The sequence below is a fragment of the Lissotriton helveticus genome, chromosome 4_1 (genome assembly GCF_964261635.1).
Source record: "Lissotriton helveticus chromosome 4_1, aLisHel1.1, whole genome shotgun sequence".
Lineage (NCBI taxonomy): Eukaryota > Metazoa > Chordata > Amphibia > Caudata > Salamandridae > Lissotriton > Lissotriton helveticus.
The window spans coordinates 1040828637-1040972815 of NC_136063.1; the positions used below are offsets into that span (position 1 = coordinate 1040828637).

Here is a 144179-nt window from a genome sequence, read left to right on the forward strand (position 1 = left end):
AGAGGTCGAGGTGGTGTGGATCAAAGTGATATGCGGAGAGAGGAAGCAGCACATGGTGAATCTGAGAAGAATTATTTTGATCATCCAAGAGGTAGGCAGTACCAGAATGAAGACCTTGTGATTGATGGGACCGAAGGGTATGCTTACACATAGGACAGTCAAGGATAGAGTGGGAGCCAGGTGTCAGTACCCGTTGATCAGCAGGGTCCTTATGTGCAAGGGCGGTTGATGGGGACATCTGAAAACTTTATAGTTGATACGGGTGCGATGAATAGTTCTATTTCTCGCTCACTGGTCCCAGGGGCTGCTCTGTCTAGGCAGAATAATGTTTCGGTGGGTTTTTCTGGAATTCCGGTGTTAAGCCCCATTTCTAAACCTATTCCATTTACAATTTGTCCAGTCACAGTGGATTCTCCGTTTTTGTTGACTTCACATTGCGGGGAAAATCGATTAGGGTTGGATTTGTTAAAAAAGTTGCATGCGAAGATTCATTGTTCTCCTGACGGTGTTTATCTTACTATACAATCTCCTGGTACACATACGTTGCAGTGTTTTGCTAAAAATGACCCCTCCCTTCTGAGCTTGCTGCCATCCCAGCGACACTGTGGGCCACCAGAGATACAAATGTAGGATTACTTAAGATTCCGCCTGTTTCTATTACTTTGAAACAAAATGCTCGTTTACCACATATACCTCAATACAAAATTTCACCGGCTGGTGAGAAGGCTTTACTCTCTATTATACAAGATTTGATAGACAAGGGTGTGGTGGAAGAAACGGCTGCCAATATATGCAACAGTGCCATTCTGCCAACTTTGGCCCCTGTTGGGAGCGACTCTGACCATGTTGACACTTACCGTTTTGTAATTGACCTGCGAGAAATTAATAAGATAGTGGTGCCGCAATACCCTGTGGTCTCTGACATCACTACTATTCTCACTATGATCCCTCCCACTGCTAAGTATTTTTCCGTTATTGATTTAAAGAATGCTTTCATTAGCACTCCGATTCATCCTGATAGCCGTCATATTTTCGGCTTCTCCTTATCTGGTCGCCACTTCCGGTTTTGTCGCGCTCCCCAGGGGTACACCGAGAGTCCTAGCATTTATAGTCAGGCCCTGAAAGCATTATTGGATGATTTGACCTTGCCCCCTGGTAATGTGCTATTATAGTACATTGATGATCTGTTGGTGGCTTTTGATACTGAAGAGGGTTGTATGGACCCCACTGTTAAATTATTGTCTCATTTGGCGACTAATGGTAATAAGGTGTCTCTTTCGAAATTTTAATATTGTCGACAGTAGGTGACCTACCTTGGTCATCTACTGTCGAAAGAGGGGAGGAGACTAACCCCTGAGCGTGTGACTACCATTTCTAACATGTCCGTACCTCGTACTCAGCATGATGTTTGTGCATTTCTTGGCATAACTTCTTACTGTCGCCAATGGATTCCAAATTTCTCTCATCTTACTAAACCTCTCCTGTACTTAACCACTAAAGATATGCATGAACCTCTACCTTGGACTGATGAGTGTCAGAAAGCTTTTAAATCTTTAAAATCTGCGCTCTGCTCTGCACCCGTCTTGGGTACTCCCGATTACCGAAAACGCTTTGTGCTTTATGTACACGAGGATTTGGTGGTAAGCAAAGACCTTGTGCCTATTTTTCGGCGGTGTTGGATAACGTCGCCAGAGCGCTTCCTAGCTGTTTAAGGGCATTTGCTCTAGTAGCGGTGGCCATTCAGCAGACGGAAGGGCTAGTTCTGAATACTGACCTCACAGTGATGGTACCGTACGCTGTGGATACATTATTGAACAAAACGAAGACCCAGCACCTTACGAGTGCGCGTCTTACTTGACACAAATTGACTTTGTTTGCTCCCCATATTACCATTAAACGGTGTGCCACTCTGGACTTTGCCACATTACTACCCCTCCCTTCGGACGAGAAAAACAATGATGTACATGATTGTATATTTCGGATGGAGGAAGAGACGAAGGGACGGGTAGATCTCACAGACATTCCTCTATCTGACCCTCAAGGGGAGTTGTATGTGGATGGCTCTTGTTTCAAGTTACCAGATGGAACGACAACAGCTGCATGTGCGATCACAACCCTTCACATGGTAGTTGAGGCTTCTCGAGTACCCTATCAATCAGCACAGGCAGCTGAGTTAGTGGCATTGCTCCGGGCCTGTGAGTTAAATGATGGATTGAGAGTAAATATTTACATAGAAAGCCAATACGCCTTCGGCGTGGCTCATAGTTTTGGCCGACTGTGGGCGGAGAGGGGTTTTCTTACTTCCCATGGTCAGAGAATACATCATGGCCCTTTAATTCTACAATTACTGACCGTATTGACATTACCAGAAAAGGTGGCTGTTGTTAAATGCAGTGCACATAAGGCAGTGGTGGATGCAGTAGGTGAGGGTAATGCTTTTGCTGATCAGATAGCTAAAGAAACTGCTAAATCTAAAATGTCCTCAATGTTCGTGACTTCTTCTGCTAGGTGGGTGGTGGAGACGGAAATGTTTGACAACACTATGGAGAGTGTCTGAGAGATACAGAAAGAAGCAACTCCCGCTGAACTGGCTCACTGGGAAAAGGAAGTGGGGAGATTAGATGCAAATGATTGCTGGGTTGATTTAACTGAAAAACAGCGATGGTTGTTGCCTAATGCATTAGTGAATGCCGTAGTGACCATGGCACATGGCTCAGCACACATCGGGGCAAAGGGTATTTGTGCACTTTTAGATCCTGTATGGAATAACCCTAATATCCCAAGAACTGCTGCTCATTTGGTGCAATATTGCATGGTTTGTTTATGGCATAATCCTGGAGGGAGGGAACCTGTTCTGAGTGGGAATTTTGCACCACCATCTTTGCCTTTTGAGGTGCTCCAAATGGATTATATGTAGCTTGATCGTGTAAACAATTTGAAGTATGTCCTGGTCGTGCTGTGCGCCTTCAGTAAATGGGTGGAGGCCTACCCGACCAAAGAAAACACTGCTCTGGCGACAGCAAAGGCTCTGATAAAGCAATACTTCCCACGCAACGGATTGCCTCGGTTGATTTGGAGTGATAACGGGGGGCACTTTAATGCAGATCTTATCAGTCATGTTTGTAATGGGTTGCAAATTAAGCAGAAATTCCATGAGGCCCGACACCCTCAGTCTGCTGGACTGGTCGAATAGTATAATGGAATACTGAAGCTCAAACTGGCAAAGATTAAAGAGAGCACTGGGTTGAGGTGGCCAGATGCCTTATCCTTAGCATTAATGTCAATACGAGTTACCCCACGTTCTCGATCTGGCTAGTCACCTTATGAAGTCATCTTTGGGCGGCCTGCCAATGTTTGGGGTGTCCCAAGACCCAGAATGTTTCATGATATTGAATATCCTATGATGACTAAAGATCTTCGTTCCAATTATCAAAAGGTTTCGGCAGTGTTGCAGCCCCTGCCGGAGGGTCGCGGACATCGTTTGGAGCCAGGACAGTGGGTCCTGGTCCGCAACTATCAGTGGAAATCCAGCTTGGACCCTCGTTGGTCCGAGCCTCATCAGATTCTACTGGCCACGCGGACGGTGGTGAAGGTGAACGGGAAGAGACATTGGATCCATGTCTCTCACGTCAAAAAGCTACCCCTCCCTCTTCCTTATGATCAGCGAAACCAGGAAGGAATTTTGACCCAGGAGAGTGAACTAGCCCCTCGCTTTGTCCCTTTTTCTGATACCCTGGAAGTTGGAGAAGGGCAAGGAGAAGAAACCCATGGTTCGGAAGGGGTTTTTTCATCTGCACCAGTGATTGCCCCGGATACTGTTGCCCCTGCAGTTGAGCAAAAGGCTTGTGATTTTCCTGTTGTGACGTATTCACCATCCTCTGTTTTGTTTTCTGAATGGAAACGCCTGGCCATGTTCGATACAATCTGCGGCCGAGAAAACGACAGTTTAGACTGCATTGCCCGAGTTTATTTTTGGACTTTTAGCTAGCATGTACCCTTTTGCTCGTTTCATTCTCAGGGAGGAACATCCTCTTGCACCACGTTATCACCCTGTATATATGCCTGTCTTTTTGAGTTGGACGCAGCGTGTTAAAATTGCCTTTGTGATCACAATAGCGATTTTGTTAATAATATTAATGAGTGTGTTTATATATTTAGAATTTCGCCACCCTATGCATACTGTCTTAGGTACCACTGCCCCGCCTCCGGAACATATATTCTATACCTTAGCCCCACATAAGGAAAGACACCGTCAGACTTATACGAAAAATGTATTTGTTGAAATGCTTCATCAAACACACAGTGCTACGAATACTACGAACTGTTGGGTTTGTGGCCTTCTGCCCTCTGTTATGCACAAGCATGATCTATTTATCTCTTTACCCCTGTCTTATTTAGGAAGTTGTGAGACTTGGTTTAAGTTACTCTCGATGATGTATATGCATTATACAGTAGATACTCAAAGATATTCGGAGAAGGACTATGAGATGATTTTAGCATATATAGAGGTACACCAAGGATTTGACCCAAAGGGAAATGATGGGGAGGGGTCCTTAGATCCGAATGCGTGTATGAATTTGTATACTGAACATGAAAACATCACCTGGTTAGAAAATGAAATCCTGGACTTTGCAGAATTCAATTTCAACCAGTATTTCCAACAATTTAAGGAAAGAAATGTTACAGATGATAGAGCAAATCCAGTGCCTATATTAAACAGTACCTCTGCATTTTGTGTTCGGGGAGCAGGGTACGTATTGGTAGGAGAAAGTCAATGTAATTACACCTATCAGTTACGTACTTTCAGTAGCCCTCCATTGTTAACTCCCCCTAATGTATATTTTGTCTGTGGAGAAAATGCTTATACCTGGCTTTCCCGCGGCTGGGCCGGCCGTTGTTAGTTGTCTTTCTTGTACCCTCCAGTTTATATCGCCCCTTCTAATTATCACAAGGATCATCGATTAGATAAACGGAGTCTGCCACTCACCAGGAATAAGAGAAAGATAGATACCACAGACATAGATCAAACAGATACTCCTGAGCAGCATTTTATAGACATTGTAAAGGGAGTACTTCCTATTTGGGGGCCCATAATCACCAGTAAGGAAGTACGGCACCTGTCCAGAGTAGTCGAAAGGGTGATCAATACCACTGCAGGTATATTGACCAATTTAACTGTAGAGCTTCAAGCAACGAGACTCGTTTTGCTTCAAAATCAAATGGTTTTAGACGTCATTCTGGCTGACCGAGTAGGAGCATGCCGCGTGATCGGCAGTTCCTGTTATGTATATATTCCTGACTCCGCCCCCTCTGTTCATCTGGCCATACAAAAGTTACATCGTTTGGCCTCTGAAGTACACACAGAAACTGGTACATGGTCCCTATCTGGTTGGTTTTGGAGTCTGTTGTCCACATTGGGATGGAAAATTCTGATGGTACTGGTGGGTATAGTCGGTATCATATTCACCTGTTGCCTTTGCATACAATGTGGGCCTGCATGATGCTATTAAACTCACCTCCTCTGTGACTGGTCCTTCCCCAGCAGCGGTAAAAGCCCAGTTAGTTCAACAAGAAATAAGGGATATGATGCAGATTGATGAAGGGATCTTTGAAGACTGAAACCATTTTTAGTTAGCTACATCATGCTAAAAGGGCCATTCTGAGGGATAAAAGTTAGATTTTCCCTACCCGAGGAGTATTAGACATATATATTGTGTTAGCATGATGTATCTATTTATCCTCTAATGCTTAATATGCACATTGCATAACCTCTCTATGCTTTAGCTAGTGGGAAAGGGTTTATTTTGTCCGTTTGTTCTACACTAATAGAGTAGGCCGAGAACCATACAGACCGCATCTTTTCTTGTCTGTGTCAGACACGAACTGTGATCACGTGTTACTCTCTAGTTGTCCGGTACCAGTTCATTTGAGTTACAAAGAGCAGCTGAAAGTAAACTGTTCTCCCTCTGTCCTGGGACTCAAGGTCGCATCTGGCAATGACCTCCTACCAGGTTAACCTATGTAACAGGGGATTTGCAATGGGAAAATGACTCGGGCCATTTTTCCAGCACCAGGACTTACAAAAACATATTTTATAAGTTCTTGCCTTATATCTACAGGATCACCCCATTGCATATGGGTACTAGAGACTTCTAGGTAGTTTCATTCCCCCTGCCCTATTGTATACTCAGGGGCTATACGGTAGGTCATGCCAATCACAGGGTTACACCACAATACCATTGTGTACCCTAGTGTATGTAGGTGTTTTAATTGTATTCTAATGTGTCTCTTTCAGCATAGCACTGGCCCTGAGCCTGGTTAGGCAGAGCCCAGGGTCAGTCAGAGTCAGTTACCACCAGGACAATTCAGAAAAAAAATGGGGGGTGGCCAGGGCACAGGATAACTTTGCAACACACACAGCTTGTTTGGTTTCAGGTTTCCACTGTTAATTTCATTTGAGGCCTACATGCTCATGTCACTTCATGCACTATGAATTTTAAAAGTCATTACTCACGTTTTTTGGGTTTGGCGCAGCATTAATGGTCATGGTGCTTCGTTTTTGGAAGGATTTCTTTAAATCCAATTGATCAAGTAACAGTACTGACAGTGAGTGCTATCACTGGTAAATGATCAACTTAATCATGATGCAAGCTGGGGAATGTAGTCCCACTGACAATCAGGCACCTATTTTCACCATTTGATTCTGCATGCTTGCTGTTTTTGCTCATGAATCGCATTTTTTCACATATTGTGCCATACTCACAAATTGCGTGACTGGCATAACTCACTGGTGTCTCAATGTGAGGGTCATCGTTTGGTCTACCATTTTCGTTTCATAGGCACATCCATTTTCTGTTTGGATTCTGGGCTCACAATGGTGTGGACTTATGTCACAGAGCGTGATTCTTTTTATCTCCTTTTGCATGAATTTTTCTTTTCTTGATTTCTGCATTTTCTGCTGTTCTTACTACATACTGTTTCGCACCTGACTTTTTGTTGCTTCTTTTAAATCCTTTTCCCTTTACTCATAGTTACCTCTGATGAAGAGTATTACACCCACAATGCATTGGGTTACACCACGGAAATTGTCAGCCTTCAAACTCATATAATGATATTTCAGCAACGTTCATCTGCAGGTGTGGAGAAACATTTGAAATTGCATCAAAAGCTTGAAACTGAGATGTTTTGAATAAATCACGAAAAACAGAATGAGGAAATTGTTTGTATATTGTTAAAGTTTGAATAAGGATTGTTTGACATTGAAGTCCTCTGGCACACAGTAGTGCGTTCTGGGTCCAATTCAGCTGAGGTGGACTAGTTTTTTGTAATTTATCACACAAGTATGGGCAGGGCTCATTCATGAACTACTCACTACAATTGTTTAAAATGTTTTTGATTTGGATTCTTTATTATAATTAAGGTTAACTGAGTGCGTTATAAAATTTTTTTCTAAAAGGTCCTTCGTTACTTGTATCCCCTGAAGAGCTAAATACCTAGAAGAAGTAATCAAAAGCCAGTCATTCAGGTACCGAAATACATGCAGACCCTGGGTATGTCTTGCAGAAATTGGAGGTGACATCATTTTCGTGAACACTCTTGGGGCAGATGTGATGCCAAATGGCAAGACCTTGAACTAATAGTGCTTTCCGTAGATGGCATATCCTACATATTTCTGGTGAGATGCCTCTACAGGTATCTATCTGTTAACGTGCATCCATTAGGTCTATGGCTATCAAGAATGCTCCCGGTTGAATAAAAGGAATGATTTTCTGAAGGGTCTCCATCTTGAAGTGGATCCTCCTGTTCCAGAGATATCTCAAGTCAATAATCATTCTGAATCCTCCTATCACCTTTAGCACCAAGAAAATCTTTGAAAAAGTTGCCCTGTTCTGCTGAGATCTGGAACTCTAACTGTAGCTCATTTGATGATGACAGCATAAACTGTCGACTTCATGGCTCTCAATTTCAGAGCGCCTCATGGTGGTCACATAAGTGTGGTTCCTGCAGCTGGAGGAGGAGATGAGAACTCTATCCTGTAGACTCTCTCCACTACCTCTAGAATTCAAGAATATGAGGGAATTTTTTTTCCCATTCCAGGAAGATATGTGTTTTCCTTCCTCCTACCAGCCATTCTGTGCCCCTTTCGGTATAGTCAGTAATGCTGTAAGGAAGCGTTTTCTTCTGCACTGCAGAAGTCTTAAATCCTCTGCCTCTCTGTCATCTCGGATTATAGTTAGATTGTCTCCTTGAGGGTGCAGTGTCTGGGATTGGTGAAAAGGTGAAGAGTGTTTCTTTCCTTTGAAAATGTTATGAATTGTTTTTCTTATTCATGTCCAAACAACTTGTTTCCTCCAAATGCCAGACGCAGGGCCATATTTTCTGAACTGAATCGGCATGTTGATTTCTCTGTTTCTTCTTAATATTGTGATAGCTCCCTCCAATAGATCAGATAATCTGATCACATGGAAGGATGTACCATACAGAAATTGAAACTGTCTTCCCAAGTTTTCTAACATAGATGTGCATTCCATTCCTTCCTCAAAAGCTTTCAATAATTCTTTGAAGCCTGTAATTATACTTTGGCTTGTGTAGGATGTATACATGCCCACTCTCATGGCAAGATTTGATCCTGTGTATACTTTCTTTAGAGTGGAGTCCACCCTCTTGTCTATGGAATCCATTAGCATATTCTCATCTGCAACTGATGACCTCTGCACTAGACTAGCGACCAAAGAATACACTGGTACAGCTCTAGTATTTTCCTTCCTTTTCATTCAGTGGGTATAGTTTAGACATGAAATGTGGAACCACAATCTTATCTGAATATTTCCCTTCACTGAGAATTACATCTAGGGCATGCTGATGTAAGAGTAGAGATGGTGCATTTGCTTTAAGGAACAGACACAGAAGATACTCACAAGAATTAGAAGCAGATTCTTCATAAGGGGACCCCATATTGAGGTGCATTCTAGAAAAATATTCAAGCAAGAGCTCCATATCAATATACTTGCCCTTCTGCTCATTGGATGGAATGGCATTATCTTCATCAGAAGCAGAAGAGATGTCAGATAATTCAGCTTGTCTCCAGCAGAGCCTTTAGATTTAGAAGAGGCTTGTGTCTCTCATAATATTTCTCTCACATTCTCCCCAAAGTGTTCTTCATGTATATGCCTCCTAGAATTTTCCCTGGGTGGTTGTTGACATCTAGAGGCCGACCCAGAGGAATCAGGGCTAGAGGGCTCAAGATATTTGGCCTTTTTTAGCATGCTTCCCCATAGTGCCAAGTTTGTAGACCAAAAAGCTCTGTCAGAAAGCAGAACACACCACTTACCCGCCATCACACTCTTTAAATACTGATAGGGTACAGCACAGCACAGCCACAGAAATCCAGAAAATCCTTTCCCGGCATGTGCTTGAATTGGTTGAAGAATCAGGTTTCACCTTCGCGCGCCCAGCTTTCACACAGAAAAACATAGGGAGAATACCACAGTAAAAAAACGTACCGCCTTCACCTTCTAAATTCAGTCTACATCCCAAGTTAGCAGGCACATCAATGGAAAAGGTCCCAGGATCCCAGCCTTTGCCTAGGACCTCTTGCTTCGGCATTGCAAAAACAGAAGGAACTGTGGGTATAGTATATTTACTGATGTCCAAAAAGGTGGGCTGGTTATTCTACTAACTACTCTTTCTCCCTAATTTGAGTTCCCTGTCATGAGATGGGATACACCTCAATCTTTAATGACTAGAATGAGGATGTAGAGAAAATAGGCAGAATAGAAAGTAATGCAATGGATTGTAAACAAACTCACTTTCATGTACCTGTTGGAGGCCATTGCAGAATTGTAATTGCAAATGTACTTGTATACCGCTTGTGTCCCCGATGAGGCATTGAAGTGCTTTTTTGCAGTGAGTAGCACGTTACTCCGGAACTCACGATTAGTAGTTAGTAGGTTAGTACAATTTTTGGGCTGTTTTTTTTCGTGTGTTTGTTGTGTTAGGATTGTGCTCTTCATTTCTTGTGTGTTAAGTAGAGTTTGGGTAGAGATGGAATGAAAAGAGTGGATTTGAAGAGGGGAAGTAGTGAGTTGTTTTGTAAGTAATGGTTGTGTGTGCATGTTAGTTAGGTAGCATGGTTTAAAAGGAGTGGTGAAAGATTGAGAAGGACGTTTGGGAGAATATAGTAATCAGAGGATTGAGGTGAGCCAGAGGGAGAAGAAATAGGAAAGACAGAATTTTGTATAATAGCAAAATGTAAATAATGTATAGACACACACACACATGAAGCTTGGTAAAGTTTTGTTCGCTCAATTAAACCTCTCTCTCTATATATATACCCATATGTACATAGAAGGCAAATGAGCACCTTGCATAAAGCTGACCAGGCTTGTTTACTGTTATTAATGTGGGAGTCTTCATTTTCGGATCTGCATGTAGATGCTTATGGTAATAACCCTTATGAAGCCATTAGCACCGCTAAGCGCTCAGGGATATTTAGCCTATGGACGTGCTGCGATAGTACTATAGCCCCATTACTTTCCTTTTGACCGCGGTCTATGCTTATTGCAGGCGATTCCCATCTGCCTTCTAAGTCTGGGAACACTGCTAATTGTGTATATTTCCTTACAAGAGATAGAAAAAAACCAATGGGGTGCAGTGTGTAGAATGCAAAGTGTTGGCAAGCATCCTAAATTGTGATCACTAGTTCTGAGACGAGTCAGTCTGACTGCAATGTGAATATGTTAAAAGGTAAAGAATTCAAGACACTGGCCAAGAGCTAGGAATTTTGCAAAGGTAATATCAGCACAGCTAACTTTAATGAACCCATTGTTTCCGACGTGATACAGTTAGCAAAGACCCGAAAAACTAGTGAGGCTATATTACTGGAAGAATATTTCAAGAGGCGCTTCCTCACGGCTGAGCACCTCACCCTAGTCCTGTTATTTTTCTTTTTACTTTTGACCCTTCAAATCTAGCGGGAAAAAGAATGCAGTACTGTAGTGTCGCGGTCCAGCTTCCCGCGGGTCATGTGACCCGTACAAGGGACTTCGGGAGAGGACATGACGCGTGGGACTGGCCAGAGCGACTGCGGCACGGAGACTATGAGACTGGCTCTCCCCTACACCAGATATAAATATAAATAAAGTAGCCGTTAAACCTGCCCCATATTATTTGTCCTTCCTTCCACTGGGGCCACACTTTCAATCCCACAGTGGCGACCAGGCAGAAGAACCTGTGCACCGCCGCATTCAGTCAGGTAGCGGAGAGTCGGCGATTGTCAGCAGGCGGGAGACGTACTTCTTCCCGCGCTCCTCTTGTCGCCCTTCAGGTGGCAGCCATCTGCCGCATATCATCGGTGCTCATTCCGGCGTGCGGCTCAAGCTGCCTCACTTTCATCAGCGCACTTTCCGGCGCGCGGCGCGAGGCCCAAGCTTGCCTCACTTTCGGCGCGCATTTCGGCGTGCGGCGGGAGGTCCACGCGCTCCTCACTGCGGTTCGGCCTGCATGTAGGGGCGGAAACAAAGCAGCGTACGCTCAACGAGCGCCTACTACAGCAGTGCAAAGCCCATACCCATGGGGCAGCTGCCACGTAGCCACACCACAAAGGGAGCCCACAGTTCCACTGCAAGACCAGGCGCAGGTGCACATCACCCCTGGGCCCACCTTCAAGAGGAGCCAACCTGAGCTGGTGGTGATCTCGGCGCGCACCTCGGCTCGTTAAGGTCCTCAGCAGGCCTCACGTGGCCTCAGTGACTACAGCACCACACAGATGCCTGCCCACCAGCTTATAAGCGCTCATAGCACCACCATTACCAGCCGGTGATATGCACGGCCATTGACCTTTACAATTGCCTTCAACGTAAACAGGCAGAATCAGAGTCAGTGGAGGACTACGTAGCGGCCCTCAAGAAACTGGCCATCAACTGCAAGTTTGGCACCCTGCACAACGAACTCATATGGGACCAGATCATCATGCACTCTACCCACACGAGTGTCCAGGAAAAGCTCTGGGTAAGCTGCGAAGCGCCCCTTCCAGAGATCATCGCGATAGTAAAACGAGCGGAGTTATCCAAATGATGCTCTCTTGCAGCCAAGAAGGATACGGCACCACAAGCCACAGTGTGCAAAATTACCGACCGGAAAGTTCAACCATCAAAAACCACTACAGACGCTGCCTCGCACTGACAATCTACGTCCAAGGGCAGAGGCCCCAGTCGCGCCCCTCAGGGTAAACTAGGTGCCTGTTACAGATGCAGCAGCCTCTCCCGCATGGGAAATGACAAAAAATGCCCAGCGTTCCACATCAAATGCTCCTTCTGCAGCATCAAGGGACACTTTGGCAAAGGCTACCGCTGGAAGCCCAGAAACGCTGCAGTCAAATACGTCCAGGATACCTCCGATGATCAAGAAGGAGTAGATCTCACAGACCCAGACAGCATTCTTTGTGTCGAAGATCACATCCTTGGCATAGGGGGTGTCGCAACCAAAAAACCCTCCTGCAAGTTGTCCATTGGGGGCGTCGACATCAGCAAGGTCACAGACTCTGGTTCGCCATACACCATCATCCAGAAACAGATTTGGGACCATGACTTTGCCCAAGTGCTGGAGGATCATCTACACCCCACAGAGGTCCATCCAGTCACATACACGGGAGAACGGATCCTCATGGTGGGGTTCCGTCGGCTCTGGTTTGAGTACAAGGGAAGACACACCACAGCGAAATTGTACGTGGCACAGAAGGGCCCATCGGTCCTGGGTTGGGCGGACCAAGGAGCGCCTGGCATCCAGCTCAACCTCTGTGCGACACACAAGTGCTCCTGATGGGTGACACCTCCATGCCGTCCTCTCTCCAAGCAGAGTTCCCCACTGTCTTCAGCGACCAAATTGGGAAGTTGTGCAAATTCTCCCACAAGATCGTACTTAAAGACGGAGCAGAACCAGTCTCCTACAAAGTAAGAAACATCCCGTTCAACTGTCGAGATGCAGTACAACTAGAACTTTAGCGCTTGGAAGACAGCAGCATCATTGAACCGATCGAATGCGCCGAATTGCTCGCCCCTTTGGTCGTGGCACGCAAACAAAGTGGAAAGATTCGCCTCTGCATTGATCCCAGCGAACTCAACAAAATCATCATTGTGGACAAGTTCCCTTTGCCCAAGATAAATGAACTGCTCGCCCAGACCAAAGGCATCAAGTGGTTCTCTACCATCGACCTCAAAGCCGCCTACCACCAAGTATCACCTCCCGTCCTGCCGAGATCTCACGCCCTTCATCACACCCTTTGGATGCTACCGCTTCAGACACCTGCCCTTTGGGCTCGCAACCGCGGCTGCCGTTTTCCAAAAACTCATGCACAAGCTGTTCCAAGGTGTCCACGGAGTCCTCTACTTTCAAGATGACATCCTCGTCATGCGAAAATCCAAGGTTGAACTGTCATGTATTCCTATAGGTTCTGAATTGATCCCCCTATTCCTGACCCTATTCTGGTTAAACTAACTATCAAGTTAACTAACAGTCAGCCCATGAGGCAAGACAAGCCCCCATGATGCAGATACCGTTATCTGACGCAGTCACACTACGGCACAGGAACGTGTTATCTGATTAGGTCATAACGCTTGAGATCTAATTAGACAAGCGACATTCCTCCAGCCCCTGATAAGGCATACGACGTTCTCATAACAAATCAAACCTATGACAACCTGGAAAATCCGTGCGGCCATTGTTTTGATTTCACAGAGAACTTCAGTAAAAGAATGTGCTAACGAGCAAGTCGTATGACATCTTTATTGACGTATCTATGTCCATCCTTACGTCAATCTCGGCACCTTTAAGGTATAAATATTGCCGATCTTGCCCTATGCAAACACACGCGTGGTGACGAGACGGAGCAGCCATACTTGCCGAAGCCGAGAGCAGAGCAGACCCCGCTGGCAGCAGCCCCGCCTTCCTGACGCGCTGAGAGACGCGCTGCTATCTCCTGCCGAGAGACCCAGCACCGGCGCTTTCGGGCAGCCCTCGCAGGCGGCCTGGAATATCGAGAACAGAGAAAGAGATACCATTCCTCATTCATCCTAAATTCCAGGTACAGAACTGAATAACCCCTCACAGAGAATTCTTTAGTTATTCACTTGGCAAAAACAAACTTAACTTAAACTGTAACTTTCTATTCCCGCCCACGCATTAGACTTAGGTCAGGTACACGGGGTAGGCGTATTTAGAAACACCAGTTGAGTACGTTTAGTCAAATGTATATGTGTATGTAAATATATTTTAATCATTTTAAACATCATATGGCTCAGAAACCATATCAATGTTTTTACAGTATTATTTTATACTATTGCTTTTAATGTATGCACTTTACTTAACTATAAGTATTGCAATAATATCGATCCATTTCTCTTGTACGAGAAAAGAGACTGATCAATAAATAACACCTTTTTATTGAACACGCCCGTCTCTTCCTTTTCTCTACATTCTGATGAGACTAAGAATGCACGTACTGACTGAGTAAAATAATTGCCTTGTGCTCACACGACTCTGGAGATACACTCTTGATTAGGGGAGAGCAAAGTTGTCATGTTCTATGGTTGTCAGAAACTAAATCCCTTCTTGTCTAATCAGGAGAGTTAATTCTTTCCTGAACATTCGAGAAAGTTTCTAGCGAACTCTGAGCTACGCTGGCAAACCCAAAACTTAAGTCTAGTATCGACAGTAGTAGACCTAGTTAACGTCTGGCCTAGGCCTTTACTGCTGTAGGTATTATTCCAATGCGCAGAGCCTATTGGGAAGATAGGAACTACACTACATGGCGCCCAACGCGTTTGGAAAGGGCGATAAAACTAACGTAAGACATTTAGAGTAACTCAGTCGTGCTTTCTCATTCAGACCCCTTTTCCCAAATACTCCAAAGACGTCTGGAGTGGGTGAAAGGTTATATCCTCCAAAACCTCGCAGGAGGGAACTCCTATGTATGGTTCTTGGTATAGTCAACGCTGAAGGATACACTGTTCCAAAATATTGTGCATCTAATCTCTGTTTCCATAAGAAACCTGATCTGCAAACAACCAAAAAAACCATCCTGACAGTAAAATGTCAGACAATGATGAAGAAAGAGAAGCAGTTAGATTAGCAGCTGAAATAGCAGCAGCTGATACTGCAGCACTAAATGCAGACGGGGATATAATACTAATCCCGGTCACCAAAAGGAAATCTATAACCTTAAAACTTATAGAAAATGGACTGACACCTAGAGGTGGCACAGTCATATTCGTAATTGAGGCACACGAATATCGGCAGACAGAGGTATACTATACATGGATACATTTTCCAGCAGCAAATGCTGTAACAAAGTACTTCCACTATTACAAAATAGAGGTACCACCTGACATTTACACTCCATTCGAGGAGGTGGAAGTACCACTCAAATTTCAAGAGCATTTGCTCTTATTTGATGGCGCCCTAATACATAATAATCACATCACCAGGCTCGGTCCTTTAGGTAGACCAGGAGCAACGTGGCCGGTCTTAGCCGGATACACACCACACCCAGACATCGAAGGAATGTCTACAGGAGAGCTGTTAATACAGCTAAAACAATTACTAAAAATCCATAGACAATTAGTACAGTATGTAATGCGGACTACAACAATTCAGCCAGCGATTAAACTTCCACAGCTGACCCCTCACCAGGGGAACACAAATAAAATTACACCACAGAACATCCAATCCTGCCTAGGTAAAGTACCGACTAAAAGGGAACAAATACCATTCTGGTTGGCACAAAAAATAACCCAAATAGAGGCGGTGTTTCCTGACACCACCCCATTAGAAAAACACAGGATACTGACTATATGTCTCCCAATGGGAATCACACCACACATTGAGGACTGTGACACTTGGGGTACAGTCTTTGCTTCCATCTACACAAAAACGCACGGTGTTCCATCCATTTCGGTAATACCAGATGTGCTAAAACAAATTCAAGACGAATACGGTCCAGAGCCTGCTTTAACTCTTGGTATGAAATTACTGAAAGACTTCAAGCAGGTCTCGGCTATATTATTAGCCAACATAAAAGGTGAAGCAGCAAACGTGGCGATCCGCCAGAGGTTAAAAGAGACAGATATAGCAGACCAACCAGCTGAAATTGCCAGAATCATAGAAAAATCCTATGAGGAACTAGGTAGAGATAGTTTAGGTGGAATACCAGTAAAAAGGCAACTGACTGAAAGTCCAGAAAAAATATTTTTTAATAACAATTCACCGAAAAAGAACTGGGATGGAAACAAACAATCCAATCCTAAAGAAAAGAAATTCCAGTCCCGAGGAAGGTCTCCTAGGCGAAGAGAGAAATCTCCGAACCAAAGACACAGGTCACCCCAGAGTGACCCCTCTGGGAAAAGATATAACCTTAGAAATAGGGATAATATTAAAAAACCTGATAGATATCAAGACATTGATACACGTCCCTCTCAATCTTTTCAGACTTCCTCGCAGAAATCGGAAAGAAGAGGACGATCAGAACAAAGAGAAGAGCACGCCAAGTCCAAAGACAAGGAACCTGCTCAACTAAAAAAGAAATGACAATTTCCAAAAAAGAAGGTAGCCAGTATCAAGGTAGTTAACAATGCCGAGAATACTGAGGACACAACTGAAAAACGGAGAGTGGGCTCAGACAATGCTAGACAGCGCAGCAGAAGTGAGCATAGCTCGCAAAGTCCTTATGAATCATCTGGAGACAGTGGACACGAATGAATATCTTCAAGTGGAAACTGCAGACACCAGAGTTAGCAAACCCCACAAGATATACGAGATAACATTACGTATAGAGGGAGATAAGACTAGGAAAATAAGGGGACTATTTTGGGATAACCTCTCCAAGGGGTACGATATCCTTCTAGCTGAAAAAGACTGGCCACCAGAGTTTGTCAGGGAGTGCCCTCATGGCGAAGAAGTAATTATGCCTGCCTTCTCGAATTAAAATCCCGATTCATAAAAAATATACACTTGCCAGAAAGTGGGCAGTGGCTCTAGCACCTGCTTTATATAAAAATCATGTAGGATGGGATGAGGATTCTCCTCCTCACAAAATCCAGTTAAAATAACAACCAACTGCACAAAGGCAGTACCCAATTAAGCAAGAAGCTAAAAAACAGGTAAATGAAATACTAGATCAGCTAGAATACCAGGGGGTGATTGAAACTTGCACCTCACAAATGAACAATCCTTTGTTTCCGGTCTCCAAACCAGACAATTCATATCGTCTAGTTTTGGATTACCGACACCTTAACACATGTTGCAAAACTTTTGCAGTGCAAAACTCACACAGTGCTGCACTAATGAATAACATAGTGCGCAAAAAATACAAAACTACCTTGGACATCTCCAATGGATTCTTTTGTCAAAAAATAGCACCAGAGAGCAGATATTTAACTGCATTCTCAGTAAATGGCACTCAAAAACAATTCTGTCGGTTAGCCCAGGGGTACAAGAACAGCCCGGGGGTATTCTCAGCGAGAGTAACAGAATTACTACAACTATATGGTGATGAAGCATTATCTTATGTCGATGACATTTACTTAACAGATGATGACTTGGAGACTCACTTGAAGAGAGTGAACACCATAATACTTGGGTTCGCAGCTGAGGGTTACAAATTCAACTTTAAAAAATCCAGAATTGCCCATCTGAAGGTCCAGTACGTAGGATATGAATTATCAAGTATAGCCTGGCTGACAATTTTCTAAGAACTAGAAGAATTGAAAAATCTAGAATATGAAAAAACATATCCTCTGCCAATCGACATTCTGCCTCTACGACATTACGCCTGTGTAATCTATACAGACGGAGATGCTCAACCCTCCGTTTGGGGAGAACAAGCATACAACCCCACATGTGAGATTACAAAAGAAGTGTGGCGCGGAGGTAAACTAAAACCTCTATTAACAAAATCACACTCAGTAGAAACTAATTCAGAAAAACAAACTGAAATAATAGCATTGAAAATGGCGCTAGATAATGCGGATCGCGAATTCCCGACACTTATAGTGTCAGATTCATATTACTGCGTCAAATCATACAACAAGGATTTGCAGACATGGATTCAAAACGGTTACAAAGATAACACAGATGCACCAATAAAGCAGAAACTGCTCTGGGAACAAATAGCTCTTTTACAAAAAGAACTACCAAAGACTCACGTGACTCACTCACTGAGTCATCAGCGTGATGGCGTTCACGTTGTAGGGAATTCATTGGCTGAAACAGCCGCAGCGGCAGCCACTAAATCGGCTCCCGTAGTTCGAAAAAAGCGTACATTAAAACACATTGACGGTGAAACAGTGCTGGCGGTGAAAACGTCATCAAAAGGCGACTGCTCAGCGTTACCGATCAACTATCCACTCAATTATACATACATAATAGAAGCAAACTCCGTCCCTTTTGCTCGAATCCCTGGAGTGGGGGATAGAGTGATTCCAAACATGGACAGGAGAAAGTTGTTAATCGCAGACGCACATATGGGCGAGGGTCTCAGACACCTCAAACTGAAAGATTCTCTGGAAGAATTACAATCAAGGTACTGGTGGCCAGGCATGAGCCTGCACCACACCATGTTTGTGAAAAACTGCCCAAACTGCAATAGAGATCGCAGTGGGGAGAGAAACAGTTTTATACCTCGTCGTATTACGGCAGATAATATTACCAGTAAAAAGAATGGCTTGCGATTAACATATACAGGCTAGTTTCCACTTATAATGTAGATCCTCAGCACTCGGCTGACGTCCGGACTGTTATACAAAGATTTGCTAGTCTAAATGGCATATACGCTAAGAGCATGCTACGTTCGACCATTGTTTTCACTCAGGCCCACCAGCCTGGGGGGAAACATGGCCAAATGAGCACAGCCCAGCGGGAATCTTCTCACTTCCTTCCTGAGGGTACGGGATGGTGTAAAGAAAAAACAAAGGCTTAAACTGTAACTTTCTATTCCCGCCCACGCATTAGACTTAGGTCAGGTACACGGGGTAGGCGTATTTAGAAACACCAGTTGAGTACGTTTAGTCAAATGTATATGTGTATGTGAATATATTTTAATCATTTTAAACATCATATGGCTCAGAAACCATATCAATGTTTTTACAGTATTATTTTATACTATTGCTTTTAATGTATGCACTTTACTTAACTATAAGTATTGCAATAATATCGATCCATTTCTCTTGTACGAGAAAAGAGACTGATCAATAAATAACACCTTTTTATTGAACACGCCCGTCTCTTCCTTTTCTCTACATTCTGATGAGACTAAGAATGCACGTACTGACTGAGTAAAATAATTGCCTTGTGCTCACACGACTCTGGAGATACACTCTTGATTAGGGGAGAGCAAAGTTGTCATGTTCTATGGTTGTCAGAAACTAAATCCCTTCTTGTCTAATCAGGAGAGTTAATTCTTTCCTGAACATTCGAGAAAGTTTCTAGCGAACTCTGAGCTACGCTGGCAAACCCAAAACTTAAGTCTAGTATCGACAGTAGTAGACCTAGTTAACGTCTGGCCTAGGCCTTTACTGCTGTAGGTATTATTCCAATGCGCAGAGCCTATTGGGAAGATAGGAACTACACTACAGAACATGACACCATCCTGCACACCGTCCTACATACGCTAGCAGCTAATGGCCTCATGGCCGAATTAGAGAAATGCAAATTTTGTCTCCGCAGAGTCACATACCTAGGGTATGAAATCAGAGATGCAGGCATCAACCCCAAATCTGCAAACGTTTAGGCCATTATGTCTGCTCCCTCCCGAAAAACCAAGGAAGATGTTCGCTCCTTCCTGGGACTGGCGGAGTTCTACAGTAAGTTCGTCCGGAACTTCGCAACAAAGACGCACAGCCTGCACCAATTGCTCAAGGAGAAGAATCAGTTTTCCTGGTCAAAGGAGACGGAAATGGAATTCATAGCCATCAAACGAGATATCTGTGATGCGGTTCCCTTACATGGATTTGACGGCACAGCGTCCAGTATCCTGACCACGAACACCAGTGATAAAGGACTGGGAGCAGTCCTCTCCCAGGTAGCTTCAGATGGCACTGAGACCACGGTGGAGTTCGCCTCGCGATCCCTCGCCCCCAGTGAAGAAAAGTACAGCGTGATCAAGAAGGAAATGCTAGGAGTCATCTGGGCAATGGAGAAATTCCGTCAGTATCGGTGGGGGTCACAATTCACGCTTTGTACCGACCACAAGCTCCTGATCAAAGTCCTCACATCCAGTGGCAAAGTGACAGCCACTCCAAGCATTGCCAAAATGACATTGTATCTGTTGGACTTTGTCTACAATGTGGAGTACATCTATGGCCCGCAGAACAGAGTGGCGAATTTCCTGAGCAGGGCAGTGGCCATGGAGGAACCTGTCACATCATCGGATTGGGAAGACTACAGCGTCGCCTGCATGATGGATCATGAACACTCCATCAGCACCCAGAACTGGGCAGAAGCCTACGGGCAGGACACAGAATTCTCCAAAGTCAAGACTTACGTCATGCGAGGTTGGCCGGAGAAGAAACACACCGGAAGCAACCTCAGAAAATGCTAGGAACTCCGGGAGGAACTCTCCCTTGGCGAGGACTCCATATTTCTGCTACAGGGTGACAAAGTGGTGCCCCCGAAGGCCCTATACGACCGCATTCTCCACATCAACCACGAAGGTCACCTGGGCATCGTAAAAGCCAAAAGACGGATGAAGCTGCTGTACTGGTGGCCTGTCATAGACATCCAAGTGGAAAGGTTTGTGAGGGACTGCGCACATTGCGTCAGAACGGACAAAACTCTTGTCACCCTACGACCCCCCATGGGTGAGTTCTCCACCCCCAACAATCCCTGGAAGGACTTGTCCCTTGACATTGTAGGCCCTGTCCCCGACACCTGGGGTACACTTAAACACCTCATCTTCGTCATGGACCGCTACTCAAAGGATTATGTGATGTTACAACGCGATGAAAATGATTGCGGTATGTAACTTCGCAGGTTTTACAACGCAAGTCGTTTCAACAACTTGGGCTGGAGGGCGCTGCACTTAGGAGTAGTAAGATTTACTATTCCAACACCAGACTACGTACAGTAGGGAAGGTGTTGGAATAGAAAATCTTACTATTCCTTAGGTTATAGCGCCCTTTAGTGGAAGTCGATGTAACGCTTGCATTATAATGCCAGCGTTTTAAATGCATCCCGGTGTAATCACCGCAATGTAAAGGATGTTTCCCTACTCAAAGTGGCCAGAAGTTGAAATCAGCTAAACAGTTTACTCTGACGTCGTCATCACCTTTCTCACCACCATTTTCTTGAGGGAGGGCAACCTCAAGTCCATCACCAGCGACAATGGAACCCAGTTCACATCAGCCAAGTGGACAGCCTTCACCAACCGAAACGGAATCCAGACGAAGCGCACTCTGGTCTACCACCCAGCGGGCAACGGCCAAGTAGAACGCTTTAACCGGGTAATCATGGGCTCGATACAAGCTGCCATCAACTCCGGGAAGAATTGGGAGTCCGTAGTCAGAAACACGGTATGGGCCTATCGCATCACACCCACCCTGACAGGCTACAGCCTGTTTAAGATCCTCAGGGGCAGAGGACCCTTCACTAGAGACAACCCAGCCTGGATGACCATGAAATTCCAGAGCAAATGGTGCCCGGCCATTGTCCGCATCAACATAGAGAAGGCACAAAGCATCTACAAGGCACAGTACGACAAACGGAATAGTGTGCGTGAGGCTTCACTAGTGGAGGGCGATTGGGTCCGAGTCAAAAAGGGCCAACCAGGACTCAAAGGAGACAGGAAGTTCAGTGAACCCCTGCGGGTCGTGGAAGCATACCACCGCTCTGCCTGGTCCCAAGCCAGAATGGCCAAGTACAACAAGTTGCTGCGGTGGGGCATGAACAGCAGCGATCTAGATGACAGCCCGAGCGTCGCTGGAGCCCCAGCACCATCTACAGGCCCCGTGAGGGCGGCTGGAACCACAGCCAATGCGGATGGACAGTCACCCAGACAGCTGACGCTGTGTCCGCCCAACCAGGACGCAGACGTCAGGGGCAGTCCGTGCGAGACACCCAACGCCGTCTGGAGAGACCAGGAGGAGTGCACGAGGTCAGGCAGACCCCGCGGAAGAAGAGAAGAAGGGACCGAAATGCACATCCGCAAGGGCCGTGCCGTGAAGCTACCCAAACACCTCAGTGACTTTCAGTTGTGAATCCTTCTCGCATCTCTCTCTCTTTCCCTTTCTCTCCTTCTCTCTTTCTCTCTCTACTTCTCCCACACATGTGAGCCACAGTTATAGTTGCATCCGTTATTGTTAAGGGGGAAGATGTGTAGTGTCGCGGTCCAGCTTCCCGCGGGTCAAGTGACCAGCGCAAGGGATGGCGGGAAAGGACGTGACAAGGGGGGCTGGCCAGAGCGACTGCGGCACGGAGACTATGAGACTGGCTCTCCCCTACACCAGTTATAAATATAAATAAAGTAACCGTTAAACCTGCCCCATAGTATCTGTCCTTCCTTCCACTGGGGCAGCACTTTCAATCCAACAAGTACCTGTTAATATGGAAAAATAGTAAGACAGGACGAACAGCTGGTGTCTGACCTGAGGCAACTTTAGTTATTGTCCCTCTATCGTTTCTCTTGAAGTATGGCGATATGCTTCAATAAACTGTTCTTTTTTCACTGGTGTCATGAAATGTGGTTCTGAGATTTCTTCTTGAATTTTACCTTCTCAAACTGAAGTTCTGTTTCTTTTACTTGAACAGTTGTCAGCAACTCGGTCTGCGATTCCTGCTGTTGCTTCACTCACAGCTTTCATTGTTTATTTTACTTGGGTGTATTTATACTGTTCAAATATACATGTCCTGTAGCCTTCCTCAAGGGTGCACACTATATTCTCTTGAGTCTTACTGCTTCTCAGATCTTTACTCCCAGCCTTGGCATCAGCGCAATTGGTTAAATTAGCACACATGCCAGATGTAAGTAACAAGAGGCTAATGAGGGGGAGGCATGCACAGGCACTGCGTCACTTCATGTGTCTGACCCATCTGTGCTGACACTCTCTCGCATGTTATGTAATTTCCAAAGAGGCCAGTAACATAACTCAGGAGGTTCATGCATACATGCATCTGTAGCCATAAGGTCGCCGTTTTTAATAAGGAGCAAGCTTGGCCTTTCATGTGCCAATAGCCAAAATAAGCATGGCCAGTATTCTACAGTGCTGTGAAGTGGCACAGCAGAGGCAGCAACCATTTCATAAAAGGAAGTTCTTTACATACTTGCGGAAGGGAAGAGGCGGAGAGCGTGTGTCATGGTATGGGTTATAAGCAGCTCTGGAAGGCCACCAGTGCAGTGCCAGGACCCAGTCTTTGCCAAAGCACAAGATACCTTGCAGGGGCACCATTCTGCCAGGGCATTCCACCATCTCCATGAACGCAAGGTTTAAGCTAGGACCTCGTAGTCTCTCAGGGATGCCGGATTGTTGTGAAATCAGTTGATGCTCTTACTCCGCAAGATATGTGACTGACTCCACCCATCTACCCTTTTATACACCCAGGTTAGGAGGAGTAATTCTGGGATATAATGCAAGCTTCACCCAAAGAAAGATGTGACTGCCTGCTCCCTGGGCAGATGTGGTCATAACTCGTTTGTTGTTTCCGTTTACCCTTTTGTAGACTGAGGTTAGCAGGAGTAAGTCATGGATATAATGCATGTTTCACCAGCACCAAGATGTGACGGTGCTTGCTGCCAAGGACCTGGACGGATGTGGTCATAACTCCTTTATTGTTTTCGTTTAGCCATTTCCTTCCAAGAGCCGGAAACATTGACTCCCAAGTAGATGGGGACGTGGGACTTTCTGCTCTAGCCTCTTCCTCACAAACTCACGACCCCCTCTATTGCCTACCCACTCTTATATGTCTTCTCCCCTGTCCCATTCTTCTCTAACCATCCCTTTCTCCGTCACTCATGCACACTTCTCTCTAAAACGTATTACAATATCTCTGTCTCTCACACACATATCCTACTCTGGTATCACGCTCTCTCCTGTCATGCATTATCCCTGACCCTTTACAGCAACTCCTTCCTTATTTTTGTTATTCCTTTCGGCATTTGTGTCATTTATTTTCTAACTCCCCTCTCTCATGACATATTTACCATTTTCTGGTTCTCAAGCGCCACAGGGTCCTACAAATGTCAATAGCGCTACGCCAATGTGATATCTCCAATGCAAACAGATAAACAAAAGTAAAAAACATTGCTATTTAAAACATCAATAGCTTTAACTTTCAAAAATGCGAGACTGATTGCATTGCAAATGCTTGTTGAGTGTACATTCCTTTGTTGTATTTGTTGATTTTTCTCGGAATCTCAAAAAACTGCTACTAATCTCTAAAAAAAATTGGTAACCCTACAGTGAACAAGCGGGCAAGTTAGAGAAGTGCAGTGAGTGTATAACTGTGAAAGCAGACAACATTAAACTTCATATACAGCTTACCCAAGTGCTAAAAATAATATTTTGTATTGTTAAGAATGAAAAGAACGAAGTAGCTTATTTTCAAGCCCCTTTCGCTTCCGGTGCGTCACTTTTAGAATGGGAAAACGTGATGTACCGCCGACGCAAGTGGCTTGCAAATAAGCCCCGAAGTGCACTGCGCTATTTTATACAGTCCAGCTTCCGCAGTGCTTTAAATGGTCTGGTACTCACCGGTACTGAGTACCGGGACTTCTGAAATGTATCACTCTGAGTACCGGCACTTCTCTACTGCAGAGGAGAGTACCGGTACTCATGAAAAGGTAAGCTCATTGGCTGAGAGTGCGAATGAGCAGGAGGGGAACGTGTCTGGCAGCAAAGGTGCCGCTTCTCTAGCCCCCCCATCTGAGCCCCAGCTGAGCTATTCAGCAGAAGTCGTTTGCATAATGTCGGGTGCTCCCCATCAAGCTGTGCTTGACCGAGCAGGGTCCGTTCAGGCCCTTTGCTGCCAACCACATTCACACTATCCTCTGCATTTGCAAAACACAGGAGTCATGGCAGTCCCCTGGCAGTGGCAATTAAAAAAGCCATGGTAGGTGAAGAGTATAACATGGCTTTTAACAAACCTGAGTCTTTTGTGTGTCTGCTATGTTTGTGTGTTTGCCTGCATTTGTATGTCTGTTTTTTTGTAAGAAAAAAGTGAGAGAGGGAATCAAGACACTCTCAGGAGGTATTTAAAAAAAAATGGGTGGCACTTGGTGTGTACAAGTCTGCTCGGCGGCACAGGTTCATAAAATACATAGTAGGGAGGGCTGATGGGTGAGTGAGTGGATGGATAAGTGAGCAAGGGTTGGAGTATAGATAGATGGATGAATGGATGGATGAGTGAATGGATGGATGAGTGAATGGATGGATGGGTGAAAGAGGGTGGATGATTGGATAAAAGGGCGGATGATGGGTGGATAAGTGAAAGATTAGATGGATGAATGAAAGGTAAGGTGGATGGATGAAAGGATAGATGAATGAGTGAAAGGAGGGATTGAGTGAAAGGGTGGATGGAATGAAAGGGTGGATGGTATAAAGAAGTGAAAGAGTTGATGGATAGATGAGCGAAAAGATTGATGGATGAGTAAAAGGGTGGATAAAGAGATGGATGAGTGAAAAGATGAATGGATAGGTTTAAAGATGGTGGATGGATAGGTTTGGATGTGAAGGGTGGACAGACGGAATGGTGAATAACTGAATGATGGATGAAAGACTGAATAGACAACAGTATGTAAAAGTTAAATGGTGGACATCAGCAGGTAAATGGTAGGATGAAAGGATGAATAGATAGATCGATGGAAGAGACAAGAGATATCTCCTGGGGAGGGTCATGATGATTTGCTTCGTGCCATAAGAGCTTTGGTTCAGAGTGTTTTTTTTTTCAGTTTCTTCCTACTCACTTGTTCAAAAATATATAGTATTGTGCCAAACAACAGCAATTAACAGTATGGCATTTAAAAGGTGCAACTATTGCAACAAAAAAAGGAAATGTTAACATATTATCGCATTTCTCTTTCATTTAATGTATTGAGTTAACTTGCTTTGTTTATATAAACACATTTATCATGTGTTTTAGCACGTGCTGCAATTATTATAAAAGTCCTTAAGTATCATCATGGCTTGCCCTTGGCTCCGCCCCTAGCCCCGCCCTCTCCCTACACCTCTGGCTCATTTGAATGAGCACCTGCACTTATTTTTTTCCATTTAACACCTTCACTGCGGCGGCTATTCCGCCGCAGTGCTAAAGAATTTGGGCGGCCGCGCGGCGCTCGCATGCTCGTGACGGAGCCGCTCCGTCACGAGCTTCGGTTGAGCTGTGCTCGTGACGGAGCGGTTCCGTCACGGCCCGCCCCGCTCAATAGAACGCTCAGCGCACGCGCGGAATTCGTGCCGCGCATGAGCGTTCTATCGAGCTGGGCGGGCCATGACGGAACCGCTCCGTCACCAGCACAGCTCAACCGACGCTGGTGACGGAGCGGTTCCGTCACCAGCACCGAAAGGGTTAAAGCACTGGGCTTCCGTGGTCTATTTTGTAACATTTCTCTCATGTAACATAACTGCTTTTACTATAGAGCGCTCTGACACCTTCGGGTAAAGTCCCTGCTATATAAAAATGCATTAAATAAATAAATAAAACAGATAAATCTCTGTCTGTGTCGCGATCCTGGAACCGTCAAGCAGTGACATTTGTAGAGTGCCACCCGGCCTCTACAATACACTGTACCTCTCCACCCCCCTTCGTGACCGGGCTCGGTCCCAGGATATAAATAAAAGGGCCCCAGGTAGCACGTGACCTTAGGCCGATACCCAAGTTCGAGTCTTTTGGTGCGCGATGGCAATAGGCACATCTGCGTAAAGGTGACCCCCTCCACAACATTGAAATATGCAGCAAGGAAGATTAAGCACTTCCCTGGGACATAGGATGTGCTGAACTCTGCGTCATATTGTGTCACGTTCCTATCAAGGGCGGAGCCTGGGCGCATACGTTTCCGTTCTTTAACCAACAAGAACATCTGTAGTCCGTCCTCTGTTTTTCCTGGACCTGGTTTGCTGCTGATTGGCTGCACTGGCGGCACCGGGACCCCGGGGACTGGAAAATGTTCGGTCGGGCAGGAGGGGAGGCGGCCGATATGGCGGAGAAATTCGACAATCTGGAGGAACAGCTCGAGAAGTTTGTGGAGAATATCAGGCAGCTGGGGATCATCGTCAGCGACTTCCAGCCCAGCAGCCAAGCTGGGCTTAACCAGAAGCTGTGAGTGCCATCAGGCTGGAATCGTTCGTGCATCTAGAATGGAAATAGCGTAGTTCCACTTTATTATCCATTGATGCTCCATTCAGTGACTACCCCGAGCCTTTCCTGGGATTTGAGAGAGACTGCCACCAGCCTGCGAGTCACAACCCTTTTATTACCCCTCTCTGCGTTGAAAATATACTGGAGTTCACTTGAACTGTCGCCGTCATATTGTCTTGTAGTATTTGATTTAGCATTGCTAGATCCGACTGTGGCAGGTACAATAGTGGTAAAATACCGGATAGGGTATAGTGTCATACCGTTCTTCATGAATATAGTGCGTCGTTGAAGGTACCCCTCTTTAAAACTAGGTCTGACAGAGCCAGTAGGTTATGCCTGTTTATAATCCCCCACACGCTAACATGACCCACACAGACAGCAACACACACGTTCATCGTTGCACACAGACAGCAACACACTTACACCCATCTATACAGACACCAAAACGTATGCCGGATAATGTGACAGTAGCAAGGTTTTGAAGTGTGCAGGGACGGATGAAAGTGGGTGAGGAAAAAAACAATAACGGATGTGGAAAAGGATTTTTAATGTAAAGGGTTGGGGGGTGGAATGTGGAACTTTGTTTGTGTTCCAATGTTGCCTGGACAGCGAGTGTTACACTTGAGGCAGTTACTCTTTGGTTGTTTTGGGAGGATTGCGTTGCTCTTAGGCTTGAGGTTTATTCATTGCCTACGTGATTTCATCATTACAGATTTATCTCAAAACGAGCTGGAAATAAGGGCTACATCTCATTAACATTTCTTGAAGAGCAGGATGTTCAGTTCTTTTCTGAAAGGGAGGAGGGATGCATTTTAGACCACCAGGACACATGGGAATGCTAGATGATTGGTGTTTTCCTTCTTGCAAAATTTGAATTTTAGCATGACTCTTCTGCTTGGTGACATCGGCCCCACTTACCCCCAGAACCCTAATTTAGCCAGGTGCAGTCTAATGCCTCAATTAATAGCTTTGTTGGTGAAGCAGCATGTCGTAAGGTGACGTGAGCATGAGTAGTAAGCCAGCATATTTCTTTGGGAGTTGATGTAATATTTTTTTAGTCCAATAATGAGATGAGCAGCATACAGAACACACATCAGCAGTGTAAGAGGAGTTTTGAGAATGTCAGTAACTAGTGCGCTGTAACCATCAAAATGGAAGAGAAGCAGTGTTTGGTCTGTAGTTCAGATGTCTCCAGACAGGTAGGACTTTGTAAAGACGAGGCGGAAGGTAAGTTCAATAGTCTTTATTGAATGTAAGCTACTGACACCAGAGAAGACTTCTTCTCAGGGACTACAGGTAACAGCAACTGCCAATCCAACCATCACCCATGCCCAAGGTTCTACCGTGGAACATTAGGATGTCATAGAACCCTTGGGCATGGGCACGCGGCAGGAGAAGCAGCGCGAGGCAGGCGGTGAGACCTTAGAGCGATACACAGCAGAAATACAAAGTAAAATAACATGAGGCACAACATAATACATCTCCTCATTAAGGAACAAACAACTTAAAATTCCCCACTGAAGGTACCACAACTGTCCTTACGAGTGGCCACATCACCAGGAACGCTCACGCTGTCGGGAGACACAATATCCGTCCTCTGTGGGTAAGAATCCCTACCGGCAATGCCATTCAGAAGCCAATCGTAGTCTGGGGAAAAGGGAGGGCCATGGTTGTCAGTGTTAACATGAGAGGGGGGAACGATCCCGCCACTCCTATACAAAGATAGTGAAGAAAAATGTCATATATTACCATCACTTCAGAGGGCAGAGTTACAGAAGACTTTCTTGACCTCCATGGGCTGTGAGAAGTGACTTTGCCCCTTTCTTACGAAGTCAATTCTCCTTACCCTGACTTTGTCGGCCACCTGTATGCTCACTTTTTTGCATGCATGCCTAGAGTTATAATATTTTTTGCTAGTAATTTGTGAGTGTAACAACTTCTCTTTCACCTTTACAGAAGACCAACAAACTCTCTTAGGCGCGAGCCAACCCATATTGTCTTTGGTAACAGGAGTTCTACCTCTTAGCAGTACGAAGGGGCTAGTACCAGTGGACTCACAAGGAGTTACACGGAAAGCCCAGAGATTGTGGATGAGTTCTTTCCTCCATGAAAGGTTGTTGTGGTTGGCTAGCTGCACTATACCTTTTATGACCTGATTAAACCTTTCGACTGCCCCATTACCAGCAGGATGGTACAACGAAGTAGTTTTATGAGAGATACCATTCTCCATTACAAATGTTTTCAAAATGGCAGAAACGAATTGTGGGCCAAAGGTGGTAGAATATATGCTGCATTTGTAGATCTCAAGTCGGCATTCAACTTAGTTCCGCGTGCAAAGCTGTGGAGTGTCCTTGCGGAACAGGGTATGCCTTTGGATTTGCTGGCCTTTTTAATTAAACTTCATGATGCAAATTTTGCTCAAGTTCGCTGGGGTCAGCAAGTGTAAGTGACAGACAGATTTCCGATCGCCAGAGGGGTCGGACAGGGGTGTGTACTGGCACCAACACTGTTTTCCCTGTACATTAATAGGGTGATCCAGTATTTTTTTTTAGATCACCCCACTTATGCCCCCACCCTTGATGGTAGGACGATCCCTCTGCTAATGTTTGCAGACGATACCTTGTTAATTTCTAAAACGCAACGAGACCTGCAGACGGCGATTATGAGATTTGAGGTGTTCTGCCGGGATCACTGCCTTAGAATTAACGTGGACAAGACTAAGGTCATGTTGCTACATAAACAAAAGATTGTAAGAGGGAGGGTATCCGTGAATGCAGTCACACTTGAGCAGACCCAAGTTTTTACTTGGGTATCACTCTAGGATGCAAATTAAAATAGGAATCCGCATATAAATCGGTTGGTCCTTAAATATGCACAATTATTTGGTGCCTTATTAAAGGAACAGCCCCTTTCCCATACGAAGTCGATTGACCCTGTGTTAAAAATTTACAACTCAAAAATTACTGCTTCGGTCCTGTATGGGGCCGAACTATGGGGCTTCGGTAATCTAGCTGCACTGACGACCTCTCAACATAAATTTATGAGGGGCATAACTGGCCTCCCTCAATCTACCCCATTATTACCCCTCTACTATGATTTGGGATGTCAGTTCCTAGAGGATATGGCACGTTATAGACCTGTGGCCTACTGGAGGAGGCTCTGGGTTACCCCCTAGCTCGCCCAGTACGCACAAGCTCTACTTGAGATCAGGGATGCCGATAGTGCATGTAAAATCTTATGGTTGAGGCAGGTAAAGGCCACCTACAATGACATGGGCCTCAACTTTTTGTGTCAAAACCCTGTAGATAATGTGTTTCCATCTCAAAAGGATTTTAAGGAGCAATATTGAAATATGGTCATCATGAAACGCTTCATGTCATTAACTAGGCCCTCTTTGTCAAGAGATTTCTTGGAGACTAAACATGCGTCTGTCTATGAAAGGTATTGAGATTTTATTACGGTCCCTCGTGATAGGAAATGGTACCACCAATTCAGGGTGGGTACCCTCCCTATCAATTCATTCATTGGTAAATGGTGTTCCAGAACTTGTATGGAATGTCCATAGTGCCCAACTCGGACAGAAACTATAGCTCATATTCCTCTTGTTTGTCCAGTCTACATGAAACTGAGGCACAGATGGTTGAAGCCCATCCGTTTGACGATGGGGATCAATACTGGTATTGAAGCACTAAGGATATTGAAAACAGATAGCAAGGAATCAACTGTAATTGCGGTTGCTACATTTTTACACGGGATGTGGATAACCCTTGCCCACAGGCTGAGCCAGATATAAACTGTTATATTGATCTACCTGGTCTTTTAAAATTAAATTGTTTTTAATTTGGTCTCAATCGCATTCTGGTTTCCAAAGTATTATGTCCTGGGATTTTTGTCTCTTTTTATTACGTTTTAGACTAATTTATTGTACATAGTGAGGGAGTAATTGTGGACTTATTATGACATTTTTCTATTATCAAGAGAGTGGAATGTTATGTTATTACTATTTTAAATGTAAATGTCTTTCATGATCATGTGCATCGAAATAAAGACTTATCGAATTGAATTGTGGGCCATTGTCGGACACAATACATTTGGGTAGGCCTTCTCTAAGAAATAACCTCCGCAACAAACTAACAATGGTTTTTGCATTGGCGTGCTGTACAACTTCCACTTCAGGCCATTTTGAAAAATGGTCCACTAGTACAATGAGGAACAATTCCTCACCCTACTTTTTGTCTTCCCTTTGCCACCGTGTCCTTCATGACAGATGTCAAGGAGTCTTGCACGTAGAGTGGTGGGGGGTATGACTTTACCGTTTCTAAGTATTAATTCTCCTTCGCTAGATAGTTCGTCTCTGAGTTCTCAGAAGGTGTGAAGTTGTTTGGGAATACATTTTGTTGCAGGCCAACCATCCGTTTTTTATATACCATTTGACCTCAAGTAGTGTAGTGTCTCCCTCCAGGGCTGATAACCATTCAGACTGTGATATGCAGGGTACCTCCTCTAGAATGTTAGCAACAACGTTTCAATATCCGAGGTATGTTCTCCTGTCTCAGGTAAAGGCAAACAACTTAGACAGTCTGCCACAGTATTCTTTACTTCTGGGACGTACTGTACATTATAATTAAAATCCATCCTGACGGAAATGTGTGCGAGGCGGGGAGAGACACTTTGTAGGCACTTGGTGGAGAGTACCTTGACAAGTGGTTTATGATCACTTCTAAAGGTGACCAGGTACCCCCATATGTACTGCCTGAAGTGCTCTAAACCCCAGGCGCATGCCAAGACTTCACGCTCGATCCCAGGGTACTTTTCTTCAGTAGGTGTGATCGAGCGAGAGGTGAATGTCACAGTTACGTTAGTTTTGGAGGAGTGCTTTGCACGCGTGGGTTCGTATCCCATCCTTGTTGCCAAAAGTGTAAAGACTAGCCGGTGGCGGAAGGTACGTTCAACATTCGTTATTGAATGTAAGCCACTGACATGAGAGAGCACGTCTTCTCAGGGGCTACAGGTACCACCAACTGCCACTCCAACCGTCGTCCATGCCCAAGGTTCTACTGTGGAACATTAGGGCATCCTAGAACCCTTAGGCACGCGGCCGGAGAAGCAGCACGAGGCAGGTAGCGAGACCTTCGAGAGATACACAGCAGAAATACAAGGTAAAATAAGATGAGGCACAACATAACAGACTTCACTCCTGCAGGCAGGTGGAAGCCTGCCTTTTTTGTTTATGCAGTGTGATTCCCAATGCTAAGCTTTGTGTTTGTTGAAGACTTGTGACAGGTGGTCCTGCAGGAGGGCATCAGTTTTTTTTTTTTTATGTAGCTTTCTTGCAACTGTCTTTTCAGCAATCGTCCCCAGGAACAGTACATTTGTGATCAGGCAGTAATTTGCAAAATTATCATATTCCGGTGTTCTTCTCTTAGTTGTTGTTTTTAGGTCTCGCTGAGACAGCATGTGCTGTTGCTTGCAAGATCTTTAACAGAAAAACTTAAAAAGGCTTAGAGCCCGCCTATTACTTATCATAGGTTGGCTTTGTCACTCTTATTTCCTTGCATCTCATTCGTCAGCGTGTGCCAGTTTCACTTTCACTTCATGCTTTTCTCCCTTGTTTGAAGGACGGACCAAGTACAGCTTCCTGTCCACAGCGAGTTCCCTTCCACTAGTCACACTATTCTGCAGATTGTTTTTAAACATTTTTAAGGTCTCACCTGCGGCATGCGTGCAAGAAATATTGTAGACGACAAGGAGGCTGAAGGCCGCCAAATTGCTTACCATTCCTTGGCTTCATTGTCACTCTTACTGTCTGCCTCCTAATTAAGGAGCGCTAGCCAACTTCACTTCCTCTTCTTTCCTCTCGGGCATCTACCAAGTACAGTTTTCTTCATCTGGATTATTGTTCTGGTGCTGTGATTAAGGTACTAGTTTTCTTTTTTTCTTCATCCTGTAGGTTGCTACTTTATTGGCACTGCATGAGGGTAAACTAAACCTCCAATTAAAGTTACTTATAACCTTCCTTCCATACAGCCATCCTTTTAAGCTCCTTCATCCCTTCCACCATCTATTATTTTACTTATCCACTTCACCTATTCTTCTTTCTTCCATACATTGATTCTTTCTCGCTTCATCCTTCCTTTCACTAATTCATCTTTCAACACATCCAGTTCACCCTTTCCGCTGTGTATTCCGTCCACCGTTTCTTCCATTTATCCATCCTTTCACCCATCTTATCACCACACATTCCATCAGCCCGTTTAGCCTTCCTTACACAATTTGTCCTTGCATCTTTCCATAGACCCTTTCTTATAACTTTTTTTTGGTTCATTTTTTCCCCATTCCTAACTTTTACTTCTTTTCTGAGGGCCTGGCAGGAGCCATTTGCTGTCTGGCCACTCAGTTTTTGAAAGTGCCTCAGCAAATTGTCTTTTTTTAACTTTATTTTTCTTAACCTCTCCAAATGGCATCTGCCATCTTCGCACAGTAAATAAATAATAACGAATGCGGCAGTTGCATCGTGCCTAATGCATGCAGGTGTGATGCCTTTTGGTGCTTACATAATTTTTGCTGATGCCGCACAGCATCTTCAGAAAAGATTGGCAAAGCCAATAAGTTGAAAAGGCGAGACCTGTTGGCTTTTCCAGTGAATGTTTTATTTTGCTTAGGCAGTTCACCTCACGCCTCTTCCAGCATCCTATGCTCCTCTCTCTATAACACTAGGGGTTCCCTTTCATTCGTCGTTTCTCCCTTCTCACTGGTTTACTACATTTATGTTCCTTTCTCCTTTTTCTGCCTTTCTCTGTCGCTCTACGCCAGAGTCAGTCTGGTGATGAAAAATAAACTCCGGTTCCCAGAAACAAGTTAAAGTGACTAGCAGCAAGGTCATAATATTAAGCACAGAACACGTCCTATCTGACAGAAGCCCTGAAATTTGGAGTAAGCAACCCTGCACTTGTACAAGATCGATTTCCTGAGAGCAGACTCCCTTTAACTGCGGAAACTCAACCTCCCATGATTGGCCTACCATTACATGCCTGACAACTTTGGACGCTAAGACTTTGAATGCACCAAAATGGCATTGGCAATCCATCATATAAAGCACGCACAGAATCTGTGTGTGCGTTTACTCTTGTGTGTGCTAGTGCCCATAGCGAGGGCTAGTGGCACGTTCCTTTAAAAGAAAGTTATCGCTCAATGCAAAAAGAAACGTATCCCGTCGTGCACTCGTTAACACCAGGAGAAGTAAAGTGTCTCTTCTCTTGTGCAGAGCATAGCACAGACTTATCATACTCTGATCGCCAACTCTGCCGGGTCAGAGTCCATGGTACTGAGTTGCCAAAAGACAGGTCCATGGAATGGAGGTACTCGCAGTTTCAGACAATCAGATGGAAAAAAAAAACGAATTATGTAGTACCTTACCAAAAGAGACAATCTAAGTCACTCCACAAAGTGGAGATGGACTTTGGTGAGCAGGTGTGGCATACAGAACCTCCCATAATATGGAAACCAGAGCCAATACTGCTCCTTGTTCAGGGTGAGAAGCTCAGAACTGTAAGACGGAAAAGACTGTGTCCAATGCAAACACACTTTGCCTTACCGAGGGGTATTCAACATAGTCTAGGAGTGTGCTCCATCATTGACAGATTTTCAGGTCTACCACTTACTATCAATCCACAATTAGATCCCTATACCTGGGACAGTTAGTGTATTTAACTGACATGAGTACACATAACTCTGGTTGTATTTTTTCCGAACATACCAGAGTAAACCCCCTACTCTATATCGCAGTGGGGTGTGAATTCTCTAATGTCTTATTGTCCCCATCATATACTGTTCCGATCTAAAAAAGTACATAGGTTCTCAACTCAAACAATGTCCAAAGATGCCTGCCTTCTTCTCTGGCAGTACATACACCCACACTTAACCACATGTGCACGTAACTACGAAAAAATGTGTGGTGGAATGGAAGGCACCTCACGGGCGAACAACCCTTGGGGATCTTGGCAGATGTTACCAACTCAATGCCCCTTTCTCATCATCGGTTGCCATTCCAAATCCAAAAGAAAACAAATTTGTTACAACACATAAAATGAAATGCGTGTGAAAGGTGCTAAATGGAGAGTTTTACAACATTAACTCATAAATGTGACCAAAAGGACAGAGTGATATAAAATCAGCAGACACACCCACTCAATTACTTTATTCTTCGTATTCGTGTGAACTGATGAATTAAAAAAAGGTTGGTAGCTTAATATCGCCTACCAGTACCTGATACCGACATGTTTCACTGCCCCAATATATTTGGCAGATTCATCAGGGTATTCAACACTCGGTCACTGCACCAATTTTAGAACATCTTTTTGGACACTGTTGAGTTGAGACACAAATAAAAACCAAGAGACAAAACCTGTAGTCAATCTGAATATTTAGGTTTCCAAAAGAAAGTAATGGTCAAAAGTATAATTACCCCAGGTCAGCATTAACATCTCATACCGGCTGACCGAATCACTCTCTGATTCATTTAGAGTCGATTGATCTATCAATCTGTAAAGTGTAACAGGTAACAAATAAAAATTCAAATTTCAAATTAATGCGGAAACACTCTTTTATATCATCATTTAGGGAAGGAGTGAGGGACAGCAATAACCGAGTGTTATCCACCGGGCAAGCAAAACATCCCGGCCGCGTGCAGTAATGACTTTCACTCACAATCCCAAAAGCGATGTATCATCAGAGTTCATTAAGAGTTCGTGAGGCGCGGGACTCAAAAGAGAAGTTCTCATCGCCTACAGACTCAATATCTTAGGCAGTCACTCGTGACAACGTCACTGAATGTGACTGTCTAACCAACGCCCCTACTCCACACATCTATCAGCCCCACTCCTCACCGTACATCGGGGTAACCGGACCATACATCATCCCAGGAACACCGGGCACTCGCTGGCGTCTGTTTTTGAATGCAACGTTACCGGCAGTGTCCGGTCACATGTTGTGACGCGCATGCTCAGAGGGTATGTTCCTGGATGGAAAGTGAGCGCCATATTGGAATGGTGCTGAGAGTCAACCACATCGCTTAACAGTCAGTTCCAAACCTTCAGCCTCGTGCCACATTCTTACCACAAGGACTCAAACCGCATAATTATTTGATAAATGATGGAATAAGGTTTGCGATATAATTACCAATGGTCTGTTTGTCAATGAATTCACATGGTCACAAGACAAACCCAAGCAATGTATTCACCGCGCCATCTCAGAGTGGAGTGACTGATCCAATACCGAGAACGGTAATGCAACACTGACGGGGGTATATTTACAACTAGTCATACCCATGTCTCAATTATAGTCATAGATATGGTGCAGTACTCGACCCCTGAGTGTGATTAAGGAGTTATGATTAACAAATTCTGGAGTTATGATTAGAAATTCAGAATAGATACATTCTTCACATGTCAGAGCCTATGGGTACACCACGCTATTAGATGGAATTTATTTTCTATATATAGCGCGGTAAGTACCATGCAGGTGCATTCAAGGCAGAGCACCACCCGCGGACCAGGGGAGTCACTCCGCAACCCTTTGAATCCCTGGCCGGGCAACAAGGAGCACCAACAAACGCTGAGAGGGGAAAAAAAGACTGTCATTCACCCCCCTCCTCCCTGTAGCTGTATAACCCTTACAGATTTACTTCACTCGATTCCACTCAATAATCTCATTAAGGCCAATACTGTCACTGCGCTCTCTGTATATCCATCTTGCTTCCTTACTCAGTAATGCAGTTTCCATATTCTGTGGGTTTCCCTTTATTGTCTCCAGCACAGTCCATGTGAAATCATGTTTCTCTTTGTGGCAGTGTTGTACCAACTTAGTAGTCAGTTTCCCGCCCTGATCGTGCTAAGATGTTCTTGGATGCGCACTTTGATTTTTCTCGTAGTTAAACCAATGTATTGGAGGCCACAGCAACATAGCAATCTATATATCACATTTGTGGTATTACAGTTGCTAAAGTGGTTGAAAAACCACACCTTTCCTGTGCTCAAGGTTACACTATTGCTTTTCTTAGTCAGGGGGCAAACCGAGCATGTACCACAAGGGTAATGTCCCTTAGGTAAGGTACTCAAATCTTTCTTTTGTGGTGCCGGGGTGCGGGTGTGGACCAATTTGTCTTTTAGGTTAACTGCCCTCTTAAAGGCAAATCTGGGTGGTGGCATGCGAAAATCCTTCGTGGATAGCAAGTCCCAGTGTTTTCTAATTGACTGTCTAATTTTCGTTGCCATGGGATCAAATGTCATCACCACCGGCAAGCAGTCTCTTCTCTCTTTATTCGTATGTTCCAGTAGGACACTCCGAGGTGTATTAAGTGCCTTTTTTCTGGCGTTTTTAACTACTTTACGGGGATAGCTGCGCTGCTCAAGTTTTTTTGACAGGTCCTCTGATTGCTCCATAAACCCACCCGTGCTGGAGCAATTCCTCCGGTATCTGAGGAATTGGCCCACTGGAAGGTTGTCGCGGAGGGCTCTGGGGTGATACGAATTGTACATCAGGAGTGAATTACTATCGGTAAGCTTTTGATGAACCCTGGTCTTAAGTCCGCCATCCAAGTCAGACTCAATTTCCAGGTCCAAATAAATAGCACTAGTGCGGCTATAGGTCCACGTGAATTTAAGGCTCTCGTCTTGCGAGTTGAGCCATGTCAGAAACTCCCCTAGGGATTCTTCAGTGCCTGACCAGATGCAGAGCACATCGTCTATATATCTCTTCCAGAGGCAAATGTGCCGCTGGAAGGGGTTGGTATCCGGGTAGACGATGTGCTCCTCCAATCTACCCACATAGATGCATGCTAGGCTTGGGGCCATCGTGGCCCCCATAGATGTTCCAGAGGTTTGAAGGTAGATTTGGTCCTTGTATCCAAAGTAGTTCCTCGTGAGTGCAAGCTCAACACATTCCATGACGAATGATTGGGGAACCACTCGAGGTCCCCCAGTGCGCGCGCTGCTGCCACCATCGTCGCGTCCTGGGGAATGCTTGTGTACAGGGACTCAATATCGATGGTCACGAGGAACTGTGTACTTGAGTCATATGGGGTCTTTTCCAAGATGTTCAACACGTCGGTAGTGTCCATGATAAAGGACCGTTGATTCACCACCGACTCCCGTAGAAAGTAATCCGCATATTGTGAAAGGGGCTCCAACACTGACTGTATCCCCGACACAATGGGTCTGCCGGGCGGAGGGCGGGTAGGTTTGTGGATCTTCGGTAAAATATAGAAAGCCGGAGTCCTGGGGGTGTTGTTAACCAGGAACTCCGCTTCTTTCACCGAGATCCATTTGTTAATTTTGGCTTTGTTGACCATTTCTCGTATGGTTTGGAGCAGGTCATCCACAGGGTCTTTTCTGAGGGGTTTATAATTAGTGCGGACATTCAACAAGCGAAGTACCTCTGTCTCATAATCCTGAGTGTTGAGCACCACCACCGCACCCCCTTTATCCGCTGACTTAATCGTCAATTGAGGTTTTTTTCTAAGCCTCTCACTGCCTCCCAATCCTCTCTCGTCATGTTAGAATAGTTGGAGCGTTCCTGGGATTTTTCAAAATTCTCAATATCATTGAGCACTTTTTTCTTCAAAAACAGACACTTCAGGGCCAACTGCGGACCCGACGGGGCAGAAGGTAGAAGGTTTCTTCAAGTTAGTGCCTCGAAATGAATTGATGTCTTGCTCATTTTCTTTCTGTGCGAAGAATTTCTTAAGTTTGATTTTTCTCATTGTTGCGTGAAATTCCACGCGGCATTTAAATGCTTCATGTTTCGGCGTTGGAACAAACCCCAACCCCTTATTGAGTACTCTATCTTCACTAGGTGTTAAAATGTGGTTGGATAGGTTAACTACAATGCTCTCATTTAGTTGTCCGTTCGTCCCCGACTGCGGGTCACTCTGGGTGAGAATGTCTGCCATTGGGGTGTTGAATTGCCTCTCCCTCGGCCTCGCCCTGTGGCACCCCTCCCCCTGTTGTGGTTGGTTCTCTGACCCTGCTCTAAAAAAGAGCGCAATAGTGCACCCAGATCTTCGGTCTGGCGATTCTGTTGGTTGAAACGTACTCTACTATTCTGCTGGGGTTCTTCCTCTTCTTCACTGGAGGTGTTGTCAAATGTCCTGTTATTGGGTGTACGCCTTTGCTGTTGTCTTCCTCCCCTACCTCTGTATTTACTAGTAACGTTCTGCTGGGCGGGTGCCTGTTGGTAATATTCTTCCTTTACATACGGGAATGCCCACTCGTGAGTGTATCTTTCTAGATTCTTTGTCAGACCTTTTATCTTTTGGTTGACCATGTAGTTTTTATACTCAACCAGGTCGTCCTGGATTTTTTGCAAGTGCTCCTTGCTGTCCACCAAGGTAGTGTCTTTAGATATCTTATCTTCCAAATCAAGGATCTCCTTCAAGAGCTCCTCGCTTAGTCGCTGCGCAGTGCTAATGATCAGGATGAGCCAATCCCTGGTACATTTATTGGCGATAAAACTCCAGTCAGTGCGGAATTTGTCGTCATCCAGAAAAATCCGTGGCTCAATCCTAACTATAAGGCTCGGTGGTGCTACCACTTACTATGACATTGAGTTCCACTAAGATCCAGTGTATGTAGATTTATCTTGTGTTTATTTGGAAAATATGGCGTTGCTCACACCTGCTTGGACCTCTGTTGGACACCCCAACTATAACCTTTGAGCTTCAGCGGCTATTTTGAGTGCCTAACTGACGTGACAAGACAATGCAATTCTTCCAAAGGTTTAAGATCTTGCAGTGCAAGTATAACAAAAACTAGAAGACATGTTTTATGTTAAAATCTTTTTTTTATCCGGTTGTTCAGTTGTATATAATGTCGTCTTGGTTTGGATAAAAGAAAAAAAAATGCTTAACACTTTTTATTCTAACTTTTCAACATGATGCACAACAGCCACAATGCTCTACTACATAGCCAAAAGTTCTGGCTAAACACATAAGGTCCCAAAGGCGAGACCTATTAGCTATTCCACTGCTTGTTTTTCTTATTATTATGTAGGGGACCAACATATGGTACAGTGCTTGATTGCCTGCAATAGTCTCTTAGTTTTGTTAAAGGTCTTGCTGATGAGTCTTGTAATAGGCCGCCTTGGATTCTATAATGTGCTGACTGTGTCTGATTGATAGATTAGAGTAGAGCGCACTGAGACACTGGGATAGATTTGTGGTGTTGTAAGGGTAGTTCTCAAGGACTATCGGTTCGTCAAAGGGTCACGATCTATGGATATCTAGAGGATTTGTAGCGTTTCCATTCTGATCAGGTATAGGAATGTACCTGGCACGCAGCAAGACCCCAAAAGAGTCACCCAACCATCGAGGCCCTAGCGACTTGGGTGACATTGATTGACTGAATGTAACGTCTACAGGGACTAACCCGGTATTGAGACTGATGGCTAGTCTTGGCGTTTGCAGTGAAGAGAATGTGGCAAGATTGAGTCTCGGGGCAAAGTGCATGGAGCATGTTCCATGCATGGAGCATGTTCCATAACAACTCCCATTCCCGTGGTAAAGGACAAGGGTTCGGGGCATGTATTGACACTAAACACTCGGCCCAATTAGTGAGGGTGGGGTATTACCGAAATTAAGATAATTATAGAAGAACTTGCTAAGAAACTGGAAAAGACTGCTTTCGTGCTCCTGCACAGATGGGCCCTGAGCAGAGGGAGTTTGATCAGGCCCAATCTACAGCAGACCACAATTCTTGCCATACTATTTTGACACACAAACCTGCCAAAGGAACACCATTGGCAGGCTTGCCAGGAATGTCTACTGCTTCTATTGTTAACTTTGGTGGCCCAGACCAAGGGACTAGCCCAGGTGTGTCTGATGCCTCCTCTGCTTGTACATCCTGTCCCAGATCATCATAGGATCAGGGTATCCTAGCATTCTAGTAAATATTGTCATACAAAAAGAATTGTCATTCATCTCATGGAACCTGGCAGGGATTAGATCTAAACTCATGGATAACGATTGGCTGCTATTTGTGGGGGGAAAGGATGCCTGTATCTTCCAAGAAACTTGGGTCGTAGAAAGAATATTTATAAATGGTTACACTACCTATAGTGTGGAAGCAACAACTCCAAATAAAACTGGGCAAGCCATGGGAAGATTAATTATTCTGGTGAAACATACCACCGCCTGTACCCGCTCACAGCTAAAGATTGATTCCCTAGATGTAATGGGAGTTCAATTTATGTTCCCCCCGGGCTAACCATGGTACTGTTCAATGCCTATGCCAGGTCGGTTTCTGTTAGAGAAGGTTCCTCTATTTTGGCCTTGCTGTATAATGAGATTGAGCTCTATCAATAGCGAGTAAAAGTTGTGGTAGCAGAGGAATTTCAATGTCTCTTTTGAGCCTTCGAACTTCGCTTAATGCATTGTTTAAAGAAGAGGATGAGATATGGAATATATAGTGGTTTGACTAGTAGACCCCAGCGCTCTTCTTCTAGTGCTGCAATGCATGTAGCATCGATGATGGTTCGGCACAATCTCAGGGCTTCCAGTGGGCGAACCCGATCAGTCCCCTGCATTTAAAAGAGTCTTTTATTGAAGTGTCATAGATTTCATATCACTTGATGTAAGTGTTTGGCCATTCCTGAGTGATATGGTAATCATGCCCTGACTTGACAGTGACCATAATCCATTTCTTTTAACTTTAAGTAGCGACGCTCTCAACAGAGAGCTCAGCTCGTTGGGTGTCTTACTGTAATGCCTGAACTGCCTCTAGCCAATAACTCAAGAAGGGTTTCGTGGCCCTGAGTATTGGCTAATGATAAACTGCACTTTGAAATGTATATATGGTATGTGCACTTTTCCCTCTTCTATTGAAGGAAATTTGGTAACTTCTGTTCCAGTTTTAGACATTCATAAACTTTTTTATAGGGAATTCTCAAGTTTTCCCCAAAGATTTTAAAAAACAAAGGCCCCGTGTAGGATGGAAAACCAAAAACCAGTGGTATAATGTAGAATGTAGAGCTGCAAAGTCGCAGTTAATAGCAGCAATTAAATGTAATAGTTCTAATATTAGTGCAGCGCGCTACAGATACAAATTGGCACAAGATAAGGCTAAGAGGAAATGGGTGGACAAGAATTGGGCTGTCAAGCTGCAAGCTGTTAGAACTAATGACAACAGGGCATTTTGGCATATGATCTCCCATGAGAGCTCAGACATTGTCAAGAAAATCTTTACTATATTGAACCATAGAAATGGGTCCATCATTCTACAACATTATATTCATAAGAAGCCATTTCATCTTTGCTACACCTCCAAAATCAGAATTGTGGTCTCTGTGATAATACAAATATCCCTGATGATGCTGATCTAGCATTCAGTTTGGTTGACACATCCTCTGTTAATAGTTGCCTAAAAGCTGCTAAGGCGCCGGACCCTGACCACATCCCAGGCAATTTGTACAATTCTCAGCTCTCAATTTGGAAATTTTATGTCAATCTCCTTTCCATCGCAATTGCGTCTGGGGGTAGGATCCCAGACACACGAAGGGGTGCAGATATAATTCCATTTTTTTTTTTAAAAGGGACGGCTCTAGTCCAGCCAACTATAGGCCAATCAGCCTCATTGATAATCTGCAACAAATATTTGCTTGGCACCTGCTTGACAAGTTGCAAGAAAGGATTTGATTAGTCTCCATCCAATCACCCTTCCAAGCAGGATTCTGCCCCAAAACTAGCACGTCACACCAAGTTTTTAGATTCACATTACTTTATTAGAAGTATGCTCTGATTTGTTATAAACTCTATGTGGCTTTCATATATACTATTTTAAACAACAAGAGAGTCAGGGTGTAAATCGTCACTCTTTTACCCCTAATATCAGTAAGAATCAACAACAAAAGAGTGATAAATGCAGAACATCTCAAATGAAAACTTCAAAAGAGGAGAAAACGTTAAACCTGGTGAAAAGAAACACAAAAGTTAGTTCTAAAAGAACCCTCACTCACCAACCTGGTGGTGACATGCTTCATCATTGGGTTCCCACTGGAAGGATAGAATGTCCTCCCAGTGTGCTTCTACGCCTGTTTACAGTGGAGCTGGTTCTTTTGTGTGTTGTTGGCAGTGAAAAAAACAAAAGTGCTAAGTGAGTGCAAAATATGTTAAAAAATGCGTGGGTGTGACTGTCAACTACTTTATTAATAGTCCAGCCAGCATTAGTTAAAAACAGGTGGAATAGGGACTTGTAAATGGGTTTCTTTATTTGAAAACCCTTCGTCCTATAGAAAAATGGTCAACATGTTTCAGCTTTAAGAGCCAAAATCGCTCAGCATTCGTCCGGACCAATTGTGTCATCCACCGGCGGTGTGCACGCACTAAGGCGCACCCAACCGTGAGGATATTTGTGTGAAAAATAAAAATGGGTATATTACTCACGGATATACCCGTGTGGGCACTCACAGTAATTTACTGGGGCCTCATACCTGTTGAAAGAAAGGACAAAGCAGTGTTACTGGGAAAAGTTATTCACATAGTTCACTTATTGTCTATCAACAATCACAGGGCAGTGTTATCAAGACTTTCCCTTCACCAGCTGGCACCCATATTGGTGATTTTATATTCAAGCAAGCATATGACTAACATTCAGTCATTTTTTATTGGCGTTGCCTTTTTCAAAAAATTGACTTTCTGTTTAATATAGAGTCAGTGACTCTATATCTATATGACGGACTTCGTCTATAGAAATACATCAGAGGCTGCGTGACGTTCAGGAGTGCTCAGTCCTACTGAACTATGCCTCGAGGATAAGGAATTGATATTCTTAAGCATGTGCACATAAATTAAAAAAAACTTTGTATTTACTCTAAACGGAACCCATACAGACTCCGCTGAGCAATGTCAATTAAAACTAAGATAACGTTTTTTGAAAAATGGAAGACAGAAAAATCTCTCCGAACTTACAAGTGATGCGTATGTATCGCATAACATGGGCAGACACGGCAGGGGTTGTATTCTTCACGCCGTGCAAAATAAAAGTGATTGATAAAAGCGGTGTTAGCGTTTAACAGAAGCGCATACAATTCTGTCAGTTCCTCATTCCCACTCGTAAGAGCATTTGAGGGTTGGGCCCGTTTCAATGTCTCACTTTTTAGCCGGCGGCTCCCCTCACGCAAACCTAGCTTTTCACTTCCGTCGCCCGAATGAACGTCGGGCTTTGGCGTGGTGCTTTAGAAATAACGTCAGACGCGGGTCACGTGATTGATGGCACGTGACTCGCGAGTCATGACGTTTCTATCTATCTTGTTGATATTTAAAGGAACAGAGGATAATTCACAGCCACAAATGTTTCTAAAACTTTATTGTACCAATCGGCATAATATCACAAAAAGAACAACCCAGGTATAGTCATGTGTTCTTATAGATAAAAACTACACGTTTATGGTTAGATGACTATTTCCAACGGGGCTTCATGTGATAGACGATCTGGATCATGGACAATAAAGCCGAAATAGCTGTATGTGGGAAGTATTCTCAGTCGCATTTAGTATTATGAAATGGTCTAAATGGCAAAACATGTTTATACCCTTTTGAATAGGCAATGTGACGATCTTCTGTGGCACAATGAAGGTGTTAATATTTAACAAGTTTAGTGAATGTTTCTCTATATCACTAAATTTGGCAATCTAAGTACCTCTTAGTAGTCATAGGGTAAAATATCTGAATTGGTTGAGACATAATGTAACATGACAGAAGAAATACCTAGTGAATACTTATGGATTATAGATGTATGGGGGCATCTGTTCAGGGAAGTATCTGAGAACTTTGATAATCTGTACACAATAAAGATCTTATTGCTGATGGATTTAGCGCCGTAGCACAGATCCCCAAGGGATGTCATCGTTCAATCCTAAACGATGACTGGACAGGCGATGAATCCATCGCTGTTCTTTCTCAAAAAGACTTCTTTCATTACCACCATCTACATGTTCGATGATAGTCCATCGCATGTCGTTCGGTGTGTGATTCATTTCAATAAAGTGATTAGTTAATTTTGTAGCATTCCTCTTACATCCGATATTACTCCGATGTTCACAGATCCTCAGTTTGACACGTCTAGTCGTCATTCCCACGTACTTGCGGGCACATGTACATATTGTTAGATAAACCACATTGCTTGTGTTGCAGTTCGTATGGCTGCGTTGTTCCCACTGTTTTCCTGGTTCAATATCGAGGAACTTGCTGTGAGTCGTCAAATGGCAGACGCTACAGTCCCCACATGGGAAGTGGCCTGTCACTGCTGGGAGCCCCCAGGCATTCAGTACAGTAGCCACCTGTTTGTTCTGTTGTGTTGCAGGGCGGGTGTGTACTAGTGAATCTTTAAGACTTGTAGCTCTCTTATAAGCAAAAAGGGTTTTTTCCCCACTCGTACTGGTTGCTTGTTATAATTTTCCAGTTCTTTTGGATACAACGGCTCACAATATTGGACAGAGGATTAAAGGTAGTCACGCATGTTAATGGTGCCTCCGTTGTCGTCGCCTTCGGGTATGAGTCCAACAGTGCATCCCTGTGTTGATTAGTGGCTCTCTTTCGACTTTTGGAGAGGATCTTTTTAGGGTATCCCCGCAATTCCAGCATTTTTGTCAGTTCGTCTGCTTGGATTTTAAAATCTGCCAATTCACTGCAGTTCCTCCTGATGCGAAGATATTGTCCATAGGGGAGGTTTTCCCGCAAAGGACGCGGGTGGAAACTGGAGAAATGCAACAGATTATTTTTAGATGTTGGTTTGTGGAAAGTCTTCGTTTGAATTAAGTGATCTCGTTTATTGATAGTCACATCGAGGAAGGTGATACTCTCTTTCGCATATTCATAGGTGAATTTTAGATGAGGCTCACAGGTGTTAATCCAGGTAAAGAAAGGAAGTAGTGTAGCCTCTTCCCCTTTCCATATTTAGAGAACATCGTCTATGTAACGTTGCCATAAAACGATGTTAGAAGCGAAAGGATTTCCAGGGACCAACATGAATTTCTTCTCAAAACTATAGACATACAACCCTGCCACCGAAGGGTCAAAGGTGCTGCCCATAGAGGTCCCGGTTACTTGAAGGAAGATCTTGCCTTCATATTCAAAGAAATTCCTCTTAAGTGCCAAGGTAGCACAATCCACTACAAAGGAGCGGGTTGTGGTAAAATTCCAAGTGGTTCGGTCTAAGGCCTCAGCTACCACCCTGTTGGTCTCGTCCTGCGGTATGCAGGTGTAAAGGCTCTCGATATCGAGAGTAACTAGGAAGCAAGGTTCCTCTGGCATCTTGATGGTGCGTAGCATAGCTAAGAGGGTCTTGGTGTCTTTTATGTACGTCTCTGTAGATTGTATTATAGGTTTCTCCTGAGAGAAGATCCTTTGGATAACTTACGCGATGAGATCAGTGAGTTGGTCACTACAGCTGAACGGGATGGTTGGATATCGAAACGGGAATCTGATTTTTTGATGTCATCTAGTGGGAAAGTACCGTATTTTTATACGTTACCAAAAACATTCTGCCACCTCCTGGACGCCCGATAGTCTCTGGAATCGGGTCTCTATTAGAGCCGTTATCGCAGTACTGCGATTTTTTTTTTCTTGAAACCTATAATACAATCCACAGAGACGTACATAAAAGACACCAAGAATTAACTTTTGTGTTTCTTTTCACCAGGTTTAACGTTTTCTCCTCTTTTGAAGTTTTCATTTGAGGTGTTCTGCATTTATCACTCTTCTGTTGTTGATTCCTGCTTTCATAGATATGAACGCGGCCTTCGACTTAGTTTCTCGAAGGCTTTGTGGAAGGTGTTAATTGAAATGGGGGCCGACCAACCTGATTAATTTAATTGCAAGGCTGCACATAAATAATTATGCCCAGGTACGATGAGGACAACCAAGGGAAATTAACAAAGTAGATTCCAGTTCTTTGTGGGGTACGCCAAGGTTGAGTTTTAGCTCCTATTCTGTTTACATTATATATAAATGATGATGTTAAGGAACTGCAGGACTGGAACAATGACTCTCCTGTATTGCATGGTAACAAGATTCCATGATACTACTATTTGCCCATGATTCTTTACTCCTACGAAAACCTGTACCGATCTTCAAAATGCAATTAGCAAGTTTCTGAACTTTTATGTTTCTAGGAGCCTGGAAATAAAAGCATGATTTTTGGGGATTTCCCGTTAGAAATAGTGCTGTGAGAGTGGCTGAGGAACCTCTCTAAAGAGTTTATTGCTTCGATAATCTGGGTGTCAACTGACCGACGAGTTTAGTTGGGAATCCCAGCTTAGAAAAATTACCATACATCTGACACAAAGATCCAAAGCAATACTCAGATTGCATAAACAGATCTGGTCCAGAGCCATATCTCCAGCTTTCGAGGTATATTAAGCCATAGCACTGGGTGCTGCCCTTTTTTGGTGCCGAAGTCTGGGGGTTTGCAAATACTCAGAAGTTAACAGTGGAGGAGAATACATTTTTCGGATCACTTATCTATGTTCCTTCAAGTGCTCCCCTTAATCACCTTTTCTTGGACTTTGGTAGCAAACACTGCAGATATGGCACACCTAAGACCTTGGATGTTTTGGGTTCGTATCTGGTCTACCTCAGAACTAATAGAGCATAAGGGCTCATTGCGGTATTTAATGAAAATCAATGGCGCCCTCAAGACCGCTTGGTTACAATGTTTTTCAACATGGTTGAGGAGAATGGGGCTAAGCACCCTGGGATAGTCCTGAGAAAATCAGAAAGTCTGAGATTGCTGTACTCAAAACCAGGTATTGGGCCTTCCTGCATGACCAGCAACTAGCAATGGCTTCTTTAGGTTGTCTGGCTGAACAGTTTGAAGTTTTACTAGATACAGTTTCTCCCCCCACCCAAAAGTCTATTTGTGACATTTTGATTGGGTAGCCTGCCACTAACAATTCTTCATGAGTAAGTGGGCAAGGGAGCGACATTTGGACAAATGCGCTGCCAGTGGGAAGTTCCTGAGATGGAGATATACATTGTGTTTTTCTTACCAGAATACAGTGGCCCGCAGGAAATGGATATGCCCTGTCTTTCTAGCCCTGAAAGTTAATTCTTATAAAATTGCATTCAGAATTTTAAAAACTGACACCTCTGAAACAATAGTTTTTTCTGTAAGTCGGTTTTTAGCAAATGTTTGGCAAAAATGCTCTACGGTTGTACTCTAGCAAGAGGAAGAGTACATTACTCCCTTCTTAGAATTAAATTCTGATAGCTGGGGTTCGGTGACACTCTTAAATTAGATTATAATACTAAATGCCCACTAAGCTAAGTAAGGATACATTAGTCCTCTGCTAGATTTGCACAGGTGTTATATTAGAAGAATGCCGCTGTACCTTTGGAATTATAACTGATTTCTTTCTTTTTATTAGATCTCTTAGACCCGTGAGAGAATGTTAATGGCCCCTTCGACTAATTTACTTTTTATACTGCACAAATTGTGTTTTAGACTTTGATGGTTCTTGGAAACCGAATAACGTTTCTTTGATGAAGATGGGTAGATGCCAGGGTTGTCAGATTGTTGTGCTACTGCTTTTTGCCATCTCTTCTAAAGCCTTGTTTTTCCGCAAGCTCATGGTTGTCTATTGGCTTCTTCCCTATGACTTCTCTGTTATGATTTATAGGGCTGCTCATAGTGGAGTGAGATTTCTTTCTCAGGTAAAAGGTATGCACCAGGGAGGTGGTTGGTTTTAGTAATCAGTAAAAACAGCAAACGCTGTATCTTCTGTGCTGACTCTAAAATATAAATTAGATATGACAGTGATTTTTTAAATAATTTTAATGTATTGTTGGCCTGTGCTGTTAGAATCGTTGTCAGGCCACTGAGTTACTTCGAATAGTACTTTCTTGATGACAGAAGGAACATGAATACAATAGTACATTTCAACTGATTAATCATGCAATAATTGGGACCCAAGTTCAAAGAATGATACTCATTTAGAGGACTTGTTGTGGAGAGGGAATGGTCAATTGTAGCTGATGTTTTATAAGCTATCTAACAACAACAATAGAGCTGAGATATTCTGTATTGCTCGGTTTGAAGTCTAGCATTTGTATATTTTGCTACTGAGTTTTTCAAGTCCATTGACCATAACGTATTCTTTTCCTGCAAATCTGACTAGTGATCAGTTTACTTATGTGTCCTCTGGACGTTGACCACTGGTGTAGTTTAATGAAACTAAACTACATTAAACCGACCATGGTGGTATTATTGCAGAAGGTAAATCTCCACTTTCGAATGGTATCTCTGCCCAGTGGATCCCTGCTTGGGTGCTGCCATCGGAGAGCGATCCCCAAACATGGATTCCCCTTCTAGACATCAGCTATTTGGGGGAGCAACCCCTTAGGCAAGGGGTGGTTCCAATAGACACCAGGGATAATCCAAGATTAGAAAAAGGAAGGGGGTGGGGGCTGCCACCATGGACATGGCCATGTGCACACCCCAAAAAGGGGCAAATTTTCTTTCTGCACCCACCCCCAGGGAGCAGATTGAAGGTTTACCACAATCTGCCCCACTGGATGGAGAGGAAGAAAACCCACTTGACACTTGGGACAAATACAGGAAAAACATAGGGGTCTGCCTACCATGGGCATGACCATGCCCTCACTCAGAAATTGGGCACAACAGTCTTTCTAGCCCTGGGGAGCAGATGGGGGATATTGGGAGTAAGCTCCCCACTCGACGGGGCATAAACCCCCCTAAAACTGAGGGATAATCACACATTTGGAAAAGGGTGGTATGGGGGCTGCCAGGTTGGGGAGGGGGTGCAACTTGACACAAGGGAAAGATGGAGGGGAAAAAACATAGGGGCGGGGCCTGCCCACCATGTGCATGGCCATGCCCTCACCCCAAAAAAGGGCGTACTTATCTTTCTGCTCCCCCTGTGGGGAGAATTGTGACAATACCCCTAATCTGTTCCCCCCCCCCGGGGGATGGAGAGGATGGGGCAGGCAAAAAGAACACTATACACCAGGGATTACTTTTTTTAGAAAACGTAGAGGTGGGGACTGCCGGACATAGGCAGGGCCATGCCCAAACCCCAAAAAAGGGAAAGTCTTTCTGCCACTCCCCCCAGTGGCAGAAAGACTGTTTGACCCTGCGGGGGAGGGTTGGGGGCAGAAAGCTCATTAGACACAGGGGAGTTCAAAATGGTGCCAAAACAAACTAAAGGAAGGTCTACCTATCCTAGCAAAGAAGTGTATTCCTCCCCCAAAGGGACAAAGGTTTATTTCTACCACCCGGGGAGCAGTTAGGAGGGTTGTCCTAATTGAGTAGGTTGCCCCAAATCGGCAGAAAGTTCACTGCATGGCAGGAATAGATAGATATAGATAGGATGTCTAACATTATGCTCCACCCTCCCCCTGAAGCCTCCCCAGTCTTTCTGCTCCACTATGGACTAAAACATTCCTTCCCAATGGCAAGCGATATTATATTTGATTTGTTTTTTTGAGGTGTTTGTTTTTGTTCATGGGCTGAGAGAGTGGTGCTAAATCTCAATATCGTCACAGGCACTAGGCCTAGCCACACAAGTGGAGCATCATTTTTATCTGAATAGGTGTGGTAGGAATTTTGGGGATTTCTGCTGATTCCGTTTGTTACCATCAAAGAAATGGAAGGAAAGTGCATGATTTAAGCCAAAGGTTGGTTTTTACAAGGCATTATGGGTAAGAAACCCCTGTGGGATGCACCCACGGTTCACCATTCTGGAATCCCCTGGGTGTCTACTTTTCAAAAATATCTGTTGTTGGTAGGTTTCCATGGGTGCGGCTGAGCACAGCCCATAATGCCGCAGCTACCCCTATTGCTGATCTCTCCACATAGCGCTTTAGGGGCTTTTGTGTGGTGTTCTCTTGGCCCACCCACACAAGTGGGGTACCATTATAATTGGAAGACATGTGGGATCTCTGGGTGGTACAAAATGTGTGGCTCTCCACAGATTCCAGAAGTTTTCCTCACAGAAATGTGATGAAAATGTGTTTTTCTTTTGTCAAAGTTTGAGGTTTGCAAGAGCTTCTGGATATGACAATCTGGTGGGAGCCACTATAGTCTCTCCACCCTGAATTTCCATGGGTGTGTAGTTTTCAAAAAGGTGCACATTTGCTAGGTTTTAGTCAATGCAGGCTGAGCTAAGGCCCAAAATCCAGAGGTACCGGCTTTCCAAAAAAGGATCTGTTTACTGTGGAAAAATATGATGTGTCCATGCCGAGTTTTGGGCCTTTCCCGTTGCCGGTACTAGGCCTACCCACCCAAGTGAGGTACCATTTGTAAAATTTGTAATTACCAATTGGATTTCTCTGCATATGTACCTTTCAAATGTAAGCCACTATGTAAGAAAGAAGACATTTTGAACAAATACTGAGATTTATAAATAACCACAGCTCCTAAACTCAATCTTATGTACATTTCAGAGATGCACAGCTTTCCTTCATACAATTGTCTCATTCTTTATATGGCACCATATGAATTGATCTATCCTCTGTACACAATGAAACACCATAGTAAGGTGATGCTCAGTTGTTGGCTCTGGGTACCTCCAATTCAATGACAACCTACAAACCCTCTGTATCCCTGCACCCAGAAGAGTCTTGTGGACCACACTGTATATTGCTTTTGTAGATCAGCCATTGGTACAAGAAGTTTCAGATAAAACGTAACAAATAAGCGCTTTTTCCCACTCATTTTCATTATTTTTTATTTTAACAGTTAGTTTCTTTGGGAAAGCCTTGCGGTATTTACAGAAATGAACTCTTGCTAAATCCAAAATTTTGTCTACTTTTCGGAAACTTTTACTTTCCAGGATCATCCATGGGTTTTTACACCAGTTTCCACCATAAACTGGAAGTAGGTAGAAAGTACAAAAAGTTTGAAAATTAGCTACCTCTTTAAAAAAAAAAAAATGCCAGTACTGTGGTAAAGAATTGGATCCCCCCCAATACAGCTCTACATGTGCCTGAAAGCTGGGACGATTGAGACTTTGGCACAGCATTTTGTTGATGCCATTTTTAGGAGAAAAAAAGTAAACTTTTTTTGCATAGCACTTTTTTCCTATTTTCACCCCAAAAACTCACACTGTAACTTTGTTTGCTAGTTTCTTGGCCCCCTTCCAGTTTAATCCACAAACTCTGATTACTTTTAGAATCCACATGATGTTGGAAGGGGGGAGGGTGCAAATTTGGCATGGATTCCTAAGGTGGGGGTAAAAGTATGGCTGCATAACCACAACGTACCACAGAAAGCTAAAAACGGCTCAGCACGGAGTTGAAAAAGTTAAGTGGTTAAAGGGGTTAAGTAACAGGTCGACAAGATATGAAAAAATAACCTTTTTGTGTGTGTTACACTTCAATTCACTCCACATCATTTGCCATTTAATTTTATCAGCATTTTCACCTGCCACCCCTTTTTGGCCTTGGCAAACTGCTTTGTAAATAAACTTTGAGTAGGCAGATAATGCTTGAAATTGTTTTTGCAATTTAACCACATGCGTGCGGGCGGAATTCCGCCCGCACGCTGAGAATTTGTAAAGTGCACTTTACATGACGAGCTGGGCTCGTCATGAGCGTGCGAGGAGGCTACCTCATGACGAGCCCAGCTCGTCATGAGCGTGGAAGGGGTTAAAAACACTTTGTACTGCAGACATGTAACAAAATTGTCACATAATTGCTTTTTGCCGTAGAGGTATTCTAAACATCCAAAGAAATTAAACTTATTTGGAATTGTCACTTTTACATGATATTGGTACCACAGCGAACTATTGTGCTGTCAGACCAGAATAGGTTGCCATTATTATCACACAACAGTGATAAGGTGCCTCGACTGTATTCTTGTTAAAAAATAAAGCCCTAAAGAACCCATTTGGATCCATGTCGTCTGGACATGTCGGTTTTTCTAGTCCCATGGCTGACCTACATAATTGGAAAATTAGTGGGTAACATGGACCCCCTTTCAGGATGTGGGATGTCCGGGTTCCTCCAGGGTTTTCTGTGTTTTTATTTGCTGGTCTTCCTCTTTCCTGACTGCCATTCATTTTTCTAGAATAGGACACCTGATGCTGTTGGAGGCAGATGGTCGGTAAGAGTGAGGATTTGTTAACTCCTGCCCGGTTCCTCAGCTTCTGATGGCATAATTTGGCTGCATGTATGAAGATTTACATCCGAAAGGGTGGATGAGACACTCCTGAGCAGTAAACCTGACACAAAGAGAATGAGTTTTTCAACTTTATTTCTTGTTATGTACTCCTATGGTCTTTATAAACTGAATGAAAGATCCTAAGGTTGGTACATGTGGAGAAGGGTTGGTGTATGTGTGTATTCATTTTGGCTTGATTGTATAACACTCATGTTAAGCAGTTTACTATTCTGTTTCACACCAGATTAGCAAGTATGTTTATACACATTCAAGCCATATGTGGCGTTGCTAGGGTGATGCGCCTTAGGAGGACTGTCCGGACATATTTGAATTCATAACACTGGCATTTAAATCATATATCGTTGTCTTAGAATCAGGCATACTAACGTTTTTGACATGCCCCTTACCTCCTTCATTTGATCCTATATTATGTCAGTTGTCTTTTAAAAGCGGTTTTGTATGCTTTCCTGACAGACTAGTATGTTTTTGTTTGATTGTTTTTCAACATTGGCCTGCCACATGGTCCTCTAGAGTGATGCGATGTTTTAAGTTAATACTCATTAAAAATGGTTAACCCTAGTGAACGGACACGCTTTTGCCTCTCCTTGTTGGCTGCCTATGCTCGCACAGTCCCGCTCATCACCCTCCATCAAGCCTCTTCCAATCCGAGTATTGATTACCTGTCGTCTGCCCCCTGAGCAGTATTTGATTGTGCAAGGGAATTGTGCAGTATACTTTCAGTGCTATTTAGCTAGTTATTAAACTACAGGCAATTCTTCTTCAGGTCTGACAACACTGCTGCTGGATGCAGGATGTAGGGACTGGCCCCTCTGGCGCCCTGGAGTTCTCTTCTTATAGCATACATTAGAATGCCCCAATTCCGAAACCCTTTTAATTCTAGACCAATTAAAAGCATTAGGACTCTAGGAATAGGAGATCAGGAGACCAGAGCTCAAATGAGATGATACAGCCATTTCTTCTGCTGGGGCGGTGAAAGAACCCACTAAATTACAAGGAAGTGAGGTGGCGTCTATTTCAATTTCAGTAGTTAAGATTTTCTGCAGAATTTCACATTTTGTTTTTCTTTTATCCAAGCAGCAAATAGCTTTGTGGGCAGGGATTGGGATGTGTTCTTGCATGGGACTTTGGTAACCCTATTACCTCCGTCTTGTTTCTATGGGCGATATGTAGTCTCCGAGTCAAATTTCGAGTCTCCTCTTCTTTCACTTCACTTTACCATTTAAATCTTTTGCAAATCCTTTAGCATAATTTGTTTCCCGGACCTAGGACATGCAGAGAGACCTGCAAAGCGAGGACGGTTCGACATAAGCAGGCTTTGATAAGTTCTATTCAGCCTCGAATTAAGTCATGACAATATGTAAGTATTTCCAAATAGTTGTACCGCCTAGAAGATCTCTAAGGGTGTATAAGAGATTACTTGCTTCCCTCGCTAAAGGTGTAAAGCCTACTGTAAAAGTGGCTAAAATGGTGCAACAATATCTTGACATTGATATTACGCATAGTTCGTGCCAAACTCAGTAAAGTTATTTGTGGATTATTTAGTTAACAAGCGAAGTATGCCATTGCCAATGAAATAACCTAATGCCACAGTGAATGTTAATCTTCTTCTTGATGGAACAAGTTTTGGGATGATGTACTAAGCTGCTATGAAAGACATTGAGTAAAGACAGTCACACGGAGAGAACTGCCAAAATAAGGTGAATCGATTGGATAGTGACACTCCAGCCAATAATGATTTGCTTCATTGTACTCCACTGCTTTCTGAATGCTTGACATTAGCGAGCTCCTGTCTTATGAATGATTACAATCTTCCCAATATACTGATGGTTGCTTCATATATGATATAATTTCAGAGTCGTAGCTATGGTTCATTAACAACCAAACCAACTAAATATAAACATGGTTTGTGAACGTAGGTCTCGCCCTCAGTCGGTAGATTTAGCTTTTTGGACCACATGTACACTGCAGTCGTAGCATAAACTAATTGTTCAGTTTTATTATCTCAGAAGCGTTGCATTCCTCACTAAGATGATAATACTGCAAGGACTGTCTAGGTTCAAGGAAAAGGGTAATGTGTCAGCTTAAGTCTCCACTCAAAGATATATTCTTTACACCCGACACAGATGCCTACATTGATTAACAGTGCTTTATTGCAAAATATTCACTGTGTATTAAGTAACGCTATCCTCAAAAATGTAAATGCTGGTCAAAAGGGAACGTGAAAGCCGAAATTGCAAGGCAGTGCAGTAGGTGAGGAAATATTGATTGATGAGGATAAACGTTGTCAGCGGTAATAAGACAAGAAAATGGGTGACATATCCTTGTGTATTCTCTGAAGACACTTTCTATTGAATCCCAGGTAGATTAAAGTGCTGGGCAAAATTTCCTTTTTAATGGCAAGAGGGGCTTTAATAACAAGTTATTTTTTGAGAGTATGTATAGCAAGTCCTCCTTGCAGTACTTTTTGAATCTTTCTAATAGCCTTTGCATTGAATGGTCTGTTCAAAATATTAAATTGACATCCTCTGCAAAAAGTAGAGCTGGCATTTTTATATTAACTATTTTAGGTATATCAATATCAGATTCCATTAAATTGACCGTGTCTTTCAAAAACAAGTTGCATAGAACCAGTGCCAGTACACAGCCTTGTCGGATACGCCTAGGGATTTAAAAAATGCCACTGCATTCACCAAAAGGACCATATCGGACCCTAGCAGTATTATCTGAATGTAGACCTTTCACTACAAACGGGGCATAATCAACACCCACTCTCTGCAGTGAGTACTACAGCTTATCTTGATTTACTAAATCAAAAATTGATTTTAAATCCACAAAATGGCAGGTATATTGAATGCTTTAGAATTATAGTGAATTTAGTACAAGCCATGAGGCTTATTTAGTGGTTCCTATTCCATTTCTGAAACCATCTTGCGCGTCTATCAGGATACTATGACAGTCAGCCCAACCCTGCAGCTGGTTTAGCAGCACCTTATTTTGCTGGCTCCATCTTGTAACAAAATACATTGATAATGGCCCTATCTCCACGGCCACCTACTTTTCTTCTTCAGAGTAACTAGAATTGCTGAGAGCCTCGAAAATGGAATTATGTTGAATGTTACTAATGCTTTTACAGGTCGTCTTTAATATGCAGGGCCACATTTTTGGCTCCGCACTTTATAAATCTGTTGGCACAAGATCTGGACATGTGGCTTTATTAGCTTTCTGGCACACTATTGCCCTCCACCTCTGGCACCAGTGTAGTCAAGGAACAAGCAGTTTTCTTAAACCAATTACTCTAAACCCTATTGCTTCTCTCGTTCTCAGAGGATTAACTGTACCCAAGATAAAGCAAAATGATTTTCTTGCTGATTAGCTCCCTCTCCATAAGCATAGGTGACATGCTCCCAGATGTTTATTATAGCCTTTATAATGGCAACTTCTCTTAGCTTATTCCATAACCTCTGCTGATCCCTTTCAAACTATTCATTGATTTCCATATCATTGACCCATTCCATAGTTCAACAGTGATTAAGAAGTAGTCAATAAGGCTGGCCTTCTTACCACATCTAAATGTATTTTGTGCAGGTGAAGTGGTTATGGTGCGGTCATTTTCAAACTATAACCCAAAATTTAATTGGAACATTGTTAACATTTTCTATTTTTATGGACTCTTCTCCAGTTTAGTTCAGGTTTCAGAATACACAAGTACCCTTCTATGACCTTACTTCCTGTAATACTGGTATGAGGGAAATGTCTTTAAAGTCTCCACAAACAAGTAACTTGATTCAGAAGTATTTACAGTGCATATGATACAGCTCAAACAATTCACTAACTCGTTCCAAAATACTTGCATCTCCGAAGACGAATCAGGTGGAATATATACATTCCAGGTCTTTTCCCCTTAGGTGCTTACGCCTGATGATTTCACAGGCTGAACTTTAGAACCTGCGTTTACAGCAATACTTTGTTGTGATTTACAATGTTGTGATTTACAATTTAACTTGGTGAAGGCACAAACCGAGAGACCACCAGTTAGTTGCCCTATTTTTTACTTTTCATCGGGATATGGTACTCCAAATAATCTGCCAGAATCAAGTCTGACAATGCTCATGTATCCTGAAAGCTGCAAACATCATGGATTTTCAATAATCATGTATCTCGGCATCATCAGTTATAAAATTTAAGACCGCAATATTCCAAGTCCTAATTCTCACATCGCATTTTCCCCACAATCTCTTGTCGACCTTTAACCCCTTCCACGCTGATGACGAGCTCAGCTCGTCATGAGGTACACCTCTCGTACGCTCATGACGAGCTGAGCTAGTCATGAACCGCGGGATTCCGCAATCTTCAGCGGTAAAACGCTTAGCGCGGATGCGGTTAAGTTGCTGCGTTAAAGACATGGCTAGAATGCTGTTAAATGTTCAGCATCATTTCTTTGCCATCACAGTTGTAACAGTGTTATGGATAGTTTATGTATTTTGTTAATTTAGGCGAATTAAGTAAGAATCTAAAAATTGTTCTACTTAAGATACGTTTTTCATTGATTGTAATGATATTTTGCAATGCAAGCTGTTTTTAAGGTTGTTATTTGTTTGGTATGTCTTAATGTGATTTGTTTTAATGATATTAATTAATTTATGGTTCTTTCTGATTACAATAAACAATGTTGCTGGTTGGTTGCCCGTAATGCCATGCGAATTTGAAGCTGAGCAGGTGACTTCTGACCCTCAAGTAGTGGTGTGTGCTAGGTAGATCAGAGGCTCAAAAAATGGATCTTTGGGTTTATTCCTTCACCAGAATGGCTTTGGTTAGTTGGACATATTTCTCTGCTAGCACATGAACTCCTGCCTGAGAAGGACTTACTGACAAATGTACAGTCCCTGTGTCTTGCATAAAAGACAGTCTACCAATGGAAATTTGTAGATTGGTACCTGAAACCAACTCCTAGTCTTGTCGATCCATGAGGGTCTTTATTTCATATTTGTCACAGTTTGATTCTTCGGGGCCCAAGCTATAACAGCTGGAATTTCTACTCCTGTTGTCTGTGATCAGTAGTGCTCCTTGTTGTAAAATAAGGTAGCTTTTGAAAGTTTGTGCTTGTATCTGCTGACTTAATATAGGAAACATAACAGAAGAGTGGCATTCGGAAACCTCCCAAAAAAGTTATGTCTGAACAAACATTCATATCATTTTCATAATCCTCATGATAATATGTAGAGGGCTAAATGGAGATCAGGGTAATGAAACCTAGAATGTGACCCTCTCTTTGAATATCTCCCTCTCCCCCCGGTGAGAACTTGCTAATGTTTCTTAACATCCTTGCCGTCCCCTGCCCCTTCTACTCACTGCATCATTTACTAACAGATTCGAACTGATTGGAGAGACCACTGTCACTTGTGCTAGATTCAGTTCCTCCACAGATCTTACATGTCGATGAGAATGTTGCAGATTATGAAGTTTCTAGTGAATACGGAGATTGGGAATCTTGCTGGAAAGGCTTCTGTAATCTGCTGCTTCAACACCCTGCTTACCAACCCATATTCTCCTGTATAGAGGACAAAAGAATTGTTGAGAACATCTTCTCGCATAGTTCCTTAGAAAAAATAAGTTTCCAGAGTCTCCAATTGTGGAAACAGCCACTGCCAATGCCCAGGGTTTAACATCAGTATCTTCCCTGTAGAAAGAAAGCAAGAGGATGGATACCGTTGGAAGATGTGCCAGACTTCATCTGTTGATGAGAGCTGCCAGGGTCACTGCTTTCCTCAGTCATTATATGACTGCAGACTATGGGGTTTGTTAAACCAGTTTGCTGAGTCGTTTCCGAGAGAGAAAAAGATTTCTAGGAGATTTTTAGAGAAGGAATTATTTATCTGGATTCGATTAACTATGCTTCCAAACACTTATCTTGAAATGACCACTGCCACCGCCTTTTAATGAGTTGATTGTCATGATCGTGTCTCACCTCACTAACACCAAAGATATTACAGAAAATCCTAGGCCTTTTATTTTTTTGGATTTCACTTACTTTGGTTTCCTCACAGTTGAAGTAATCCAAAGAACGAAAACTAAGTAGAATCTTTGGTTATCTGCTCATATAGACTTGCAGCCCCAAACTACCTTAAACTTGATGGTGATAAAAGACCAAAAGATCTGTCTCAGCATCAATGCTGACAAACCTTCTCTCACTCCAGCACTAAACATCCAATACTTTCTAGCAGTGCTTGATACAAAAAGAACAAAAGTGTGATTTCTTTTGAGGACAAACTGTTGTACATTTGGGTGAAATGCCACGGTGAAATCGCTTATCAACCTACACTCAGATGGGGTCTCTTTGCATTTGGGCTCTATGCCATTCTACATCTTTCTTTTGCCTAATGCTACTGTCTATTTCAAACTCCCTGCAGAAATATCTGGAGGACCAATGGATCAAACATGTTGGAGGTTATGGGGAAAAGAATTCTATGAAGTTGGAAGTTTGCATTCATTATGGCTCTCTCTGCATCTAGAAGATGCGTGACCTTCAAGCCCTTTGTATTCGTTTTCTAATTACAATAAGGTTTCATTTTTGATTTTTCCTATGAATCACACCATATTACCTTTAAAAATGTTTACTATGTTTTGGCGTGCCACCTCAAAACTCAATTTAGTGGCTGTTGACCAGGGTTGGATTGGGATTGGAAATCGGCCCGGGCACACAAAAAAAATAAAATCGGACACCATTTGCATCATGCCTTTCCTCAAATTACTGCTTCAGCGTAATTACATTAAAAAGGGGGTGGGGGGGGGGCTTGAAAGAATGCACGTATTAGTTTCCACTAGTGAAACACACCTGTAAACAAGTGAGGCCACTTCTACTGAGGCCCCCTGCCCGCTCAGTATGTGCATACATTAATGGGCCGGCCAGCGAGACAAAGGGAGTGATACCTCTGCCTGTTGCTAAACCGGGGGTGGGGGACCGGCGGTGTTGTTGGCGGGGGGGGGGGGCTACTGAGCGCCCATCTGCCTGCAGAAAGGCCACTCAGCCGCCCCCTGGGCCGCTGGCTGTATTCTGAAAATAGAGACACTGCCCAAATCGGCCCCACACTGCTCAAAAAAGCAGCCCACAGCAGGAACTCAGACACCTGCCCCTCGGGCATTGCCCCAGTGCCCGCGTTACCAATCCGAGGCTGCTCTTGACAGGCAAAATGCAGTTGAAGTGTTTTTCCTCGACTGTTCTGTTGCCATTGGTGCGCAATACCAAGTACATTTGCTTTCAACTATTTATCCTCCTGTAGACCCTGCACCCTTTCACTATGTTGAAATGTCTATTACACTAGGGTTAGACTTGCTTGTGAAAGTTATCTCAGTTATCCTTCGTGGGACTTAGTATGTTGTTTATAATCAGTTCTCTTGTACAATTTGATAACGAACAGACCGAATCGGTCGAAAATGGATTTTATTTTTACACTTTGTGTCTGACTACAAGAGCAAAGAGCACCTTGTGTTTTAAAGGTGGTTTGTTGAAAATTATGGCTGGTAATTGGGTTATTCCAGAGGGAAGTTTTTGGTCCAGTTTCAAGGCCTCGAGTTGGCAGATTACTTCTTACCCAAGATTGCTCTGTACCATTTATGGAACTGGTGATGGGTCAGAGGGAAATTTTCCCTACATTTGAACATGTAGGTGATGGGTATAAACACATGCATTTTTCTGGAAAGGCTAATTTACAGTGCAAGAGGTTGCTGGCTGAAACGCCACATGGTATGTGAACCCTGGCCAAAAGTAACATCTTTTGGAGCAGTGGCTGGGAGGGCTGCGGGGGGGGGCGGGGGGGGTGCGGTCCACTAGTGAGGATCCTAAATTACTGAACACTACTTTATGTCCATGCTGTGTGTTGAACGATTTTGAATCCCGGACTTTTCCTTTGCATTTAATTGCCATAAACTTCTAATTGTCTGTTACTTATGTTTTTTAAGTATATGTCCTATGTTGTTTAATTATTACTGCCCTTTGTTTAAATAACTCCGAACTCAGTATGGTCTGCCGTTTTAATTCAGTTAAGTAGAACTAAGATATTTTACAGGTGATGAGTACAACATGTACAGATTTATCTAGACTGAGCCACTAATAACGGCGAATGTCCTTCAATCAGAAATTAATTACGAAATAAGTCTAGATGAATGAAAAACAAAGGTTATTACCCGTATTCCATATTTGTATATTGGGTTGCCCTATTTTGTTTATGCCCGCGTCTACGGAGCAAAAGTGTTAAACACCTGAGCATTCCTCATGGGATTTTGCAGAACCCTATCAGCAATCACAATGGCCACACCCTTATATTCTAACTATCTGTTATAGTACACACGTGATCATGAGAGCACTTTTAAGATTGGTTTTAGCTGTACTTCAGAGCCTGTCCAATATAACAGAGGGAACTGTAGGGTACCTGTTGGCATACCTGCGTAGGACCAGTCTTGGAACCCACTTTTATACGCAATCAAGCAGTGACTCTTGCTATAATGCTTATGGTGGACCATGCCAGTGTGCCAATCCCCATCTCAAAAAAGTTCTAGAAATCTGTTTTCATAGGTTAGTGTGATTAAGCTGTGCAGAAAATAGTTATAGTAGGAGTACGTGTTTACAATAATTATTTGCACAGTGCGATGTGTTTTACTCAGTGTAAGCACAGTTGTTTTAAACTTGTATTAAACTAGCGAAATCCACTTTCGTCCTCTGAAATCGGTGTGTGATAACAGTCCAGAAATAGCTTGAGACTGTCCTTAAAGTAGACAGCATGTTAATGGCAACTTGCAGAGTCTATGCAGCTGGCAGACTGAGTCTCCGGCCCAGTGGTATCCAATCATCCCCGATTACAGTGGAACGGACTGTAATAGGAGATGATTGAATACCACTGGCCCTGAGACTCAGTTCAAAATGTTCCCCCACACATCTGGACCTTTATACCAACCTCTGATACACAGGAGGTGAACGACCTCCTTGAATATCAGAGGTTTGCATAAAGGGGCAGATGTCTGAACATTTTTTTGCAGTCTAAAATACTCTTAGTCTTATTTGCAGCCACAAAAATATGTTTGGCCATTTACCAAAGCCATTTAGTAGTCCGTAAGATTTTGCCTCCTCCTAAAATTGGTTTTTGACTCGCTACAGATTTGGTGTTATAAGAGGCTTGTTTAAAGCGCCCCTTTCAAGTACCAATTTTGTACCAGATTTATCAGTGGTTTGCTACAGGAATTCCATTTGTTATCCACTGAAAAGTTACTTATCCTAAATTTGGGGTGGTGACTCATTCGCAAAAGGGAAGGGGTGAATTGTTGAAAAGGGTTTAGGTGAGTAGGAAGCTGTCCAGGGGCGCACTACCCTCTCGCAGAGAAGCTTTTATATATATATATATATATATATATATATTAGCCCTTATTTTAAAGAAATTGGGCTGCTTAAAATATAATGTCTTTATTTAAATGCAATCACAGTAATAGTGGCCTGCTGACCTTTGCAGGTCGCCATGTCTGCAATTTTATCCAATTGATGTGAGTTGCAATTTGCGTTTTGCAACCTACATGATTAATATTATTTGGGTAGGTCGAATGAGGCCCCCTCTGATTCGAAACTTTACGAATCAACCATTTAGTACATAGGACAGTTTCCTAAGTTCTGTATTGGTTGCAAAAATACTAGTTGTAGATTACAACTCGTTTTTGCTACCAGTACAGTGATACATCTGCCTCTCAGTGAGTTTTCACTCCTGTCTCCAACCTCTTTTTCAGGCTTTCACCCTGTGCTTCCAGCACAATGTCTCTATCGGACCACTACTTAAGAAGTGACCATATCACCTTAATGCTCCCTGGTTTCTAATTTAAACTCCTCACACCACCACCATATCTCTCTGCAACCCCCTACCACTTGCCAGAATCTCCGTAGGTAACCACTCCATATTGTCTTGTTTCCAATGCCACCACTTTGACTATACCCCATGCATCCAGAACTACTGGTTATTCATCTTGTGCCCCACCAGATTCTCCCCATGAACCTTGGTGGCTTGTCCCGCTCAACCCTAGAAGAGACACCTGTGCGCAGTGAGCAGCAGTCCGCTGACCCATTACTATTTCCTTACCAGTCTCCTAACACTGGAGGCCATTCTTCATTCCTCCCTTTCAAACCGACCCCATTCTCACTTCCTAGCTCCTTGCCTCGTTCTCCAGGTAGTTACCTGAGCAGTACTGCTCTTGTAATCCTAAATGTTTTAAAGAACCATGATATGGAAACGCAGTCTTTCTGACTAGTAACCTTTTTTTTTTTTTTTATGTTACTTGTAGGAATTTCATGGTTTCTGGTCTGCAAGATATTGATAAATGCCGACAGCAACTACATGATATCAGTGTACCGTTGGAGGTTTTTGAGTAAGTACATTTGTTGTTGCGTTGTATAATTGCGTGCGTTTTACATGTCTAAATTCCTTCTCTTGTGCTTTGCGAGGATTTAAAAAATGCCTGTTGTCACACTATTTAAGACATTAATTGTGAACTGCTCAGTGCTTTACATTCGAGAACGGGTTGGGGTGGCTTCATCTTATTTGACACTTGGATCAGTGAAACACGCCCCTTGTATTCTCTCTCGCACTTGTTAATAACAACCTTGACATTATCCGTTGTAATTAAAGCGTAAAATAAAGATAATTTTCTGTTAGAGAGAATGTATAGAGGTAGGATTTTTTTTTTCCTTGTGAAAAACTTCGTGGCTTGTAGAGACTTCTTTTGTTTTCAGGATTTATGTTCATTCCTCTAGAGCAGCACTCTTTTGAAAGACAGGGGCAACTGCCCAATTTATGAAATAAAAAGAATACAGTGTCCGTAGTGACCTGCTCCTATCCGTTTGTACAGTTCAGCATCTATTGATAATCAGTTTTTACTTTAATGTGTGGAATTCCTTTGGATTTACAGATTCATTGATCAAGGACGTAATCCCCAGCTCTACACCAAGGAGTGCCTGGAAAGGGCCTTGGCTAAAAATGAACAAGTGAAGGGCAAAATCGATACAATGAAGGTAAAGTTTTCCATCTGCCAGAGTACAGTTACTGTTTCAAAGTGGATGTGTTTTGATATTTGGTTGCCGTTGTTTTCGGGTAAACGTTTCTGTAGGGATATTGCAGACTATTCCCTGGAAACTGGCTACGGGTGCATCCAAGACCTTTGTAATGAGCCTCACGTACTCTTAGATGGCTAACTCAATATTACAATATTATTACCTTCCATTTCTTGCCATTACCTAGGAAGCTCTTTGTAATGAGTTTTGCGCAAGGAAATGAGCAAGTGAAATCTGGCTTTCTCCATGCTTCTGCGAATCTCAAAAGCGACAGATTTGGTCTATTACTTACCTGTCAATGGTAGTCCGAAATTAGCAGGTTGTAACACTGTCATGGTCGACAGATTACACTTGTTGTTTTACCTGAGCAGGTATACTTCTCTTATTCTTTAATTTAAATTAAGACTAGGCATTAGTGCTCTCGTTTATTTATTTTTAATTACACATTAAATTAGTAAACTGAAATGCAAATGTCAGTTTACCAAACTAATGGGATAGGCATATGTGATTAATGTTAACTCGTGTTACTGTGCTGTTTTAGATAAAATTGTAAATTAATAATAGTTTTTATTGCCTTCTGCTGCATTTTTGTCCTGGTGTACAGTTTAACTGTCTATAGTTTCTGTGCCCCTATGAAAGGTCAATCCTTATATCACCTGCAAGGAGAAAAGAATGAATTCTTATGCCCGCAAAGGGTACAAGAATGTCTGCACTTAACTCGCTGACCTATTTGCTCTTTACTTTGATTTCACTTCTATGCCTAGATAGTTGAAAGTGGTTTTTACCAACGTAGCCCGCATGTGAGACCTAGTGTGTGAACATTTTTCCAAAAATATACGCTCCAAAACAGAGACTGTAAAAAATCGCGGCCTTCTATTAAATATCTATTTGCAGAGAAATTGACCTGCACCTATAAATGCTATCAAGGATTTGATTCCAATTATGCCCTGACTAGAGTTTGAATAATTAACCAATTCCTAAAATATGTGAAAAATTAGTTTTCGTTGATTTTAAGTAATAAATACAGGTAGAAATTTGTGTAGGTCGATATTTACTTTATTTTTGGAGGCAGTGATGCTTTCAGGCCAGAGCTTCTAGCAAGCTTGTTGTTCAAGCATCATGTGATATATATATATGCATATGCTCAGATTCATTAAATGCTCAGATTAATTTTATGTTCAGATTAAATATTGTCCGTGCAGTACATTGCCACCCTACGTAGCAGCAGCGCAAACCATGGTGTTGCATGCTCTTCTTCAGAAGGAAGGGAACCCCCTATTTATATCATTTTAGGTCCGGGACAAGAGGGAAACAACACCATAAAAAACAAAAAAATCTCACTTGTCCTGTATTTCTTCCTGTATGCCTGGAGGGTGCTTTTTGTTTTCACATATTTGACATATTATTCCATAAACAACTTTGATGAAACACATAACATCAAAAATCCTGTACAGATAAAAATGGTATGAATTCCGACCCCCCCCCCCCCCAGCAACAATACACTCACTCCTACAAACCTCAGGAAACACCACCTGTCATACTATCCATACACACCACAAAATACAATAGGGAAACAGTTTTGATTTTAGTCATAGTGTTGTGAGCTTGATCACTCTTCAAATCGGTCAATGCGTGCTTCATGACAATATGATACATTATTTATATTAGTCAAAAGACAAGCTGTTCCTACAAAGTGACCGTACAGTGAGCGTGAGTAATGTGATAAAAAATTGTGCGCCTGTGCTAAGCACATATATTTGTACATCTGGCTGATTGGGATGATATGTTATTGTGCATGGCACCCATGTTATGAGTGTCAAAACCCCTTCTAGAGGGAGAAGACATGTAGTTACTGGCAGAGAGGGCTGCATTCAGTGAATGCTTTCCAGACACTGCCTGGGGCACACAAGGTGCTCCATGCATTTCCCAGTTCAAACTGGTTGCTGGGGCACTCAGCCCCAGCTCTGGCGCGAAACTGGACAAAGGGGAAGGGGTGTAACCACCCCACCCAAGTTCCACCCATAGGAGGGACCTTAGAGTTAGCCCAACCCCTAAACTTACTATAAGTATAGGACCCCAGTCCCTAGGACTTTAGATTACCCTGGACGAAACTCTGCAACATATATCCTTGTCTTTCGACATTCCATTTCGACTGGAAGTTGGAAGAAATCTCCCTTGTGGTCAAGGAGTGCCACCCTGTTCAAACAGGCACCAACAGCATCTTTGCCGGTCTGCATTTTCAAAGCTCCTGCCTGACTTCCAGACATCTCTGGCCCGACCTTTGCTCACAGCAAAGCTGAGACCCGTGGCAGACACGGGAGACGTGGGACGGGAACTCCTGGACATCCTGCATTTTGCTACCTGCACCGACTTCCCGAGGTATCCTGAAGTTGTGCATTGGGGTGCTTGAAGCCCCGAGGACCTTTTGCACCGAAGCTCAGAGGCCCACACTCCACGAGTGTCCCATGGGCCCGCTCTGCTCTCCACAGATACCACTAGGATAGCTTTCTATAAGGTTGACTTTATAACCTACCATAAATAAGGGTCGATTAGACTGGTGCAAGGTGCCCACTAGAACTAGTGGACATCATATACCAGGCTAACTACTCACACACATTACCAGACTGAAGAGGCTCCACAATTTATTAAAGCAATAAGTGTTTGCTTACACCTCACTACAGATTCCTACATCGAAGGATAGGTTCGCATAGGGCCTTGTTGCTGCATCAGCCTCCCCATAGGCATCCTCATTCTTCTTTCTAAATCCACTTTCTGTTATCTAACTCATTGTTTTCAGCACAGAAATTCCCTACTCCCCTCTTTGGCTGTCTGGGGTGGGTACATGTTTGCAGTCTGTCTCCTGGCACTATCTTGCATACTTCAGCAGGCTGCATGTCACCCAGTTCATTTCCACTTGGACCCTCCTCCTAGCGATGCAGGCACCCTACTTAGGCAGCCGGGACAAGTTGACGCGAGATGAAAATTAAAAAATTCTAGCGTGACCTGTAGACTACACAGAGCCGAACCTGGGAATTGCTAGAGATCTGGGTCACAGTAGAGATGTGAACTGTCGGTGTCTCCGGGATCACTGGATTCTGTTTCTCTCGGGATATGATATCGGAATTATTGTTGTATTCAATATATACAACAAAGAAGAAATGTGGCATTTGTACCTGGTTCGTTTACACCTAGGTTTATTTGTTTTCCTTTGGTTATGGTTTGTTTTGGCAACTGCAAGGGCTGTGTGTCCGAATGTTTCGCTTGCTGACTATTTCTCGATGTGTTTATGCCTTCACCCAAGAGTCTCTTTCCTAGTTTGTTTCTGGATCCCACCCAGTGACCCAGATCATGACTTCCTTCTCTTTAGCAGTTTTAAAAGTTGCGCTCCTGTTTTACCCACTACTTGTAGTGGCGTTTACAAAGTGATTTCATTTATTTTGAAGTCCGAGCCTCATTGTGTACGCTGTGCTCGTCCGTCTTTTGGGTTTTAACTTGGCAAACTAAGCAACAGTTTCATATTACTTGGTATCAAATTGGCACCGGTGTACACACTTTTTGTATCCGACGTCCACACAGATTGAGAGCACACATATCGTGTTTATGTGCATTATAAGTGATCCTTTACTGAACCGTTTTGCATTGAGACTTACCAAACCACTACAGTTCAGACTTTGTTTATTGCAACTTAAAATGTGTTGCACATTTCTTTTGCTCGTGTATCTTTAGACAGTGTTTTGTCTTCACATTGCTCACGTTTAACACTTGTGCTTCAAGTGAATTGCTTTATATTTGTTATATACATCAAATTTTCTAAGTGTTCTGAATATTTGTATAACGCACGTGCTAGTAGTATGGCCCAGTAATACAGAAGTAAGTTTTTGGTGTATCTCCATGTGAGTTTTTCTTGAAGATTGAGTATAGATCCTCATATGATGTACTCGTCTGGGGGTATTAAGCGCTTTATAAATACTATTACAATATTTCACATGCATGCACATCTTACTTTAGAAAACATTTACCATTTCAATACCAATTCACATACTTGCACTCCATGACACATTATACCACTCCACATAATTACTATCCATATATTTACACTGCACATCTTGCCACATCATTCAACTACACAAAGCTCCACTCAACCCAACACAATTCCACGCCACACAATTCCACAACAAACTGTTCCAATCCAACCTGCATAATTTCACTCCACACTACACACATCCACTCCACTCCATAACACATTGCTAAAAGAGTTTGCCATTGAAAACGCCATTAGCTCTCGGATTGCCGAGACCAATTGGCTTTGCCAATGCTGGTCATTTATTAATTCCCCAATCTATCTGGCTTCTTCTTCCCACCAGCTCAACCAGGCTAGGAGGTAGCCTGCCTAATCTTCTAATGCATATTCCTTCCTCAGTTTCATCAGATAATGCAGACATGACACGTGTGCCTCATTTAGATATTCTGTCTTTACCATTGCTAATTTTGTGGTTTGATCTACTTCTGGCTGTTATCGCTTTCCTCTTTAAGTCCAGTACCTGCTTCCCCAGGGCTCTAATTTTCACTCATACTGCTTCCATTTAATTACTCCTATTGTGCTTTGTATTCTATTGTGCAGTACGGTTTTATACATTTCCCTGACTATGATCGAATAAAACCATTTCAACATTCTCATCAAAATACAACACAAAATCAGTCCAGACCCCTTTGTCTTCAGGCCTTCCAGCTCCTAGGCATTAACCCGCCAGTTAGTCCCGAAAGCATTAGCATTTACCCTCCTCACTACTCGGTAGCGAATGATGAGAAAAAACCATGTGCCAGATATTTTGCCTTTTTTATGGAAAAGCTTTCCTCTGCTGGCTCAACCCCAAATGTTTTGTGCGCTGTGGAGAAATATGAGTGCTGCCTGTCTGATGGTGCGTCAGCCTCCAGATGTTTAATAAGCCTAAAGTTCTGATGTATTGAGCCAGTGGTGTTTGATTGGGCACGCGGACACTGGGTAATTTTGTCCTTTGCACTTCTGGTATCATTACATCATTAAAATTACTGGCCAAAATCCCCTTCAAGCAGGATTGAAACCATTTTCTTCAGTGCCTGCCTTGGCAGTCTGGGTGGCACATACACATTAGTTATGGTGAGGCCGAGATTTCGCCTAGTCACTTGTAATTCCATAACACATTCCCTAGAGTCGGACCAACTTTTAGTAATCGGGATGAGAGTGTTTTCTTTGAGCCCTTCAGGTAAAACCAGCATGCGCTAATGAAATATATCGGCCTGTTCCCTCCCAAGAATTTACATTCTGTCCTCATCAAGTGAGGTATATGTCAACGGATATATTGGGCCTCAATCGCTCTCTTGATTTTATTGCCCAGGCCATTGAAATTCCATGGGAATATTTTCAGCCTCTCATAGGGACTCGCAAACATCATCTTACATCTTGATCAACCCTCCCTCAAATACCCAGAGTGCTGTCACTGTGTCCTAGCTTTCTGCTCTGCTCTCTTTCTCCTACTTGTTTACTAACAAATATCCTTACTTCCATTGTCCCTATCCCTACTTTTCCAGGTTACAAGCTTGAAACTACTTGCTACCCCAACTACAGAAAGGTATTTTGCCTTCCCAATCCCTATAGTGAACCTTTAGCCTTACTTTTAAACTTAGCCCATCAAACAAGTCTGTAACTTGTTATTGTGAAGCTGGCCTGGGAAAATGCTCTATAGAAATCAATGTGTATCTTGTGCCGCAGTCCCCATCGTGATTTGTGTCCCTCATTTACCTTGTTTGCCATTATCTTATTAGCTGTCAACCACCGGCCCCTGTGATGCAATACCTTCCATCATAGGCTTAACATTAGTCTAGCAATTCAGACAACGTTTTCCACTGTCATGGCTGTCACTTATGAAGCCTGTCTCAGAAGGGCTTTCATCCTTTCCTCTTATGGGTTAAAGTTCTTACAAGAGGACCTGGCATGCCTTGTGATGCCAGTTTCTGCAAGTTCTTGCAGCTTTCCACATTGGCAACCAGCCGTGCTTGCTCAGTCTTGGTTTGATAGTCTCCATATGATTTAGCTTTCCTGAGTGCATTAAGTGTTTGCAACCTCAGTTCCACGTTTCGCCATTCGTCCTTTTCTATCACCTGATGTTCCATTTTGCTCTTGCCACTGCCACATCCAATCTGGTGCTGTGAAGAACAGTGAGGTCTTGTCCTTGATCACACTGAGTTTAGTGGTTATTAGTGGAGCATTTAGAAGTCCCAGTTGCCTCAGTTACGTCTTAATCTCAAGGAAGGTGTTTCTTTTGCACCTTCACTGTGCAGTCTCTGATGAAGTGTACTTATCTATCATCCACCGTCCAAGGGCCATGAATTCCATCTCTCTAGAATTTAGAAGCCTGTGCAACATATGTCCTGGAAAGGCATTTAGGGCTAGGAGGGCACCTTGGCACTTGATGTGCCCTTTCCGCAGTGAAGGTCAAAGAAGTTCTCTCGTATATATTTAGGATTGACCATTTCTCCAGGAATAGTTCCACACTTTGGCCTTCCCTTTTCTCAGGCAAACCGGTGAACCATATATTATTGAACTGTGAGCGGCCTTCAGCAACTTCTCTGTTTTTAAAGCATTACTGCAGCTATTATATCCTTCCTTCGCAAGCTGCTGCTTCTCAATGCCTTACCCCAGCATTGCTAGCCTTACTTTATTCTCGGCCACCCTTGTGGTGAGTTTCCAGTGGTCGGCTCTAGGCCGATAACATCAATCGCCACTGTGTCTACTTTAGTCTCCATGGACCCTTTCATTGTTGAGAACTTGGGATTTTGTCAAATTTCTCTACATGACTTTCCAATGCTGAATCCACGTTCCTGAGCGAGATCTCCTCAGTGCTCTGGAACAGCTTCATGGTGTTGGGCTTGTCAATCTTTGACTTTACAATCACTGGCACCTGTCATTGCCTTAGTTGCTACCTTCCAGTCTTGGGTACCCAATGTCACGATTGCCAGTTCCAATTCCCCATCAAAGATGGCCGCCATGCACAGCGCATGTGCGAGGAGGTCAGGCAACCTTAAAAGCCTGACTTTCCCTAGGTGAGGCGCTTCACATTCTAGTGCTCGACTCTACGTCGCGTCACTTCCGCCTCGCCGCGTCACCCTCTGTTCTGTTATCGCCGTTCTTCCTGCGATCCGGAGTACCCAGCGTCTATCCTCGTTACCTTCTCATCCCGGAGGGTTCCCCTGTTGGCTCTTTGTTTCCCCTGGAGCAGCGCTGTGGCAGCTCGTAAACTCCCCTTTTTAGCGTCTCCGGCATTTGCCCCCTGGACAGACACGGAGAATCCCTCCTTGCTGTCTTGCTGAGAGCCGGCTTTCTTCTCCACAGTTCCGTACTTGGGTTGGGCAGTTCCGTGACATTGCCTTGAGGCATTGTGGTAGTTGAGGTCCGCTCCATATTTTTGGCATCTTCCCCTTATATATTTAGACCCTCCTTTGGACATCGGTGAGGTCTCGGCTCCTGGCTCTCGTCACAGTTGGAAACACTTGAAGAACTGGTAAAGACGCCCTGCGCTACTTGAATCTTACTTCTTCTATAATTTAAACATCTGTGAGCTTACCATGTTTTATATGTTTCAGAAACACGCAAGCTAATTAAGAGTTTCTAGGATCCTTAAACCCGCTCCTATGGCAGATCAGCCAGATAGGGTGAGACCTTTATGTTGGTAGCAAACTGGAAAGCCCTGAGCAGGTTACATGTGCTTATATACCTTTTCTTTACCTATTTAGACTGCTTAGAATATTTATAATTCTTGGCCCCGTCCCTGGGAGAATCCTATGAGAAGATTGTAGTAACCCGTGTTCTGGAAACCTTCAAGGAAACCTTGGATAAACCTATGAATAATTGGCCTGTTTTGTTCTGTCTCTCTCTCTTGTGGTGTATTGACATATATTCTTCCTTTTAGTACCTGTGTCATAACCGCCGGATTGAAGACTCATCCAGTCCAAGGAATCTCTTCCCTCATCCTTTCCTTGTTTTGTTCCCTCCTTTCCCTCCATATCACCATTGTGTTCTAGAGTTTGATAGACAAAATAGGTGTAGAGGGGAAGGGGTTGGGTCTGTCCTCAGTTCCGGGCACTCCTGCAGAAACGGACTGAGGTTACAATCTAAAACATAATAAAAAACTTTAAAAAACCAACAGTGGTAATACAGTAAATATAGGTACAGTCAAAGTAAAAACAGTCGACGCGGCGTTTCGGTGCTATTTCGGTCTTGACACCTTCTTCAGGACATTTAAAAAACATTTGACTCCGTATTTACAAATTAAATAACAATATTTTAGTATATGTTTTTATACTCAGTTAATACTTTGTTACATCCATCTTGCTCTTTTGTTTATAATATTTTATTTTTTAAAATTGTCTACCCATTATCAAACATCCTAGACCCCTTGAGTTAGATTATTAATGAAATGATGCGATATTTATTAACGCTCATTTTGAAAGGATTTTTGAAATGATTTTCATGAACCAATCATTGTGCAAAGAGTCGACGAGGCATCCTTTCATCAAACCCCAGTTCTAGACTACATTAAATCCAATTCGTTCACCACATCATTTTTTAGAGTTCACCCTCACATATCTCTATGTTCTCACTGAATGTACCTGTAATGTGCGTAGGAGAGCGTTTCAATTGCTTTCCGAACTTCTGTGCACCTCTTTGATCATTATAGTTTTTCTGAGCTATATACACAAAGAAACATTCTTATTTCAGTCTTTTAATTATTATCGTCTAACTAATTGTGCTTCTCATAGCTTGTCTCATTATTTACCTTTGTAGATAAAGCAACGGATCTTCTAAGTGCACGGAGGAGCCACCGTATCATAAAGGGGGTAACTTCTTTGAATATTTTGACCTATGAGTATAAAGATCACATATATACCCTATGATTATTGATTCATACTGGTTCTAGAGAGGTTACTGTTTTCTTTACAAAGAATTTTTCATATACGAGTAGTACTCACCCAGTGATTCTCGGGTGAGTATCTCGATGTGATACTTTGCTGATAATAGAATATTCGCTAATCATCCGAATTTCAGGGTTTGGAAAGTTCGATATCTATGAGTACAAATAAGGAGGGGAACTCGGATCAACCACTATACTAGTACAGAAATTTTTCTCAAAGTATACTAAAATTCTGCTCTTTTGGAACGCTATATACAGTCATGTTTGTGAGAACATGATAGATTATAATACTGTCAGCTACCAGAGTATTTAGCTTAAAAGGCGCGTTCACGTTTAGATGTCTATTTGGCGGGATCAAGTGCCGAAAGACCGTAGTTTACCCCGATGTTAGGGGAGAGGGAATTATTAATATTTTCCTCCTTCCTCGGCAGACATAGTTTTGACACAATTTCGTTTATCCATAGTCTATTCTAGGTAGTCCAAATCAAGGTGGTATGCCTAGACTGGGTAGATAACAATTTGGACACAGCCCCTCATTTAGACTGAATACCTCCCGACTCTCTAGGGGACACAATACCCTCCCCGACTATTAGCGCCTTAGCCTAAAACCCTCGCTTACCGTTTGATTAAGGTTCGGCCTCCCTGCTCCTCCGTGCTGTCGGCTTCCGTGGTATATAGAAGTGTATGTTCATTTCGTTGGATCGGCGTTTATATGCTGCCGCTTCCAATGGTGACCCGGACGTTAACGGTCACGGAGACAATAGTTTGTTTTGTAAATTATTTAAGGGATATTTTAATTACACAACCTCCTATTCTTCATTAGGGGAAGACGGGAGAAATATTTAAAATGTTTAAAGTGTTTTTGCTCCGTCTATCGTGAAGTAACGAGTGCATAACCCGGAAGTGAATTTTATCTCGATCTCCCCCAGAAACGAATCGGATCTTATCCGTCTGGGCAGTGAAGGAGATTCCTTCATTTGGGATGGCATTGCGCAATCCATCTTTGTGTGTCGATATTCTGACTTAGTTTGTCCATCTGCATTTTAACACAATATTACTCCAATATACCATCATAGTGGCGGCCATCTTGGGTTGGGAGAACTTGTATATCTAATAAAGTGAGTTGTCTCTCTGTGTACTTGTTCTGAGTCTAAATCATGTTATACCAACTGTTCTTCCCTGCTTACTTCTCATTATAGAACTTAATCAATTGATTATTATCATTTAAAAAATTATAACATTCCATTTTAGACATTATACTGCAAGATTGTGTACATTCATATTCTACATATATTGTCACTAATTCATGATATAATGTGACAGCGATGTCTATACATTCGCTGCCTCATTATGACAATTCAATACAAATGACATTTTTACCATCAGGTTACAGTGATACCATACATTTTTACCATCAGATTAAGTTGCACAAATGCATTTTTTGAGCCAGTACATCTTAGTGTAGAGATGGAGTCCCTTACTAAGTTATCTCCATTATATCTATGAATCATTTTTTCTTATAAGGATGCTAAACCTTAGGCAATTTTCATCTAGTGTTTATTTTAGGGGAAGATGCTGTTATTTTTACAAGAATAGGGTGATCATACTAAAAGGTTTTTATAAAATTTGTCTTTCCCATTCTTCTCTATTATTCAATCCAGTCCGAAAGGTATTGAATAAGGACATGTAAAATTGCTCTCTTTTCTTTCTCTTGCTGTTTATATTTCCACCTCTCATGCTGTGCGATATTGCTTCAATTCCGCACCATTTTAGATCATCCAATTTGTGGTTGTGAGCTAACCAGTGTTCTACTAACGGAGCAGTTTTCTTCCCTGTTCTGATGGCTGATTTATGTTCTGTTATTCTTGTTTTTAATTCTCTTAATGTTTTTCCGATATAGTGTTTCTACGGAAACTGAACTGAACATTGGTTTTGGAATGTCTACTCCTTGTCTGTTGTTAAGTAATGACCAATTCCGATTTATAATATTCTTGATTTTGTTACTCGCTGTACTGAAATTTGTAACAAAAATCAACTTGTCCTTTGTTCTGTCGTCCTTTTCCTTGTTTTTATCGAAGAGTGCATCTCTATTGTAGTAGTTTATACGCCTTTTTAATTATATTTTTAGGGTACCCTCGATTTCTAAGTTTCTCGGATAATGTGTCTGCATGTTTATTAAAATCTTCCATATTGGTACAATTGCGTCTAATCCGTAAGTATTGACCAAACGGTATGTTATCCTTTTGGCTATTGGGGTGATTACTCTTATAATGTAACAGGGTGTTACGGTCCGTTGGTTTGGTATAGAGGTCCACACCCAGTGTGGCATTGTCTACTCTGATTTTGATATCTAAAAATTCAATTGCTTCCTTATTGTAATTAGAGGTGAATTTCAGATTTTTGTCGCCTAAGTTTAACCAAAGTATAAATTCAGTTAGTAAATCAAGAGTCCCTGTCCAAATAAAAAAAATGTTGTCGATGTACCTCGACCAACATGTGATGTTCTCACTGAACGGTGCTATGTTATTGAAAAGATGCTTCTCCTCAAATGCTGCCACATACAAACATGCCAGGCTTGGAGCACATGTAGCCCCCATGCTGGTCCCTTTTATCTGTTTAAAAAAGTTGTTTTTAAATAAAAAAATGTTTTTTAAAATAATCTCTGCGCAATCCAAAATAAAAGTTGCATGTTGGCTCAAATCTTCTTCTCCTATTCTAAGGAGGCCCTCTAACATTTTTATGGTATCATCCTGTGGGATGTTTGTATAGAGGGCCTCAATGTCCAACGTTACCAACCATTGCTTGTTGATGTCGTAAGGTAAACCCTCTATCTTTTCAATCATACATGTAGTGTCCTTTATATACGCCTTCTGATTCACTACAATAGGTTGAAGGAACTTGTCTATGTATTTACTAAGAGGTTCTGTGATGGAATCAATAGACGACACAATAGGTCGCATGGGAGGGTCAGCTATATTCTTGTGGACTTTCGGGAGCCCATATAGGGCGGGGATGATTGGTGTCTCATTTTTTAAAAATTTATATTCATCAAGACAGATTATCTCATCTTCTTTAGCGAAGTTGAGAAGCGTGTTTACTTTCAGGATCAAAGAACTCCATTCTAGTCTACTCGATGGACAATAATGCTCCGTGTTATTTAAAAGAGACATCATTCTTTTATCATAGTCTTCAGTTTTCATTAAGACAATACTACCTCCCTTGTCTCCCGGTTTGATGGTTAACTGATCATTGTTTTCTAAATTTTTTAGAGCAGCCCTTTCGTCAAAACTTAAGTTATTGGTGTTTGTTATAGGATGCATTAATAAATCTGCAATGTTGCTTTCTACAACACTTTCGAAAAGTTCCACTTGTTTGTTGACCATTCCTACACTGGGGGTCCATACAGATTTCGGTTTTAAGCCTGATTTATTTGTGGGGCCTTCTCTTGGGGGTTTCTCTCTAAAAAAATCTTGCAGTCTTATTTTTCTAAAAAATCCTTGTAGGTCTCTTTCTAAATTGTATTTGTTTATTCGGGTACTAATGGCAAAACCTAAGCCCTTTTCAAGGACATCTTTCTCTGTTTTAGTAAGAGTGATGTCAGACAGATTTATAATTGCAGCTTTAAGGTTCAATCCCACTTGGGTTGACTCCTTGTGTAATATCTCTTTTGTTGTTGATGTTGAGGGAAAAACTTCCCTCTCCTGTTGCCACGGTTCCCTCGGCCCCGTTGGCCTAAAAAAGATAATGATTCTCTGTTTGGGGTTGAGGTTGATTCTCCCACTTTGTTTTTCTCTCCTGCATTTTATTGTTCTGAGTCAGTACTTGTATATGAGGAATCTGTAAAGGTCACTCTTTTTTTGGGATATGTGCGCCAGGGTTGTTTCCATTGATTTCTGTTGGGGAAAGTCTCTCTTGGGCGGTCAAAAAAATCCTTCTGCGTGTAAGGATAAACTACCTCCGTATTATAATTAGTCACGTCTTTATTAAATTTGTTCATTTTTTTACCAAACAAATAATCCCTGTATTGGTCATTACTTAACAACAGACAAAGAGTAGACATTCCAAAACCAATGTTCAGTTTCCGTAGAAATAGAACAATAAAAAATTGCCTGGTACATACGTTTAAAGAAAACACCCGTAATAGCCAAAGCACTATTAATAAAACACCCTTGCCCACTGGGATTTTTGCTTGCAATATGTGCTCGAATTGCTCATCACAAATGAAGGGAAGTATTATCTCTTACAACGGAGTAGAACACAAGGTAAAAAGTTTTATAAACTGCAAAACCAAAGACTTGATTTACATGATAAAATGTCCTTGCGACAAAGCCTATATCGGAGAAACATCAAGAGAATTAAAAACAAGAATAACAGAACATAAATCAGCCATCAGAACAGGGAAGAAAACTGCTCCGTTAGTAGAACACTGGTTAGCTCACAACCACAAATTGGATGATCTAAAATGGTGCGGAATTGAAGCAACATCGCACAGCATGAGAGGTGGAAATATAAACAGCAAGAGAAAGAAAAGAGAGCAATTTTACATGTCCTTATTCAATACCTTTCGGACTGGATTGAATAATAGAGAAGAATGGGAAAGACTGATTTTATAAAAACCTTTTAGTATGATCACCCTATTCTTGTAAAAATAACAGCATCTTCCCCTAAAATAAACACTAGATGAAAATTGCCTAAGGTTTAGCATCCTTATAAGAAAAAATGATTCATAGATATAATGGAGATAACTTAGTAAGGGACTCCATCTCTACACTAAGATGTACTGGCTCAAAAAATGCATTTGTGCAACTTAATCTGATGGCAAAAATGTATGGTATCACTGTAACCTGATGGTAAAAATGTCATTTGTATTGAATTGTCATAATGAGGCAGCGAATGTATAGACATCGCTGTCACATTATATCAGGAATTAGTGACAATATATGTAGAATATGAATGTACACAATCTTGCAGTATAATGTCTAAAATGGAATGTTATGATTTTTGAAATGATAATAATCAATTGATTAAGTTCTATAGTGAGAAGTAAGCAGGGAAGAACAGTTGGTATAACATGATTTAGACTCAGAACAAGTACACAGAGAGACAACTCACTTTATTAGATATACAAGTTCTCCCAACCCAAGATGGCCGCCACTATGATGGTATATTGGAGTAATATTGTGTTAAAATGCAGATGGACAAACTAAGTCAGAATATCGACACACAAAGATGGATTGCGCAATGCCATCCCAAATGAAGGAATCTCCTTCACTGCCCAGACGGATAAGATCCGATTCGTTTCTGGGGGAGATCGAGATAAAATTCACTTCCGGGTTACGCACTCGTTACTTCACGATAGACGGAGCAAAAACACTTTAAACATTTTAAATATTTCTCCCGTCTTCCCCTAATGAAGAATAGGAGGTTGTATTATTAAAATATCCCTTAAATAATTTACAAAACAAACTATTGTCTCTGTGACCGTTAACGTCCGGGTCACCATTGGAAGCGGCAGCATATAAACGCCGATCCAACGAAATGAACATACACTTCTATATACCACGGAAGCCGACAGCACGGAGGAGCAGGGAGGCCGAACCTTAATCAAACGGTAAGCGAGGGTTTTAGGCTAAGGCGCTAATAGTCGGGGAGGGTATTGTGTCCCCTAGAGAGTCGGGAGGTATTCAGTCTAAATGAGGGGCTGTGTCCAAATTGTTATCTACCCAGTCTAGGCATACCACCTTGATTTGGACTACCTAGAATAGACTATGGATAAACAAAATTGTGTCAAAACTATGTCTGCCGAGGAAGGAGGAAAATATTAATAATTCCCTCTCCCCTTACATCGGGGTAAACTACGGTCTTTCGGCACTTGATCCCGCCAAATAGACATCTAAACGTGAACGCGCCTTTTAAGCTAAATACTCTGGTAGCTGACAGTATTATAATCTATCATGTTCTCACAAACATGACTGTATATAGCGTTCCAAAAGAGCAGAATTTTAGTATACTTTGAGAAAAATTTCTGTACTAGTATAGTGGTTGATCCGAGTTCCCCTCCTTATTTGTACTCATAGATATCGAACTTTCCAAACCCTGAAATTCGGATGATTAGCGAATATTCTATTATCAGCAAAGTATCACATCGAGATACTCACCCGAGAATCACTGGGTGAGTACTACTCGTATATGAAAAATTCTTTGTAAAGAAAACAGTAACCTCTCTAGAACCAGTATGAATCAATAATCATAGGGTATATATGTGATCTTTATACTCATAGGTCAAAATATTCAAAGAAGTTACCCCCTTTATGATACGGTGGCTCCTCCGTGCACTTAGAAGATCCGTTGCTTTATCTACAAAGGTAAATATTGAGACAAGCTATGAGAAGCACAATTAGTTAGACGATAATAATTAAAAGACTGAAATAAGAATGTTTCTTTGTGTTTGTGTATATAGCTCAGAAAAACTATAATGATCAAAGAGGTGCACAGAAGTTCGGAAAGCAATTGAAACGCTCTAATACGCACATTACAGGCACATTCAGTGAGAACATAGAGATATGTGAGGGTGAACTCTAAAAAATGATGTGGTGAACGAATTGGATTTAATGTAGTCTAGAACTGGGGTTTGATGAAAGGATGCCTCGTCGACTCTTTGCACAATGATTGGTTCATGAAAATCATTTCAAAAATCCTTTCAAAATGAGCGTTAATAAATATCGCATCATTTCATTAATAATCTAACTCAAGGGGTCTAGGATGTTTGATAATGGGTAGACAATTAAAAAATATTATAAACAAAAGAGCAAGATGGATGTAACAAAGTATTAACTGAGTATAAAAACATATACTAAAATATTGTTATTTAATTTGTAGATACGGAGTCAAATGTTTTTTAAATGTCCTGAAGAAGGTGTCAAGATCGAAATAGCACCGAAACGCCGCGTCAACTGTTTTTACTTTGACTGTATCTATATTTACTGTATTACCACTGTTGGTTTTTTAAAGTATTTTATTATGTTTTAGATTGTAACCCCAGAGGGAGGAAGACAATAAATTGTACCATTGCACTTTTCCATGTATCTACTAAGTTGTTTGATTTTAGTTGCTTTATTCGTGTTGGTTTAGTTACCTGCTCTTGTTTTGCTATTAAACTAATTAAGGAAGTGTAATACTTCCACCATCCTACTGAGACAACCCCCCCCTAAGAATAGTTTGTTTCCAGCGATCCGAGTCTGCCACGTCTATGACAGGGACTTTAAACCTTTTTCTGATGTAAGATCCCCTTCCCTGCTATACACAACAGGGGAACCTCCTAGAATTTTGAGACTCCTGCAGAAACAACATTTGGATCCTTACACCCAACTCCTCATAGTCTTTGGAGATGAGCTGATTAATTAGATAATCCCTTGGTCCAGGGCTAAGGCCTCCTCTGACGCAGTGCTGCTTACTTTGTGCCTACTGTCGCCCTCCTCTGGGTTGGAGGAGCTCCAAATGTAGAAAAAATGAGCAAACCTTGTTGCGACCTCTTGTCTTCCCAACCCTGGTACCTTTCTCCTCTTATGGTGTTCCCGCCATCCTCCAAACTTCTTTACTAATTTCAGACCTACTGGCACAGCTTGGACCCGCACACTTCATTTATCAGTACAGTTACTTGGAGTTGGCCCCCTGGACAAAAGCTTGATTAAATTAATTGGCTGAGTTCAGTAAACAAAAGATATTCTCTGAACTAAGCATCAAGTGTTTTCTCTAAAAAGCCTTGGCCGTCAAATGCATGTTAGGTACTGCGATTTAATTGGTGTTAGCATAAAGGTTTAGCCAGTACGACAGAAAAAATATCACTACAGCATTAAAAGAATCAGCATAGGAAATAGAATCATAGCACATCACATAGTCAACAGTTTAAAGCTCAATAAGCATACTCATGAGGGTACAGCCCCCAATAATTTACAATAACGAACCAAGACCAACATGATCCTATTATTTGCTCCAGAATCTAGCATGCTTTTTGGGGTAACCCCAGACTACATGTACTGTTTTTTCTTGCTGTGCACACCAGTCCACTCCGTGGTGCCATTGAGACAGCAAGGGCAGAGTGCGGAATTGCCATTTGCAAGCAGCGTTCGCTTTTGCAATCATGCTGGCTACTTCAACCAGTGCCTCCCATGCCATCATAGGTTCCCAGGGGGTTGGTTTTACTTGAAAGGACCACCTCCCACCCCACTACAATGTCCAAGAAGATATCATTTTTAAAACGTAATTTCATATTGCTTTTGTTATTCTTCTAGAGTAGAGGGCCAGAAGATACAATTTTGGAAACCTAATCACAAATTTCTTTTGTTTTTTTTCTAGAAATTCAAAAGCTTATTGATTCAAGAGTTGAGTAAAGTGTTTCCTGAGGACATGGCAAAATACAAAGCTATTAGAGGTGAAGATCACTCATCATCCTAAGCAGCATCATCATCAACACCCTTGTGACTTAATTTGATTGAGGTGGATGCCTTTTGTTTTTGAAAAGACATTGGTTTTGCTCACTTTAAAGTTTTAAGTGGGACAAAGTAAAGCTTTTCCCTCAAAGCTATGATTGATGGAGAAGTGCACGCTCTACTGGTGTCAATATTGCAGAACGAGGATGCTATTCAAACTGAAGGGAACATCTTGTCACAGCTTTCGAAATGCAATTAAAGTGCCCTTCACCTGTACTTTTAGAGTTTGGTTTGTTGTCTGAAACCAGAACTTGATCAGATTTTGATAAAGGTAAACATTGCAAACTCATCATGATGTGTGATGGTATTTCAAATGTCCATTTTGTAAGGGCTAAAGAACATTGAAAATGTGATAATTTGAATGTTCAAATAGCCTTTTGTTTTTACATTTGTGTGTACATCATTTTTGTACTTCTGTTTTTTTGTAAAATTAAATAGTCAGACTACAAGGTGAGGAGTAATTTTGGATTTTTTGCGTTCAATACTGTAATAGAATGAGTACTAGTTGATGATAAAGACATGCCTCTGTTTATATATCAGTGTTGGAATCCTGTTTTAAGTATGGTGAAGCTAATCTGTTGATTCAGTACAGAGAGTAGGCCTCATCAGACCATTGGCATGCTTGAGTAAGTGCACTTCAGCCTTTAACTTCAGACATTGCCAAACCCTTGTTGAAATGGCCTTGTGGTGCATTCAAGTCTCACTGTCATCACAGTTATTTTATTGAATATTTAGGTGTTTCCATCCATCTCCTAGGTATTGCTTCTATTAAAATGCATGAGTGGCTATTGTACATTTGAAAAGTTTGCTAAGTCATCACACTTTTTATTCAATTCTTACTCGTACATGCATTGTGAATAAAAGGTAATATTTATGGTTATTTTGTTCACTACTATTTACATTTGTGTCCCACTAATGGAAAAGGTTATAGGACTTACTCATAGGACCAATCTTCTAAAGCTAACGGAGCGGCCATCTTGGGCTAACTCACCTAAAGTCAGCTAGGGCCCATACAACACTGTCACTACCTCCGCGGTCAGTTCCCTCATTCACACAGGAATTTAGTGATTGATGAGGATTATTGAAGATAGCAAGTGTAATTCCAAGGAGGAATATCTAACTGGTTTTTAAAAACCTAGAAATAAAAAAAATGTTTAAAAAAAATGTTCATTGTGTAATGTAGAGTTAGTGTTCATTGTGTTAATGTAGAGTTAGTGTTTGCATAGCAGCTCACCGAAGCCATGGAATAAAATGGATACACACCGGGGTCCCCTGGCATGGGAGGGTCAGGGATACTCTTAGCTACCGGCCACCCCATTGCAGACACACCATTGATGTCCATGATGTCCAAGGGAGAATCCACATACAGCAATTCCACCCACGATATACCCCTTCCCCCCACCTTCAACTGAATTGGCATGCAAAGCACCCCATGTCCTACCGCCTACTAGGATACCCCATCGGCTCCCAACTCCCTTGATACTCACTCCGCGCATGCAAACTCTCCACTCTACATCCATACCCCGAGCGCATGCGTCAGTCCCCATCATGCTGCCACATCTCAAGGCACAATACTTGATGTGCAATGATTCAATGATTCGGACCTTCAAACAATCCTCCATGATCAACTAACCCCATCGATCCCTATTAAGGATATCCCCAGGAGACCTGATAGCGAGATCATGCAACCAATTCTTTCTTGCGGACCTCCTCCTATAATAGACCACACACAACTAGTTATCCCAATACTGATTGGACTGCATGTTTCAATGAGCTAGCCACTGGCCTATCCCATCTCAAGATCGAGTTGCAAAACATTTCAAGCATCACCAAGGAAATCCTGAGCACACACAGAGCCACTAGTGCAATAGTAAACCGTATTAGTCACCAAGCTAGAAGATACATCCCCAAGAACTCACACAGTGATGACACTAGGCAGAGTAAGATTCCCTCCCCCAATGACCCATCCTGTCCCAGGAGGGCAACTGCTGATCTATCTGACATTGACCTAGATGACCCCCTCCTATCCTATGCCAGTCCGAATGTCAACAGTATGCCCCGATGTAGCGCTATCCAATCCATACAAACCAACCCCTTCAGAGAACCCACTTACAACTTCAGATCCATTAATAGAGAAAACCTCACTAATATCAACCTAGTGCAGACTACTCTATCCGATTCATCTAGCAAAATGAAGTGTGCACTCATCAATTGCAGATCTGCCTGCAAACATGCTCCTGACATCTACGACCTCATCCTCGAGAATGATCTAGACTTTATCGTCCTCACAGAACCATGGCTAAATGGCTCCTCCTCTCCCATCCTAGACCTACAGGTACGCCCTAGTCACAATATAATTGGTCTGGACAGAAACGTGAACCCTTGCGGTGGACTACCCTGCATTTTTCATAAGGAAAGCAGTCAATCAAGTAGATCCCCTCTCTCTGTCCTCTTGTGAATACCTCTGTATCAACATCTCCGAAGAGAAGCGCATCGCCAGCAAACTTCACATAATTTACAACCCCTCTGGTGACAATCTGTCGTTCATCGATGAGCTAATGGAAGTCATTACATCCAACGAGAACTCACAAATACCACAGATCTTCCTGGGCGACTTCAATCTCTTATGGAATAACTCAAACCATCAAGTTGTAAGCTGTCTCAAATCTTTTCTTTCAGATCAGGATCTCTCTCAATTCTGTGACCGTCCAACCCACAACAAGGGAGAGACACTAGACCTCATCATAGCGAAAACGAACACTGTATCACTATAATCCATCACTCCATGAGATTGGACGGACCATTACAGTATTCTCTTTTTCATCAATACTGAGGTGGCTACAAAAAGGGGCCAACCCCCAAAAACAAAACAGTGGAAAAGGAATATTTAAAATATTACCCCACCGACCTAGTAAACCAATGCATCTCCCCCCAACCCCCAAGACAGACTTGATTGACGTCCATGACCTCACGATCTTTTACAATTCCACTATACTTGAAATTCTTGACTCTACAGCACCCCTCCAAGAAAAAAATGTTTCCTCCAAGATCTCCAACCCATGGTTCAACGAGAATCTGAACTCTGACGGTCGAAAGCTAAAATCAGCTGAGAGGTTATGGAAATCAGCACCCTCCACTGATTACCTATATCACCTTAGAGTGCTGAGGAATACATATAACGGGAAGATCCTTAAGGCTAAGGCAGACTTTTTAAAAACTCCGTTGAACTAGCCATAAACCGCCCCAAGAAACTTTTTGAAATAGTCAAACAACAAGCGCGCAATACGCCTAAAGCTGTGGAACTAAACAATCCGGCTATTCCTAACTGCGATCAGCTTGCCAATTTCTTCCTTGAAAAAACAAAATCCATTGAACTTGACATCCAATCCAAGAAGGTCATTCCACAACCTATTGCTCAGGCCACTAAATGCTACGCTCAGATTTTGGCCCGTTCTAGTACTCTGACGGAAACCCCCAAAAACAATGCCTCTTGGTGCTCCTTCTTGCCCATCCCTAAACAAGAAATCTACAACACTCTTCTAGAGATTAACCCCTCCAATCATTTCTCTGACCCTCTACCTCCTTCTCTATTCAAAATGATCAAAACTTCTATCATACCCCTATGGTCGAAGGTTGTAAATGCCTCTCTGAGTCAAGGCTCCATACCGGACGGTCTTGAAATTGGGCTGGTCACACCTATACTAAAGAAATCTGACTCCCTCCCCTCAGAGCTTAACAACTACCAGACGATAACCAACATCCCTACGTTAGCGAAACTGCTGGAAAAATGTGTACAACTACAACTATGTAATCACATCAAGAATTTCAACCTCCTAGAAAAACACCAATCTGGCTTTCGGCAAGGTCATAGCACAGAATCTGCTCTCACCCACATATTGGATGACATACTAAAAATGCTAGACCACAACGAATCCTGCCTATTGATACTTCTTGACTTATCCTCCGCTTTCGATACGGTCAAGCACAACAACCTACTATCACTACTGGAACGAAGGATGGGCCTTACGGGGCCAGTGTTACAATGGTTCACCTCCTCCCTTACCAATAGAACACAAAGAATCAAGATGAAGCATTCACTTTCTCAACCCTCCCTGGTCACCATAGGGGTCCCACAGGGCTCAGCACTCTCTCCCATTCTCTTTAAGCTATTCATGGAGCCTTTGGCAAACGCATTGAACTCTGCAGACATCCAATATCACCTTTACGCTGACGAAACCCAACTGTATATGAAAATCTCTTCACCAGAAGACTTCATCTCTCTCAAAGCTATTCTACTGAACACTCAAAGTTCGCTCACCGACAACCACCTTTTGCTTAACACCAAAAAAACAAAATTCCTTCTCATCTCCCCACCTAAACACACACCCAAGATGGACCTTTGGTTAAGACATCTAACTTCTTTTGACTATTCTCCCCACATCATTGACTCTGCAAAATCCTTGGGAGTCACCACAGACAAACACCTGAACATGCAAGCGCAAATCACGAATGCCACCAAGGGAGCCAATCACCAGTTGAGTATACTAAGGAAACTTAAACCCTTCCTCCCTCAGACGACTTAAAAATGGCGGTACAAGCCCTTGTGTTACCAAGATTGGATTACGGAAGCACCACTCTATGCGGTCTCCCTAAATACAAGTTGGCCCCGCTGAGGGCTTCGCTCAACGCTGCGGCCAGACTGGTCTCGGGACTAAAAGAAACAACCACATCTCTCCAACCTTGAAAGCTATGAACTGGTTGCCCTATGAGGCAAGAATATACCTAAAGGTTGCATGCATGACCCACAAAGCCCTGCATAACAATTCCCCCTCTTACTTAGCATTAAAGTTAGAGCGGTCAGGAGGATGTAGACAATTGCGAAGTGCAAGTTCACTACTACTGAAACTACAATACTTCCATAAAAAGTAAACTGGATAGCAGAGCTTTTTTAGGGATCGCACCGAAGATTTGGAACTCCCTGCCTCCATTGATACGTGGAATCTCATCTTTCACTGCCTTCAAAAAAGAAGTAAAAATATTCCTAATGAACAAATTTACATTCTAAGGCTTTAATTCGTAGTTGACTAATAGTTACCTATGATTTCCTGATATTTCTGTCTACCTCTTTTGGATTATATGGAAATTACTGAATGTATATATTCGACCTCAACCTCCTAATGTCTAATAACTGTGTATTGTGAAGTGCTCTGATGTCCTTGTGGATCATTCTTTGTTGTCTTCTAGTCACCTATGCTATTCATATATTATATACCTCTTTTGTACTGAATAGAGAATAGGTTGTATACCACATCAACCATCTAATGTTTAATAACTGTATCTTGTAAAGTGCTCTGATACCCTCGTGGGTCACTTCCGCGCTATATAAAACTTTATATAAATAAAATAAATACATCACAGCACACGGGCTGTGAGGGCTGCAAGGCGCTCTGAAGAGGAACCTGCAGCAACACTGTCTGTGGGGCACAAGACTGCCCCAGCAGACAACAAAGGAATCCAAATTGTCATGAAGTTTTAACACCGTGAGTACAAGCCTGGAAAAGATGTGTACACTTGCTGCGTTTTCAAACTCGAACAGTTAATTTAGCAACGGAGTATTAGTGACTCTATGCCCTTGACACAGAGACTGATTTATGTATATGTTTGTTTCTTGATACCTGTTCCCAAAAAATGCAGTTAACAAGGTGCATGCTTAAGTGCAAGTGCATGCTCAAGGTGCCTGACAACCTGTGACTCCGCACCCTCATCTAACCAGGCTTGCTCTTTCCCTGAAACCAGTTATCCTAGTGCACAAGACCGAACCTAGAGACTTCTAAATCTGGGTCTTAGTGCACTCCCCGTGGTGTAACTTTGAAAAGAACAATTTAGTCCTCATTCATACCTCAGGAAGGCTTGGCCAAGTACATCAGGTAATTTGATTGTATGTGTGTGTGTGTGTGGAGTATTACAACGACTTGCGTTGGGGGGCGCTGGATAGTGAATAGTTTAATTTACTATTCCAACTCCAGTCCCCCGTTGATAGTAGGGAAGGAGTTGGATAGTAAATTAAACTATTCCCTATCCTGGAGCGCCCCCCAGCGCAAGTCGTTGTAACGACTTGCGTTGTAAAAGTTGTGTAGTAAACGCTGTTCCCCGTGGAATTGTATTATAATGATAATCTGGTTTTGACAACAACAAAGAACACATTCAGGCTCATGGCAAAAGCACACTGGCTGGCTAACAAAAAGGCTGCCGGCTACATGGTCAAACAACAACCAGCAAGAAGGGTATCCAAGAGCCAGATGTAGGCAGTGTGCTTGCCAAATCCGATGGCTCCCCTATGAGTGGCCACATTCTGCTTTGGTACACCTGTGTGAAGTCTGCTGTATGCGATTGATGCCAAAAGAACGTAGAGTCAAATAGCAACTGCATGCATGCAAGATATATTTACTTGTGCCGTAGGAGGGTCTAGATAACTACTGTACCAGAAATTAATTATTTTTTGGGCCTTTAGATTTGACACGAGTGATAGCTGTGCTCATAAGGAATATCGTCATAGTCTGTGGTCATTCTAATTCAGTTTGCTGAGATTTTCCTTCGAGACAGTGTAACAGAAAATAAAGAGGGAGTGAAAAGAATTAAGCTGAGTGCATCGTCCAAAACATTTATAACACAAAACACGCACCCAGCAATTCTGAAGAGTCTAATCCTTTCCTAGGAAAAATAAAGTTTTTCGTACAACCCTCACCCACCAGGGTTACATCATTGGGTCCATCCTGTTCCACTATGAAACGGGGTGTCCTGTGACATACAGATTACTCGGGAGCACTTTGAGTGACTATGCAATGACAAAAAAGATTTGGAGGGAAGCATGGGGGGGATGGTGAAGTCTTTTTAAAAATACCGGGCTAGTATGCTTGATTCTTAATTCTGACCCCTAGTCAGTATGGTTAAAAGCAGTGGGTATTTTCTAGCAAAGCAGGGGTAATGTTCCTAATTCCTCAAAGGAATTAGGAACATTACCCCTTCTTTCCTAAAAGAAGGGGTAAAACAATAAGTAAAAAAGACAAACCCACTACCAGTGACATACCTAATCGTGGAGTCACTCCTGAATTCTCTCTAGCAACAGCTTTTATCTTCTCACATGTGCTGCTTACTCGCAGGAACTTCTGCTCACATTATGTTCACTGTGTGCGGGGTTACACAGGGTCTTTACATGACATGACACTCCATAATATAATACTTTCAGGAAGGTACCTTTCCTAGCGGGAGAGAAGCTGTTCCCAAAACTGATTCAGAGTGACCACAGAGGAGGGGTGTCTCATTTTTCTGGCCTTTTCTCTGGGTTGGGCACAAAGGCTCTGCACAGGGGATGAACTGTTTACCAAGTTGGATTCAGGCAGAGAGGGACACTGTAGAGTTGTTTGCTGTAGGGCACAGAGGGAGTGCTGCAAAAGTGGGTAGGTTGGGAACCTTTACCCTATTGGTTAGGGATGGGGTAGGAGTCGCATACACCAACAAGCTGATGCCTGGCATAAATGTGGTATTCACAGCACCCTCCTAGAACACTGCTTCACCTGTGGAAAATCAAAAGAGGACTGAACCTGCTATCTGAGACATGAGAAGAGACCCAAAGGACTGGACCTGCTCTTCATCTTTTACCCAGGACAAAGAAGTGGACTCGAAGGGTTATAAGACTGACCTGTTTGACCTGCAAGGATACAACAAGCTGCAATAGTCCTTTCCTGCAACTGACCAGTGGCATTGGATCCAGCTGTTTGGCTTCTGCCCGACACCCTAGGAGTCTCTAAATACCACCACTGAGATCCTAGGGCAGAGGTCTTCAAACTATTTTGGTCTGATCCCCCCCTTAAACAAAATGTTTTGAAGTTGGGCCCCCTCCAAACCTAATTGGCAAGGATTTGGGTAGTGGGAGGGATGATCACAGGGGGCAGGGATCATGAGACCTTTCAGGGGTGCTTCCATCCACACTAAATGTGCAGCATCAAATAAGAACAGAATTGACCACAAACACTACAGCCCATAATTTGAGTGCCGTGGGCCCCAATGCACTCCACCTGCTGCACTAATGATGGATGAAGCCCTGAGAAACACGCTATTTCCTCTTCTTTCATTCCTTTTCTACCATGTCTGACCATCACTTCAATCTCAAAACCGGTCCAGTCTGCATGCTTCCCCAGTTGTTTTATGTCAATGGCGTCATCTTCCCTAATGCTAGCAAAGGAAATTGTGATGCAGTGGGCCCCTTGACAAAAATGTCACTGTACTTGCTTCACTAATATTAGCTGCTGCCTTGCTGTTGCCTCTGACCTTCAACAACATGAGATCTCATCTCACACTAACCGTCTCCCTCCCATCCCCCCTCACCCTCTTGTCTCTTGAATGCCCAAATCAAGGTGTGGCCTCTGTTTGATTTCCCCTTCCCTTGGGTCATTGTTCCAAGGCTCAAAGCAGCACTGGCACAGGAAGTGTGCCCTAGGCCTCATACGCAGCTGCTGCATCAAAGATGCCTACAGCTCTGCAAAGCAGGCTCTCTACTCTTCTCACTTATAGGTCAGATGCCCAAAGCAGGCTTTCTGCAAAAAATAACCGCACATTTTGCCCCCTCTCCTTCCGCTGCTTTGGCCCTGTTCCGTGCGGAACAATAATGCCCTGGGCCCTAATGCTAGCAAGGAAAATGCACCCCATGTTCTTTTTCATAGCAAGACTGCCATAACTGAGGTCAAGTGCCCACTCACAGAGTGTCTGTGGAGGGGGGGGGGGCTGTTGTTCTGCAAAAGAGATTGAGAACCAAAGAAGTAACATGCCTTCTCAACAAGGTGCCCGCTACCTGAAAGAAATGCAAATGTGTGGGATGGATGGAGCCAGTGTAGACTTTAATGATTAGAGTCACTTCATTTCATGGTACAAATATATATTCTTTCTGAGAGGAAATATGTGTGTCAATTAAAAGGAGTGCGCCCTTTTAATGAGCATATATACAAATATTTACATTAGATATAGTCTGGATGCTTATCACTAAAATTTATATTTTTCAAACACTTATTTTTATCTTAAACAGTATTTTGCCACAGTCTGTTATTTACAGAGTAATACAGTTTTAAAACAATGACATTCACAGTCCTTTCTGTCACAGCCTGGGATCTTGTAGCACTATAAACAAACCACTATTCCTCACTGCACCAATCAGGATTTAATTCTGTGACTCAGTCGTCACACACAAAGACAACTGCTGTGGTCACATTAGCTAACTGAGGTTTCATAAGGTTAAAGAGTATATTTCCTTTTGGTTAGTTTAACTTTATTACAAATATAATTACATCTTCAAAAATAGAAAATAAATTAGATATTGCATTTTACAAAATGTAATGTAGTCTTATATATTACGATGTAGTTTCTATGACAAACCAGATGTCTCTAACTGCATAACCTCAAAGTCCTTTTAGAATGGTCACTGCGATGCAGTAATTGTGTGCAGGACAAGTGACCATAATGTCTGTCAATGCTCCAATGAGCATGCTAGGTGACCAATGTCATCCATGTACCACTCTCCTGCCTGCAATCTCCACCTCAAAGTCCTTTTAGAATGGTCTCTGCGATGCAGTAATTGTGTGCAGGACAAGTGACCATCATGTCTGTCAATGCTCCAATGAGCATGCTAGGTGACAAATGTCATCCATGTACCACTCTCCTGCCTGCAATCTCCACACTTGAAAACAAAATCGGAAACATTGAGAGCACTTTATCGTCACCAGCTCCAAAATACAAAAATGCAGCAGTATGGCCTGTGAGGTTCTACTCGTGCAAGGTTCTTTTTTCACAAAAAAGAAAAATCCCGGTTTGTTGTGCCTCCCAACAAGTAGTTCTTAAAGACTAGATTCAAAGTCCTCTTCAGTAACTGCTTCAAAAGCATTTATTCATTTTAGTTTGGTAGCAAGTGTTCACAATCCTCAAAGGTGTACAATGGCTATAAAAAAAGAATTTTCTCTGGATAAAACCGTCTTTAATGTTAAGCAGTATGTATGAGTGATTGGCAGTCTGTCTGTTTCTGCTAGTCACTGGTCAGATTGCAGTCAAACATCTCCTGTGATGCATGGGTCATGTATAAGAAGCCATCTTCATCCCTATGATCCCAATAACCTTCTGACATTGTGACAGACATGGAAGGCAAGGTCTTGTTATTTATTCACCATAAAGAAAAAAAATACTGTGTTGTGAATAAAGCTAATTGGCATCAAACAATGGTCTTAAATTGCGTAATTCATGGTCAGCTCTTCGGGGGAAAAAGACATTTCCTTTGCCCAATACAGGCAAATATTATTCTCTTTGATACCTTTCAATCACCACTGGTAGCCTGGACGGAAACTCTCAGTTTCTATCACCCACCTCACCTTTCCCTGTTGCTAAACTCTTCCACATTTTAAACTGGATTGGGTTTTCGTTTCTCTGCAGACTTTCCAGGCCATTCCCTGACAGATTTATGCTGTTGCCTGATAAACACAGCAGTCCACCACGCCCTCTATGCCTAATTGACAGTTAATTGATGATTTGTCCTCGAGTGGTGTGCGTGTTTTTAAATGCAGTTATTCCAAGGTGAACAGCAAACAATGAAATGCAATTTTTTTCTTCTTTTTTAGCTTGGTCTTTGACCCTAACTTCACACTCTCTGGCCTCCCCAGTGCCACTTAGTAGTACCAGCCTTTCACTTTTTGTAGTGGCGTTTAACTGCAGCATGTAAATGAAGACCGCTTAGAACGGCGGCTTTTGTGCTTCCAAGCTATCTTCATTTACAAGTAATTGCAGAGCTATTCACGCCACCCCTCCTGACAACACATCCACGCCCCCAGGGGGGTGCGCCCCACATTTGAAGACCTCTGTCCTAGGGGCGTTAGAAATATACTGGGATGGATTGGGACGTAACACCAGGACCGACCTAGTTTGTGTATGCAACCTGTGCTCCAATGCAGTCAGCATCAAACTCCGCCCAGGTCCCAGTCTACTGTGCCACTGACTGACAATAGCACTTTATGCTTCTTGGTGCTATTCCTACTTGAAGCTTAAAAATTCATATTTCGGGATCCCCTTATTGGTTTTTCGTCATTTTGATGTAATTCTTTATGTTGAATTTTACTCTATTTTTCTAATAAGTTTTGGGATTTTTATCGTTTTGCATATCTTCTTTGTTACTGTTTTGGTACTGCATAAATGCTTTACACATTGCCATAAGTTAAGTCTGTCTTCTCTGTGCTATAGCTATTGAGGGTTGATCTCAGGTTCATTTAGTGACTTTGACGGTTCGCCCTGACCAGGACTGTGACTATTCCTTGTGGTAGATAATTACCACTTTCTTCCTCTCCAAATAATAATCCTGTTTCTTGCAATCATGTATTAAATTGTCACAGCTAACTTAATCACACTGAAAACATAGAAACATCACATGAAATGTTCCAGTAACCCAGAGCCAAAATGTAATCATCTGCTGCCCTAAATAAAAACACTTGTTAATCTGAACCAAACATGAGCCCCTTTGCCCCTTGAAAGTCTCATCATCAGAGTCAAAATGTGAAGCCTGGCTAACCCTGTTTCCCTTCTTGCCTTTTGGAATGTAACCCATAATTTAGTAGGACTCTGTGGCTGTTAGGAGTCTAAGAACTTCAACCAGTGGAACCCATTATAGATGGCTCCTGGTTTAGCATGATCCAAGATGGAGGGTGCATACAGCTTTCTCAGGCAGCGGAAGTGTATGGACCAGAGTCCTGTGAACGGAGAGTGAAGATCCTGATACTGAAATGAGGGATGATAGGGCTAGGGCTATGCAGTCCTTGTTAGCAGAGGGCTGCCAGGTGTGTTGTTCCTGAGCACTGCCACTAGGCAGTTTAGGGATGGAACTTCAGTTTCTGTTATTCAAGGTAAGGAAGTTTCTAGGCCAGGGCTCTTCATTTGTCTGTCCCTGATTACTGCTTTAACAAAGATGATGACAGCAGCCAGAAGCAGAGATCTCAGACTTCATTGTGCCCTTGTTTTGGATATTCCTGCTTGGAGCCAGCATCATTGCTACATGTCTCCTTACAGCCATCACATTGCCTAAAGGCTTTGTCTGGGGAACAAGCTAAAAATAACATTTGAAAGAAAACCAATGCAAACTGGTTCTTATAACTTCAACAGTGGATCCACATCACATGCCTAGAAAATGTGTATTCACTTTCATGTTGTTCATGCCCAGTGAAGGGAGTGCTCTGCAGAGTACTCAGACTGCTGTTTGTCCACTGCTGGTGAGATTCATGAGAGCTATACTCCAAGAGGCAAGGGGATATCACCTGTAGAGAGCACTTCCTTATGCCTCGAGCTGAGAGAGGTTAGGTGTATGCCTGGCTCTGCCTGCAAGAGGAGAAATTGTCCTGGAGGAGAAGCCCAGCATGTTCCAGGGGTAGGGAACAACCAGAGGAAGTGAGTGACTAAAATAAAGCAAAACTAGGAGTAACTCAAGTCTGAAAGGGTCCTCCCGCCCTCCCCGAACAGTTTTTGCTGTCAACTGTGCCAAGACTTTGAACTTGTCAAACAGTGTGTGTTATCAGCATTCTGCTGTGCTCTCAAAAGACTGATGCTGCCTCTCCTGACGGAGACTCCTTGTTGCCACTGCTGCAGAAGCTCTGATTGGCCTGGATGCTACAACTGCCAAAGACACCCAGACACTAAATACCGTTCAAGAGCCTCCAGCTGCACATCCATGCGTCTTGTTTGTACCCAGCCTGTCATATGCCATAGGGTGAGCCTGCCATGCTGATCTGGTCTGGCATTCAAGTTCTGAGTGAGGTAACTGCCATGGCCCCTGTGGTGCAAGAGCTGATGCCTCAGGAACGAGTCTGCTGTGTGCAATGGGCCTGCACTGCAGTCACGTAAATAATCTCAGTGCCTAAACTGTGAGTGGAATGAGAGAATTAAGAAGCAGAATAATTTTGCCTTGAGAATTTAAGACTTTGGTCCTGAGTACGTGTTTGGTGGTCTTACCTCCATCCTGCCACGGCAGTGGGACTGAGTACTTGGGCGAGCTGAAGGCATTCTCGCCCGCCATATTAAGATATTGCGGCAGTCGTCTGCCACCCTGGGCATCTGGTATACTGCCAAGCAGATTTGGATGTTCCTGATGGGCTGGAAGTCTCTTGAAGGCAGTGCCCTGAATGAGTTATGTGGGTGGGTAAAAAACAGGGGAGTGATTCAGTTTAGGACAAATCAAAGGCCGGAATCCTAATACATGTGGAAAAAAAAAATTACCTCTGACACCATAAATCAAAGATCCAAAATTCTTCCCAGAAGATTTTTTAATTATCCTTGGGTTATATTCATTTATATTGTCTTACTCTTTTACGTTTGGTTTGCAAAACCTTCAATCCTTTCCAAGAAAAAATTGTGCTCAGCAATTATATACAGTGCAGTAAAAAAAAACTTAAACATACAGTGCATTTTTCAATGACGAATATATATCGAAAACACACTGTTACCTGACAGAAAATCTAAGGTACAAGTTACATCAGGCAAAACATAGTCCTACTCAATTCTGTTGCAGTGGAATAGATTAGGGACAGGTTGTTACTTTCCCGTCCTCAACCTAAAATACTTTTTTAGCCAGGGGAGAGGTCCCCTGTTCGAGTTCAGTTCCATTCATTCTAACGTGGCTCTTCAATGGCCTATTTTTCGTTAAGACCATGAATTTAGTTTTGCTCACGTTCACGTGTAACTCGTTCAGTTTACAAAAGTCCTCAAACTTGTCTATCGCTAATTGGAGACCCTTTTGAGTTTTAAAGAGGATAAGAGTATCATCTGCGAATATTAAAAGCGGAAACTTAGTGCCGCCCAAAGCTGGAGCATCTGTGGGTGTGTCTGCTAGAAACTGCACAACTTGGTTGATGAATAACAAGAACAAAGTTGGTGTGAGTACGCACCCCTGACGGACACCACGAGTGACAGGGAATCGCGCAGTCACCTGGCCCTGTCTACCCCATCTAACCCTTGCAAAATTGTCCTCGTGCAATCTGATTACTAAGTCCAGGAATTCTCTGGGCAATCCCATATTTCTCAAAGCAACCCATAACTTATCTCTGGGGACAAGGTCAAACGCGGATGTAAGATCCACAAATGCAGCATAAATGGTTCCTCCACCCAGGAACACCACCTTCCAATATATCAAAATGAACCTGAATACATGGTCGATAGTGCTGATGTTTGATCTAAAACCAGCTTGCATCGGGGAAAGAATTTTCACATTTTCCATCCAGACCAGTATTTTAGCCAGCACCATCCTTGCTATAACTTTCTGTAGTGCATCTATTAGGCTATCGGGCGGTAGTTCCCTGGGGGCGAACGGTCCCCCTTTTTAAAGATGGGTACGATTTCGGCCCCTTTCCATGAATCTGGAATACGTGCCCCCCTAGCAATAGCATTGGCTAGCATCGTGATGTATGGTACCCAATTCAACTGATCAAACTTGAACAAGTCGGCCGGAATGCTGTCCATGCCCGGGGCTTTCCCACCTTGGACCTATCTCAAAGCATTCTCTACATCTATATTCGTGAATACTAGAGTCGCACTTGGCGTTGGTAACTCTGAGTAGGGGCTGGCCAGTGTGTGAGGTTGGGACTCCTCAGACCTCCTAAACTTTGATGCGTAATGCTCGACCCAGTCCTCTGCGGAAACCTGATTCGCCGGGGTTTGCGAGTCAGTGTTCCCGCCCCATTTAACGACCTGCCAGAACTTAATCTGGTTTGAGGACCTGAATGCTTCATACAAATCCAGCCAGCGACTTTCGTCCCAGGCACTCTTAGCCACCCTTTGGGCATTTTTATACGCTATTCTGGCCTTTCTAATGTCTGCAACCACTCGGGTTTTTATGGCTTTGATCAATGAGCTATGTGCCAGTCGGCAAGTAACATTGTACCATTTTGACCCTCCCTTTTCAAAGACTGTTCCTGGTTTAGCTGTCCTTGTAAAAAGTTCTTTCAAGGTGTTAAACAGCTGCTCATGATGATTGCTTATGTGTACCAAGAACCCTGGGGAGTCAGTTTGACTTTGAATAGCGCGTCTGGGTAGAAGAAACTTCATGAGAGACCCTATCTAGAATGGCAGGGTCTTCTAATACCCTGCTCCTTCGGACTCTACGTCTATCGTTTGTTAAAAAAGTTTCTGCTGTAGCACAGTCTGTAGCGATGGAGCGCCATGGACTATCCTCTAATTTCAGTGTTACGATCAACGGGTTGTGGTCACTTTCAGGACGTGCTGAAACTAACATATCATTTAAGAATGACCAGTACTCAATTTTAATTTAAAAATAGTCAATCCTGCTAGTACTGGTACAATTGTCAAAAGTTGCGCGACCATGTTTGTCAGAAAGTGATCGGCCGTTTGCTGCTCTCAGCCCCCAGCCCCCATTCGAGGCACAAACCCAACCAATGTAGGGCAGCCTCGGTTCCCCTTTTTATCGGGTTTAAAGTGAGTTGTGGGACATTCCATATCTCATCTTCTTCGGCATACAAGTCCTCGCTTTTGGAGAGAAGGGGTTCAAAAGTGCAATTAATATCCCCAGGCACAATTATAAACTTATCCCTCCCAATACCATCAAGGAGTTGGTCTAGTTCATTGATGATTGCTGGACACCGCCCACCTGGTAAGCCCCGTGCGTAGATGTTAATAATGAAGATGTCCTGGTGGTTTACTTTGCTGAGCTTGATCCCAAGAATATCAGGATTATGGACTAACACTTCTACCGTACTGTAGTTGAGAGACTGGCGGACCCAAATAGTTAGACCACCAGACGCTCTCCCTTTATTTCCCCTTATGGCGGGTTTGTAGCAGTTTAAGAACCCCACACGAGAAATAGGGTCAGTAGCCCAACTTTCTTGAAAAATCATTATATCCTGCTCATCAACAAAATCAGCCCATTCACTTATGTCCAATTTCCCCTTTAGACCTGCGATGTTCCATGAGACTATTTTAAGTAGAGAGTCCTGTGTGGGCAATAAGTTATGTTCATAAGCCTTCGGTGGACTATCTCTAACTTTGTTATGCGTGGATTGCGGGGGGGACCTATGACTAACTTTGTTATACGTGGATAGCAGGGGGGACCTGTCCACCCCATGACCAACAACCTGGCCACCCAAACCCACCTCAACAGGCCTGCCATCTTCTGGATCGCTACTATCCATCACCTCTGCCTCTGAAGTACTAGAGCCCACGCACGTCATTCTGAAGCTAACAGACAGAGTTTCATGATCGTGCTTGGGCAAAAGTCAATCCACCCATTCCAAGCCTGAAAGGGGATCAAAGCGATTAAACAAGTAAGGATAATGTGGGATATAAGGTGCCCGATCAGGGAGAAACCTACCAATAGGATTTTGCCATCTAGACATGGGTGTACGTGAGGGGGGACCACTGAGACCCGTGGGATAAAAGTATTGTAGGCATAAAGATTAAACATCGCCCACCCTGCCAAACTTAGGCTCTCTACGGACAAAATCCACCACCCAAGAGTCCCTAAAGTTAATTATGATGCAATCTCCCTCTAAGTCCTTATGGCCGTGTCCCACCCAACCCACTCTTCTAACATTCAAAATCTCTGTGCTAAAGGAGGGAGGGAGAGTCCTATTCTTGTTTAGCCAAAAAGAGACTTTGTTTTTCAAATCCCTATATGTTTCCATTTTGTCCACCCCAATAGCTGGAACACCCGTCAGTATGATGGTATAGGGAACAGACTCGGGTGGTAAGTTAACACAAGGGGGACTCAAATTATTAGTCTTTTTCCCCGATTGACTTTTCTCTTTGGACTGGGTGCGGATGTCTATATCTCTTGAACCAGACTGGGTACTAGTCCAGGGGCGGTGGGTGAGATTTGAAAGTGGTGTGGCGCAAAGTGATTTGCATACAGCACCGTAGCGAGCGATCCCAAACCCCAAAAGGGGGGTTTGGGGGGATTACCCCCCAAGAAAATTTTGAAAAAAAAGAAGAAAAATCGTGCATTTTCAAGCAAATTTGAGAAAGCAGGAAGGTTAATAAAGCAATTGTGAAAGTGCAGTTATTACATTAATAGATGGCATAACATAGGTAGCTGCTTATTCAGTATAACCACAGAGCTTCATACATTCCGTCCTATTATGTCCTATTACGCTCAGGTGCTGAATTCAGACTATAAGACTTTCATGAAAATCTCAGCTCAGAGTAGAAGTTGCACAGCAGTTGGGAAACAGCCTTCACAAAGCATTGTGAACCACGCACCAACATACAGTTTTACTGCGCACAAACGATAATGTGTGGAAATGTCATCACCTACTGTAATGATGTGTTTTGATCATATTCAAATATTTGTTTTCATCCCAGTTCAGAATTACAAAGAAAATGTGCTTCATTTGTACTTTCCTAATTCCGATATAACATCAGCCAAGATAATGTTTGTTGGGTGCAAGAAAAAAACAACATCCTACACCCTCTAGTCTCATATGGGCACTGTGCAGGATTGTCACATAAAAACATTTCTATCACTTTGAAGTCAGAGAAAGAAATTAAACACCAAACTCCCTTGGAAGACAGAGAGTGACATTTGAGCTCTGTCTTCAATGCACAGCAAACGTGACCAGATAAGATTTAAAGGCCTGTTTACAGAGAGGCAGGACTTAGAAGGATCCAGTAAACAAGGGATGGGCTTGAATTAGCTAAAAATGTATAATAACATGCAAAGTTGCCCCTAACTCTTATGCACACTGCTAATTCCGCTGTTTGGTTGATGCTCAATAAAGGGTGATTACCTCCCACCACCTTCCCAATTATAGATTATAGCACGCTGCATACACTTGATTGACTAAGGTTTTGTTGAGTGTGGAGGCTTGAGGTTTCATTCTGTGAACTGCACAAAGTACACTCTGCACTTCCAGGTGTGTACAAATGTACGAAAGCAACTAAACAATAACAAACAGGCGCTGAACCCTTTGCTGAACCCTACAATGTACTGCAACTCTCTAGGTGCTGCACCCCTCTGTGCACTGCCTCTCTGCTCTACACGCAGCGGCTGGTGATCTAGGGGCTGCACTGACATCTAGGCACTTTACGTACACCACACATGTTATCACATACAAAGAAACAAGCGCGCACATGTTCCATATTTCATAAAACAATTCATAGTGCAATGCGGAGCATGTAAACTCTGTGAACGTGTCCCCTGCCCGAAAACAGGCACATCTATCTGAAAGTTATCATTTGCGCACTAATGGTGGCAGTTGGAACAAGCTACTACAGCGTTTCACTTAAAAACATGCTAATATGCATCAAAATCCTGCCAGATTAAACAAGAACGTTTTCAGGAAACAATTTAAAGATTATTTGCACAAAATAAATGCAGCTAAGTAGCTATTGTCAATATATGGCGCGTGCCTTTCGCCTCAGACAGCGTGCCTCTTCCAGACATAAGCCGATGTAACATGGTGTGTGTAGGTGGTGTGTTGGGCAGTGACTTTGTGTCAGCAGTGCTGTGCGTAGTCCGGGTCGCAACACCAAAGGAGTGAACAAAATAAAGCATGCACAATTCCTCATCGCCGGTACATGAGCAGTGTGTGTTCAATACAGATGAACTGCAGGCTTTCACTTTCATGTTTATTGTTCCATTTAGGAAAAGTGAAAGTGTGGATTGCACCAGGCTGGTGACCAGCCAGGATCCGTGCAAAGGGCTGAATTGAAAGTGTGTATGCACTATCGTACTTACTAGCCCCGTGTAGATTGTAGTGGACATTGGAAATCACGCATGTTTGCTCCGGGGAAACAGTGAGAATAGTGGGTTTAGGAAAGTAAAGCTGTGACTGCACGGTGATGAGTGAGTGAGTGCTTTGGATTGAAAGGCGCACTCTTACGACACCCGCCTTCGCCACGCGGTGAACCCCTAAATCGACGTCTCTACTCTGACTCTCTGCAACTTTCTGACACGAAACAGCCAGGCCGCAGCACCGTGCGCAGTTTACAGTTGCATTGATGCGAACGCCTGACCACTGACCGGTTCAGCACCAGCACAGCAGGTGCGGCGCTTCTGTAGAGAACTGTAGCCCTGATTGTGTCCTGGGTTCCCGAACAGATTCAGAGCACTACGGGTTCAGAGCACTACTATAGGTTCAGCGCACCTCCACGGGTTCAGGGCACCGACACAGGCTCAGTGCACCAGCACAGTTTTGGAGCTTCTGTATAGTGTTGGATCTTTGCATGCCTCCTGAGTTCTCGTACAGGTTTAGCGTTCCAGCTTCAGTTTGTAGCTTCTGCAGAGATGTAGAGCTTTTGCACAGATTAAGAGCTTCAACTCAGGTTTGGAGTTTCTGAGATTATATTATTCGTGGGTTCTGCAAAGGTTTGGAGCTTTTGTTTAGGGTTGGATCTCCCCCTCCCGAGCAGATCCTCAGCGCAGGTTCACAGCTCCAGCACAGGCGCGGATGTTCTGCACAGGCTCAAAACTTCTGATCAGGTTTGGATCGCAGGCAAAGATTGTGAATGTATGCGCTTAACGTAGGTTCTGGATAGGTTTGAGGCGTATATGATCGGAGTTCCTCCTCCCGTTAATATCTTGTGCACAGGTTCGAAGCTCCTGCACAGGTTCAGAGCCCCAGCACAGATGCGGATCTTATGCACAGGTTTAGAGCCCCAGCATAGGCGCGGATCTTATGCACAGGTTCAGAGCCCCAGCACAGGTGCGGATTTTATGTACAGGTTCAGAGCCCCAGCAGCACAGGTGCAGATCTTACATTTTTGTCTATTCTCGGATCTCCTGCTCAGATTCGGGGCTCTCGCACAGGTTCAAAGCTTGTAATTTCTGCACATGCTCCTCAGAGTGAGGCGTGTAATGAATTAACAGGCGCCTTAGAAGAGTCGTCAAAGAGGTGAAAAAAACAGCGATCAGGACATTACGTTAAACATTTCGGCACTGCACTGAGGCTGCCACCTACTGATTATGATTAATATTGTATTGGGCAATGAATGAGAGAAGTGACTCGTGCATTAATGATTAGTTTGCCACTGTGAAATAACCCGCTGTGTTGGATCGCTGCTTTTAAAGAGAGAATGGATCCCTGTGCCGGGAGTACTATCTATACTACACTATACTACTCGAGCAGGGGTTTGCTGTTGTATACTACTAGTGCAGTAGTAAATTAAATGAAAAAAAAATACCTGATCAAGTAAAGTAACAGTCTCGAGTCCGAGAAAGGGCACACACAGGCTGGCTCATGCACACGCCGGTCCACACACGAGGCGACTGGTGGCGACTGGCGAGTAGAGAGAGGCCGGCTGGATCTGACGTCAGCAGCGCCGCGTGCCGCAAAATGGCCAATCACTGCATAACTACATGAAGTCACACACAGTGATTGGCCATTATGCAGTGTGTGTGCACCACCCACGCAGGGCATCCAATAATGGATTGCCCTGCCCTGCTGCGCGGTGACCGGCCAATCCTGGCACTGCAAGCAGCGCCAGGATTAGCTAGGGGGGCTCATGACTGCTCGCCCTGTGTCGCCTTTGTGAAGCCGGGGGCTGCGGCCCGCTCAAACAAGCACCCCCCTATGGGGGAAACTGATGCGCATGCGCGGGCTAGTTTCTGCCCCAAGCATCACTTGCGCACTAGAAGTCAGATACCTTGATTGGCTGGCTGTCTGCTGCTGCAGCTGAGTGCGTCACGTGTTCGTGGGCTGTCACTCAAGCTGCGCAGCAGTCCAGACCAGCCCCCCTGCACTCCCCACTCCTGGATCACTCGGGTGCTTCCCGATTCCCGGCGGCGGTCGCTCGAACTTTTTCAACAACAGTCACCCAGTTTATTTTATTTCAGCAGCGCGTCTATGGGGCTTGTGGGGCTACGCCCCTACGCCCCAATGGACGCACCGCAGCTGTACTAGTCGCTTCACCCTCCTAAGGGGCCCTACCTCTGGATTTAGCCAGAGGGCAATTTTGTGTGGGTTGGTTCCCCAAACATAGCTGACCTAACTGACTATTTATTTGTACAGTAGGGACTGGATTGACCACCTTTACAACATCACTAGTTCCTTTTGCCTGGGGAACTTTAGGTGGTGCTGTGGGAAAATCCAAAACTTTTGCTAATTTATCGAGAATGTTAGTATTAGCTGAGACTATCATCTCAAGCTGATCAAGTTTAGAGTTGATTAGCCTCGTTCGTTCCAGAAGGGGCAGCATCAATGATTTGATCAGAACTTCCATCTTCCCTAAAAGCCCATCCGCTATACTATGAGTATGATCTTGAACAGCACAATTAGAGGGGGCCGTTGTGATGTTAGGGGGGCTAGATAGAGCGTGTGCAGACTGTGATGTACACTTTTGTTTGGCACTTTTTACAACAACACTTTTCCAGCGATCACCCCCTCTTTTCCCTTTGCTTGGATTTGGATTTTTTAAATCACCCCTATTTTGAGCTACCTGAACAGGGCTAAATTGCAAGGAGCACTCGGTATCTTCAGCGATAGGGCTACCTAAAGGCGTACTGGTAATGGATCTAGTTGATGTAGAGCAGTTCGCCTCAGTGAAGGGAGTTGCCACCATATGCTCTAAACCCGTATCTTTGTTAATTAAGGAGGCCCGGATACTTGTGGTAATGGGGGATGCCACAGAACCAATGTCACCAAGGGACGAGCGTTTACCCTCAATAAGGTCTACTGATAAACGCTTTTCTGCAAAAGCAATTTCCTTTTCAAGAATGCCTGTTGCACGTTTAAAAAAATTATCTAAAGTCCCCGAAACCACTCTTGGTTGTAACTTGAACAGTTCTCTCTTTCCCTGAGCGTAATGCCATGCTGACCCCGACCTTTAGAACACAAAAGGATTAATATTTAAGTCCATGCAGTTACAGCTTAAATGTATAACAAACCAAATGTTAGGGGGGTAGCCCGGCCTGGCCTTGGACGGTCTTGGACGGCCGTAGACGGCCCGCCCTTTGCCCGGCACTGCCCGCACGCATCTTCGAGCCGCAGGTATGGGTGTGGTTAAGTAGGAGGAGGCGAGGACGGGAAGAGGCACCAGGTGCGGCCGATGGAGCGCCGCAAAGACTGCTGGGCCTCGCAGTCCCGCTCCGTCATTGTCCCGGCAGCAATTCAGCCCCAATGTCAGCCACAGTTCCCGAATGGCAGGTGAGCAGGTGAAGGGTTCCAAACTCCCCAGGCGATGTAAGCGTGCAACAGGGCTCCTCTGACCCTCAGAGTCTGCGATGTACTCGAAAGAATTGTTGTATGAAAAAAGTGTTAAAACATATAATTAGACAACATATAGTAATTGATAGGGTACGTATCATATGGTGTTTTGAGGGCTGTATATGTGGTGTGTGCCTAACAATGCAGGTATGAGTGAAGGACAGATATGAGTGAGTCATTGCAGGTTTGCTGTCAGTGAGAGAGAGTGGGGGCAGTTTAGAATCCTACCTGGCACCACATTACTGCTGCCAAAAAGATGCAGCCCATATAGCTGGGGTTGCATTGTGTAGGGCACACCATCCTAGGGGTTTGAGGGGAGTGAGATGGAGATGGGATCCAGTTGGGACTCCGGGATCAACTTTGCCAGCTGAAATCTGGTGAACATCTCCTTCACCCACTTCCACTCATCTTTAATATCACCCAAGGTGCAGGCCTCCTAAACAATGCATTAAGAGACTCTACCCCCTCCTGCCTTATGGCTGCATTCTAGGTTCTACTGAAAGTGAATTGAGGAAGCCCATGTAGTTGTTTGTAGTATTATAACATCTGATATAGCAAGCTCACTGCACCCCGGAGCTTGCAAAGGAGGTGGTCATTTGAATAACAAGAGAGCGTCCAGAAAAGTACCTGGAGTAGATCACTAAAATGGTAGACAGAGTCCCCACCAGAAGAAAGAGGGGAAGACGGGGACTAAATCACGGTGAAAAAGAATGTGGGAAAGAACTTCTAGAGCCTCTTTGATGTGGTCCATACAAGGTTATCCTGGTTACTACGATTGCTGTCAAGTGTGGTGGCCTTCCTAATTTGGTGCATCCATCTCACACTCGTAGAGTCCTTTGTCCCCTTCATGAAGTAACAGCACCTCTCCCAGAAGAGACGCAGGCAGTAGTCAAAAGGCTATGGGAAGAGGTTAGTCGAGCTGTAGGGGACCACTCAGAGTCTAAGACAGCACTAGAACAATCTGAGGGGGTCCTGACGATTCAGAAGTTGAAGCTGGTTCAGAGGAAAGTGGAACTTTGGTGGTGAATGAGTCAGATTCCAACCCCAATGAAGGAACTAGTGCTGTGGGACCACAAGTGACAGTGGCAGAAGGCTGGCCAAGTAATCAGATGAGGACAATATGTCCTCTGGGAGAACACTTGCACCCATAGCTGAAGCATTTGGAGAATCTGAAATGAAAGTGAAAGGTCTGATCTAAGAAGGTCCAAGAGATCGAGGGTACCTTGTTGGAGGTACTGTTCTACTGAGTGGACTTATCTTGCTACGAATGACAGCGCATGCAAATTTGGGGAATCCTGGAATACTAGTGGCGATTCAGCGTAAACTTTCGAAACTTGATCTGAACTTTCTTTTCAATTTTGAACATCTTTACCCAACAAGACTGTGTGCCTTGAGACACCTAGCACTGAATTACGCAGAATTTCCCTATCTGGATTCCGGGAATTCACTGTGCTCTTGGATGGACTGACAATTATGACATTAGAAATGCTTACTAATGAACTTTGTCCCTTTATTATTAGAAATGTTGAATTAACTTTGTTGAGTGACTTAAAGAAGATTAGCTAGGTCCGAGTGGAAGAAGAATACATTTTGGGTTGTCATCTAGAAGAACACGAAGTAGGGCTAGGGAAGCCTTGTGAAGAATTGTACATACATTTGTAAATAAAGTTTAACCAAAGAAGAGATCGATAGAGAATATTCTGTTTGCTGCTGTTTCTGCACCGACTTGATCTGCGTCTATATAGCCCCAGGAGGGCGATCCCCAAGCAGGGATATACCCACTGGACACCAGGAAGTGGGTAGAGGCACCTTGGACAAAGGTTTTTGCTCCCCCCAAAATCATTTGGGAAAAACAGTCTTTCTACCCCTGGGGGGACAGAAAGCTCACTAAATGCCAGGGATTTTTTTTAACTTATTGGTGGGGGCAGCCCGAGATGGGCACGCCAATGCCCCCACTCCCCGAAAAATTCCAGTCTTTCTGCCCCAGCTAGTAGGCAGATGGGAGTAACAGCCCCTGATCATCCCCCGTGGGGGTAGAAAGCAGAAAGCACACTAGGCACTAGGGATTTGTTTTATGTAAATAGGGGTAGGGGCTGCCCAAAATGGGCATGCCAATCCCGCACGCCCATTTTTGTCAGCCCCCATCCCCTATGTATAAAAAAACAGCAAAATGCCTGGGGCCTAGTGGGCTTTCTGTCCCCACAGGGGGTAGATTAGGGACTTTTGCCCCCATCTGCCGCCCGGGGGAGGCAGAAAGGCTGTGACAATTTTTTTGGGGGGTGGAGGCATTGTCATGCCCACCCCTACATATTAAAAAAATCCATGATGCCTAGTGTGCATCATGATTTTTTTAATATGTAGGGGTGGGTCCCTAATCTACCCCCTGTGGGGGCAGAAAGCCCACTAGGCCCCCTAGACCCCCACAGCCTAAAAAGGAATTCTGCCCCCATAAGGCAGATCGGGGCATTAGCTCCTTATCTGTCCTCCAGCGGGGGGGAAATAGCCCACCAAGCACCAGGGATGTTTATTGGCATGCCGTTGAGAAGCCCCATAGGCAAGATTCGCTCCCTTTATTTTAGGCACACTGTATGGCTGTTTCAGTTATATTTTTATTCTCATCTGCACCCAAGCGGGGATAGAAAACCACTAGAAACCAGGGAGAGTTTGTGTGTGTGTGTGTGTGTGCAAACTGGAGTTTGGCTGACGGTCTGCATGTACTGACCTTCGGCTGGTATTTTGCTGGTGGTGTGTGTGGACCTGCACTTGGCTAATGGTGTCGGTGGACTTGCGCTTGATGACGGTGTGTGTAGATTGGCGCTTGCCTGGTGGTATGTGTGGAGTGGCACTTGGCCGGTGGTTTACGTGGACTGGCGCCTGGCTAGCTGTGCGCATGGATGGTTCTTGGCTGCAGGGCCGGACTGGCCGTAGCGGGCACCCGGTGTTTCCCCTGTGGGCCGGAGTTGTGGGGGCCGGTTTACTTACTATGGGGGGCGGTTTTGTCACTGCAATATTGGGCCTTAGTAACAAAAGCAGGACCATTATTTTTTACTAGCCCCCCCCCCCCCCCCTTCCAGGACCAGTTAATCAGCAATCTGCCAGGGCTGGTTGCTGTTCCCAGTCCAGCCCTGCTTGGGGTGTGTGGGGACGGTGCTTTCCTGGTGGAGTGCGTGGGTGGCGCTTGCCTGGCAGTGTGCATGAATATTGCTTGGCTGACTGTGTGCATTGATAGCATTTGGCTGGCGGTGTACTTGGATGGCGCTTGACCGGCAGTGTGCATGGATGGCAATTGGTTGGCGGTGTGTGTGCATGGAGCTTGGCTGGTGGTGTGCGTGGATGGCTCTTGGCTGGTGGTGTGCGTGGATGGCTCTTGGCTGGTGGTGTGCGTGGATAGTGGTGTGTGTGTACTGACTCTTGGCTGGTGGTACAGCTTGCATGGATTCCCCAGCGTTTTCTTACCCAGAATCCCCCGCAAACCTCAAATTTACTTACAAATTCACATTTTCCTCACATTTCTGTGTTGGTAAGTTGTAGGATCCTCCCGCAGGCACAAATGTCCTACTACCCAGCATTCCCCTTAACCTCCTGAGAAAAATGATACCTCACTTTTGTGGGTTCCCAAAGTAGCCCCAACCTAAAAAACGTATAAACAAACTGCCCTTTTGGACCCGCTTTGGGCCCCCCTCAATCTCTACACATTTTTGGCCCTTCGATGTCATAGGCACTTGGCCCATCCACACAAGCCAGGTATCATTTTTATCGGGAGACTGAGGGAAACGCTGAATAGTAGGGAATGTGTACTGTGCAGTGATCCCACAACTTTTCCACACAGATCTTAGAGGAAAATGTTACTTTTAGCTACGTTTGAGGTTTGCAGTGGATTCTTGAAAGGAAAATGTTGGGGGATCAACGCCAGCCACACCTCCCAGTACTTCCACAGGTGTCTAGTTTTTAGAAATGTCTTGGTTTTAGAGGTTCTCCTAGATGTATGCAAACCCGGGACCAAAACCACAGATGCCCACCTATCTATCACAAAACGACCTGGTTTTTAAAGGGGGTCACCTGAGTTTTTGGTCCAGGCTAAGCGGCCATCTAGAGAAATCTACCAAACCCAGAAACGTCTGAAAACTAGATACCCAGGTGAGTCCATGGAGGTGTGGCTTGCATGGATCTCCCAACATTTTCCTACCCAGAGTCCCCTTCAAACCTTAAATAAATTTAGCTAAAAAACAAATCACACTTTCCTAATTTTTCGGTGTGGGAAAGTTGTGGGATCACCGGGCCGCCACAAATTTCCTATAACCCAGCATTCCCCCAGGTCTCCTGATAAAAATAGTACCTCACTTGTGTGGGTAGACATAGTGTCCCCAACAGGAAATGGCCCAAATCTTACTGTGGAGACTTCAAAATTACCTATCATAAAACCACCTGGTTTTGCAAGGGGGGATCACCTGGGTATTTGGCCCCGGGTTTCGGTGGCCATCTAGGGAAACCTACCAAACCCACACATTTATGAAAATTAGACACCCTGGGAAGTCCAGGGAAATATGAGTTGCGTGGATCCCCCAAAGTTTTCCTACCCAGAATCCCCTGCAAACCTCAAATTTAGCTGAAAGAAATCAAAATGTTCTCAAATTTGTGTGGGAAAAGTTTGGGGTCACTGGGCTGACACAAATTTCCTACCACCCAGTGTTCCCCCAGATCTCTCAATAAAAATAATACCTCACTTGTGTGGGTGGGCCAAGTACCCGCGACAGGAAGGGCCAAAATTGTACTGTGGAGACTTCAGAATTAGCTAATATAAAATGACCTGGTTTTGCAAGGGGGTCACCTGGGTATTCGGACCTGGGCTTTGTGGTCATCTAGGGAAACCTACCAAACACACACATTTCTGAAAACTAGACACCGTGGGTAGTATAGGGAGGTATGGATTGCGTGGATCCCCCAAAGTTTTCCTACCCAGAATCCCCAGCAAACCTCAAATTTAGGGAAAGAAATTAAATTTTTCTCAAATTTCTGTGTGGGAAAGTTGTGGGGTCACTGGGCTGACACAAATTTCCTACCACCCAGTGTTCCCCCAGGTCTCTCACTAAAAATGGTACCTCGCTCATGTGCGTGGGTCAAGTGCCTGCGACAGGCAAGGGCCCAAAATGTATTGTGGAGACATCAAACTGACCTATCACAAAACAACCTTGTTTTGCAAGGGGAGAACCTGTATTTTTGGCCCTGAGCTCAGAGGCTATCTAGGGAAACCTACCAAAGCCACATGTTTCTGAAACACTGGGGAGTCTAGGGAGGTATGGCTTGTGTGGATTCCCCAACATTTTCCTACCCAGAATCCCTTGCAAACCTGAAATTTAGCTGAAAAAACATTTTTCCATACATTTTTGTGTGGGATCACTATGCCGGCACAAATGTCCTGCCACACAGCGTACCCCTCAGTCTTCCGAGTAAAATGATACCTCACCTGTGTGAGTGGGCTACAGGCCTCTGACTGGGATGGGCCAAAAACATAGGGATTAAGGGTATAGCACAGCAAATTCTAAGCACTACATTTTTTTAAAAATACGTTGTTATCCCATTCTGCAGTGGACACATAAGTGAGGTATCATTTTGCTCGGGAGATCATTGCCTCCAAGTTAAGCCTGGCTTGTTTTGTGCCAAACTGCCAGAGGGTTAAGCACAGGATATTTTTGTGACTTTCATGGTTCATCCTGACAAGGATTGTAGTTGTTGCATGAGTGAGATTTACACCCCTTTCAACTAACAACCCAATTTCTCAAAACCACTTTATGTGTTCAAATCGGGCATGGACAGTAGGCATGCTTTGCGTATCCCGCCAGGTTACAGAGCATTTTCTGTACCTCTGTGCACACAATAGATTAGCATGAAGTTGAACCCAACACAAAGTCAGGAAATCAGTTTCAAATGGAGTTGGGCACTAAGGGTGGCGGTACATGCCCGGTGACTATGCAGTGGACTTTCCTATATCAACTTATGTTCTAGGGTTTGGTTGAGATTGTAAATACAGTGATTCAAAATGTTGCCACTCTGAAAAGCCTTAAGAATAATAATATTGGTTCTGGCATTTATGTATTGCCTGAGAACATGCCCTATGCTTTCTGAGTTAGCAGAAAGGCTCCCACTAGCTCAACCCTCCTGCAATTGGTTCTCTCTTGGAAGGTGACCTCATGTGCTGTAATCCATGAAATGATTCCCAGCTTTTCGGGGAGCATAAGATGTCGTCCAGGCCGATGCAATGCACTGTAGTTCCTTTAAGCAAATACCCCTCTTATCATATCTATGTCTTTATATTGTCTTTTTTCTAAAAGTGCAGCAGGGAATCTACAAACAACCTCGTACCAAATACTGTTCCATCAACTTCATTCATTCACGTCTTCATTCTTAAAGAGCAATCCAACAGTCGGCCTTGCTGTCCTGGCATCCTAGGCGTCTCTCGTCTCTCTCCATTCGGCAGTCCCAGCACTTCTCAACAGCCTTTTATCAGTGTCAGAAATCCGCAATCCATAAGCAGATAAAGCAGCATCACAGGAAAAAGAAGAAAGGAAGGGAAAGGCAAGGACATTGATTACCAACAATTTTCATTTCCAGATGCCGCTCCCAAGGCATATTGATATTTCAAAAAGTTTCCGAGATCGCAACAACTTTAAACGCACTCCGCTCTTAGCCTTAGTCCTGCAGCCTCCGTGCTCACGTCACGTGCAGCCTGCGCACCTCCATCATCCCTCGTTCACATCAAGGGTCTTAATTACTATGCGGCTGGGTGAACGTGGCACACTCGGGGAAAAATGAAAGAGTCTCATGGATCGTGCACTTGGTTTTATTGCTGCAAGCAGCAGTGGCCGCGGTTGTGGGGAAAGTTTAAATAATCTCCCCACTCTTGCCAGGAGGAAGCAGCAAACGCCTTGTAAGTCCCCAGGGACTCGGTGCAAAGTTGGAAGGCTTGGTTTGCAGTGATGAAGACAGGGGTGTCGGCAGCAGCTTGCACAGAGGGAGAGACACTGGGGGAGAGCTGCAGCCACAGGGAGAACAAGCATTTGCAATACAAACAGTCTTGCCTTTGGGGCCTTATATGTATTTAGCTATGCAGCACTTTAGCCTGGGTACTGAAACATCTACTGTTCTTTAATTTGGAGGAAATGTAAGCACCAAACTGCATGACACAGTATAGTCCAAAGCTCTGTTTTTAATATAAAATCAAGGCCTTCGGTGGTCATATCACTGAAAATACAGGATTTGAAAAAAATATTATTGTCTACGGGTGCTCGTGGAAGACAATTTCTATGTGCTGGAATCTAGAGAATGCTAAAGTGATTCTGGTATTTCACTGACCTCTGCTGGCAGTTTTCTATCAAGAAAGGTAAATAGAGGCAGTGGCCAGAAAATAAAATAAAGAAAGTCTCTCAGCAGAAAGCAATTCTGGTATTTTACTGACCTCTACTGATGGTTTTCTATCAAGATAGTTCAATATAGGCAGTTGCACAGAAAAAAGTCCCTAAGCGGAAGCAGACAAGTCCTAGGGCAGATCTCGAGAGCCCACAAAGTACATACACATATAAGTATATACTAAAGTATATACAAGAGGTCTCGAAGGCTCAACCTAAAAATGTGATCTAGGAGGCTTATTTACGAACCCCTTGCGCCGCCTGTTCGTCACTTTTCCCCTATCAAAAGTGATGCACCGGTGGTGCAAGGGGCTTGTAAATAAGCCTCCCAGGTTGATAGGACAGCCATATTGTTTGACACTGGGAAACCATCATAGTTAAGGCAAACTTTGGATCAGATCACACTCTTGAAAATACAGCTACAGGGTAAAGGAAGAGTGCCTTGGGCAACTGTGATTTCATCATTGGCCTGCCCCAAAGTTTTTTTGAATCTTTCCACATCCTCACTTGGTGGGCGACGTCATGTTAGATATGACTTCTCTTGGAGGAATGTGGGGGAGAGATGCATATTTGTAATGTTTTGTTATGCGTAAACCTGTCCATGGCTTTTAACTTGGATGACCAATTATAGCCTTCTATGATGGCTGGGCGCCATTTTGCGGTTGAAGGGAGGAGTGCTCCAATGTGTTTAATCATTCTTTTCAGTCTGAACCCATCAGGTATATCTTGGTCTTACCTCATCAAAAGCTTTCCAAGTGACCAGCAGTGCGCTCAAAGGCTCATTGGCATCCTTGTTGCAACCTTCAATGGCTACAAATGACAGTCAGATACACATTAGGATCACATTAAGAATCTGGAAGAGCTGAAAACCCGAAGAATACTATTTAATTGTTTGAATCACTTGCAAAGTTGAGTGGCAGACAATTGGCTTGGTCTGAACGTCAAGAAAATAGTAGTCTCCTTAATGGCCTTGCAGAGCCTGAGTCTATTGCCATGATCTGGCCTCATCTGACTTCACTCTCTTGGCACTCTACCCAAGCTTTTATGTTCGGTTAGTAATCTCACAGTCCTCTTTGATTCAGAACTATATTTCCAGAAGTAATGAATGTATTTATTAATGTAGTATTCTTGTAATGCACACACTTACCAGTTAGAATTTCCTGGCTTTGAAAGTACCTATGTTAGAAGGCAAGTAGATTATTTTGACTGCTGATATGAAGCGACAATGATTTCTAGTGTTTAGCACCCACGCAGAATGAGTGGCTGCGCTGAGAAGACGTGAAAAGTTAAAAAAATTCTCTGCAGAGGCGAGACGAGGCAAGCATGTGATGGAAGCAACAAACATCCGCTGCAAATAAACTCGGCCAGAATCCTAAAGTGCCCCAAGATAAATTAATAGGCTCTTGAAAAGAACCCTTTTAACAACAAGGAGTCATTGAGGTCATTTGAAATGGACGATTTCTGTAGTAACCACAGCAATGACAAATAACCACGGGCCCGATTCACATAAGTAATCTGAGACAAAATCCTAACTTTACGACTTTCGGTATTCACAAAAAGCATTTAGGAGTAATAAAGTTAGGATTCCTAACTTTACTAATCCTAAATGCCCTTTGTGAACATCGAAAGTCGTAAAATTAGGATTTGGTCTCAGAATACTTTTGTGATTCGGGCCCCACCTTTTTAACAGATAAATGGACCCGTAGGCCGTAAGGCATAGATCTAAGAAGTTACAGCACTTGAGGCACGAGCACACAATGGCCACATGAATGTAAATCTTCAAGGGTAAGGCAAGATAGGTAAGGATTTATTTAGCATTGTGAGGCAGAAGGAAAACAGTCCTGAACCCTGTGTTGATCTGACAGGCAAGAGATTAGGATTATCGAAAGTAAGTCTTAAATTGCAGCTTGAACATGCGGGGCAGAAAACCAAGCTCTTTAAGTCACCAAATGCCAGACCACACTGATGGTGCTCCTCCTTTCACTAGATTGTGCAGTAATAATGGATGCTCTACATTTGAATTCATGTGTCTCTATTGACACAGAGCTATTGCAATTGAAGCAACATCATTATGATGAGTTTCCATGTGTTTTCTGGCTTGGATTAAAACTGGGCCTCAGTTAGGGCTCAACACCATCTTTGTTTAAAATGGATGCCTCATCATGACATTCGTTCTTTGTTATTTTCTTGCTTTTCTCTATATACTGTTAGATGTGCACTATTTACTTTGTATGGCATTTTGTCCTCGAAGAATCAGCTGAAGGAAGCCTTTTGTTACTTCCTGCTTCAACATTGTATTGCCTCACTCACAAATGCTTTCTGTTGTCTATGCAAATAGTCTGTTCTAACACCCCCGGATGACATTAGGTTAGAAGGAGCAACTCAATAATCATGCAGTGGGTTAGAGTTTTGATGGTAGGATTATATGAAGTTTAAGAAGTACGAATCATGATTTGTTAGAACAATGTTAACACCATGCTGACTTTGCAGTCTCAGTGATTTCTAATTTAAAAAATACCTACAAATGTCTCTGAATATGGGGGTGAGGCAGAGTTCCTTTGACTCTTTCCTGAGCCTTAGGAATGCTGTCCGAGTTTGTATTGATTATCTGCCCACTTGGGACTTAGCATTTGCCTAAATTTTGCTCAATATTGGATTATTCTAGACTGACCTTTAACATAGAAATTAAACCAGGCTTGGGGGTGATGTTTGAGATCATTCATTTCCAATCACATCTGGAAACCCCTTGAAAACAAAGGTTCTGGAGTGTAGTAATTACATTACATGCTGGGTGAGGAATCAGATTACAGATACCCTGTTTGATGGAGCACGTGCAACATATATCAAAATCCATTAGTTAGCCCGCTCATTCTTAGGAGTGATTCTCTCAGCTGTGGAAGTTGGTTTTTATGGTCTGGCATGAGAGAAGAGTGGTCTCCAGACAATTATGTGAGCATCACTATATGGGGGCTCGCTCTGCCAACTTGTTGGGAGGGAGGAATACATGTCTCTGCCCCTCCGCAAAAAAATGTTTGCCCTCCACCCAGCTGTGACCATTTTATTTATCCGAATGAATAAACTTGAAGTAAATAAATAAAGGTAAATAAATAAATAATACCTCTATTTTTGACTGGATATATAATAACAGATAGCTCAATAAATAAGAGTCAAGATTCGGGGTAGTAGGAGTTGGCAGGTTTAATACAGCATAAAGGACAGGAACAGGACAACCTGCACGGGAATAGGATGGCAGCGCTGCACGGGGCAGGGACAAAGGAATGGAATGGCAACTTTTAATAACAGTGCACAAGTATATATACTTAAACAAAATACATGGTGTTCAATACAATAGGCGTAACAGTAGGCAGGGCCTATAGCAGTCGCGAGAGATAAGGCAGAAAGTAGGTGTAACAAGAGGCGTGAACAGGGCGTATACATAGACATGTGATGTAAACGTAACGGAATATGTCACAAATGGGCGGAAACATGGAGAGGGCTACCGAAGGAGCCGGGACCTCTAACCTAGTGGTGCGCGCAAGCTGGCAATGACGCGTTACTAGGGAGAAGCTGGGGGCTATGACTTCTGAGCTAGAAGGAGAGACGAAAGTCTGGAGAGTCAGAGCGACATGTACCTAAACACTATCTAGTATCTGATGTTTAGAGAACATGTTGATAGAATCCAAAAGTTATCAGGGTAAAGGCTAACAGACTCTAAGACTGGTGCATGCATTATTCTACATGTAGTGTGTGTTGAGGAATATTAAATGACCATAAATACAGTATTTCTCTTACATGGAGACGTAAAGGCTAGACGATGACTGAAACTATTGATGCGATTCAGTAGCTTAGGAATGCAGAGAAGGAGGGCTGGACTGATAACTAGAATCATAACATACTCTTGGCAGACTGGCAGGCAGAGCCAGGCCGAGCCGGGCACTGTGAGGCAGGAAGTAAGTGAAGGGTCAGGGATACAGGTGGGGGCTGTATCGCTCCTCGGAGAGGGTTCAGGAGACAGGAGCTGAATCTGAGTCCGGGCCCTTTTGAGGCCTAGAAACGGGGACTTTCAATGAAATAACGTGCACACTGAGAAACGTGGCAATGTAGTTTTACATAGGCCTAATACTCGTAGCTTTCACGAGAACTGGAAACTGGCATACTAGAGATGGACACAACTGTAATTGCGTCTTTAATCGATCATGGGGAATACATATGCATATTAATCATGCACATATAGCATAAGATGGGGAACACGTAGGGACACAGAACATGGCAAAATTTACTTTTCCACATTCCCTCCTTGTCACTACGTTTCCATCAGGAAACATCAATATTCATGATACCATCTATCATTTCATACAGTATCATTTGCTCGTCTCGAAATTTCTTGGAACGGGATCTAGGACGGGACTTGGGACTAGGAATACAAGAGGTAGCACAAATGCCGCAAATCGCAGGGCCACATTGTATACAGAGGCAGCAACTGAATATGATCGCTACTGCAATACCTAGAAAGGACAATACTTTCCATCCCCAGGCAGAAATTATACTCCAGAACCAACCGGACCATGTCCAGGTGCCTGGATTCTGGTGTAACTGATGGGCAATTTTATGAAGTCTGGTTATAGCTGAATAAACAGACGGCGCGTTATTAGGAATGAAAATGCAGCAACTAGATCCGATGACTCTACATGCTCCTCCTCTATCGGCCAGTATGACGTCAAGAACGAGACGATTTTGGAGCACGACAAATCTCATAGCAGATTGCTCTTCGGTTAAGTTACCTAGAGCAGAGGCAGTCTCATTCACTACTGCTTCAAGGGTTCTGGTTAATCTACGTATTAACTTACTATTCTGGATAGGTCCTATAAAGAAAAAGAATCCTCTATTGAAATCTGTATACTGTTCTAGAGCAGTTTCAGTTTGATCGACAATCGGGGGCTCGATCTCCCTTCTATGTCTAATGTGTACTAGATGTGTGTTTCTGTGATAATCGGACGGGGCTAGGAAAACTGGTGGCAGTAGGAAGGCAATGTAACAGGTTCCATCCCAATCGAGGGGCAGACGAACATATGCGGTCTGACCACAAACAAAATAAGAATGACGTGAAGCTTTGAAAATAGATTTCCCACTGTCACTATACTCGACAATAGTAGTACAATCACTATGTCCTACATGTACGGAACCATTATTTCGGACACATAATTCGCCTTTGACTGGTAATACTGAAATAGCAGGTAAGTCTGGAGTAGGATCAGACTGAACATTCAGAACCATGAAATTCGAAGAATAATTACCCAAATTATAAACTTCATTTTCTAGATCTAACCCTGTTCTGTGGGGAAGACCTTGCTTGTCTGGAAAACATGTACTGTTCAGAAGGGACATATCAGTTGAGGATGACGTTAACGTGGACCATGCTCCACATGAACCATTATGTGAAAACGGATAAGGAAAGAGTGGCAGAACTCCCTTCGGTGTCTGGAAAGGGGGGAGTCGACCACACACCCAACAATTAGTGGCATTGCTGGTCTGGTGTGAATAATGCAACATACGGATAAAGGTATTGTTGCGCATAGCAAGACGATAAGATAGTTCGTGAGGAGGCAGATCACTAAATGTGTGCTCTACTGTAGCATTAGAAAACATATTTACATGAGAAATTGGAAAACATAAATGAAATGCATAACTCGTGCAGGTAATCATCAAGCTTAAAAACAATATAAAACTTAGAAAAACGATACATCGGATAGAGTTTTGACTAACTCTCTCACTATGGGGGTCTATCTCATACATGTCAGATACCTGTCTAACCGTTTCACCTAGGGGAGGACTTAGACAATTAAACTGGCTGACTTATTTTACTAGACCGTAGCTTACTTTTATACTCCTGCTGCGGAGTTTTCTCTAACAGGGAGGGCTTGATATCAATGTCATTTGCGGGACAGTCCTTAAGAATAGTATCTTGGCAGTCTTTAAAATCTTGACAATCCTTGGAAATGTTCTTGGAAACAGTTTTTAGTCCGTGAAATTTCTTGACGTGTGACAGGTGCACCCACCCCTTCCTGCCTTCCAACTTGACGGCAGTACGGGTGGTTAGAAGGACTAACTTCGGTTCCTTCCAGCGAGGCTCCAGCGGACTTGAACGATCAAAATTGCGGACGAGGACCAGGGTGCCGGGAAGGATCTCGTGTGGCTTGACTTCAGTATTGTCGGGAAATGCAGCGGCAACCTGTGAACAAAAAGAGTGTAGGGCAGACATCAAGGAAGCTAGGTAATCTGTCAGCATATTACTGGAAACATCGGTAATACTTCGGGGTCTAGGTGTACCCCACATATTCGGGGGGCGGCCGAATACGACCTCATAAGGGGACAGACCTGATCTGGAGTGTGCGACCATGCGCATATAAAACAAAGCGACTGGCAGAGCAACTAACCAGTCTACACCTTTTTCTTGACAGATTTTGGCAATACGTATTTTCAGGGTTTGATTATGTCTCTCTACGAGACCGGCTGCTTCTGGATGGCGTACACAATGGAACTTCCACTGGTACCCTAACAAAAGGGAAACGTGCTTCATTAGTTCAGATGAGAATGGCTGGCCGTTATCAGAATACACGACCCTAGGGAGTCCATAACGGGGGAAGAATTCACGAACCAACTGCTTGGCAGTGGTCGCGGCTGTGTAATCTGGGACTGGATATGCTTCTGTCCACCTGGACAAAGCGCATACAACTACAAGGACATACTTGAAACCTCGACATCGCTCCATCTGAATATAATCCATCTGGAGGACTTCAAAAGGGTGGTCAGGAGGTTGGAATCCACCTTGTTCCACCGGGACACTTTTACCTGGATTGAACTGGCAACATATCATACAGGTACGGACTTTCTGCTTGGCTGCAGCTCGTAAATGTTTGTTAAACCAAATGTTCTGGATACTGTCTAACATGGCTTTTTCTCCTAAGTGTGCTGGACTATGTGCGGTATTGATAATGACTTGAACCATTGAGTCGGGGAGAAACCATGTGGCTTTTCCCTTCGTCACCCATCCCTGATCTGTCTGGACCCCTCCTTGTTCGGACCATTTCTTGATTTCCTCGGGAGTAGCATGTAACTGGATATCTATGACATCTTGAGTAGGGTCCTTAACTGTCATACAAGTAGTCTGTTCGAGAGTGGATGTCGGTGTCTTGTTAACTGGTATGTCTGGAGTCTGTGCTGTAAGCTTGGCTGTTCGATCTGCTAGATCATTACCTTGGGAAATAATGTCAGTAACTTTCGTATGTGCCTTGCACTTCATGATAGCGATAGATGTCGGTAAATGTATTGCATCTAACAGAGCTTGAATAAGGAAACCATGCTGAATCTTGGTTCCATGAGAAGTCATGAAACCTCTCTCCTGCCAGAGCACTCCGAAGTCGTGTACAACTCCGAATGCGTAGCGTGAATCTGTGTAAATATTAACTTTCAGGTTCTTGGCGTGTATGCAGGCTTGAGTCAGAGCAACTAGCTCTGCTGCTTGAGCAGACAGGGTGTCAATACGGTGTGTTTCAATAACTTCAGTGTCAGTAGTCACTGCATACGCGGCTACTAGTTCTCCTGTACTCGTTCTCATACATGAACCATCCACATAAAGTGTCAGGTCGGGGTCTGGTAATGGAATATCTGTCAGGTCTTGTCTCGGCTTAGTCATAGTGTTAACAACTTCCACACAATCATGCATGGCAGGATTTGAAGTAACTGACGGTAACAGTGTAGCAGGATTTAGAACGTTGCAGCGTCTGATTTCTATGTGTGGCTGGAACAGTGTCAATTCATAACCTGTTAAACGTGCAATTGTCAAGTGCTGAGTCTGTGTTCGGTTTAAAAGAACTTCCACGGAGTGTGGAACTTGTACTGTCAGGGAATGTCCTAATACTATGGAATCACTTTGTCTAATAGCTAGTGCTGTGGCTGCAACTGACTTGAGGCACGCAGGCAGAGCCTGGGCTACTGGATCTAGTGTGCTCGAAAAATAAGCACAGGGCTTGTATTGTCCGGCTTGATCTTGTGTGAGAACAGATAATGCTGTACCTTCGCGTTCTGTGACAAAAAGCGTAAAAGGCTTACTGTAGTTCGGTGTTGCTAGAACGGGAGCTTGGCATAAAGCTTTCTTTAACTCATTGAAACTAAGTGTATGTTCAGATGTCCAAGGGAGGACAGTCGATACGGCTGCCTCCTGTGTCGTTAACTGTATCAGTGGCTTGGCTAGAAATGCATACTGAGGAATCCATTGTCTGCAATAAGAAGTAAGGCCGATAAAAGCACGTACCTCCTTCTGTGTCTTGGGCTGAGGGAGACTCGCTATTAACTGGATACGGTCAGGTGTCAACTGCCTACCCCACTTGGACAGTAAGTGGCCTAAGTAGATCACTTGCTGGACACAGAATTGAAGTTTTGAAGGGGACACCTTGTGCCCATCTCGGCTAGGAAATACAGAACTGTGAGTGACGCTCGCTCGCAAGCACGTTCAGAACGGGCAGTGATCAGTAGATCATCGACATATTGGAGCAGGGCAGTGTCAGTTGGCATGTGAATATTGTCTAGTTGTCTCTTAAGTGCTTGACTGTAAATACTAGGACTTTCTGTGAAACCTTGAGGAGCTCGTGTAAATTTATAGCTCCTTCCATTTAAACAGAATCCGAAAAGGTACTGGCTGTCTGGATGAATGGGGACACTGAAAAATGCATTCTTGAGGTCGATTACTGTAAAAAATATTGCCTCAGAATCAATGGCTGTCAATAGAGATGAGATATCTGGAACAACTGGGTACTGAGGAATGATACATTTATTGAGTTCTCGAAGGTCAATCACTAATCGATATACTGGGGGTGCATTTGGATCAGTACGTTTCATGACTGGAATGATAGGAGAATTACATACATTGGAGTCAGTTTCTACAACTACTCCTTGAGCAATGAGCTCGTCAATAATTTTGGATAAGGCTGCTACAGCCTCAGGTGGCAATCTGTACTGTCTGATTCGTGGTAACACTACACCTTGCTTGAGAGTCACATGATGGGGTGTGATTTGCATGAAACCAACATCAGTTGGACCTTGCGCCCATAGATGTTGCGGGACATTTGACAATCTCGGATCAAAATCTCGTAATACATAGTGACCCTTGAAGTCACGTAAAAACAAACGTATCCCCTCTGGGGAACAGCAAATAACTGCACCTAATTCTTTCAGTGTCTTAATACCTAACAAATTTTCTGGACATGACTTCGTAAGCAATAGATCAGTAGTTCGGGACAATGGACCTACTTCTAGAGTAACTGGCTTTGATATCTCGTTTACAATAGGCTTTCCTGAAAATCCAAGGGAAACATTTCTAGAGCCTGAGAGCGGAGCCCCTGGAACCTCGTCGTGACTAATGGTAGTCCTACTTGCCCCTGTATCAATCAGAAACTTTCTGTCTTTCCCTAATACTTGACTGTGTACGTAGGGACCTTCTTGATCTACAGGAATCTCGATGAGAGGCAAGCCTACCTCCCTCTCTAGGCTGTTTCATGAATACGCTTGATACTCTGGATACTCGGATTGTGCATACTGGTACATCTGCTGTGTAACATGCTGTGTTGCAGCTATAGGCTGCGGTGCTGGAACTGTCTGTTGTGCATTCTGTGGTGACTGAGAAGTCTGTGAAACTTGTTCTTGTCTAGGCGGACGTGGTCTTTCTTTAGTTTTACCAGTGGCTATATTGTGTTTCAGAACTGCACACTCGTTTATGAAATGACCTGGCTGTTTACAATAATTGCATGTCCCTTTAACGGGAGCTGCAGGATGACTGGCTTGATTCGGACCCCTCTTCTGACTGTCTTGTGGAACAGATTGTGCAACTAGTACTTTCATTTTCGTGTCTTTCATACGTCTTCTCTCGTGTTCTTGCTCTTCTCTGATTCTATTCTGGTGATACTGGAGCATTTGGAGCATCTGGGACGGGGTACTAGCTTGCCAAGTACTTTCGACTTTCAAAACTCGATTTTTAACTTGTGGACTTGAATTCTCGACTAATTTAGTAACAAAAAGATGAGGGTATGACTCGCTACTCGTCTTCAAACCACTGTTTATTATAAAACATTTCTCAAATCTAGAATAAAAATCACTAGTATCTTCGTCTGGTTTCTGTTTACATGCTGAGATTGCATCCCAGTCTTCCTTTTTCGTGGCTAATAACCTAGGCAAAACTTGTATCAATAATTCTGGTAATTCTTTACATTTGTCTCCAAGACCGGTACCTGGTACACGTATCTTGTCTTCAGCTTCTAGAGCTGTCCAATCGATCTTTTTCTCTCCCACCTCCCAATCCTTTTCCTTGAGTTTTTCATATATGCCCGCAGGCAACAGGACTTTTAACATTTTAATTATATCGGGATATGTGTATTCTCCCATACGGAGCATGTCTTTTAATTCTCGGTGGAACCCTGCTGGATCTTTGTCGTGACAGGGAATTCATTTCTTCATCTCTAAGAGTTCCATCTTGGTAACTGGGGTGTAAACAAATACTCGTTGCATTTCACCACCCGCTGTCCTAACTGGGTGTACTTCTCGTAACGGATGCTGTCTATCTATATAAAACGGTTTACTTTCTGGAGGTGAGACATGAACAAAATGCGGATTTAGGAACGTTCTATATTTGTGGCGCTGTTCTAGAATGACACTAATTAAATCAGTACCTAAACCTTTCCATCTATACTGGAGTAACTCGTTCAGGACATCATGTAACGGACCTGGATCAGAATGTTGACCCTCATACAGAGTAATGAGGTGCTGGATCATATACATACCCACCAGTCGCTGCTCGGCTGGGGGCAGTTTCAGAAACATTTGTGCCACTATTTCGTCTGGAAAAGTGGTAGAATCAGTAATCCATCGGACTGCTGATCGGGCTAGTTCTTGTTCATGCATGGTACTTAACTCACTATAACCGATTCGTGATTTCAGAATGTGATCGGTAGCTTGAAATACTTGTTCTAGAGAACCTTGTTCTGGTGCTGGAAGAGGAACAGTTTTCTTGTGTTCTAGGCGTAAATGTCGGTCTGGAAATCTAGATTTACCTACATACGCTATTCTGGCGGTGTTCTCGTCGTCTACCTCTTCAGTAGGAGAGTCATTTTCTTTCTCGCTTCCTAGAGCTTCTTTGCGTTGTTCGTGTAACCTTATTATTTCTTTACGTATTTTCTTGTACATACTCTCTATACTATTGAGTGTCTTGTGCTTACCCTCGGCTATATTATCACTCCACTTTGTCAGAATTTTCATTTCGGTCGGATCTTTAGTCGGGGAATCTTGTTCCCTAATTAAACAATTGATCAGAAACTTTAACAGCATGAACTGGATCTCAGATTTTCTGTGAGACATGACTTCACCAATACTTTCTGGATCTTGTCCTGTACGAATGAAACGATACATTCTGTCTAGATCTTCTTTCATATTCGGTAGGGTGTCCAAATACTCGGTCACCCGTCTTACACGTAATGAATATATAACCATACTATCATCACCTGGGACCGGATCATAACGGCATTCGGAAAGAGCTCGTCTGATATCTGCAACAGACTGATGTTTGGGCGTGCGCGGTAACGCACGTTCATGTAACTCGACTGACGTTACACGTTTGTGTGGCGGCGGGGTTCCCGGAGGACCTCCTCCCGCGGCCCCTAAACTGGAATCGTCGACTGATACTCTTCGTGCTGGCAGAGTGACCAGTGTAGCGGGTACTTGTAATGTAGGCTGGACCGGGGGTACCGTAACAGGTGCTGTAACAGGTGCTGTAACAGGTGCCCCGGTGACTGGAGGAGCAGGATTTACATTATTTACAGGAGCTGGCGGAACAGGATTTGCATATTCTGGGACTGTGTCGTCCAAATAGGACGAGAGAAAAATATCAGCTGCGGTCGGTTTGTGACGTAGCTTGGTCGGAACTAAGGGTGGCGGAAAATTACTGGATGCCTCCGGGGTTGCTTTCGGCAAGCCCTCGGCAAGAAGAGGATACATACCCTTAATGAGGGCATTCCTCTGTCTGTCTGACTGTTCGGTTTTAACTCGTTCACCTATTTCGATTAGTCCCCTTTCTTGGGCTCTTTCTAAGGATTCTCTACTTAATTCTGACTTTCTGATTTCTTTTTCCGTTCTTTTATGAGATTCTTTGCGCCATAACTCGATGGCATCTTTCTGTGACTGTCTGGCTTTCTTTTTCCATAATGCTTCTTCTACTCGCATGATGCACTCGGCATCCCATGTACCCGATACGGGCCATCTATACTTTTCTTCTAACTGTTTGGTGTACTCCACCCATAAATCTAGATATAATATGGCACTTATGCCATGCTTTTGATACATAAAATGACCTGGACTGTCCCTAGGCGGGACAGGAACTGCTTCTTCTAACAGACCTTTTCTAGTTCTTAACTGACGTAACTTTGAAAACAATGGCATGACTGGGCTGGAGTCTAGACACATTACAATACACAATGAACACGATAAGGTACACCACTTTCATACCACGACATTGAAATACATGAATGACATTTAAAATAACAGTTCGGACAAAATACTACCTGGAATGCTGGAAACAGAATACATGAATTTCTCGAGAACAGAACGGACTAGAACAGAAACGAGATGCACTGCTAAAACAGTACGAAACTTACCGGTCTCATAAAGAGACACGTCAGGACCCGCATTCACCTAAGTGGACACTTCGTGTTGGATCTGTGTACCCAAACCCACGGACCAGAGACAATGCAATTGACCCTGTCTAGATACTACCCCAGCAACGGTACTCACCGGGCAGCAAGAACGGAAGGCCTCGGACTGGACTGGACTGCTACGACGACGGACGGACGAACTTCGGACTTCTGTTACGGGTGGGCCTCCGGATACCTCGGACCTTGGACTCTCGGCTTGGGCTCTGGTCGGGACTCGCCGCGTTCCTCCACCGCCTCGTCTGGACGCTGGACCGCAACCTCCGTCTCCTCCGTGGGCCTGAGGGATACTTGAAGCAGAAATATCTGCACGTGGCCGGTATGGTTCCGTCACGGCTGCAGAGGATCAGGGGGCTTGCGTGGCTTCACCGGCGCGTGGGGAAAGGGCAAGTCCCTATTCGGGCGCCATTATGTGGTAAATAAATAAATAATACCTCTATTTTTGACTGGATATATAATAACAGATAGCTCAATAAATAAGAGTCAAGATTCGAGGTAGTAGGAGTTGGCAGGTTTAATACAGCATAAAGGACAGGAACAGGACAACCTGCACGGGAATAGGATGGCAGCGCTGCACGGGGCAGGGACAAAGAAATGGAATGGCAACTTTTAATAACAGTGCACAAGTATATATACTTAAACAAAATACATGGTGTTCAATACAATAGGCGTAACAGTAGGCAGGGCCTATAGCAGTCGCGAGAGATAAGGCAGAAAGTAGGTGTAACAAGAGGCGTGAACAGGGCGTATACATAGACATGTGATGTAAACGTAACGGAATATGTCACAAATGGGCGGAAACATGGAGAGGGCTACCGAAGGAGCCGGGACCTCTAACCTAGTGGTGCGCGCAAGCTGGCAATGACGCGTTACTAGGGAGAAGCTGGGGGCTATGACTTCTGAGCTAGAAGGAGAGACGAAAGTCTGGAGAGTCAGAGCGACATGTACCTAAACACTATCTAGTATCTGATGTTTAGAGAACATGTTGATAGAATCCAAAAGTTATCAGGGTAAAGGCTAACAGACTCTAAGACTGGTGCATGCATTATTCTACATGTAGTGTGTGTTGAGGAATATTAAATGACCATAAATACAGTATTTCTCTTACATGGAGACGTAAAGGCTAGACGATGACTGAAACTATTGATGCGATTCAGTAGCTTAGGAATGCAGAGAAGGAGGGCTGGACTGATAACTAGAATCATAACATACTCTTGGCAGACTGGCAGGCAGAGCCAGGCCGAGCCGGGCACTGTGAGGCAGGAAGTAAGTGAAGGGTCAGGGATACAGGTGGGGGCTGTATCGCTCCTCGGAGAGGGTTCAGGAGACAGGAGCTGAATCTGAGTCCGGGCCCTTTTGAGGCCTAGAAACGGGGACTTTCAATGAAATAACGTGCACACTGAGAAACGTGGCAATGTAGTTTTACATAGGCCTAATACTCGTAGCTTTCACGAGAACTGGAAACTGGCATACTAGAGATGGATGGAAAAATACGAATTAATGCAGGGCTAGAGGGATGTTTAACGACCAAGCCTAAGTATTATCCCCCGAAGGAATCAACAAACAACAACAAACTTAGGGGTCTGAATTGAGGATCCCACTATGGTCCTCTACTCTTCAAAACCTTGTCATTAGTACATAGGTATGAGTGAAATGTGTTAGCAAACCAGATCACCAGATGTGAAGAACCAGTAACGTGAGTCCCCCCTGGTGTAGGATTCCCATCAAAGGTCTTGTGATGATCAATATTATCATTTGGTAGTCCTAGTCGGGTGTTGTGTCTCTAGATCATTGAGACCGGCATACCCCGAAAACCAGATAGGGGGTAGCGACCCACAATCACTTGGTACTACCACATGTTGTTGATATGGTGGGAAGTGCAGTGTAAAGAAATTATAATCAGTGGTGATTTAAAAAAGGATAGGGAGCTCAACCCAGAAAATTTTAATAATTGTTTGCCCCTTCCTTACTAAAAACAAGAACAGTGAAATATCGTCATTGCAGTAAAACCAAATAACTGCAAGGAGACCAACATGTTTCAGCCACTCAGGGATTAATCCTTCGGCTTTCGTCAGGGTCTCTGTTCTCTATCAATACTACTGCTTCAATTGTGATAAACGTGTGAAAAATTATAGAAAAAACACACAAGTGAATAGACCAGCAAAGGATACAGTTTTCCTTACGCTGTTTCAACTCCTCTCTTCGGCACCTGGTTGAATGTATACTATTTGAAGAGGACAAACGTACAGGAAAAACACAAACTGTTACCCTGGTCTGCACACAACATACTAAGTTCTTCAACTGTAGTGTTATCTACAAAGTTTTTTACTCACCCAGTGTGTCCGGGGAGTGGACCTCACCTCTTCCTGGACCTGGCTCAGGATATGTGAGACCCCGCTCTACAAAAACAAAGACCGACCACGTCAGCTACACAAACCGGGCAACCAAGCATGCAGCTACTCTGGTAGTGTATATGTCTCCGTAGTCAAAAGTGTCCTGTAATGGAGTCAATTGGCCCCCATTGCTGGGCTAACAACACACCTCCTCCACCTCCCTGCACACTACAGGCTGAGGTGAACAAATTCACCTAGTTATTTGCACTTCTTTTATATAGCATATATCTAGCAAGCATAACGCTCACACCATGCCATGCCCATGGCGTCTAGCTGCTAAAGCAGGTAATCCTACCTGTCCGTCGGTGTCCCGGGCCGTGACTGAGTCAGGGGGAGGCACCGTCCCCAGCACACTCTGACTATTTCATCGGTTGGCCGGGGGACACTCGACCAATCATAACAATAAGGGAGGGGCTGGTCACATCCAGACCTCCTCGTGACTCACTCCATCAAGATGTTAAGTTAATGAAATAATCATAGGGTTGCCACGTACCTCATAAACACTGCCCGCCCTGGATTCCAGGACAGGCTGTCACATCTGCCTTCTTGCGATGTTCACATTCAGACTAGTGCCCTGATCGCGTACTCTCGCGAGAGCGGGTCGATCTGGAACTACAAAATGACATCACGTCATCACTGTTTGTAGTTCCTCTCTACCCCGCGATAGGAATACCGAGTTATTGTATATGGCATTACCCAGAGCGGTGTAGTTCGTTTGCGCTCAGGGCCGGCTTGTAATAACCCGGCCTAAAAACCAGTCGATATGTAACGACCTCAAATTCGCGGAGCTCTCGGTCAGCCATTCAGACAGAACTACCGCATGACGTCATGTCACCCAAAATTGTAGTTTTTCTGAATTTTTGTTTATTGATGTGGGTTGTGGGCATTCGAACTCACAACGGACTCTGCTGTTGGTAATAGGATTCCAACTAGCGTTCAAATAACAAATACTCGAGCAACAGTAATGGAAGGTTGCTGATGGGACCAAATCACACCTAGTGTGTCAATGGAACTTGGCACATTGGAAAAACTGGGAGCACCTTCTATGGAAATATCCCAAAATCATGAGACTATTGAGCTCGAATCTAGACGAATGGTATTCGCACATGACGAACCCTGCTCAAACAACAGTGCTTGTCCAGATGAGCAGGTGCACCCTCGCCTTTAACAGAAAGCGGGATATTCAATAGTTCATGGGCTCACGAAACTTAGTCCAGGAGCCACCTCGTGCTGCCTCACTGCTGTTGCACCTCACTGCTGTAGCACCTGAAGCTATTCATGAAGACACGGATCGAAATGATCAGGACAAAGAGACCCACGGGATATCATCATTCAGCCCTTGTTTATGTGTCCCCAATTTAAAAACCCACCTTTGTTCACGAACAAACAGATAGTTGGACACGTTACTCACATGTGGAGGGATGTATGGTTTCTCAAGAACATGCCATTTAAAATCTGTTTCGGCATGGTTGCGCGTGAGGAAGTGCTTTGTGAGTTTGGAAACATCTTTCCTGCAACGGAACGTGCTCTTATGTTCCTGCATCCTCACACGTACCTTCCTCGTGGTCATGCCCACGTACCTTTCATTACACGGGCACGTGATAAGGTAAATTAGGTTGGTGCTGTTGCAGTTTGTAAACTGCCGCAGCTCCCAAGGCTTATCTGTACCAATGTCCACACTCGTGATTTTCATGGTTAGAGAACAAATGGAGCAGCCTCCGCAAGGATGATGCCCCATTACTGGCGGGAGATCCCATAGGGTGCCTAGTTCTCTCCTGGGTGTGCTCTTGGGACGTGTATGTACCAGACGGTCCCTTAGATTAGTAGAGCGTTTGAAAGCGAACAGTGGAAGAGCGATCTTGTCCTTGCCGCTGTTCAAAATTTTCCAATGTTTTCTGATCGCTTTTTGGACCAAATTCGATTTAGTGTTGAAAGTGCTCACTAGGGTGAGACGATCTAGTGGTGGTTTCTCTATGCGTGGTTCTAAGAGGGCAGCCCGATGATTATTCGCTGCTCGTTTGTATGAACGTTGAACCAACTTCTTGGGGTAGTGTCTCTCTCTCAGTTGTTCAGAAAGTTCCTCTGCATGAAATTTGAAAGTGTCTGAGGTGGAACAGTTCCGATGGACACGGAGGAACTGTCCAAATGGCAGATTGTCCCTCAACGACTTGGGATGTTGACTCTCATACAGGAGCAATGAATTTCTCGCCATTGGTTTCTTGTACAGTTCACTCTCCAAGCCCGTCGTAGTGCTGTAAATAGAGAGGTCCAAGAACGGGAGTCTGTCTTTACTCATTTCCATCGTGAAACGGAGGTAGTTATTCTTGCTGTTGAGCCATTCATGAAACTGCCCAGCCGATTCGCTAGTACCTCTCCACACCATCAGGATATCATCAATATACCTTTTCCACCACACTATGGATGGAAAAAAGGGATTGGTGGGATGTAAGACTGTCGACTGTTCGAATTGGTGGACATAGAGGTTCGCCAGCGAAGGGGCAAAAATACTGCCCATGCTGGTCCCAGAGACTTGGTGGTAGATCTGGTCCTCGTACATAAAAAAGTTTTCTTTCATGGCTATGGTTGCTAAAGCCATAATGAATGGTACTGGAGTGATGGAATTCAATTCTGATTCACCCAGGATGGACCTGATGGTATCCAGGGTCGCATCCTGGGGTATTGAAGTATATAGAGACTCAACGTCCAGAGAGATCAGATAGTCTGTCTCTCGGTCAAAGGCAATGTCGGGAATCACTCTCAAGACATCTGCAGTGTCCTTCAGAAAAGTTGGCATCTTGCTCACCAAGGGTTTAAGAAAAAAATCAGCAAATGCCGATAGCGGTTCCAGTAAGGAGCCCAAGCCTGAAATGATGGGTCTCCCTGGGGGCGGTCTCTGTGGCTTGTGCACCTTAGGCAAGGTGTAAAAATAAGGCATGATGGGATGCTTAGCCTGTAGGAAAGAAGCCTCTGCGGAGGTGATCCAGCCTTCGGCCAGAGCTTCTTCAACCAAGACTTTGATCTCACTCGTCAGTCTCGGAGTGGGGTCAGTGGTCAATGGTCGATAAGCCTCACTATTGCTTAACTGGCGGAGACACTCTGCCCTATAAGTGTCTACATTCTGTACCACAATGGAGCCCCCTTTATCGGCGGGCTTCACAATTATTGTATTGTCTTGGGTCAGTGATTTAAGACCTTGCCTCTCTGCAGTGGTAAGATTATTATACCGGGGTCTAGAACTATACCGAATGAGGTCTATTTCGTTCTTGACTGCTAGTTCAAAAGTAAGAACTTGAGTAGGTATGGCATGTAACGGGGGGGAGAAAGTAGATTTATTCCTCAAACCCGTATTGGTGTCCACCTCTACCTCTGATTCCTCAGAGTTCCTATTTTTGAAAAAATAATGGAGCCTCAGTTTCCGAAAAAACTGCGCCAATTCCACTTGCAAAACAAATGGATCACCCTCATCAGTGGTTACAAAGCCAAGGCCCTTATTCAGCACCGCTTCCTCTGTGTCCTTTAAAGATCTTGAACTAAGATTGACCACCAGACTCTGCTTGGGTCTATTTATTGTTCCTGAGCATTCCGTCTCGTATGGCTCCGAGTTCCTGCGTGGGGGCCTGTTGTGTCTTCCCACTGAACCTGGGGTTGTCCCTGTGCCGGTCTTCTTTTGCCCCGTGACCGTCTGGGGCCACGCGCCAAAAAAGGCTGGCTGTTGAAATTTTGGAAACCTGGAAAAGGTCCCATGGGTGGCGCAAAATTGCCTGGGTATCCCCAAGGACCCGGAGGCCACCACGGTTGGCCAGGCATGTTATACTGGCCCCTATAGTTCTGTGATCTTCCGCCTCTGCCACGGAAATTGCCAGCGTTAGGGGGTTGGTTACTAGTTTCTGAATCGCTCCCAGACTCAGTGCTAGATCCTGAGTAGTTCGATCCATACGCTCTCCCTCTTTTGTTGAAATCAGGAGCTTTGTAATTATCGCTGGTATAGGGATACACAGTTTCTAAGTTGAACTTGGCCAGGTCTTTTTTAAATTTCTCAAGTTTGGTCTGGAGTATCGAATCAGCAAATTCTTTGTTTGCTTTGTCTGATTCGTCTTTATTTTTCTTAAAGGTGGCACTGATGGTAGCCTTGATTTTGCCCTCTAACATTTGTATTTCTACTAAGATGGCGTCTGATATCCGTTTGGCAGTACTGATAATTAGAATTAGCCAATCACGGGTACAGCGCCACGCGATCATTGACCAATCCTTTAGGAATGGTTTGTCGCTCAGAAATAGTCGTGGAGCATTGGTAACTATAAGCCCGGGAGGTGCGCAACTGGCTCTCATGTACTCTGCCATGATGATCCCATGGGTTTGAGTCCGAGATTGCGACTTCTTTAGGGCCAGCACTTTGGTCCAGTCATCAGTTACATTCACTGTAGGTGTTGGCAGTGTGTCTAGGAGACTAGGCATATTGTCTAAAATAGAGTGGTACATGGCATCGTCATAAGCCAAACCATGGCGTTCAGCCATTATAGCTATACAAAGGAGGGGAAGGGAAATGTGAGAAGCCTGCAAGAAGGAGGTCAACCTGATAGTCACTTCTTGTCGCTAGAAATGAAATGATCGTTATTATTCTCGATCAACCTATACAAGCCCGCAGCTGTCCGCTGCTCTAAACATGGAAAAATACGAATTAATGCAGGGCTAGAGGGATGTTTAACGACCAAGCCTAAGTATTATCCCCCGAAGGAATCAACAAACAACAACAAACTTAGGGGTCTGAATTGAGGATCCCACTATGGTCCTCTACTCTTCAAAACCTTGTCATTAGTACATAGGTATGAGTGAAATGTGTTAGCAAACCAGATCACCAGATGTGAAGAACCAGTAACGTGAGTCCCCCCTGGTGTAGGATTCCCATCAAAGGTCTTGTGATGATCAATATTATCATTTGGTAGTCCTAGTCGGGTGTTGTGTCTCTAGATCATTGAGACCGGCATACCCCGAAAACCAGATAGGGGGTAGCGACCCACAATCACTTGGTACTACCACATGTTGTTGATATGGTGGGAAGTGCAGTGTAAAGAAATTATAATCAGTGGTGATTTAAAAAAGGATAGGGAGCTCAACCCAGAAAATTTTAATAATTGTTTGCCCCTTCCTTACTAAAAACAAGAACAGTGAAATATCGTCATTGCAGTAAAACCAAATAACTGCAAGGAGACCAACATGTTTCAGCCACTCAGGGATTAATCCTTCGGCTTTCGTCAGGGTCTCTGTTCTCTATCAATACTACTGCTTCAATTGTGATAAACGTGTGAAAAATTATAGAAAAAACACACAAGTGAATAGACCAGCAAAGGATACAGTTTTCCTTACGCTGTTTCAACTCCTCTCTTCGGCACCTGGTTGAATGTATACTATTTGAAGAGGACAAACGTACAGGAAAAACACAAACTGTTACCCTGGTCTGCACACAACATACTAAGTTCTTCAACTGTAGTGTTATCTACAAAGTTTTTTACTCACCCAGTGTGTCCGGGGAGTGGACCTCACCTCTTCCTGGACCTGGCTCAGGATATGTGAGACCCCGCTCTACAAAAACAAAGACCGACCACGTCAGCTACACAAACCGGGCAACCAAGCATGCAGCTACTCTGGTAGTGTATATGTCTCCGTAGTCAAAAGTGTCCTGTAATGGAGTCAATTGGCCCCCATTGCTGGGCTAACAACACACCTCCTCCACCTCCCTGCACACTACAGGCTGAGGTGAACAAATTCACCTAGTTATTTGCACTTCTTTTATATAGCATATATCTAGCAAGCATAACGCTCACACCATGCCATGCCCATGGCGTCTAGCTGCTAAAGCAGGTAATCCTACCTGTCCGTCGGTGTCCCGGGCCGTGACTGAGTCAGGGGGAGGCACCGTCCCCAGCACACTCTGACTATTTCATCGGTTGGCCGGGGGACACTCGACCAATCATAACAATAAGGGAGGGGCTGGTCACATCCAGACCTCCTCGTGACTCACTCCATCAAGATGTTAAGTTAATGAAATAATCATAGGGTTGCCACGTACCTCATAAACACTGCCCGCCCTGGATTCCAGGACAGGCTGTCACATCTGCCTTCTTGCGATGTTCACATTCAGACTAGTGCCCTGATCGCGTACTCTCGCGAGAGCGGGTCGATCTGGAACTACAAAATGACATCACGTCATCACTGTTTGTAGTTCCTCTCTACCCCGCGATAGGAATACCGAGTTATTGTATATGGCATTACCCAGAGCGGTGTAGTTCGTTTGCGCTCAGGGCCGGCTTGTAATAACCCGGCCTAAAAACCAGTCGATATGTAACGACCTCAAATTCGCGGAGCTCTCGGTCAGCCATTCAGACAGAACTACCGCATGACGTCATGTCACCCAAAATTGTAGTTTTTCTGAATTTTTGTTTATTGATGTGGGTTGTGGGCATTCGAACTCACAACGGACTCTGCTGTTGGTAATAGGATTCCAACTAGCGTTCAAATAACAAATACTCGAGCAACAGTAATGGAAGGTTGCTGATGGGACCAAATCACACCTAGTGTGTCAATGGAACTTGGCACATTGGAAAAACTGGGAGCACCTTCTATGGAAATATCCCAAAATCATGAGACTATTGAGCTCGAATCTAGACGAATGGTATTCGCACATGACGAACCCTGCTCAAACAACAGTGCTTGTCCAGATGAGCAGGTGCACCCTCGCCTTTAACAGAAAGCGGGATATTCAATAGTTCATGGGCTCACGAAACTTAGTCCAGGAGCCACCTCGTGCTGCCTCACTGCTGTTGCACCTCACTGCTGTAGCACCTGAAGCTATTCATGAAGACACGGATCGAAATGATCAGGACAAAGAGACCCACGGGATATCATCATTCAGCCCTTGTTTATGTGTCCCCAATTTAAAAACCCACCTTTGTTCACGAACAAACAGATAGTTGGACACGTTACTCACATGTGGAGGGATGTATGGTTTCTCAAGAACATGCCATTTAAAATCTGTTTCGGCATGGTTGCGCGTGAGGAAGTGCTTTGTGAGTTTGGAAACATCTTTCCTGCAACGGAACGTGCTCTTATGTTCCTGCATCCTCACACGTACCTTCCTCGTGGTCATGCCCACGTACCTTTCATTACACGGGCACGTGATAAGGTAAATTAGGTTGGTGCTGTTGCAGTTTGTAAACTGCCGCAGCTCCCAAGGCTTATCTGTACCAATGTCCACACTCGTGATTTTCATGGTTAGAGAACAAATGGAGCAGCCTCCGCAAGGATGATGCCCCATTACTGGCGGGAGATCCCATAGGGTGCCTAGTTCTCTCCTGGGTGTGCTCTTGGGACGTGTATGTACCAGACGGTCCCTTAGATTAGTAGAGCGTTTGAAAGCGAACAGTGGAAGAGCGATCTTGTCCTTGCCGCTGTTCAAAATTTTCCAATGTTTTCTGATCGCTTTTTGGACCAAATTCGATTTAGTGTTGAAAGTGCTCACTAGGGTGAGACGATCTAGTGGTGGTTTCTCTATGCGTGGTTCTAAGAGGGCAGCCCGATGATTATTCGCTGCTCGTTTGTATGAACGTTGAACCAACTTCTTGGGGTAGTGTCTCTCTCTCAGTTGTTCAGAAAGTTCCTCTGCATGAAATTTGAAAGTGTCTGAGGTGGAACAGTTCCGATGGACACGGAGGAACTGTCCAAATGGCAGATTGTCCCTCAACGACTTGGGATGTTGACTCTCATACAGGAGCAATGAATTTCTCGCCATTGGTTTCTTGTACAGTTCACTCTCCAAGCCCGTCGTAGTGCTGTAAATAGAGAGGTCCAAGAACGGGAGTCTGTCTTTACTCATTTCCATCGTGAAACGGAGGTAGTTATTCTTGCTGTTGAGCCATTCATGAAACTGCCCAGCCGATTCGCTAGTACCTCTCCACACCATCAGGATATCATCAATATACCTTTTCCACCACACTATGGATGGAAAAAAGGGATTGGTGGGATGTAAGACTGTCGACTGTTCGAATTGGTGGACATAGAGGTTCGCCAGCGAAGGGGCAAAAATACTGCCCATGCTGGTCCCAGAGACTTGGTGGTAGATCTGGTCCTCGTACATAAAAAAGTTTTCTTTCATGGCTATGGTTGCTAAAGCCATAATGAATGGTACTGGAGTGATGGAATTCAATTCTGATTCACCCAGGATGGACCTGATGGTATCCAGGGTCGCATCCTGGGGTATTGAAGTATATAGAGACTCAACGTCCAGAGAGATCAGATAGTCTGTCTCTCGGTCAAAGGCAATGTCGGGAATCACTCTCAAGACATCTGCAGTGTCCTTCAGAAAAGTTGGCATCTTGCTCACCAAGGGTTTAAGAAAAAAATCAGCAAATGCCGATAGCGGTTCCAGTAAGGAGCCCAAGCCTGAAATGATGGGTCTCCCTGGGGGCGGTCTCTGTGGCTTGTGCACCTTAGGCAAGGTGTAAAAATAAGGCATGATGGGATGCTTAGCCTGTAGGAAAGAAGCCTCTGCGGAGGTGATCCAGCCTTCGGCCAGAGCTTCTTCAACCAAGACTTTGATCTCACTCGTCAGTCTCGGAGTGGGGTCAGTGGTCAATGGTCGATAAGCCTCACTATTGCTTAACTGGCGGAGACACTCTGCCCTATAAGTGTCTACATTCTGTACCACAATGGAGCCCCCTTTATCGGCGGGCTTCACAATTATTGTATTGTCTTGGGTCAGTGATTTAAGACCTTGCCTCTCTGCAGTGGTAAGATTATTATACCGGGGTCTAGAACTATACCGAATGAGGTCTATTTCGTTCTTGACTGCTAGTTCAAAAGTAAGAACTTGAGTAGGTATGGCATGTAACGGGGGGGAGAAAGTAGATTTATTCCTCAAACCCGTATTGGTGTCCACCTCTACCTCTGATTCCTCAGAGTTCCTATTTTTGAAAAAATAATGGAGCCTCAGTTTCCGAAAAAACTGCGCCAATTCCACTTGCAAAACAAATGGATCACCCTCATCAGTGGTTACAAAGCCAAGGCCCTTATTCAGCACCGCTTCCTCTGTGTCCTTTAAAGATCTTGAACTAAGATTGACCACCAGACTCTGCTTGGGTCTATTTATTGTTCCTGAGCATTCCGTCTCGTATGGCTCCGAGTTCCTGCGTGGGGGCCTGTTGTGTCTTCCCACTGAACCTGGGGTTGTCCCTGTGCCGGTCTTCTTTTGCCCCGTGACCGTCTGGGGCCACGCGCCAAAAAAGGCTGGCTGTTGAAATTTTGGAAACCTGGAAAAGGTCCCATGGGTGGCGCAAAATTGCCTGGGTATCCCCAAGGACCCGGAGGCCACCACGGTTGGCCAGGCATGTTATACTGGCCCCTATAGTTCTGTGATCTTCCGCCTCTGCCACGGAAATTGCCAGCGTTAGGGGGTTGGTTACTAGTTTCTGAATCGCTCCCAGACTCAGTGCTAGATCCTGAGTAGTTCGATCCATACGCTCTCCCTCTTTTGTTGAAATCAGGAGCTTTGTAATTATCGCTGGTATAGGGATACACAGTTTCTAAGTTGAACTTGGCCAGGTCTTTTTTAAATTTCTCAAGTTTGGTCTGGAGTATCGAATCAGCAAATTCTTTGTTTGCTTTGTCTGATTCGTCTTTATTTTTCTTAAAGGTGGCACTGATGGTAGCCTTGATTTTGCCCTCTAACATTTGTATTTCTACTAAGATGGCGTCTGATATCCGTTTGGCAGTACTGATAATTAGAATTAGCCAATCACGGGTACAGCGCCACGCGATCATTGACCAATCCTTTAGGAATGGTTTGTCGCTCAGAAATAGTCGTGGAGCATTGGTAACTATAAGCCCGGGAGGTGCGCAACTGGCTCTCATGTACTCTGCCATGATGATCCCATGGGTTTGAGTCCGAGATTGCGACTTCTTTAGGGCCAGCACTTTGGTCCAGTCATCAGTTACATTCACTGTAGGTGTTGGCAGTGTGTCTAGGAGACTAGGCATATTGTCTAAAATAGAGTGGTACATGGCATCGTCATAAGCCAAACCATGGCGTTCAGCCATTATAGCTATACAAAGGAGGGGAAGGGAAATGTGAGAAGCCTGCAAGAAGGAGGTCAACCTGATAGTCACTTCTTGTCGCTAGAAATGAAATGATCGTTATTATTCTCGATCAACCTATACAAGCCCGCAGCTGTCCGCTGCTCTAAACATGGAAAAATACGAATTAATGCAGGGCTAGAGGGATGTTTAACGACCAAGCCTAAGTATTATCCCCCGAAGGAATCAACAAACAACAACAAACTTAGGGGTCTGAATTGAGGATCCCACTATGGTCCTCTACTCTTCAAAACCTTGTCATTAGTACATAGGTATGAGTGAAATGTGTTAGCAAACCAGATCACCAGATGTGAAGAACCAGTAACGTGAGTCCCCCCTGGTGTAGGATTCCCATCAAAGGTCTTGTGATGATCAATATTATCATTTGGTAGTCCTAGTCGGGTGTTGTGTCTCTAGATCATTGAGACCGGCATACCCCGAAAACCAGATAGGGGGTAGCGACCCACAATCACTTGGTACTACCACATGTTGTTGATATGGTGGGAAGTGCAGTGTAAAGAAATTATAATCAGTGGTGATTTAAAAAAGGATAGGGAGCTCAACCCAGAAAATTTTAATAATTGTTTGCCCCTTCCTTACTAAAAACAAGAACAGTGAAATATCGTCATTGCAGTAAAACCAAATAACTGCAAGGAGACCAACATGTTTCAGCCACTCAGGGATTAATCCTTCGGCTTTCGTCAGGGTCTCTGTTCTCTATCAATACTACTGCTTCAATTGTGATAAACGTGTGAAAAATTATAGAAAAAACACACAAGTGAATAGACCAGCAAAGGATACAGTTTTCCTTACGCTGTTTCAACTCCTCTCTTCGGCACCTGGTTGAATGTATACTATTTGAAGAGGACAAACGTACAGGAAAAACACAAACTGTTACCCTGGTCTGCACACAACATACTAAGTTCTTCAACTGTAGTGTTATCTACAAAGTTTTTTACTCACCCAGTGTGTCCGGGGAGTGGACCTCACCTCTTCCTGGACCTGGCTCAGGATATGTGAGACCCCGCTCTACAAAAACAAAGACCGACCACGTCAGCTACACAAACCGGGCAACCAAGCATGCAGCTACTCTGGTAGTGTATATGTCTCCGTAGTCAAAAGTGTCCTGTAATGGAGTCAATTGGCCCCCATTGCTGGGCTAACAACACACCTCCTCCACCTCCCTGCACACTACAGGCTGAGGTGAACAAATTCACCTAGTTATTTGCACTTCTTTTATATAGCATATATCTAGCAAGCATAACGCTCACACCATGCCATGCCCATGGCGTCTAGCTGCTAAAGCAGGTAATCCTACCTGTCCGTCGGTGTCCCGGGCCGTGACTGAGTCAGGGGGAGGCACCGTCCCCAGCACACTCTGACTATTTCATCGGTTGGCCGGGGGACACTCGACCAATCATAACAATAAGGGAGGGGCTGGTCACATCCAGACCTCCTCGTGACTCACTCCATCAAGATGTTAAGTTAATGAAATAATCATAGGGTTGCCACGTACCTCATAAACACTGCCCGCCCTGGATTCCAGGACAGGCTGTCACATCTGCCTTCTTGCGATGTTCACATTCAGACTAGTGCCCTGATCGCGTACTCTCGCGAGAGCGGGTCGATCTGGAACTACAAAATGACATCACGTCATCACTGTTTGTAGTTCCTCTCTACTCTCTACTATCTGTTTGTTCGTGAACAAAGGTGGGTTTTTAAATTGGGGACACATAAACAAGGGCTGAATGATGATATCCCGTGGGTCTCTTTGTCCTGATCATTTCGATCCGTGTCTTCATGAATAGCTTCAGGTGCTACAGCAGTGAGGTGCAACAGCAGTGAGGCAGCACGAGGTGGCTCCTGGACTAAGTTTCGTGAGCCCATGAACTATTGAATATCCCGCTTTCTGTTAAAGGCGAGGGTGCACCTGCTCATCTGGACAAGCACTGTTGTTTGAGCAGGGTTCGTCATGTGCGAATACCATTCGTCTAGATTCGAGCTCAATAGTCTCATGATTTTGGGATATTTCCATAGAAGGTGCTCCCAGTTTTTCCAATGTGCCAAGTTCCATTGACACACTAGGTGTGATTTGGTCCCATCAGCAACCTTCCATTACTGTTGCTCGAGTATTTGTTATTTGAACGCTAGTTGGAATCCTATTACCAACAGCAGAGTCCGTTGTGAGTTCGAATGCCCACAACCCACATCAATAAACAAAAATTCAGAAAAACTACAATTTTGGGTGACATGACGTCATGCGGTAGTTCTGTCTGAATGGCTGACCGAGAGCTCCGCGAATTTGAGGTCGTTACATATCGACTGGTTTTTAGGCCGGGTTATTACAAGCCGGCCCTGAGCGCAAACGAACTACACCGCTCTGGGTAATGCCATATACAATAACTCGGTATTCCTATCGCGGGGTAGAGAGGAACTACAAACAGTGATGACGTGATGTCATTTTGTAGTTCCAGATCGACCCGCTCTCGCGAGAGTACGCGATCAGGGCACTAGTCTGAATGTGAACATCGCAAGAAGGCAGATGTGACAGCCTGTCCTGGAATCCAGGGCGGGCAGTGTTTATGAGGTACGTGGCAACCCTATGATTATTTCATTAACTTAACATCTTGATGGAGTGAGTCACGAGGAGGTCTGGATGTGACCAGCCCCTCCCTTATTGTTATGATTGGTCGAGTGTCCCCCGGCCAACCGATGAAATAGTCAGAGTGTGCTGGGGACGGTGCCTCCCCCTGACTCAGTCACGGCCCGGGACACCGACGGACAGGTAGGATTACCTGCTTTAGCAGCTAGACGCCATGGGCATGGCATGGTGTGAGCGTTATGCTTGCTAGATATATGCTATATAAAAGAAGTGCAAATAACTAGGTGAATTTGTTCACCTCAGCCTGTAGTGTGCAGGGAGGTGGAGGAGGTGTGTTGTTAGCCCAGCAATGGGGGCCAATTGACTCCATTACAGGACACTTTTGACTACGGAGACATATACACTACCAGAGTAGCTGCATGCTTGGTTGCCCGGTTTGTGTAGCTGACGTGGTCGGTCTTTGTTTTTGTAGAGCGGGGTCTCACATATCCTGAGCCAGGTCCAGGAAGAGGTGAGGTCCACTCCCCGGACACACTGGGTGAGTAAAAAACTTTGTAGATAACACTACAGTTGAAGAACTTAGTATGTTGTGTGCAGACCAGGGTAACAGTTTGTGTTTTTCCTGTACGTTTGTCCTCTTCAAATAGTATACATTCAACCAGGTGCCGAAGAGAGGAGTTGAAACAGCGTAAGGAAAACTGTATCCTTTGCTGGTCTATTCACTTGTGTGTTTTTTCTATAATTTTTCACACGTTTATCACAATTGAAGCAGTAGTATTGATAGAGAACAGAGACCCTGACGAAAGCCGAAGGATTAATCCCTGAGTGGCTGAAACATGTTGGTCTCCTTGCAGTTATTTGGTTTTACTGCAATGACGATATTTCACTGTTCTTGTTTTTAGTAAGGAAGGGGCAAACAATTATTAAAATTTTCTGGGTTGAGCTCCCTATCCTTTTTTAAATCACCACTGATTATAATTTCTTTACACTGCACTTCCCACCATATCAACAACATGTGGTAGTACCAAGTGATTGTGGGTCGCTACCCCCTATCTGGTTTTCGGGGTATGCCGGTCTCAATGATCTAGAGACACAACACCCGACTAGGACTACCAAATGATAATATTGATCATCACAAGACCTTTGATGGGAATCCTACACCAGGGGGGACTCACGTTACTGGTTCTTCACATCTGGTGATCTGGTTTGCTAACACATTTCACTCATACCTATGTACTAATGACAAGGTTTTGAAGAGTAGAGGACCATAGTGGGATCCTCAATTCAGACCCCTAAGTTTGTTGTTGTTTGTATACTAGAGATGGACACAACTGTAATTGCGTCTTTAATCGATCATGGGGAATACATATGCATATTAATCATGCACATATAGCATAAGATGGGGAACACGTAGGGACACAGAACATGGCAAAATTTACTTTTCCACAAGGGGAATGCTATGAAAATGCCTAAAATGAAAGATAAGTAGATCATTTATTTATTTTTCTCTTGAAGCAGCACAGATCGAAGGATGGCAGTGATTAAACTACGTAGAGTATTAGATCTGGCTTGACAGTACAACTGCCATCTGACCTTTTACCCTACACCAATATTATTCTACAGTTCTTTACGTCCAAACTAATACATATCTATTGCCATGGTATTTACTTGCAATGCTTTACATCACCATACAACATTCCTTTAAAGCAAGAGCTATTGACATTGCCAATGCTTGTTGATAATGAAGTAATGTTTGCTTGTGTACATGTTCGTAAGGCTTTATCCTACAATATTTTAACACCCATGATACAAAGCAGCACCTATTACAATGAGGTGCAGACTGCTAATTCACTTCAAACATCCAGTATGGCACACACATCACAGCAATGAGCTGTTCATCCGGTGTCCTCTGTGTCATTTCCACCAGGGATCAGTAGTGGCACCTATATTGTTCAGCCTTGATGCAGATCCGTTGAGGATCATGATGGAGAAGTTGGGTGTGTTTATCCATTAATATGCAGATGACACTCAGTTGTATTTGAATATTTTCACCATCCATGACTTAAGTACTCTGAAAAACGAAAAAAATGAGTCCATTCTGATTTTTGGCCACTTTATGCTAAACCCTACAATGATTGTTATGTCTTGTGTTTGTCTGTATGAGGCCTCTAGTAGTCTTTGGCAGACACCTTACAAGTATTACATAATCTGGTGAGTGGGACTGGGTGTGGTTAATAAAGTTTGTGATGCAGTACGTTCAGTTAATGGTTGCATGCTGAAGAATAGAGATGTATAAACCAGAGCTCAGTGTGTGGCGTGGTCTGTAATCTGCTCCCGGGCTGGGGAGAATGCTACAACTGACGATGAGATTGGGGAAACATGGGCCCAAAGATGCAAGACTGCTCTCCCTGAAAGTTTGCCTTGGTCCAGCAGACTGCTCGTGTGTGCCACGTGTATCTCAAGAAATGGTCTAAAGTTGGTGCATGTGGAGTGAAAGCAGAACTCCAGCTTTGAGAGGCCCTCACAGAAGATGAAGGCCCTACGGAGGAGTACAGTTGGAAATGACCCATACATGATGTGGATTTATGATGTATTTTGAAAAAAGGGGACCCCTATATACTATTATTGCACTTGCTATACACAGGGAAAGAATGAGTTAAAGAAGGCCTATAGTCAAGTGACACAATCCATAAGTAGTTTTCTAATTATATAGAATTCATAATTTATATAACTTAAATATAAAATCCAAAGTCCAACTATATATAGAAAACTTCAAACATTGAAAATTTCACAATTGCTTTTTATTGGTATATTTTATGTATATTCATCATTTCTTTAAAGGTATAGATATTTATATTCTTTTTTTGTTTTTTGTTTTTTGTTTTGTATTCTTTTCTTTTCTTATAGTTGTTTTTCAATATAACAAGATTCAGTTAAAATCATAATAGAAAAAATACATAACCAATAGACATGAGACTGTACAAATTGTTGAAGGCAAAACGGTGGATATCACTACGCGCGTTTCGGCTCTTGAGCCTTCTTCAGGTGACCGTCTATTGCTAACAAATGATATGGACCCAGACCTGATAAATGGTGTGGATGTGATAGGTCAGTCGATAATTAGGGCTTCTTAGTATCTTCGAGCGTAGGTCGATGAAATAGAAAACATATATGTTGTGGCCGTTGAGAGATGGAGTTGATGTCTAGGAGTACGATACTGCGGCAATAGATGTGATTCTGTTCGATATTTTTAGTAGTATTGGCATTGAGGGTAATGCAGAAAGGTTCTGGCTTAGCTTGAAATATGAGTGATATCTCCACATGTAAGTTGTATTGCAAATAGATAAAGATGATATCTGATAGTGAAGTCGAAGGAATAGTTCATAATCTGGGGATAGCCTGTGAATAGCTTCCCAGGAGCCGGGATCTATGTGATAATTTATATTCATATAGCCATATCTGCTGAAAATGGCAGAATGTATCTAGCTCCCGGTATCTGGATAAACCGACTGCCTGTGAGTGAGGTCGCTGGATACAAACCAGTTATGATGTCCCATGCCCTATTATAGATTATTGTATTCTGGTTATGCATTTTTTGCACCTTTTAGTTGCTAACTAAATCCTGCGTGGCACTTGACTTTTACATTTTATGAATATCACTCATTTTATATGGTATTCACCCATCGATTGTATGTACTTTTAGTGTATTTTTATACTGTGTCCTTTTATGATTTTAATTTAATCGAAATAAAGTGTATTGAATATGAATCTGACCCTTTTTGCAGGGTTATCCCCAAACGTTTTTCTTCTTCCGCCTTTATTTTTCCTGACCTGTGGTTGTTGGCATTAGGACTCTGGGCACTTTACCACTGCTAATCAGTGCTAAAGTGCATATGCTCTCTGTGTAAATTGTTATTGTAATTGGTTATCCATGATTGGCATATTTGTATCACCAAGAAGTCCCTAGTAAAGTGCACTGAGTGTGCCAGGGCTGGTGATTCAAATGCTACTAGTGGGACTGCAGCACTGATTGTGCCACCCACATGAGTAGCCCTAAAATGGTGTCTCAGACCTGCCACCGCAGTGCCTGTGTGCAGTCTGTGGACTGCCATGTCAACCTGGCCAGTGTCCCCACTGACCAGGCCTAACCCTTCCCTTTCTGTACACATTGGACACCCCTATGGAAGGCCCAAGGTACCCCCGCTGGGCAGGGTGCAGTGTACGTGAAAGGTAGAGCATGTACTAGTGCAGGTGACATGCTCTGGTAGTGAATTACAGCCATTTTCTTTTTTCCCCATTGTAAGGCTATCTTGCCCATAGGCTATAATGGGGAATGCTGTGTACAGTGGTTGCCTGCATATCTTCACAAAGGAGCAAGATAGGACATAAAAGTCTGGTATCCCTGAACTCAGAAATTAATAACACATCTTTTAGGAAAGATGGTTTTTAAATCCTGTGTTTGAGAACAGCACTTTTTAGAAAGTGGCTGTTCTCTTGTCTGACCTTTCTGTGTGCTTTGGCTGTTTGTGAATTGACTGTCTGGTTTGTGAGTGACAGGGCTCGGGGATTCCAGGAGACAGAATGAGTCTGCCCAGTGGTGAATAGAGAGATCTGCATCTAGATGGGAGGGAGGAGTTGCACC

General features: G+C 43.7%; 1 protein-coding gene across 3 annotated transcripts; it reads left to right on the forward strand.

Moving 5' to 3' along the window:
• The first annotated feature begins 27066 nt into the window (after window positions 1–27066).
• MED10 (mediator complex subunit 10) lies at window positions 27067–82922 on the forward strand. Of its 3 annotated transcripts, none has more exons than XR_013610563.1 (6): window positions 27087–27297; window positions 63840–63923; window positions 64464–64566; window positions 79631–79725; window positions 79835–79918; window positions 81909–82922. XR_013610563.1 is itself a non-coding variant. In XM_078687637.1 (4 exons), the coding sequence occupies exons 1-4, from the start codon at window positions 27143–27145 to the stop codon at window positions 82005–82007; spliced, it is 441 nt and encodes a 146-aa protein (XP_078543763.1). In that variant the 5' UTR covers window positions 27067–27142; the 3' UTR covers window positions 82008–82922. The 3 variants fall into 3 exon arrangements, 1 of the variants encoding a protein (XP_078543763.1); XR_013610564.1 differs by lacking the exon at window positions 81909–82922 and adding an exon at window positions 80433–80626; XM_078687637.1 differs by lacking the exons at window positions 79631–79725; window positions 79835–79918 and having other exon boundaries at window positions 27067–27297.
• The last annotated feature ends 61257 nt before the right edge of the window (window positions 82923–144179 follow it).

Coding starts and splice junctions, on each gene's coding strand:
- MED10 (XM_078687637.1), top strand. CDS start 27,143: ATGTTCGGTCGGGCAGGAGGGGAGGCGGCCGATATGGCGGAGAAATTC. Junction 27,298..63,839: donor GCTGGGCTTAACCAGAAGCT/GTGAGTGCCATC, acceptor TGTTACTTGTAG/GAATTTCATGGTTTCTGGTC. Junction 64,567..81,908: donor GCAAAATCGATACAATGAAG/GTAAAGTTTTCC, acceptor TTTTTTTTCTAG/AAATTCAAAAGCTTATTGAT.